Raw genomic sequence first — 144,179 nt, 5'->3', positions numbered from 1 at the left:
ACCTACAGAAGCACAAAGTGCTCAAAAATCCCTGGATAGATGGCTGTGTTGACTCTGAACTTGATAAAACACAATGGACCAACACCTGCAATACATTGCAATGCTGGTTTTGCCCACATTGTGATTTATCAAGTTCAGAGTCAAGACAGTCATCTACCCGGGGATTTTAGAGCACTTAATGCTTCCGTAGATTGAAAAGCTTTATTGAGATGATAATTTATTTTATCCAGAAGCACTTGGCACCTGCCCACAGAGCCAAAACTACTAGTAACTGGTGTAGTGACCATGGTATTACTGGCCTTAACGGACCAGCAAACTGTCCTGACCTGAACCCCACAGAGAATCTGTGTTGTGTTGTCAAGAGGAAGATGAGAGACACCAGACTCAACCACACAGATGAGCTTAAGGCCTCAATCAAAGCAAACCTGGGCTTCATAACACCTCAGCAGTACCACAGGCTGACCACCTTCATGCCACGCCCCATTGATGAAGGAATTTGTTCAAAAGTATTCCATACCAAGTACTGAGTGCATAAATTAACATAACCTTTCAGAACTTTGACATTTCTGTATTATAAATGCTTCTTTTGAGTGGTCATGTGGAATATTCTAATATTTTGAGATATGGATTTTTGATTTTCATGAGCTGTATGCCATAAAAATCCAAATTAAAACAAAAAAAGCTTTTGAATATTTCACTGCATGCACAATGAATCTAAAATATATGACAGTTTTAAAAAATCTATTATGTTACAGAAGAAAATGAACTTTTACACAATATTCTAATTTTTTGAGAAGGACCTGTATATATATATGGGTGGGTGACGTGACGTAACGTTTTCGCTGTCCTCGGTGTCAAACATGTATAAATAAAAAATATATTTGTCAAAAACCTTCTGAATATTGTGCAGGACATTAAGCTTTATGTGAACTTACTCAAGATTAAAACATTTCATTCCTCATTTCTTCAGAATCTTCAACCAAACATGGCAAAACTCATATGGTGTGACTGTCCTGACCTTGTTTCTCAAAGTTGGAACTTGAATAAAACTAAGAAAAATAATTGCTAAAAATCATTTGAAAATGAATTTAGGCAAAAAAAATGTCTATTTTGAGCCTATATCTTTTCAAAGTCAAAGCATAATGTTTTCAGTCATTTCTGATCAAAAACATTTTGTCCCCCAACCCAAAATCATTTGGTGTGACACTAGTTTGGAAAAATTAAACAGGCAATTATTTGGACACCTATTGGCTAGAGAGGTCCTTCTTCTGTAAGGCTATTCAGCACTCCCAGCACAACTGCAAGACAGGTGTCTGAGGTGAGTTATGATTTTAACATTTTCATGAAATGCCATCTTGTTGAAACGTTGACAAACTCACCATTCTGGATGTCTTTTGGTGTGACACCTTTTCTTTAAAAAAAGCTTAAGTTATTTGAAGTTTTGGTCATATTTCCATGTAGATCTAGGCTGCTTTGTTATAGCTAGCATGCTGTTAGCATGCTAATGTGTACATAGTAGCCTCAAGGTAAACCTAAATGGAGAAAACAGTAATATGGTGTGACACTTAATCATATGGTGTGACATGTCTGCTTGTCACACCATATGACTTGACTGTCACACCATATGATTTATACTGTATTTAACTACAGATATAACAACAAATAACAAAGTTCCATGTTTCTTTTGTACATTTAAACATTTGTTTTAAACATTTTTACATAAAATGTAATTTAGCTTCATTCAGTGATACTTCAAATTCATCAGACAGAGCAGAAACCCCTTCACAGAAACCTTAACATATTGTTTCAATCTAAACAATATTTTCTCTTTGTCTTAAACTATACATTCCATTTTCTTTTGTCAGCTGGAAAATGACAAGTGCTGAGAGAACGAGAAAGTACAGGGAGAAACTAAACAATGACCCAGCAAGGAGACAGCCGGTTTGCTACCCTCACCAAATACGACTGGCTGATGTACAATACAGTCTAAATGTATAATCTAATCTGATCTAATACTTTTGTAATTTCACTCACTGGACTGGACAGTGGACAGTGTTAAGGTAGGACCCGAGACAAAACTAGCGAAAATAGCTGATCTACAAGCTCTCAACACGTTGTGCTGCGAGAGCTTGTAGATCAGCTATTTTCAGAGTTGCGCAACCCAGCACTCTTTAGCTAGTGGAGATGTGGTGTAATGTCATGATTCCTAATTACATTTGTTCAACACAAAATGCTGTGTTCAAGTTCAGGAGACTTCGGAAAAAAGCAATTTACCTGAATGCTGAGTTCTGTTTCCACTAATTGGTGTTAATAAAATGTTGCCTTCAATGCCTTGGCTCCAAGTGTGGCTATGCGCCTTATTGTCCCTTTAGGATCCTTCTGCCGTGGGCCGGCAGAAGACTTAAGTGTGCGTAGCATTCCTGTGCACATCCTCATCATCCATCTACTACTACAATTCTTTCTTATCCCATGTTAAAGCCCTACAATAATATCCTGTTCAGAAATATTAAGGCCATGTTATCCTGGGTAATTGTTTAATCAATCAGTAAAGTTCAGTACTCACTAATAGGTAGGTTAAAACACAGTTTGCTTTGACACATGAAGATATGATCATACGGTGTGACACTAAATCATTTGGTGTGACATTCCAAATAGTGAGAAATCATACCTTTATTAATGATTAAACCAAAAAAATGTTTATGGATTACATAGAGAATATTATCAGGAAGAGTCACAAATATTTGTGTAATTTTAGAGAAAGTTTTGACAGAATACATTTAAAATATGTTGTAAGATCATGAACATGGGCCTCACACAGAGTGTCGATTATGAAAAAGATATACAGATATAATTAATTTTCAAAAAACTATAGTGGATCACTGGTTAGTTATGATAAAGGACTTTGATAAAGTGAGTAACTTAAGAAAGATGTACTCCATTTTCATTTTATGAACAATTATTTTCATGTCACACCATATGACGATTTTAGGCACAAGTACAACAAACTGCTGAATAAAGTCTGATTCCAATAAAATATCTAAAAACAAAATGTATTTCCATAAGGTTGAGAGTGAGTAGAACAAAAGTAAATAACTTTTATGCCTGCAATTTAAAGTTTTTTTTAAAACACATTTTTTGGGGCGTCACGTCACTGACCCATATATATATATATATATATATATATATATATTTTTTTTACAAATTGGCCTATCAATAAATTATGTAATTATATTGCAGCCTACTATAGGCCAATTGTTTCAGTTATTAAATGTAGTGTGTTTATTTATCTAACTTAAAAGATTAAACAAATTCCATCTTGTAGAAAATGTATACTAATTCTTAATATTTTGGACAAAAGAGCACATTTTACATCAAGCTGCCCAGATGTCCAGTATCCCTATACATTGACACCCAGTTGGGGTGGGGTGTTCTGTGTTTCTGACGTTACTTTGTGGGAGTGATAGCTCTTGTTTTGGGCATGTTTTATCTGACAGCCCGTGCGTCGGAGAAAACATCCACCAACACAGCGCTACAGTTCATGGGTGGGAGATATAAACCAGGCATTTGATAGTTCTTAGTAATGCATACATTTTAGCGTGTGTTTTCCCTTCAGTTGTTGAAATATTGTGGAATTTAGTAGCTTACTAGGCTAATAATCATTCTAAACACCTGGGTGTGCTGACTCGCTGTGCGCAATGGTTTCCAGGCACTCCAATCCACCCGACAGTGCCTGGCTCAGGCATGTACACACATAGACATCAAAGGGGGCTTGAGCCCTGCCTCAGCCCCTGCCTCTCTAACATGTCAGCCCCCTGCCTCTCTAACATTCTCTGCACGTCCCTGCGTATATGTGCCGTTCTGCGCGGGGCAGCAGCAGCAGCGCGCAGCCACAGAACTTGATAGGAAGGCTGAAGGCACAGGAGGTAAACCTGGTTCCCACGACAAAAATCCGTACCATATTGGCTTAAAACGGGACGACGGGACCCTGGTTGGTAACGTGGAAAGTGACGCAGTAATGAAGTTATCATTATATATTACCGATTTCTTTTCAGTAAAGCGTTATATTAGTCATTACCACATTTCGGTAATATATTAGTAATATGCGTTATATTACTAACGCACGTTACCCAACACTGATAGGGCATAGCACTGGGCATGGTTTACAGGTGCCCCTTTTTCCCATAGACTTTTACAAATATATTTATATCAATTATTTTAAGCGTAGAATAAGCCATCCAGGATCCTGGTGAATCATGACCATAAAACCTTTGATTCTGTGAAAAATTAACTTTCTTTTTGTGGCACCAGTAAACCATGCCCACTGCTATGCCCTATTATAAATAGCCGTTGAAATTACGCTATTTCAACGTCTAATGTAAGCTTAGCCGTCAAAAAAAAAAGAAAAAAAAAGAAAACTTTCAGACCAGTTATTACCCGATTTTAGATGTACATCTAATAGCCGACTATGGCTCACTGGGTGCGGTGTCCACTGTGGTATAGGAGATCAAAGCAAACCATATAAAATATTAATATAATCTCCCAACCAACTCTCATAGTGTTAATCACTGAGAGGCATGCTGCTGATCCAGTTTCAAAGAGACATGTTTTAAATATGGTTTTGATAGTTTTAAGATTGGTCTCCTACAAACCCACAGCGGGAATGCCTATAGGCCTATGTAACTATACCTTTCAATCCGGGAACCCCTTTAGGGGTAGTTGTTGCTATGTACAGTACAGTATATAGTGACATACACCTTTTTGTACTTTTTCAATACATATTGGAGGTTTTTCAGAAAACCTAGGACAGGAATTTGAATGTGTTTCTAGAATTGGCCTCAGATCTAAATGGGTTAACTTCATTTTGTGAAATATTGGATTATTGGCTGAGGAATGCGACACAAAAAAAGTAAAATAATAAATAAATACATAAATAACATCTAGTTATTGATAGGAATGAAAGTAACATATTGGGTGAAGTATGCCTTTAACACTGCAACTATTACTACAACCATATAATATACAAGGAACTAGAATTTTGAAGAAAAATTTTAGATCATCACAGATAGAAAACATTGTAATAAATGATAAATTATATTTTTTAAGATTTGTCTTACAGATATAGACTGGGATAGCAACGATGAGGAGAGCTAGAACAGCACAAAGCAATCCAAGACTGACTCCAACTCGCTTGTACCGTCTTATGTCTGGAGGACACACACACACACACACACACACACACACACACACAGTGAGAAAAGAAGTGGAAATCTCAGAACGTCTTGTTTAAAAAGTTAATTCAATTTAGTTTTGTTTTAGTAACATCTCTTACCAGACTGCAGTTTCCTCTGTAGATCTCTCTCCTGAAAGTAACCGGCGTTAACGTGGTCATTCATTACATCATCATTGTTCTGGAGCTCAAAGTGGTCGTAACGTCCATCCACAGCCATTTCTACTCTACCTATGGTTGTAATTCTTCTGTCAGCTGTTTGATGCGGTCCTCCTGCTCACAACACACTGAACCAAAGAGAAGGGTGCTCTTTCTTTTATCCATGTGCCTCTCTTCCCCTTTTCTTTGGATTTGTCCCGCCCTCACATTTCATCACATTACAGCACTGTGTTGCAACAAACATCAATAGCTACACATTTGTGTGGCTTTTTGTGAAATTATGACACAGCAGGAAGTGACAGCAGACATGTAGTGGTGTCTGGAGTTTAGGTAGGCAATACTCAGCATTTTCAAGGTGGCCCATGTGGTAAAGGAATAGCACCCTATCATTGTTTATAATAAGGTTTTATAAGAAACAAATGATATACAGGGCATGCATTTCCGACTTTCATTGTTCCCGAATAAACCAGTGTCCCCATCTAGTTTATTTAAACATGCAGCCATGGCCTCTAGGGGTGCAGGAAAAAATCGATTCGAATTCGAATCGTGTTTCTAACATGGTAAGATTCAGAATCAATTCTCATTGATTTTTGTATTGTGATTTTTTTCTATAGATTTAAGCACAAGTAAGAATACTTGCTGGGCATTGCTGCCTGACGCACCTCCGACGGTGCCATGGTGCTGGCTGCAGGGTCATCAGCCGGGAGCCAACCTTCACAGATGTTTCGCTCCTTTAATCCCGGAACATCTCTGGGTGGTGGAGCAGTGACAGGGACGTCTCCCTGCCACCCCCTGCAGCCAGCTTAAGGATCCTAATTCTACCCACATGTCCCCTGTTTTATTGCTTTTTTGTATGTGGAATGAGTCCCAAGGGACTATGCATGGCAGGGACGTCCATCTCCCTGAGTCAAGCGAATTCGAATCGTGTTTCTAACATGGTAAGATTCAGAATCAATTCTCATTGATTTTTGTATTGTGATTTTTTTTCTATTATTATTAGATATTATGTTGTGTTTGTACAAGTTAAAAGAATGTGCGCAAGCATGAATAAATCAGACATGTTGTCTTGGATTTACCTTTGTGTGTTTACATTATTGATAAAACCTTTACAATTATAAAAGCTACGTAAATGTGCTCTGCTTTCATGCCAGCAGACAGGAGTAGATCCTGATATATGAATTGAATAGAGAATTGTTTTGAATAGAGAATCGCTTTTAAATCGAAAAGAAATCGTTTCTGAATTCTAATCGTTTGGATTTGAAAGAATCGGGAAATAAATCGTGAATCGTGACCCCAAGAATCGATTCTGAATGGAATCGTGGGATACCCAGAGATTTGCAGCCCTAATGGCCTGGGCCACAGCGTAGTGATCCAGGCACCGTGGCTGGTAATTTGGCCTGACAACCTGTGGTGAGTCCCGATCCTGATGACCTTTGCTGCGTGTCACCCCCTCCCCCCACCCATCTCTCTCCCAATTTCCTGTATACCTACAGTATCAATAAAAGCAGAAAAAGACCCCAAACATATCTTTAAAAAATGCAGCTGCCATGGTGAAGGGGTAACCTACTCATCGTCGTTGTCGGGTGAAAACCTTGTATGTCCAAAACCGTTCGTTTTGCATTTATCATTTTAAAAATGAGTTAAACCACTGAAAACAGCCGATCTACAAGCACACAACGCCTCGCGATGCGAGGTGTGTGCTTGTAGATCTGCTGTTTTCACTACTTTTGTGCGACGGCCTTTTATGATGATGAAGCAGGTAGGGCCGTGCCAAAGGTAGAGCGAACGGTGCGGTCGCTCAGGGCCCCGCACCTGCAAGGGCCCCGCGCTAGGCTTGGTTAATTGATTTAGTTTTGTTTTCATATTAAATCTTCACACAAACACCGCAATCTGCAGGACGGAGACAGAGCCTGTCAACCGATTGGCTGTGATATCTCCCTGACAACCAGCAACAACCAGTGAAAAGGCTGACTGTCCCTTCGGGCTATGGGATTTAATGTATCTAGTCTTGAGACACGTACGGGATCCTACATCGATTCAGCGTTCCCTTCCCCCCCTTCCCTTCCGTAACTTATGAGAGAGTTGAGAGAGAGAGAGAGAGAGAGAGCATCATATCTGCGCGAGGTAAGGCCAGGGTAATGTTCTACAAAGTTATGAGGAATCCCCTCATCTAACTCATCTGACGATCTTGTCAGTGTCTGATTGATAGCCAGGGCCGGATTTATAATAGGGCTTGATGTGGGTGCACCATAGTCCAGTCATTTTAGGGTTAGACCTAGAACAAATTGCAATAGTAGCAAACTCAACTGATTTTGTATCCTCATTATGTCCTTAGTGAGGGAAAAAAAGTCCCAAGGAATCCCACCGGGGCAAAGTTTTGAAAACGACCTATCTACCTTCACTTACTATACACTACAATATAAAGGAAAAAATTACTGAAAGAAAATCTGCTTTAAGTGGGATGTGAGGGGTCTAACTAGGGGTTTGTCATCATGCTGAATCCATTGCAGGCATTTGTTTTGCACAAAAAACATTCTGTGGGCTAGAAATGGCCTTAGAAAACAATACACGTATGGGTGCGTTTTCATGTTAGTCGGAGGCCTTAGGGTTTTTTTTTTCTCGTGCTAATCAGTCTAAAAGTTCAAAATTTTGCACAGATGTAGCTCAGGGCATGCTCTAATGATTTAGCTAGGGCGCCCCACTGCGCAAAAAGACCAAGAATCCCTAGATATCGTGGCCCGAATATTACCAGATACAAGTCATGTATGAAGATATCCGGATTGGATACTCTCCGAACAGCAAGTGAAACACATTTCATGTTCGGAGCATATCGAACTCCCAATATGGGACCACTTTATTCTTGCTAGAATATGGAGTTAATCTTTATCCCGGATACTGTATACGACCACATGCCATATTCGGAAAATAACTCTAATCCCTGTCTAAAATATCTCATCAGAAATGGACAGCTGTCATTTCTGGAAATGATTCTTAACTCATATCCAATGTCAAGATATTATACATATATGACCACTATCCATATTTCAAGTCCAAACACCAGAAGTATCTTAAATCCATATATTGTATTGATATGACCTGTAACTATATATGTGCTGATATCCAGATTGGATACTCTCCGAACAGCAAGTGAAATACATTTCATGTTCGGAGCATATCGAACTCCCAATATGGGACCACTTTATTCTTGCTAGAATATGGAGTTAATCTTTTCCCAGATACTGTATACGACCACATGCCATATTCGGAAAATAACTCCAGGCAGTGTCTAAAATATCTCATCAGAAATGGACAGTTGTCATTTCTGGAGATGAGTCATAACTCATATCCAATGTATTGATACAACCTCTAACCATATTTCAAGTCCAAACGCCAGGTGTATTTTAGCTCAGGATACTGTATTGATACGACCTGTGACCTTGTTTCAAGTCCAAACACTGGGTGTATTTTAGCTCAGGATACTGTATTGATATGACCTGTGACCATATTTCAAGTGCCAATACCGGGTGTACATTGGCTCAGGATACTGTATTGATATGACCTGTGACCATATTTCAAATCCAAACACTTGGTGTATTTTAGCTCAGGATTCTGTATTGATACAACCTGTAACCATATATGAAGTCCAAACACAGGGTGTATTTTAGCTCAGGATACTTTATTGATACGGCCTGTAACCATATATGAAGTCCAAACACGGGGTGTATTTTAGCTCAGGATTCTGTACTGATACGACCTATAACCATATATTAAGTCCAAACACGGGGTGTATTTTAGCTCAGGATTCTGTACTGATACGACCTGTGACCATATATGAAGTCCAAACACGGGGTGTATTTTAGCTCAGGATTCTGTATTGATACGACCTATAGCCATATATTAAGTCCAAACACTGGGTGTATTTTAGCTCAGGATTCTGTATTGATACGACCTGTAACCATATAGGAAGTCCAAACACCGGGTATATTTTACCTCAGGATACCGTATTGATACAACCTGTAACCATATATTAGGTCCAAACAACAGGTCTATTTTAGCTCAGGATACTGTATTGATACGGCCTGTAACCATATTTCAGGCCCAAACACCAGGTGTATTTTAGCTCAGGATACTGTATTGATATGACCTGTAACCATATGTCAAGTCCAAACACCAGGTGTATTTTATGTCAGGATACATTCATGATTGATATGACCTATAACCTGTATACCATCCATGGACCATATCAGGATGATTCACCATACCAGGACACAGTTCATTGTCCCCATGAGCCTATACTAGGTCCGCTCCTTTCTCTCTACACCAAATGATAGTCAAAAAATTAAATATGAAGGTACACATTTCAACACATGAAAATCACTTAATGCAATTAAGCAAATATTTATTTTTTAGAGCAAATGTTATTTTAAATGTTCTTTTAAAACGGGGGCTAAAACCTAAGAACAGTATTTTGAGAACAATATTTACACACACACACACACACACACACACACACACACACACACACACACACACACACACACACACACACACACACACACACACACACACACACACAGGGATTGTTGAATATAAAATTAATAGAACACATCCAATTATTACTTAACACACTCCAGGTAGGTAAGAACAATATTTGAAACAGGTCACTGTTGGACAGAATAAACAAATCAGAACCAAAAGCATGAACAGAACACCACCGTTAATTGGCGTTGTGCAAACTATAATCCCAGGTTTCTAGAAGATGGCATAAATGTTTCCCGTTCTTCCATAGCTTGTTCTGGTTATTCTGGTTCACATCTGCTGCTGAGCCAATGAAACAAAGCTATGGGAATCTGAACAGGAAAAATTGATGCCCCTTCTAAAAACCCAGGAGTACAGTTGTACTCAGAGCCTATAACAAGCCTTACTAAGTCCCAGTGGTGTCCTCCTCACTCTGCTGCAGGTAGATCTGCTTGCCCTCTGCAGGAGGGCATAAATTGTCCACAATAGGTGCGAACATGGGTGGACCTGGGCTGCACACCCTTCTTCCTATTGTCATCCAGGACCTTCCGACAGTCCGCCATTATTTTGGACAGCCGTGATGAGCGCCACTTTGGCGATTTGATTTTGAAAACAGTTTTGTCCTCGTCACTGACGAAATTGGCGTCTGCAGCTGCACCGCTGAGGTATAGCTGGTCCTCTTTGGACAGTATCTTCTGTCCAACACCGACCTGTTTCTTGAAGAGCTGTGTAACAGATGGGAAGAGGAGGTTAGACTCAACATGTTCTATTCACCCATTCTGGTCAAAAGGAAAACCTTTGATATGGGGCCCCCAGTTTTGCCTTGTCTGCTTATAATAAGCAATTTTAGGCTTGTTGTCTCCACCAGGCCGAAGGCATTGGGAGACAATGTTTTCACTCCTGGCTGTCCGTCTTCACTATAACAGGCTGATTTGGGGTTTTGCTTATAACTCCACTGAATAAATATTGTACAAACATACTCCCTAAACCGTTGCCCTGCATTGTAAAAAGTAAAAATAAATAAAAATAAAATGTGCTTATTTGCCTCATTTGTTATATCAAGTTAATATCAAACAGCTAACCATATTTTGAGACCACTCTGAGCTCTGCTGTAGGCCAGCATAGATAGGAGGAGACATGACCAGGTTAACTGCACACATAGATGGTTAACAAACCTTATAGATCTGCCATTTTCAAATAGCCGGTGTACTGTAGAGTGGTCAAACTTAGCCTAGTTCTTTTGTGCTTGTTTGACTTATACCCAGTCCCTTGTTTCTCTTGTCAAACCTGGCAATAAAAAAGCGATTACCTGCATTACACTTGCTGCCCACTAAGGAGGAAGTTGAATGAAACAGATAAGGGCAATAATCAATGCTGGCGACTAGAGAAGGGCCAGGAACACGTTAATGTCTACCCTTTTCAAACTCCAAACCAACTAGGATCTTAAAGAATAGGGAGTATTCTGGTCCAGCTGAAACACTTATTCAAGGTCACAAAATGAATCTGACCCTGTTCTTGGCAACACAATGTAACAATGCAATAGGCCTTAAAGCTCTGGAAAACTAGAGATCACTTTCATCCAATATGAACTGTATGACAATACTCTACATGTTACAGATGGGAAGAAAAACTAATGTTATTAGTTACTTCTTCAATTGGTTTACAGATGCATCCACTTCAGCTCAACAGCTTGTCGCAGGCATCATCCAACTCACTGCTACCAGCAGCCCTTGCTGCCAGCTTCCATCCAAAATGACTGTATGGGGGCTATATTAAGTCTAGAAAAAAATTATAATAATCATACTTGAACTGGGGGATGCCCACCCTGACAAGCACTTGGACTTGCAGGAGTTGATTCATTGCATTTAGTTGACTGTTCCACTGATAAATAGTTAAAATCTACAAGCTTACAATGAAAGCCGTAAAAAAAAAGTCTGTATACACTTGTGCTGTATATTGGTATGTTTACTGTTGGGTGAGAAAACAATGTTGCATTTAGTTACTCATCAGTGGACCCCCACTTGGGAATCATCACAACACTTGAGTAAACAGTTTGATATTTACTGACTCGAAGGCAATTTCATGATACCATCATGATAATAATGAATACCTACTCATCCCGCGAGGGAAATTCAGATATCGCAGCCCAACCCAGCTGCTTTTTTTCTCCAGCTTAACCCAGCCGAACCCGGTGCTGCCCACAAGGAGCGCGGGGGAGAGGGGAGCAGTGATAGCTGGAGCGGGGGATCGTACCTGCGACCTCTGGGGCCTCCGGAGTCCTAGGTGTGGATACTAACCACTCAGCTATCACTGCTCTCATGAAAGCCTATGGTAGGAAGCCTCTCAGAACCCCACCTTTTGGGTAAAATCCACCTTTGGCCAGGAAATAGAATATACCCACCAGACAGAATCTTTGATTCGCTCAAGTGTGCCACCTATCTGGACTGGACAACAATGCTATTGCCCAGACCTGTAGAATAAGCTTAAGATCATAAACCTGCCTTTGTGTTTTTGTGAGTAGTGAAACCACACTGTGGTCATTTCTCAGCAATGACCACCTCACTGTTATATCCCTTACATAAGGTAATTGATAATTCACATGATCAAACAAATGCAACCGTAATACAACAGGGCAATAACTCACCCGATCTCTCCTGCTGGTAATCGTCTTTCTCCTCTTCACGTCCTCTATGGGCCCATCCAGCTCCATATTCTTGCTGGCCTTTAGGTTTTCATAAGCTCTATTGCAAGCCTCTAGTGAATTAAACAACAAATACAACTAAATGAACTCTAAATATATAATAAAGGCATCTCAAAAGGATAGTGATGACTCGAAGAAATTAGCAGACCAAATGTACAAATCTGCAATCCAGAGTTGCACCACTAACTATTGACTGCCCGTACATCCAAACAAACAGTCCCATCTGACAGTACCAAATTATTTTAAACTCACCTTTTGTTTTCTGTTTTCTGTTTAGATGTATGGGCTGCCAAAGGTTGTTGCAGCTCTAGATTCAACATGTTTAAAAATAATCTAGAGTTGCAAGTTGCAGTGAAGGGAGACCCCTGTTATTTAATTTAGAAAACATTATAGAAATCACTAATGTTTGAATAGAAAACTAACCTTTTCAAAAAAATCACTTGCACCAATATTACATTTTTCAATATTAGTCAGTGCGCAATCTGTTAACTTCAACTGTGTAAAATCAAATTTACAATTTAGGCATTTAGCAGAAGCTTTTAATTCAGAGCGACTTACAGTGAGCAAGGTTAACACATACATAGAATGCAGAGAGACAGTGTAGTACCTCAGTAATCTAGGATCACAGGTATGCCAGGAAATCCTATTGTTATTGTTAAAATTACAACCAATGTAAGGGCATATGTCCCCAAATTAATGCAATACCACACTTACTTCTGATAAGGCAGGTGGGATTTTGGATGAGGAAGTTCTTGTGTCCACTCCATCAATATTCTCCATGATGGCATCCCATTTTGAATGTAGGTTTTCTGCCAGGTCACCAACCCTGTGTGGGAGAAAATAATATATAGTTATGAATTTAGCATTACTGTCTTACTTGTTGGTGAACTCACTCAAGTAGCCTAATACTAAAGTACATTTTCTGTTGAAATGATTTTGACTGGGCAGAAGCATAGCCTAATTGCCTTGATGCAGATTCAAACTAGTGTCAGCTGGTGGCTGGACAAACACACCTGCCCTCTGCAGTGGTCTAATTTGAATGTATCTTTCTCAACAACCCTTGAATATGATGGAATATTATTAAGGATTACTGGGATTATGGTAAGATCACATTTCATGACACACACACACACACACACACACACACACACACACACACACACACACACACACACACACACACACACACACACACACACACACACACACACACACAATGCAGTGTGAACTCCTGTAACTCACTAGCTCCCACTCCCACTTTGAGAACTATGGCACTAAATCAGTGTTTTTCAAACCTTTTTGATATCAATTATTTATGTATTTGAGCCATATGGTTCACCATTTAGTGAGATTTAGCCTCTCAGTCTCATACACAATACTTTAGTGCAGATCATGTGTAACAATAATTTAGCTTGTCCATTTGGTTTGATTTTACAATAATTAAAATATCTATAGGGGTCCATTTGGTTATCAACATTATTTAGCTGGGGACCACCTGGAACCACCTCATAGACCACTAGTGCAGTGGTTCTCAACCTAACATGTTACTAAACAAACACTCTATAGCAATGATTACTGTCACAATAAAGCAATTTAACTGCTGAATATATAATGGACCTTCTATAATGGAAACATTTTAACAGGAATGAGGGTTCCTGTCACATATTAAAAGGGGTCTGCAGCCAAATAGTCTACATTTTGGATTTTGGGGTCCTTGACATGAAAAGGGCTGAAAACACTGGAGTATGAATTGTAAATAGTGAAGTTGTAAAAAATACTGGAAGCAAAAGCAATCACTTGAAATAGCTTTACATACCTGTGTCATCTCCCTGCTCCAAAACTCCTTCTCTGTGTGCCAAAAGTCTCCATAATGTAGATTTAATCCCACAAATAGATTGGCAGCAACCTATCTTCCTGTTCAACAATCAACAGTGATTTTATTTCGTTTAGCTTTATCCTAAATCACTTTTAGACAAGCAGCTCTCAATGCTTGCTGTTGGTGACAAATGTACAGTAACTGCTGTGCTGTGTGCTGCTGGCTGTTTGGATTCAAAGTGGGGGTGTGCTCTCAGCAGAGCCAATGGTAGCTGGCCACGTCACAGTCACATGACACACAGCCAATCAGGCATTTGCAATTGCATTGTGGGAAGTGTAGTTGATTTTCAAACTGCTTTCCATAAAAACACATATATTGTGTTCCTCTCTGTAACTACAAAGATGGCTCCCTTCATCTTTCATATGTTTCCTCCAAACTATAATATATATCAGATTTAATTACAGATGATAATTTGCTTATATAACCGTGTATGTCGTGTCTGTTGTATGATGATGTTTTTATTGTATTATAGGCCTACTCATTTCAAGCAGGATAGTTTTATATTAAGCTTCTGAAGCATTGAGGAATACAGTATGGTAGTGGATCTCAAACATTTCAAAGAAGAAACATTTCCATTAGAGAAGATTTTGATGAGTCTAGCAGTGATTCTCAACTATTTTAATTGCAAGAACCCCAGTTTGACATGCATTAGTCAAAGTACGGACCCCATTCTATGGCATTTCTATCTGAGACCCCAATTTATTGTAAAATCAATGTTAATGGGTCCATTTTGGTTCCATTTGTACACTCTATGAGTTACCCATAAGGGTCCATTTCATTCCTAACTATCATTTAGCGGGGGACCCCCTGGAACTCCCTCAAGGACCCCACTTCGAGAACTAATGCAGTTAATATCAGGTTGCCATTCCATATATCTTTACTGTTTTTTTTTTAACCCATTAAGACCTAAGGTCGATACCTTCTAAAGCCTGACCTAAGTTTTCAGAAAAACAACACAAAAATGTGTTCCCCCGCCTGAGGGATAAAACAGGGGTTCCCGTCCATACTGGGTTGTGTATGTTGGGCTGATTTGTACACTTTGTAACAAGTTCTATGTCACATCTATAATGTTTCACATTGATAAACCTCATAGTTAATAGTATGTAGTATTAAACTGTGGATACCCGGGCAGGGTTCATCGCCATGCTGGCTTGCGGTGGACATTTTTGTCTGAATGATATTTTTGCCATCTACCATGGACAAAGACAAGTCTCACCACATGTGTCAATGTACAGACATTGATGATCCCTGTGCCAGGAGATATTATGGGATATGTTGTTATTGTGTGAGTTTTAAATGGGTATACCCCATTTGATGGTGTCCCATAGATGTTCAACAATGACCTATGACAGCTGAGGTCAAGACCTTTCCATTAACAGTTGTATGTAAGCCCTTCTGTGGCTGAATGATATGCCTTTAATCATGGACTCTAGGGTTCAAGATTCAGAGGTCATTATCAAAGCAGTGCTGCTGTGTACTGTTAGATAAGCATCATGTGCCTATATGTCTGTCTGTCTGTCTGTCTGTCTTTCTCTCTTTATCGCCCGAGTTTAGGCCACAATGCATTTTGTTATACCCCCACTGAAGAAATATAGGCCTACTTGTCCTCTAAGTTACTGTCATTTCAGATTAGATACACTAGCTATTATTTAGGATTCAAAACATTGAAATTGAAATGGTCTTGGACTTTAAGGACAACCCACATTTGTTTATAATCGGCACTGTTGCGGTCTATCTTTAGTTTTTTGTTGAGCCAATGTAATGGTACACTGGATCAATGAAGTGGATAGTGTCCTCAGGGGTTGCTTATTAAGGAACTTTGACATTCTTGCTAGATACCTTGTTCACTATGTCCATGCCTATAAACTCCCCAGTTATACTGGTCTTGTTCACATCCAAGATTAACTGAATGCTCATGCTTACCTGTAACTACCATTACATTCAAGAGAGACGCTGATAGTCCAATGAATGCTATGATCCTAATTAATTTAATTTCATAAACATTCAGATGTCCCTAACTGTAATGACACCTTACTGTCCCTTCAACTGCATACTTTATGTGGTCTTTAACCAGAGAGGTTCTGTTTTTATCCCCAGCAAAGCATAATCCTTTGCAATGCATACAGAAATAAGGACATTTACAAGCTGACTCCATTTGCTTAGCTTCCCTGGTAAGGTCTTTGGAATCTATAGGCCCAATCCCATTTTGACCTGTGAGACAGTCTGTATCCACTTAAAGCTCTTGAGCTCGACCCATTTCTTTTGTAACTTGCATCAGTTAGATATTTTACATAATATGAACCCAAGATAGACTGTATGTAATTGTGACACACAAAGATATGCCATAGATGTAATCTGTATTATACAATACTGGTACATATGAGCACTCAAAGGATTTGCAGACTTTGGGTTATGCACTCACTGTGTGCACATAGCCTATATGCTTAGTTAAACTTCAGGAGTGGAGGCTGCTCATTTGATCATGGCTGTGTGTAATTCAGTCATTTACCTGATGTTGAGTAAGTCAGTCGTTACCACAACCATGAATAGTGCATGATTTTGTGGCCAGGGCAACCAGTTTCACCTGGGTTTCACCCCAATAAATATCACATAAATTCACAGTTCAGAATGAAAGAGAGGAGCAGAGATGAAGTCAGGTTGGGAAATATATAATAGTTTATCAATTGCTTGTACTAGACAAAGTTTAAAATCTATTTAGCATGAAAACCTGCAGATCATGTCTGTCTGTCCGTCTGTGCGTGTGCCATTCATGCCTAATATCAATCTCCATATATTGCCAAGATCCCTGTTGTCATAAATATTGTGTCAGTCTCACGATAACCAGTGTGGTCGATCCCTGAGTCATCAATATTAATTTAAACCCATATCTGGGAATGCCAATATGGACATGCACTTGTGACCGGGTAAATCACGCTCTTTAGAACGACCATCATTTCGACTGGAAGGTTAACGACTCACTCCACGGAGGTTAGGGTTAGGGTGAGGGTTTGAGTCGGGTGTCGAAAAGATGACATGTAGTAAAAGCGATACGCTCCCCCTGTGACCTAACATACCACCAGATAAACCCAAGCCAGCCATCTACTATGATGGCCTGTTGTGTTTCATTTTTATTAAACTAGCAGTCATCTGTGTCTCACCTGTCTTGATTAGGGTTGATTAGGGAGCATCACATAATTAAGGATTGCCTACAGGAAAGGTCAACCCACTACACTTACATTGTTTCGGGCTGCTAGGTTCTATGTGCAAACAACAATGTGCAAATAACAAGGTTTAACATTGCGCCTGTAAATAAACATTGTGCTATGGACATGATATCCAAAGCTATGCTCATAAATGCAGTCTTGTGTGGACACAGCTCCACAAGCCCTTTACAAGACCTTTAGTAGCTGTCGCTACTGCTTTCTTGTCTGTTTCTTGTCTGTGTGACAGGGTGCGAGTGTGTGTACTGCATCCTGTAGCTATAATTCCATCCACTGCCTGGGACTGTATCTGTGACAACAGAGCTGATCCCATAACCTGGGGGACATAACCTTGATAACAGAACCTGTGGCCGCGTTTGCTAATAACTTCCAAACTTCACAAGAACGCTAATGAACACTTTCAATTAGGATAAAGTGAAAAATGACATTTGTCACTGTCTTCCAAGGTTCCAAGGTAATAGAAAACTAAGAATAAGAAATGGTTCGTATTCCATAGAAAAGTTGGGGATTTCACCCAGTAAAAATGACCAGTTTCTGTCACTTTTCATGAAATATCAGTTTAGACAGTTCACCCTCAACAGGCCCAATATATGGCAAAAGGTGATCATATATTACATACAGTATAGGCCCTATTGTCATCTTCTCAAAATAGGTTATCAACATTCCAGACAGTACACTGCCATGTTCATACTTCATCCATATTTGATTAGATATGGGTTATGCCAAGAAAATCGAACCATCGAAAATGGGACACATTCAGATATGCCATAGATTTGATCTGTATTCTAGAAAAGGATAGTGCTCATCAGAATGTCCAGATAGGACATACAGTCATATTTTGAAACACACATGACAAAAATAAGATATAAAGTGATATTTAGAACACAAATGACAAAGATAAGATGTAACTGGTTTCCTTATATAATGTCCTCATGATATCGGGTTCATATTTGACCAAATATGACATATCAATGACACTGGTCTGGTCTGTTTTGCCCAGTATAAATCACCCAATTCTGTCAATTTCCATGACCTATTAATATCATTATATGCCACAGATATAGCCATTATTCTTATCAAAATAGGCTGCCAAAATATTTACATATACTGCATTATGACAAGGAGATGTATACTGCATCCATATTTGATAAGATATGGTTGATGTCAACAAAACCTTAAATATGCCTAAGAAATGGTCAGTATTCTCTTGCAGATCCACTGTAAAGATATGACTTGAGGTCATATATGAACTCAATATCTGACACATAAAGTATTCTAGAAAGAATATTGTGATCAGATATTTACAGATATGACCTAAGGTCATTTACAGAACATATACATGACAAAAATTAAATGTTGCTTGTATCCTAGTACAACATATTGTCTTCATGATGTATATTGGGTACATATTTGACCAGATCTAGCATTTCCATGGAACTCAGGATATGCATAAAATGTACTGTTTCATGACCTATCAATATCAGTTAAATATTTCGTCCAAAACAGGCAGAATGGTAAAATCTGTAGTACGTATATTTGATGTGAAAATCGTTGATGATGTATGCTACAAATATTCCCATTATTTAGTATATTAGTATACTTCATCCATATTTGATAAGATATGGTTGATGTCAACAAAACCTTAAATATGCCTCAGAAATGATCAGTATTCTCTAGCAGATCCACTGTAAAGATATGACTTGAGGTCATATATGAACTCACTAGTTGACACATCAAGTATTCTAGAAAGAATATTATGATCAGATTTTTCCAGATGTGACCTGAGGTAATTTATGGAACATATACTTGACAAAATTAAAATTACGCCTGTATCCTAGTACAACATTTGTCTCCAAGCTATATATTTGGTTCACATTTGAACAGATCTAGCATTTCCATGAAAGTCAGGATATGCATCAGAAATGTTCTGTTTCATGACCTATCTATACCAGTTAAATATCTCACCCAAAACATGCCAAATGGCAAAATCTGTAGTGTGTATATTTGATATGAAAATCGTTTGATGACATGTGCTACAGATATTGCCATCATTCTAATCAAAATAGGGTGTCAGTATATTCATATATACTTCATTACATATATACATACTTTGTATATGGCAAGGAGATGTATACTTTGTCCATATTTGATAAGATATGGTTGATGTCAACAAAACCATAAACATGCCTCAGAAAAGGCCAGTATTCTCTAGCAGATCCACTGTAAAGATATGACTTGAGGTCATATATGAACTCACTATTTGACACATCAAGTATTCTAGAAAAAATATTATGATCAGATATTTCCAGATATGACCCGAGGTAATTTATGGAACATATACTTCACAAAATTCAAATTACGCCTGTATCCTAGTACAACATTTGTCTTTATCTAGCATTTCCATGAAACTCAGGATATTCATCAGAAATGCTCTGTTTCATGACCTATCAATATCAGTTAAATATCTCACCCAAAACAGGGCGAATAGCCAAATCGGTAAAAGTTATATTTCATATTAAAATCATTGATAATATATGCTCAAGATACTGCCATTCAACTCAAAATAGGGTGTCATTATATACTGCATTAGGTAATAGTCATAAATTGTATATGACAAGGAGATGTATACTTCATCCATATTTGATAAGATATGAGTGATGTCAACAAATCCCTAAAATATGCCTCAGAAATGGTCAGTATTCTCTAGCAGATCTAATGTTAAGATATGACTTGAGGTCATATATGAACTCACTATTTGACACATCAAGTATTCTAGAAAGAATATTATGATCAGATATTTCCAGATATGACCTGAGGTTATTTACAGAACATATACATGTCAAAAATAAAATGTTGTTTGTATCCTAGTACAACATATTGTCTTCATGATGTATATTGGGTTCAAATTTGACCAGATCTAGCATTTCCATGGAACCTAGGATATGCATCAGAAATGTTCGGTTTCATGACCCATCAATATCAGTTAAAAATATCACCCAAAACATGCCAAATGGCAAAATCTGTAGTGAGTATATTTGATATGAAAATCGTTGATTATATATGCTACAGATATTGCCATCATTCTAATCTAAATAGGGTGTCAGTATATTCATATATACTGCATTACATATATTCATACTTTGTATATGGCAAGGAGATGTATACTTCATCCATATTTGATAAGATATGGTTGATGTCAACAAAACCTTAAACATGCATCAGAAATGGTCAGTATTCTCTAGCAGATCCTCTGTAAAGATATGACTTTAGGTCATATATGAACTCACTATTTGACACATCAAGTATTCTAGAAAAAATATTATGATCAGATATTTCCAGATATGACCTGAGGTAATTTATGGAACATATACTTGACAAAATTAAAATTACGCCTGTATCCTAGTACAACATTTGTCTCCATGATATATATTGGGTTCATATTTGACCAGATCTAGCATTTCCATGAAAGTCAGGATATGCATCAGAAATGTTCTGTTTCATGACCTATCAATATCAGTTAAATATCTCACCCAAAACATGCCAAATGGCAAAATCTGTAGTAAGTATATTTGATATGAAAATCGTTGATGATATATGCTACAGATATTGCCATAATTCTTATCAAAATATGCTGTCAGTATATTCATATATACTGCATTGCGTATATTCATACTTTGTATATGGCAAGGAGATGTATACTTCATCCATATTTGATAAGATATGGTTGATGTCAACAAATACTTAAATATGCCTCAGAAATGGTCAGTATTCTCTAGCAGATCCACTGTAAAGATATGACTTTAGGTCATATATGAACTCACTATTTGACACATCAAGTATTCTAGAAAAAATATTATGATCAGATATTTCTAGATATGACCTGAGCTAATTTACGGGACATATACTTGACAAAATTAAAATTACGCCTGTATCTTAGTACAAGATTTGTCTCCATGATATATATTTGGTTCATATTTGACCAGATATGGCATTTTTATGGAACTCATATATGCATCAGAAATGTTCTGTTTCATGACCTATCAATATCAGTTAAATATCTCACACAAAACATGCCAAATGGCAAAATCTGTAGTAAGTATATTTGATATGAAAATCGTTGATGATATATGCTACAGATGTTGCCATTATTCTTGTCAAAATATGCTGTCAGTATATTCATATTTTACTTCATTACGTATATGCATACTTTGTATATGACAAGGAGATGTATACTTTGTCCATATTTGATAAGATATGGTTGATGTCAACAAAACCTTAAATATGCCTCAGAAATGGTCAGTATTCTCTAGCAGATCCACTGTAAAGATATGACTTTAGGTCATATATGAACTCAGTATTTGACACATCAAGTATTCTAGAAAGAATATTGTGATCAGATATTTACAGATATGACCTAAGGTCATTTACAGAACATATATATGACAAAAATAAAATATTTGCTTGTATCCTAGTACACCATATTGTCTTCATGATGTATATTTGGTTCATATTTGACCAGATATAGTGCATATCAAAAAAAGTCAGGATATGTGACGGAAATGTCCGTATTCCAGAAAGAATAAAAATTCGATATTTTGGGATTCTTGCTCTTTTCGCCCAGTGCGAGTCTGCAACATTCGGGGTCGCCACAGCGGCCAAATCAAGTTGGGCTCCCATCGACTTTAGTGATGAAAAGTGATGAGTCATCACTTTTCAGAGTTTTGTTGGTGCTGTGGCGACCCCGAAGGTCGCAGACTCGGGCGCCCTAGCTAAATCATTAGAGCATGCCCTGAGCTACATCTGTGCAAAATTTTGAACTTTTAGACTGATTAGCACGAGAAAAAAAAACCCTAAGGCCTCCGACTAACATGAAAACGCACCCATACGTGTATTGTTTTCTAAGGCCATTTCTAGCCCACAGAATGTTTTTTGTGCAAAACAAATGCCTGCAATGGATTCAGCATGATGACAAACCCCTAGTTTGACCCCTCACATCCCACTTAAAGCAGATTTTTTTTCAGTCATTTTTTCCTTTATATTGTAGTGTATAGTAAGTGAAGGTAGATAGGTCGTTTTCAAAACTTTGCCCCGGTGGGATTCCTTGGGACTTTTTTTCCCTCACTAAGGACATATTGAGGATACAAAATCAGTTGAGTTTGCTACTATTGCAATTTGTTCTAGGTTTGGACAAATTTTGGCCTAAAATGACTGGACTACCAGGGGGGCACCAGAGGATCAACTGTAAACAAAAGATATTCAAATGAGCTAAGCTAAGTTAAGCTAACGTTGCTGTCTGTAATGACTGGATACACTTAAGGGTTTTGAAGAAACATTAGTGGTTAAATAACTGGTGCACTATTGTGTTGGAGTGCCTCCATGCAGCCCCAGAGTTAAGGTGCTATCTATCCCTAATTGATTGGTTGGTTGATTGATTGATTGAAGACTTTAGAGGTTTGCATAGGAAAAGGTTCATGACAGTACAGTTCACTGGTACAAGGTCAACTAAAAGGAGATCTGAGTAAGCTTTTCGGCTTATTTGCACAGGAAACCTGTATGTATCTCATAACAACTGAGACCACACTATTAATTCATTATGCTAATGTATGGACGTCTCTGTTGTTTCATACACCATCTTCGGGTATATGCTACACTATTGTTATTTATCATTTGAGCTTGACTGTGATACATGTGGCTACATGATTGATTGATGTTTTTGTGGGATAGAGAAGCCAGGGCTTGTAGTTACTGGACTGTCGAAATTGTAGCTACAGTACCTGATACTGTATGCTGATGGAGAAGGGGGAAAAATCAAACCAAGTTTTAAGTGAGCGGTGGTGTGTGTGTGTGTGTGTATGTGTCCTCATAATGACTTTATCCGTTGTGGACAATAAAAGCAGCAGAATAAATATGCTACTGTCTTACCGTTTTAGAGGTAGAGTAGCTGCATAATTCCATTGCATTTATAGATGCACAGCCACTGAAAATGGGGGGGGGGGGGGGGGGGGGGGCTCGCACAGGACTTCGCACAGGGCCCCTTATTTCTACGGCACAGCCTTGCAGGGCTTCACTTTGTGAAAGAACGTAGAAATTTGAAACTTGGAGATACGAGGTTTCCACCCGACAACGACGTCATGCTGTTTTGTGGCCTTTCTGGACAAAAGTCAAGTCAAAATGTTGACCTGACTTGACAGAGTGGGAAGATTTTATTATTTGTGTGGAATGGAAAACATTATTTCTCGTCTGCAGTTCAGATAGTTACAGGAGTGTGTGTGTGTGTGTGTGTGTGTGTGTGTGTGTGTGTGTGTGTGTGTGTGTGTGTGTGTGTGTGTGTGTGTGTGTGTGTGTGTGTGTGTGCGTGCACGCGCGGGCTTGTGTGTGTTTGTGTGCCACGATGAGAGGAATTGGTCACGAGATTGTCTCATCAATTCACAGGAATGGTGACTGGTGAAGAATAAGGGAACTGGTCTAGACACTGATGAACCACAAATCATTTGACGAGACTTTCCCAGGGAAACGTGAACTGTGAGAAAAAAAAAAAGGAACTGAATGTATCCAAATACAGTACATGGAACTGGATCAAGTGCTGTCATCAGCATTTCAGAGGCCCAATACCAATTGTATCTTGCCTTTATTATTCATATTGACTTATTCTGTGATTTTTTCTTTTATTACTGTACTACTATTATTATTCTACCTTAGCATTCAGTGCCGGTTCTAGGACTCAGGTGGCCCTATAGCAAGATTATTTTAGTTGCCCCCCCAATGACGGATGTGCCGTCAGTGGAGGGCCACCTAAAATAATCTGCAGCAACAGATCGAAATGTTCTTTTTGGAGGCATATTGACTTGCTCATGAATCAAGGCACCCAGGCCTAGAGTGAAGTTGGGGATTATGGGGAAGGAGGAAGGGGGAGGAGGAGGGCATATTAGAATAATAACACTAGTTTTTGGATAGGGGATTCACAACATAAAGTAACAATATATTTAAAAAAAAACGTCTTCCTTTGATGTGGCCCCCCGTATTGGTTGTGGCCCTAAGCGACTGCTTATATTGCTTATGCCAGGAACCGGCCCTGTTAGCATTGTTCTATGTCTTCAATGACACTCACTATCAGGATTTCTGAAAGTGTGTGCCGTGTCACCCTAGGGTGCCGTGAGGCAAGTCCACGAGTGCCGCGGGACACTTATATTTATCAATGTCACTTCAGTTTAACCACTTAGACGGTTATTAATTGCATTGTACTTGGTGCGTTCTTTTTCAAATACACCAAATCTCTTCGCCAAAATAGTATATCTGCAAGCTCACAGCGTGTCACATTGCGACACCTTGTGAGCTTGTAGATCGGCTATTTTGGGGCGAATGTTCATCCCAGAATAGGGATCGTTGTGGTTAAACGTATAAAGTTATTTTCGTCGTAAGGTTGTGATGGAACATTTTCCTTGTGACATATACTGTATATTATGGTGTGTTCACACTAGAAAAAAGCAAGCTATAAAAAGCAAGCTAAAAAAACATGCAGCTTGGTCAAAACCATGCAGCTTTTTTTATCAGTAAATGGGCGTGTCCAAGGTACCTGTCACTCAACTCCATGCTGGTCAGCCTGCTTTATTTTTTACAGGAGGGCATTCAGAAATCTAAAATCTATAATAGCAGCTGTATGTGAGAAATATGTCTATATTTAGTTACTACATAACTATTTCCAGTGCATGGAATACCAATTGTATCCTGCCTATATTATTCATATTGACTTATTCTGTGATTTTATTTGAGTGGCTTTGTGTGTATCACGCCCATATATGGTCATTTTAGTCCAGAATGAACAGGCTTTTTCAAAAACAGAATGTCCGTTTAATTACCATATATGGTCACTCCAGGCCAGAATGAACAGGTTTTTCCTGTCCCGTACGTGCAAAATATCAGTCCAGAATGAATAGGCTTTTTCAAAAAGCTAATGTGTGTCCCATGTCCATATATGATCATTTCAGTTCAGAATGAATAGGCTTTATCTGTCCTGTACGTCCAGAATATATGTGCGGTGTCCCTCCCGGTCAGATGAATGGATACTTTGAGGATTGGTCAAGCTTCACATGATAATTTGGCCTCCAGGTTTTATCTGTCTTGTACATGCAATAGGTCTCACCTATTGCAGCAATGACAAATAGCTGCATAAGAGCAAAAGCAAAGGCACAATAAGAATATACAGATGCTAACAGAACGGTAAAAAGGAGCATTAAGGCAGACAAGAGTAAATACATTGAAAATCTAGCAGAAGTTGAAACATTTAGTAGGCCACAAAGATAACAGAAATTGAAATAATTATAGAGGGATGCAGTTGACAAACAACTAAGAGACCAGGCAGCAAGCAGGACTTTTTATATATATTTTTAAAACCTATTATACCGGCTGTCATACCGGCTCTCCAGACAATTCTATACTAAGATTCACCGCTTCACTTCGAACCGAGGTTTGAATTTTTTAATAACTGTACTACTACTATTATTATTCTACCTTAGCATTATTGTGGGCTCGCCGAAGGCGAGAACAATATGTTAACCTCGTTATTTATAGAGTGAGTTCCGCCGCATATTTCCGCCGCAGACAGTTGGCATTTTCCGCCGCAGACAGTAGAAAGGCAGAGCCACTAGCCAATGAGGTGGCTATGTTATCCTCATTATTTGTAGACTGAGTTCCGCCGCATATTTCCGCCGCAGATAGTTGGCTTTTTCCGCCACAGACAGTAGAAAGGCAGAGCCACTAGCCAATGAGGTGGCATGATTGTATTTGAGTTCTGTCGCAGACAGTATAAAGGCAGGGCCCTTAGCCAATGAGGTGTAATTGATGTGTGGAAAATCTGGGAGTGGTGTTAGCTGGGGTATTGGTTGAGCTTCATATGACAATTAACACGTCACCTTTTGGGGGAAATATATAATGAGTTCTGCCGTATATTTTTGCCACATATTCCTAATATGTTGAAATGATATGATGTCATAATGACATCAAACAAGAGTTTAGAATAAGTACTGTTTCAAATCTGCATTTATTATTGTTTGTATAGTCGCCAAGTGTAGGTCAGGAGACCCCAGCACCACATATTTCAGGCCAAGAGACACTGATCTTGGGCCAAGATACTGCTATGAACAGTAAGTTCATGGCAGAATCACATACTCTGAGCCAAGACTCACAAGACCACAAGACTATTTTATTTCTTAAAAAAAAAAAAGTATCTCTAGTTCTAGTCTTCAATGACACTCACTATGGCAGGGTTTCTGAAAGTGTGTGCCGTGGCACCCTAGGGTGCCGTGAGGCAAGACCAGGGGTGCCACGGGACACTTCGATATTTATCAATGTCACTTCAGTTTAACCACTTAGACGGTTATTAATTGCATTGTACTTGGTCCGTTCTTTTTCAAATACTCCAAATCTCTTCGCCAAAATAGTATATCTGCAAGCTCACAGCGTGTCACATTGCGACACCTTGTGAGCTTGTAGATCGGCTATGTTGGGGCGAATGTTCCCCCCAGAATAGGGATGCTGTGGTTCAAGTTGTTAAACGTATATAAAGTTATTGTCGTCGTAAGGTTGTGATGGAAACAGATATTGCATCCCATTTTCCTTGTGACGTGTGTTCACACTAGAAAAAAGCATTCGGAAATCTAAAATCTATAATAGCAGCTGTATGTGAGAAATATGTCTATAACCCTAACCCTACATAACCTATTTCCAGTGCATGGTGTAAAGTAACTATAAGTGCATTTACTCAAGAACTTTATTTTAAGTACACTTTTGAGGTGACTTGTTGAGCTTGTAGATCTGCTATTTTCAAACTTTTTGTGCTTTTACTGTTTAAGACACCAGAGAATTCACACTGGAGAGAACCCCTATGGATGTAATTACTGTGGACAACACTTCTCTGAAATGCATCACCTTAAAACACACCAGATAATTCACACTGGAGAGAAACCCTTTGGCTGTGATCAGTGTGGACAACACTTCTCTCAAATGTCCCACCTTAAAACACACCTGCAAATTCGCACTGGAGAGAAACCTTATGGATGTGATCACTGTGGACAATTACTTCTCTCAAATGTCCACCCTTAAAGGGGAAGACCACCCATTTTCAATATTTAAATATGTCATTAATATACCTTAGAGCAGTTGTGTGGAAATAGAAAAAAAATTGCCCCCCCCCCCCCCCCCCCCCCCACTGGTGAGTGCTAACCTGGTGAAATGCTAACCTGCCGATGCTAGTGAATGTTAACCACTATGCCTATAAACCTAACCCAACCCCTAACCTCTGTAAAACTATGCCTGTGCAAATTTCAGTAATTCACATGAAAAACCATACACATCTTGTAATGTATAGGAGCACATACAAGATACATCAGGATGATGTTGAGAACATAGCATTCTATAAACACTATATAACCTTCATCAAGAAGATTCTACCTTATGTTGTCATATGCAAATTAGGTTTGTATCTCTCTAGGTCGTCCTCAGACGAGCCTTCCATCGTCGCTTCCAGTCATCCCGGTTCTCCATACATCTGGCCAGCTCGTTGGTGCTTTGTGCTCCTACATCTTTCTTGAGTACATCCACGCATGTTATTGTGGGACGTCCTCGTGACCGGTGCCCATGTGTTGGTTCCTACAGCACCAATTTGCTGGCAGGAAGCTCCTGATGTCTTTGGCAGTGTCCTGCTAGTCTCATGGTTCTGCATGAATAGCAACAGGGAGGTGAGACACATTCATATAGCATCTTTTGAGGACTGGAGTTTGAATCTGAATCAAAGTTTTGATTTTCAGTTTTAAACACAATTATAACGATCTTATTCTGATCATAAGACCCAATTACTGTATGTCAAGTCTCCAGGATTTCTTCAGAATATGTACGACACTGATTTATGACAACATTATGAATCCAATAGTACGAGTGGTTCTCAAACATTTTATTTTCAAGTACCGCCATAACGTTGAGAGTTACAGACCTGCTATGGTCATTCAGGGCTAGCTCTTTTTAAATGTAAAATGTTGCCAATAGTCCATCACAAGCCAACATGGCTATGACCCCTGACTAGCCAATCTTTTGGGGACACCCAAACAATAATTTGGTGACCCACCTCTCAAGTACTGGGGTGGAGTACTTTGTCCAGCGCTGCTAATAATAACGTTTATTATATGAATGTCTATGAATGTTCTTCACAATGGAGACACACTGAAAGGACTGCACCAGTAAACAGTAATGGATATAGTTAATGTACTTTTATTATTGATAACCATAGAGTACAAGCCAGAGTGGGTTGAATCAGATAATCCACTGATCAGGGACAGACTGTATGAAGCGCACACACAGACGCTAAAGAGTCAGAACATGACAAGTCGTTCCATTGATACAGTGCACCATCGTTTGTATTCACACAGTTTTCACTTCTACCACCATTTGGCTCTCCCTGATTCCACCAGGTGTAGATGACTTTGGACCCATCAGACCACATCCATCTGCCCTCCAACTGAATGTCAGACAGTCCAATCCAGGTCCTTCTCCGCTGTGGGTCAGTGTTCTTGATGAGGTCTCGGACAAAGTCTTGCTCCCCCGGGCTGTGGATGGAGACCAGGTTGGCGTCTTGGGACACACAGTTCAGCTCTGCTTCGGCCCAGGACAAAGTTGCAGAGACGTACTTGTAGCAGCGACCGTTGAAGCGCTCCCAGAACTGTGGACAGGATTCACTTGTGGCAGCGTGTATGATGCCTACACACACACACACACACACACACACACACACACACACACACACGCACACACACGCACAGACACAGATGCACACGCACACGCACACAGACGCACACGCACACGCACACGCACACACACACACACACACACACACACAAAGATATGAATTGGAACTGAAACTGGTTCTTCGGAGTGATGCCAATTGAGGGTAGGCAGAAATGGCTCTGTAACGGCGGTGAAACGACTCCTCCACAGCGGAAGTGCCAGGCAAATGGACCAAATATATTTAGGCGAATACTTGTTGTGGACCCGTCCCTGTTGCTCCAAGTGAGTTGCTCTGTGGAAACAACTTGATGAAATTACATGACTGTCTGAGAGATGGTATGTTTGTTGTGGTTAAAATATGTACATGCAATCCCTTTCAAATTGTTTTCTGATGATTAGATATTAAAGCAACTGTCTCAGTGTATTTTATTTCTTAAGTAACATGAGCTCATTCATTCTAGTGGCATTGGCGACGGATGACAGAACCACTTGCATCTCTAGCCTAGTTTTAGAAAGAACACGTTTCGAAAACATGATAATACCTCCAATCTGTGGCTTCAGCTCTTCCCCAGCTTTCTCATGGTAAGTCCGCATCATGTCCATGAACAGCGCATCAAGGTTTGCTGAAATCAGCAAAACATTAACATCAAGTCAATCATAACTTCTGATACTCAACCTCTCCTATCCACGCTGTTGGAAAGGAACAGTACAGTACTTAAGTACATTTAACTTAAGTACTGTACTTTATTACAATTTAGGTATTAGTGACTAAAAAATTTAAAAGTACTGTACTTTATTACAATTTACGGCTCCACGGAGCTCTATTACAAGTAAAATTCCGGAATAATTGCTGACCCCTCATGTTCTGCATTCAGAATACGAACTGCTACCCTCTGGTAGACGTTATTGCGACCGTAGGTCGCATTTACTATCAAACCCTGCACAAAGTGTAAGTAACTCCGTCCGTCCGTCCGTCCGTCCCTCCGTCTGTCTGTCAGTCTGTCTGTCACACCTCACACGTCACACTTTTTCCCTGCTTATATCTCCGCAACCGTTGCCCCGATCCATGCCAAATTTTGCACACACGTTCCTTGGCTGCCAAACTACAACCCCCGGAGCTCCAGGGACCCCCAGGTCCCTGGGGGACCCCCAGATGTAAAAAATGACCAAATGCGCAAACATGACCAAATGACCACCCCAACGGGGCTGCTCACGGGGAATTCCCGGGGACCACCGACTCCTGGTGCTCCAGAACGGATGCAAAAGTGGTGGCGCCCCCAGTGGAGGACCCCCTACACTGCAGCTCACATAAAATGCCGTAACTCCGGCTAGGAGCGAGCGGGACAGCCGGGGCCGGTACCTATTCATCCGCCTTGCCGGCGCGGAGACCCCACCCCTCATTTCTCACATGGCCCTCTTCTAGCGCCACCATGAGGCCGATTCTTGCAAAACACATTTTTGGACACTGCTCCTACAATTTTCGCCCTAAAATCACGCAAATCGGTACACAGTATGTCTACACTCATCCCATCAACATGAATCTGTCCCATATAGCGCCACCTCCAGGCCGATTTTTAAAAACACATTCTACCACTTTTTCGAGTCACGTGTTCAAATACTGGATTCTGATTGGCTAAATTCCGGAGGTTATGAGAGAACTACTGCCGCAAAGTTGTGTGAGGACTTGTCCGAGATCAATGAGCCTCAGTGTACATCCGGGGACTTCAGGAGGTAGTCGGAACACCTTTCCCCCAACCAACAAATGACCGTGGCAACGGTCCTATGTTCATTAACGTGCATGCTATAGTCGCCGATTTATTTGGATCCAATGCAATCCGCCAACTTTAAAGCCCCTTTTCTCTGAACCTATGCCTTTCTGGAAGCGAACAGCCTCTATTTACGGCCGGAACGGTACTTCTAACTGACGCATGGATTAGTATGGAGTTGGCGCCATCTGTTGGTGAGTAGAAGATGTTGTTGGTGGAACTATCTGCTGTCTCGCGGAAGTTTTATAGGCAATAATGATTGTAACTTAAGATCCTTGCAAGTTACAACTATGTGTTTTCTTTCATGTATAAGGGAAAAAGTGGTAGAAAAGCTATTTACCACTCGGGGTCGGACATTATGCTCTGATAATGTCCTGTGTTAGGGTGTTATCGGACTCGGCTTCGCCTCGTCCGATAACACCCTAACACAGGACATTATCAGAGCATAATGTCCTCTCACTCGGGGTAAATTGCTTACTTTTTGGACACTGCTACTACAGATTTTGCCCTAAAATCACGAAAATCACTACACAGTATGTCTACACTCATGTCATCAACATGGATCAGGAAGATTTTGGCAAAACACATTTTTGCCCTATTTGTGGAGATAAGTGACCTACGGTCGCTTATCTCCCGATTAGGGAGCCTTACTGGTATAGTCCCAGTTAAAAACAAGACAAGACATTTGAACAGATACAAATACTCATTCATTCCCATATCCGTTAATCTGCTAAACTCAGGCCGTTAGTAGGGGTGACTAGTGTAATGTAATGTAATGTAATTGCGACCGTAGGTCGCACTTACTATCAAAACCTGCACAAACTGTCAGTCAGTCAGTCTGTCTGTCTGTCTGTCTGTCCGTCTGTCTGTCACACCTCACACGTCACACTATTGCCCTGCCACCGGCTTCGACTGCTCTCTTCGCATTCAATCCGACTTTTTCACCATTTCTCAGACGTTTGAATGCAGAGAATATGCACTGGGTATCCACGGAGGAGTATCCTCCGTGGATACTTTGAAGTACGCATGCGCCGATATCTCTCGCCTTGAATATTAGTCCCCTCAGGGGAATCGAACCCAAACCGTGGGTTTGTTGCATCCGTGCTCTACTGACTGAGCTAATGAACGGATGAAGTGACTCCTTTTTTGTGCATTTATAGCTATGACGTGGATAGTGGGGTAGATGTTGATAGTGAGGGACTGAATATTTACTATTCTGTCCATAACGGCACATAACTCGGTAACGCGGCTGAGTGGGATTGGGCGCCGTTCCCACCGTTCGTCGCGGCAACTCGGCTCGCTAGCGCTCGCCTCGGTGGCGACTCACGGGGGTCATCGGCGCCCAATACCGCGCCGCTCCGTCGGGGTCAGTGGCGTGGAGCGTTACACTGGGGAACAGAGCACACTTGGCATCTGGTTCGAGGCTGGGAGTCACCTCAGGTTTTATTTTTGCGCTCCTCTGAGGTTGACCACTAGATGTCGACATTTTACTACTAATATCTCTGCATTGGTGAGTTATTGGATACTGAATATCCAAGTATCCTGGATACTTTCTGCATTGAAGAGTCTGAAAGCACGTGAATATTTCGCATTAAGTGCGTTGATATCATTAGAAGCAGGTGGCCCTGCTCATATCTCCGCAACCGTTGCCCCGATCCATGCCAAATTTTGCACACACGCTCCTTGGCTGCCAAACTACAACCTCCAAGGACCCCCGGAGCTCCAGGGACCCCCAGGTCCCTGGGGGACCCCCAGATGTAAAAAATGACCAAATGTGCAAAAATGACCAAATGACCACCCCAACGGGGCTGCTCACGGGGAATTCCCGGGGACCACCGACTCCTGGTGCTCCACAACGGATGCAAAAGTGGTGGCGCCCCCAGTGGAGGACCCCCTCCACTGCAGCTCACATAAAATGCCGTAACTCGGGCTAGGAGGGTCCGGGAGAGCCGGGGCCGGTACCTATTCGTCCGCCATGGCAACGCGGACACCCCACCCCTCATTTCTCACATGGCCCTCTTCTAGCGCCACCATGAGGCCGATTTTTAAAACACATTTTTGGACACTGCTCCTACAGTTTTTGCCCTAAAATCACGCAAATCGCTACACAGTATGTCTACACTCATCCCATCACCATGAATCTGTCCCATATAGCGCCACCTTCAGGCCGATTTTTAAAAACACATTTTTGGACACTGCTCCTACAGATTTTGCCCTAAAATCACGAAAATCACTACACAGCACGACCTACGGTCGCTTATCTCCCGATTAGGGAGTCTTACTGGTGTATGCACTTGACCTGTATGTCAGCACTGTGTGTTGCTATTCGTTGTAATCTACTTTCTGTCTGTCTTGTCCTGTTGTATGTTATGTAGCAGCCTGCATGTCCAAGACAAATTTCCTTCGGGACCAAATAAATTAATCTTGAATCTTGAATACTTGAGTAAAAGTACAAAAGTATTGGCATAAAAAATTACATAAACTACCAACAATAAAACATTCTCATTAGGCAGTCTAATGAGATCAAATATAAAAGATCAAAACACTTCCTGTTCACTGAGCTTCCCTCAAAACATTTTTTGCAACATTTAAAAAAAGAAATTTAAGGTGCCATGAAATCAGTCTGAGTGCTTACAGGAGACGCGGCTGCAGAGTGTCAACCTCCTACAGATAGTGGCAGGAGGAAGTTTCTGTTTCAGTTGTTCAATGAGGTCTGGCGCGTACCGGTTAACCAACCATTGACACACCTTGCTCACAGGCCAGGGTAAAGAGTTGCACGCCATTCCTAGTGCGGACTCTATCGGGTGCTGCGACAATGTTAGAGATCAAAACAATCCAACAGTTAGAACAGTGTCAATACCGGAATATATTTTGGTATATGATAGCCCCATATAGAACCTCACCCTCCGCTGGCGATCTGTTGTTAGCTCCGTGGTAAGGTCCTCACCATCCGCCCGCTATCGAGGAACGGCTCCACGGAGCTAACAACAGATCGCCAGCGGATTGTGACGTTCTGTATGGGGCTATAGGTATATGACAGCTACAAACATCACTTATTTGTGGTGCTGGGTCAGAAATGATCATGAAGAGAAAGATAACATAAGTTACTGAAACACAACATACCCCTTGTTCCAAGAAGCCGTAGATGACCTTGAGGACTGTCTGACAGGTTCCACAGACTGCGGGCCATTTCAGTCTAATACTGAGATCTAAATAAATTACAATAGTAATTTAATTTTACAATAATTGTATTATATTGAAACCATTTCAGTTTACAGTTTGAAGTCAAAATTGGTTTGTATAGGAGGGGGGTGCGTCTGATAAAATCAGATATCTAAACACTGAATAAAGCAACTTAAAAACGGTGGTGTTCGCAAAAGCCTGAGTAGGGTTAGGGTTAGGGCCTGAGTAGACAATACAATTACCCAAGAAGGGATATTTCACCCCAAAGGGACTTTTTTTTTCCTCAACCAATGGAGACTTGAAAATGAGATTGTGTGTAGAATGGTTCATTCAAATACAAATACTATATGAATGCATTGATTGTAAATAATGAGTTTATGAATTGTGAGTGAATTGTATCCACTAATGAGACACAGCTGACTGTTTACTATAGCTTAGCTCTACATTATGTCACTTCATTTTGATATAATATACTAGTTTGAAATGCTGAGGAAGGCCAAAGTGCCCAAACAGGTCCGTTTCTAGACTGCTGCTGCTGCTGTTGTACAAACCTATTAATAAAAGAACAAAATAAACTACACAGGAGAGTGTGGATGATCCTTTCTTTTTATCACTCTTAACTTACCATCTCTTGTGAGGTTTCCCAGGTCTTTGTTGAAGGCGTTCGGTTGTACTTCAGTTTCTCGCTGGTGTGTTGCAAAGTGCGTCACATTAGACATGTGATCTGTGAACACATTAAGACATATCCAGAATGCTTTTAGTTAGGTAAAGTTAGCCAAAAGTTAAACCAATCTGGGAACTAAATCAAAATCAATATCTTTCTTCACAAATGTGTTCATAAAGGTGTCAACTATCACCTCTGAACTTTCTCAATCACAACTCCCTTGGGGAACTTTGTGGGAACCAATCAAAGTTGGGGGTATCGGGATACCTGGGCCTGGGATTAAAGGGGATAACATGAAAAAAATTATGGGGTGTGCAATTAGGGCATTTTTGGGCTGCTGAATCCATTTCAACCATTCGTTTTCAGTTTAAATGACTCCTTGGCCATAAAATAGGCCTAATTGGCTAAGGCTTAGCCAATCATGTCATTCGAGTTCACCTGTGTCCTATTAGTCCCTATACTTTAAACCCTTTTGAGTGTTCCTTGTCAGATTGTATCATGTTATCATGTGTGTCATGATGTGCGCTTACCCACCTGATATTGAATAGTTTTCATGAATTCAAACCCTACTCCAACCATTTTTTTTTTATTGACAATATTATGTCTTGTGGACACAAAAAGGTAGTTTGTTGTGGCCTATTTTATGGCCAAGGAGTCATTTTTACTGATAACTAATGGTTGGAATGGATTCAGCAGCCCCCAAATACCCTAATTACACACCTCATACGCTCATATTGGCCCAAACAGGTCCGTTTCTAGACTGCTGCTGCTGCTGTTGTAAAAACCTATTAATAAAAGAACAAAATAAACTACACAGGAGAGTGTGGATGATCCTTTCTTTTTATCACTCTTAACTTACCATCTCTTGTGAGGTTTCCCAGGTCTTTGTTGAAGGCGTTCGGTTGTACTTCAGTTTCTCGCTGGTGTGTTGCAAAGTGCGTCACATTAGACATGTGATCTGTGAACACATTAAGACATATCCAGAATGCTTTTAGTTAGGTAAAGTTAGCCAAAAGTTAAACCAATCTGGGAACTAAATCAAAATCAATATCTTTCTTCACAAATGTGTTCATAAAGGTGTCAACTATCACCTCTGAACTTTCTCAATCACAACTCCCTTGGGGAACTTTGTGGGAACCAATCAAAGTTGGGGGTATCGGGATACCTGGGCCTGGGATTAAAGGGGATAACATGAAAAAAATTATGGGGTGTGCAATTAGGGCATTTTTGGGCTGCTGAATCCATTTCAACCATTCGTTTTCAGTTTAAATGACTCCTTGGCCATAAAATAGGCCTAATTGGCTAAGGCTTAGCCAATCATGTCATTTCGAGTTCACCTGTGTCCTATTAGTCCCTATGCTTTAAACCCTTTTGAGTGTTCCTTGTCAGATTGTATCATGTTATCATGTGTGTCATGATGTGCGCTTACCCACCTGATATTGAATAGTTTTCATGAATTCAAACCCTACTCCAACCATTTTTTTTTTATTGACAATATTATGTCTTGTGGACACAAAAAGGTAGTTTGTTGTGGCCTATTTTATGGCCAAGGAGTCATTTTTACTGATAACTAATGGTTGGAATGGATTCAGCAGCCCCCAAATACCCTAATTACACACCTCATACGCTCATATTGGCCATTTTTTATTTTCCCCCCTTTAATCCCAGGCCCACGGGATACCCCCAACTTTGATTGGCTCCCACAAAGTTACGCTCATATTGGCCATTTTTTATTTTCCCCCCTTTAATCCCAGGCCCACGGGATACCCCAACTTTGATTGGCTCCCACAAAGTTCCCCAAGGGAGTTGTGATTGAGAAAGTTCAGAGGTGATAGTTGACACCTTTATGAACACATTTGTGAAGAAAAATATTGATTTTGATTTAGTTCCCAGATTGGTTTAACTTTTGGCTAACTTTACCTAACTATTTGGGTTAAAGCCCCACTGGTCGTTCGTAAATAAGCCACGCTGAGTGCACTCTACAAATCACCACCCACTGCACTCCCTAAACTGAGCACACACGCGGTGCACATTTCCGAACGAACAAGGCATCACTTTTCAGCTTTGTGGGGGCCATTTTTAGCCCAAGAATTTTTTTTTTTGTGCAAAACAAATGCTTGCAATGGATTGAGAATCATGACAAACCCATAGTTAGACCCCTCACATCGTACTTAAAGCAGATTTCTTTCTACACTAGTATAGTGTAGTGTTATTTGCTGCCTTTATGAATATGAGTGTAATAGTAACTTGTAAGATGCCTCAGGGAGACATGCGCACCAATTCTTGGCCATTTGGCCAGTGATGTATATGGGACCAGTTACTCATATATGGAGAGTTGGAGACCCATGCATGATAGTCAACAATGTTATGTCATAACATGCCCATAAATGGGCATTAACAAATACTGTATGGGCATTCCCAGATATGCCTTAATATTGATAACATTGGGACAGGGATCTCCATATAAGGGCATACAACGTATGTTAATTAGTAAAGCCAAGCAGGACCTTGACGAGTTAGGGCCTGGGTTTGATGCCTTGGGATCTCCATATATCATCTGGGAATGCCCATACTGTATATGGACATTTTCTTCATTTTAGGAATGCCCATACTGTATAAGGACATTTTATTCATTTTATCCTTTATTAATATATATCCATATACATATATGGACTTAATATTAACGTTTTTCGGGGAAGGTAGGGTGTAAATCAGAGTAAAGCAGGCTTTTGGGACAGTTAGGGCCTGGGATTGATGACATCAGAAATCTCCATATATGGGCATACAAGGGATTTTGTTTCTGGGAATGACCATATGGACTTTTTATTTTATTTTATCCTTTATTATTAATAACTAGTCTAGTCGGCGACCTGGCCAACTCGGAACAATGTAAATAGGGAATGAATGCCCCGCCCTTTAATGCAAACTCCATTATACCTGTTTTCATAGGACCCGTTTTGACCATCTGTCTGCCTGTGTCCATTTATGCCCATATATGGAGATATCTGTATCTGTCTGTCTGTCTGTCGGCGTCCATTTTATGTCCATATATGGAGATCACTGCAGTTATAGTTCTGGGTCCATTTTATGCCCATATATGGAGATATCTGTCTATCTGCGTCCATTTCATGCCCATATATGGAGTATCTGTCTGTGCCTCCAACTGTGTTGCAGACACAGTGCCGGTTCCCCCTTTAATGCAAACCTCATTATACCTGTTGTCATAGGACCCGTTTTGAACATCTATATGGAGATATCTGTATCTGTCTGTCTGCGTCCATTTTATGCCCATATATGGAGATCTTTGACCATCTGTTTGCCTCTGTCCATTTATGTCCATATATGGAGATATCTGTATCTGTCTGTCTGCAATCCATTTTATGCCCATATATGGGGGCATTCATTTTATGCCCATATATGGAGAACGTGCGTGCCGGTGGGACGAACGGTTCTCGAGATACGCGGATTACATACATACATACACACTCACAGAGATTTTTTGTTGACTCATGTGGCGTACGTGATGTCAGAGCCTTTTATGAAGTGATGTCACAATGAGTCAGAGCTTTCGCCGATTTCCTCCGGAACAGCCTGATGTCAACAATCAACCCCGCATAAGGAGATTCCGAACGTTTCGCGCCGGTTCGGGAAAACCGCGCGTCGGGTCGGGTCGAGACCCGGCACTGCACTCCGTGCCGCGACGGGGAACGCGCGTGCCGAATCTGAAGCCAGTGGGACGAACGGTTCTCGAGATACGCGGATTACAGACACACAGACAGACAGACACGCAGAGACTTCTCGCATTTATAGATAGATAATATGTATCCATATACATACAATATATTTTATGGCCATACATGGAAATCCCTATCTGAAGCCACACAGATATGGGCCATGCCTTTGGCCAGTGATATATATCAATGATGACATCAGGGATCTTTAGTCCGGCTGCCAGCTTAGCATTTATGCTAAGTTGGTATCATAGGTATGATATTTAGTATATAGTTTTTTTTATTGGCCTAAAATGTTGTCTATATATACACGTTCATGAAACCACCTGCTGACGGTCTGTCAGCATTGAGCAGTTTCTTTTATAGGGGTAAAAGTTTGGGCCCATCACTTACTATACACTATACTATAAAGGAAAAAAATACCCCCCAAAAATCTGCTTTAAGTATCATGTGAGGGGTCAAACTAGGGGTTTATAATTATTCTGAATCCATTGCGAGCATTGGTTTGGCATGAAAAACATTCTTTGGCCTAAAAACAGACGCACAAAAATATGATTTTGTGATGAGTCATCACTTTTGACAGTTTTGTCAGGGCTGAGGTGGGGTATGGAATGTGGTATATAGTTTTTTTTATTGGCCTAAAATATTGTCTATACATACAGTCATGAATCCACCTGCTGGCCGCCTATCAGCATTGAGCAATTTCTTTTATGGGGGTAAAAGTGTGGGGCCCATTCATTTACTATACACTATACTATAAAAGGAAAGAAATACCCCCAAAAATCTGCTTTAAGTAGAATGTGAGGGCCTGAGGGGTCAAACTAGGGGTTTATAATTATTCTGAATCCATTGCAAGCATTGGTTTGGCATGAAAAACATTCCTTGGCCTAAAAACAGACAAACAAAAATATGGTTTAGTGATGAGTCATCACTTTTCACAATTTCTTGGGGGGCTTTTTAAGCCCAAGGAAGTTTTTTCATGCAAAACAAATACTTGCAATGGATTCAGAATAATTATAAACCCCTAGTTTGACCCCTCACATGCTACTTAAAGCAGATTTTTGGGGGGTATTTTTTTTCCTTTATAGTATAGTGTATAGTAAGTGATGGGCCCAAACTTTTACCTCAGATTGCTCAATGCTGACAGGCCGTCAGCAGGTGGTTTCATGAACGTATATATATAGACAACATTTTAGGCCAATAAAAAAAAACTATATACCAAATATCATACCTATGATACCAACTTAGCATAAATGCTAAGCTGGCAGCCGGACTACTTGGACATTTGTCACGGTCTACTGCGACCTTCTGAAAAAACAACACCCCGCAGGTGTCCAGTGACAGCCGACGCCATTGCTTCCCAGCTCCTAAAAATATTTCGCTTCCCTGAGGCAGACAAATACTTAACACGACTGACGTCGTCTGAGGTGTCATCTCTCTCCAGGGCAGCCAGTGTCGATGCTGACCTTACGGGAGACTTTACAACAGCCAAACTAAGGGCAGCAATGGAAAAAAAACTGAAGCTGGGCAAGTCACCAGGTCGAGACAATATCCATCCACACTCCACAGTTTGTCATACACCAAAGTGAAAGAACATCCCACTGGCTTTGTTCGTTCTTCTCATCATGCTTCCGGAGGTCCAAGATCTCAAAGACCTGGCGCCGTGCCTCCGTCATAGCCTTACCAAAGCCAAACAAACCCCCCGAAGAACCGAAGTCCTATAGGCCCATCTTCCTGCTCTGTGTCCCATAAGATTCTGGAGAGGCTTATACACAGCCGTATCAAGCCAGTGGTGGACCCACAACCCCCCCCCCCCCCCTACCCCCCCCGGAAAAAGACGGCTTTCGCAGAGGCAGGTCAACAGTGGACCAGGTTAAGCTACTCACTCAGGACATCAAGGACAGCTTTCAGGGGACAACGAGCAAGGTGGAGTAGTATTCCTGGACCTGACAGCCCCCTACGACACCGTTTGGCACCGTGGACTACATCTGGCCAAACAGCAGGCCCAATGTTGTTTAACATCTACATTCATGACCTGCCGGATACAACATCTACCAAGTACGGCTATGCAGCGACTTGGCCATCATGCTTTGACGTCCAACATGGAAGGCGATGGAAGATGGCCTCAACCGAGACATGGGCATCCTGGCAAACTACCTCCAGAGGTGGCATCTTCAGCTCAGCATGGGCAAAACATTGTCTGCAGCTTACCACCTCTACAATCGGGAAGCAATAAGAGAACTGGATGTGCATGTTGGCAACCACCGCCTGGAGTTCCTGCAAGTACATCGGCGTATGCTTGGACTGGACACTCTCCTACAAGCCTCCTACATCTGGATGAAGTGAAGACCAAAACAACAGTAAGGGTCTCATTCATCCGACGCCTAGCAGGTTCAACTTGGGGAGCTTCCCCCCAGACACTACGCATATCTATGCAAGCCCTGGTCATGCCCGCAGCAGAATACTGTGCCTCTCTCTGGAGCAGAAGTCCCCACGTCAACAAGGTTGACACTGTCATCAACAGCGCCTTCCTGACAGTAACTGGTTGTCTAAAATCCACCCCTGTGTCCTATCTGCCAGTCCTGGCTGGAATCGCCCCAGCCAGTCTCCGACGGGATGCAGCTACCCTCGCCCTGGCTAGAAAAGCCCAGAACGACTGGCACATCCTGCACAAAGCCACAACAACACCGGCACCACCAGGCAGGCTCAAGTCTCGCCATCCCTACAAGAAGGCAGCACAAGAGATGATGCAGTCTATTCCTGAGGACTTGTCCAGAGACGCTTGGCTGGCAGCATCTTGGAAACGATCATGGGAGACGGCAGGGCCCTCCCATATCCAGCGATACATCCAGGAGGTGGTGTAAAAGGAGAAGATATGCCACGCCATCTATGGACCTCGTTGAACCGCCTGCGCACTGGAGTTGGGTGCTTCAAGTCTTCTATGAAGAAGTGGGGCCTAACGGACGGTGAGGCATGCGAGTGTGGCGAGCCTAAACATACTGCCGAGCACATTATCACCGGCTGCCCCCTATACAGCCCACCCTCAGAAGCTGGTCTTTTCGACTTAGGACCAGAGACGAGAGCGTGGCTGCAGGACGAGTTGGCCATCTGATGATATACGAAAGAAGAAGAAGCTTCAATATTATAAACAGTTAACATTAAAACACCAAGTATTTACTAGGGCTGTCTCCTAAAAATCGACGAATCGACGCGTCGTTTTAAGCCCCGGGAATCGACGCCAATTGTTTGAGTCGAGGAGTCGAAATTATATATTTTTTTATATCACCAGTTAGCCTACAACTGCGGTGCGCAGGACAGGTGTCATGTACTTCCAAATGAGAGAAGTAGCAATTGGCGAACAGTAATTTATTGTCTTGCACCAGTGCAGGGGTGAAAGTGAGACGGAACGTCCGGAACCGCCGCTCCATTAAAACATTCGGAGCCGGGACGGTGTTCCGTTAAGAGGAGGAGAAGCAAGCTGTCAACATCCCATATTAAATAACCTGCCACACAATCTACTAAAGTCAGATTAACATACACAAGTGTAGGCCACTAGTTACATTTTTCTAACTAGAAGTAGTGCTCTTCCGAGCACAGGTCTCCAGCAGGCCACGCGTCCTGGTGGTGCTATAATAGGCAAATGTAAAAAGGGTGGCATGTGTTCTTCACCAATCTTAGACCTTTCATGGCGCCAGCATGAGGCTGATTTGAACATTTTGCAGTGTAATTTCTTCCTTGGCCTTTTGCGAATGTGCGTGCACAATTTCATTACAATTGCACGCTGTGTTTGATTTGAGGCATTTTGTTCGAAACTGATCAATCCTGCGAAGTTTGGAGGCCAATCTTAGCCAATCAGGATGGAATATTTAATATGGGACAGATCCGTCTTGATCATATGACTGTAGAGATACTGTGTACTGATTTGTGTTAGTTGTGGGTAAAATCTGAAGGAGTAAGTCGGCCTCCTGGTGGCGCTATAAAAGGCTGATGTGAAAAATGCAAGGAAAGGGTTTTTCCTTGGCCTATAGGGAGTGCGCGTACAAAGTTTAGAAACTGATCGGTGGAGTTATAGGTAAAACCACAAATTGGCCTGTTATAGCGCCACCATGAGGCTGATTTCAAAAATTTTAAGTGGCATTTCTTCCTCGGCCTACTGGGAACGTGTGTGCGCGATTTCATGTTAATTGCACTCTGCGTTTGAGATTTGAGGCATTTTTTCCAAAACGGACCAATCGTACAAACTTTGAAAGCCAATCTCAGCCAATCAGGATGTAATATGGACAATCAGACAGATCCATGTCGATCACATGACTGTAGAGATACTGTCTTCCGATATGCGTGAATTCTGAATTGTTCTAGTGTTTTTGTAATCCATGCTGTTTGTGTTTCGCTGTGTTTGCGTCCATGACATGTCCACAATGCTAGCTCTAGCTGGGACGTGCATGAGCTGTGCCTCCCCCTCTGAATGATCATTTTTTTCTGAGTCTGTTCTCGACACTGACTCATTACTTAGTCAGCGCTCTGTGTCCCGTGACTGCGGACAGGATCCCATCGTTCATTTAAAAGAGCCGCTCAAGAGAGCCGAATCGTTCGCGAATGTCTCATCTCTACAGCACGCTGATTGCCGAGACGGGCAGAGTTGAACAGCGGAGACGTTTTATTTGTTTTAACAGCGTTATCGGTGTACCGCGATCACCGCGATCACCGAAAACACAATGTATTCAATTCATCTTAATGTATTATTGTATTATGTTGATGTGGCTTAAAGCACATTTGTTTGTATTTATTTATTTTTACACAAAGTATAAAACGATTTGTCGATGCGTCGGAATGAACCCCTCGACTCGATTCGACTTCAAAAATCCTGAGTCGAAGACAGCCCTAGTATTTACCTAAACCTAGTCCAGGGTTCTCAGACTTTTCATTAGGTTTAATTAATGCGCAAAACGTGGATCAGTTATAAAACTGACCATATAGTGTTGATGGGAGCCCAACTTGATTTGGCCATTGTAGCGACCCCGAAGGTCGCCGACACAGGCGCCCTAGCTAAATCATTAGAGCATGCCCTGGGCTACATCTGTGAAAAATTTGGCACTTTTAGACTTCACAAAATTACCATTTTTTTGGGCCCTAAGACCCCAGACCATTAGAGGGGAGCGCTCAGGAAAACCATATATAGGCCTATACAGCATAAATAGATACCAGGAACCATGTGGCAGGGGAATGTCAAAGGGGCGTACCATGGGGTCCTCAGCTAAACGATTTATATAGTTAGGATCCAAATGGACCCTTACCGCTCTGCAAGTCTGTAACATTACTGTTACCCAGCAGGCCCAGCAAGCATAGGCGTTGAGCAACCATCAGCATGTCAGGCAGAGGTAGTCTCTGTGTCACTGGATCTTGGGTTGGGGTCTTCTGTGAAGTAAGTGTGTGTGTGTGTGTGTGTGTGTGTGTGTGTGTGTGTGTGTGTGTGTGTGTGTGTGTGTGTGTGTGTGTGTGTGTGTGTATTTTTGTACATTTTGGGACTAAAAACATGTTAGCACAGTCACATTCAGGGGACCTCCTACTTAGTAGGTCCCCATAAGGTTTGGGGTTAGGTTTAGGGATAGAGGTTAGGGTAAGGCCACAGAAAATGAATGGAAGTCTATGTAATGTCCCCAAAAGGGATGAATACAAAACTGTGTGTGTGTGTGTGTGTGTGTGTGTGTGTGTGTGCGTGCGTGCGTGCGTGCGTGCGTGCATGCGTGCGTGTGTTTGTGTTGCAGCTATCGCGGTCTGTAGCTTAGCTACTGTAGGCCTATATGTCATATACTGCACTCACTGTATACACACAGTTGTGCATTCATTCCCTTAATTGGTCAGATCTACGACAAATAATAACAATCATAATAAAAGAATAGAACAAGTTTCCAAAACATGAAGATATAATACCTCCAATCTGTGGCGTCAGCTCTTCCACAGCTTTCTCATGGTACGTCCGCAATATGTCCAAGAACAGCGCATCAAGGTTGGCTGAAATCAGCACATTAACATCAAGTCAATCATAACTACTTATTGTGTAATTACTGCATGTTTTTGTGAGGGTACCTATACCCTACGAGACACAGGGAGAGCAGCCTTTCACAAACCCCACCTAGGGTGTGGGCGCTGATGACTCGAAGGAGGGAGCACATCCCCAGCGCCCCCAGCATCCCCCGGAATCGAACCCAGGTCCATCTAGCTGTGAGGCGACAGCGCTAAGCACTGCACTACCGTGCCCCCCTAATCATAACTACTTTTGATGCTCCAGTTCATAGTTTAGGCATTTAGACATTTGTAATAAAATGTAAAAAAAAAAAAAAAAAAAAAACTGGAAAGGCATCATTTTCAAGATGGCGTCCACGATGGCTGCCGGGAGCTAAAGATGCCTATTTAATGTCTAAAAATGTATAAAAAATATGCACTAGCTTTTACATTTTGACATGGTGTTAGGTATGGGTATAAGGTTTTCAAAAACTATCGCAAACAAGTTGGGCTCACCCCCTAGTGGTCTACAATATAATGACCTATCTAATATCTGATTCATTGCAAACAGACCACTTTCCGGTAGTTATTTTTTTCTAAACTTTTAGTATGTTGTTTATCATACCCAATAGTAACAGAATCCATTGTGTGATTTGGACACAGCAGCGCATCAACCCGATATTTCATTATAATCCAAAATAGTGGCATTTGACATCCTATTGAAAGTGACAATCAAGTATCTGTATCACCAAACAAAAAGATTAATAGCCTTCTTCGAAATTCAGAGTAAATACAAAGTGCATTTGTATGGACATTCAACAATCATAGGCCTATGAACAATCCCCATTGCACATATCTTCCCCCCAATCCCAACACATTCTAAAATATAAACCAACTTTAAATGAGAATCAAACTTAATCCTATAGACGCCTATTTTTGTTGTTCTTTTTTTTAAGATTCGATTAAATCAATGCAATCTGAGACTGTCTCAGAATGGATGGATTCTGTAATCTGTTTGTTGCAAAGTCACAGGTAACAACTAATTTGGCAGTTCAGAAGCTACGCTCGCGCCCGCAGGAAGGCAAGAATGGTAGAATCATGCTTAGGGCCCCTGTGGGCTCAAAAACTGCTCTGCTTGGCGAGGTTGGTTACACTGTCGCCTCACAGCTAGAAGGTCCTGGGTTTGATTCCCACCAGGGGGTGCTGTGGGCGTGTTACCTCCTCTGTCATCAGCACCCACACCCTAGGTGGGGTTTGGCGATAGGGCCTTTCTGTGTGGAGTTTGCATGTTCTCCCCATGTCTCCTAGGGTTGATACCCTCACAAAAACATGCAGTAATCCTGGTCTCTATAATGCCTCCCCCTGGCCAGCCGGGGCACCTGATGGAGGGGAAAGGAACTGGTTGCAATAACGTGTTCCTTCCACACGCTACGTCCATACCGGGGAAACTCCCCCCTGTCAGGTGAAAAGAAGCAACTTGGACTACTCATGCATAGAAGGAAGCACGAGTAGTCCGTTGTCTCTCCAGGCGCGGCAGAGCAGAGGGAGAGCAGAGCCCAGGATTACAGCTTTGGCTATTGCCACTGGGTGAAAACATGGGTTACAAAATCGTGGGATAAAAGATTATAGAGGGAAAATAAATAAATCATGTGAGCTTGTAGATCTGCTATTTTTCTAAAGATTTGCATACATTTGAAAACTTGAAATGCGACATTCTGCCCAAATGTATGCAAATATTTTTTTTAATACACTTTTTTTTTCTTTTTTTTTTTAAGTAAAATATCAATAATGCACTGTAGAAATACTCTATTACAAGTAAAATTACGGAATTCAAAATGCACTTAAAAGTACAAAAATACTGGCATCAAAATGTACATAAAGTACCAACAATAAAAGTTCTCATTAGGCAGTCTAATGAGATCAAATATAAATGACACGATCAAAACACTTCCTGTTCACTGAGCATCCCTCAAAACATTTCTGCAACATTTAAAAAACAAAAATTAAGGTTCCATGAAATCAGTCTGAGTGCTTACAGGAGACGCGGCTGCAGAGTGTCAACCTCCTACAGATAGTGGCAGGAGGAAGTTTCTGTTTCAGTTGTTCAATGAGGTCTGGCGCGTACCGGTTAACCAACCATTGACACACTTTGCTCACAGGCCAGCGGAAAGAGCTGCACACCATTCCCAGTGCGTACTCTATCGGGTGCTACGAGACAGTTAGAGATCAAAACAATCCAACAGTAACAACAGAGTCAATACCGGTATATATTTTGGTATATGATAGCCCCATATAGAACCTCACCCTCCGCTGGCGATCTGTTGTTAGCTCCAGTGGTGCGTTCGTGTTTTCTTTTCAGGGCGGACGGTCATTTATTGACGCCACGTGCACGCGTGCCTTGAGATGTGTGCATGTGCCTACATGTGCGCATGGAGCAAATAGAAAATACTGTGCTGCAGTAGAGAAACTAAACGTTTGCTTTGAACAAATCTCAAACAGTACCTACCGCAGTAATGGAGCCCTGTTTATGTAGTAGCCTATGAGGACGCACGCACAATGTACATACAGTCACTGCTGGAAACCTACAGTAGGCCTAGGTGTTAAAGTAGCCTGGTAAACCTGGTAAACTTGTTATAGCTGGGGAGAATCTGGTCAAAAATCATCAATTTCGTGCACTTGGTGCAAAGTTTTAGATTTTTGGTATGGTGTTAGATATGGGTATAAGGTTTTCAAAAACCATCACAAACATGTTGGGCTCGCCCCCTAGTGGTCTGTTTGCAATGAATTCAATAGTACATGTGTCCATGTATATGGTTGAAACCCCAAATAATTGATAAAAGAGATTTTTCAATGGATTCTGTTACTATTGGGTATGATAAACAACATACTAAAAGTTTAGAAAAAAATACCTTTTACATTTTGACATGGTGTTAGGTATGGGTATAAGGTTTTCAAAAACTATCGCAAACAAGTTGGGCTCACCCCCTAGTGGTCTACAATATACTGACCTATCTAATATTTGATTCATTGCAAACAGACCACTAGGGGGCGAGCCCAACTTGTTTGCGATGGTTTTTGAAAACCGTATACCCATACCTAACACCATGCCAAAATTCTAAAACTCTTCACCAAGTGCATATTTTATATGAATTTGCACACATTAAATAGGCATTTTTAGCTCCCGGCAGCCATCGTGGACGCCATCTTGAAAATGATGGCTTTCCGGTAGTTATTTTTTCCTAAACTTTTAGTATGTTGTTTATCATACCCAATAGTAACAGAATCCATTGAAAAATCTCTTTTATCAATTATTTGGGGTTTCAACCATATACTGACAGATCTACTATTGAATTCATTGCAAACAGACCACTAGGGGGCGAGCCCAACTTGTTTGTGATGGTTTTTGAAAACCTTATAGGCCTACCCATATCTAACACCATACCAAAAATCAAAAACTCTACACCAAGTGCAGATTTATTATGAATTTTGACACATTAAAACCCAGTTTATAGGCATTTTCAGCTCCCGGCAGCCATCGTGGACGCCATCTTGAAAATGGTACCTTTCCGGTAGATATTTTTTCCTGAATTTTTAGTATGTTGTTTATCATACCCAATAGTAACAGAAAAACAGAAAAGGTAACAAAAATCTCTTTCATCAATCATTTGGGGTTTGAACCATATACTGATGTATCGAATATTTGATTCATTGCAAACAGACCACTAGGGGTTGAGCCCAATTTGTTTGCGATGGTTTTTGAAAACCTTATACCCATACCTAACACCATACCAAAGATCAAAAACAAAAAAAACAAAAAAAAGGAAAACCGTGCTCGGCAAGCAAGGAACTACCCTTATTTTTTATTTTAATTTTTTTATTTCCGTGAAAGGGGTTTCCCCTGTCGCCGTGGACAGCGGGCGGATGGTTCCATAGGGAGCTCCACGGAGCTAACAACAGATCACCAGCGGAGCGTGAGGTTCTGTATGGGGCTATAGGTATATGACAGCTACAAACATCACTTATTTTTGGTGATGGGTCAGAAATGATCATGAAGAGAAAGATAACATCAGTTACTGATTGCATCACGCTGCGTTCACTTCATGACACACAACATACCCCTTGTTCCAAGAAGCCGTAGATGACCTCGAGGACTTTCTGACAGGTTCCACACACTGCGGGCCATGGGGAGGCTGCGTCTGATGAAATGAATATCAGATATCTAAACTTTGCAAAAGCCTGAGTAGACGATACAATTACCCAAGAAGGGATATTTCACCCCAAAAGGACCTTTTTTCCCTCAAACAATGGAGACTTGAACACTAGATTGTGTGTAGAATGGTTCATTCAAATACAAATACTATGATGCATTGATTGTAAATAATGAGTGTATGAATTGTGAGTGAATTGTATCCACTAATGAGACACAGCTGACTGTTTACTATAGCTTTGCTCTACATTATGTCACTTCATTTCGATATAATATACTAGTTTGAAATGCTGAGGAAGGAAACGGGTCAGTTTCTTGACTGCTGCTGCTGCTGTACAAACCTATTAATAAAAGAACAAAATAAACTACACAGGAGTGTGTGGATGATCCTTTCTTTTTATCACTCTTAACTTACCATCTCTTGTGAGGTTTCCCAGGTCTTTGTTGAAGGCGGTCGGTTGTACTTCAGTTTCTCGCTGGTGTGTTGCAAAGTGTGTCACATTAGACATGTGATCTGTGAACACATTAACGACGATGGTTTAGTGATGAGTCATCACTTTTCAGTTTTGTGGGGGCCATTTTTAGCCCAAGGAATGTTTTTTGTGCAAAACAAATGTTTGCAAAGGATTGAGAATCATGACAAACCCCTAGTTAGACCCCTCACATCCTACTTAAAGCAGATTTCTTTCTGGGTATTTTCTTCCTGTAGTATAGTGTTGATGGGATCCCAACTTGATTTGGCCGTTAGGGTTAGGGTTAGACCCTGAAGGTTGCCGACTCGGGCGCCCTAGCAAAATGATTAGAGCATAACCTGAGCTACATACGTGCAAAATGTGGCGCTTTTAGACTGGTTTGCACAAAATGACCATTTTATCCCCCTAAGGCCCCCTAAGGCCCACCCTAAGGCCCCCTATGGTGTGTGTGTGTGTGTGTGTGTGTGTGTGTGTGTGTGTGTGTGTGTGTGTGTGTGTGTGTGTGTGTGTGTGTGTGTGTGTGTGTGTGTGTGTGTGTGTGTGTGTTATGCTGTAGATGATTGCTTGCTTGTAAATATTGGTAGCTGCTGGTTGCGGATCTTTGGTCTGGTTTGGTGTTACACTTGTTTAATGTGTATTGTAAACAATAACCCCATGCACATCTATGGTGTTTAGAGCCATAGTAAAATAAATACATTGTAAGCTTGTAGATCGAATTCAACGTTTCAACATTGGAGGTGTGCGCACATTGGCCCTCATTAGCGGGATGCAGATCAAGTGTCATACACAGAGCAAACGGTGTACAAACCTGATTAAAGGGTGCCGCCAAACTTTTCTCAATTGATTCCAATGTTTTTTTTTTCCTGTAGAATCCATTTCTGCAATATACATTTTTATATTACAAATAATTTGACACATATGGGCAGAAAGAACGGGAAAGAATTCATAAAAAATTGATAAAAGGGTTTACCACACTTTTCTCAGTTGATCCTTATGTAATTCTTCATGTAAAATCCATTTCTGCAAAGTATATTGTTGTATTGTGCATAATTAATGAGATAATTAGCATTATTAGTCAAATATGCTAATCATCTCATTAATTATGCACAATATAAAAATGTATATTGCAGAAATGGATTCTACAGGAAAAAATACATAGGAATCAATTGAGAAAAGTTTGGTGCACCCTTTAATCAGGTTTTTACACCGTTTGCTCTGTCTATTTATGATCGCAACGTGACTTTGACGTAGGGTAAATCTCAGGTTCAGAGGTGGTGTATGAATCATCCTACACCGCTTTGTTCCATTGTAGACATGTAGAATCATCCTACACGACTTTGTTCCATTGTAGACATGTGGAATCCTCCTACACCACTTTGTTCCATTGTAGACATGTGGAACAGCATTTTCTAACTACCTGACAAATGTATCCACTCCAAAATGTATATCTAACACACTAATAAATATCCATGTGAAAATAAAACATTTTGTAGAATCATAAGCTATCATATGCACAACGATTTTATTTCCAAGTTACAATGATAAGCAATTATAATCTAGCGATATGGAAGCAATAGTGCTTTTTTAGTCATTCAGACGGGGCGCTCTCCATACCGACAAGTCCCACTCCGACAGTGACATCTTATTGTCGGAGTGGTAACACTTCCATAGAGGTTAAGGTTAGGGTTAGGGTAAGAGATAGGGTTAGTGTCGGAATGGAGACATGTCGGAAAGGAGACATGTCGGAATGGAGAGATGCACCCACCCATGTGAAACTCGAGCATTTTGCGGAGTCAGAAGTGGCCCGGCGCAGTGCTGCTTCTTTTCGTGGACTGAGGTCTCCAATTTATACAGTGAAGTGTGTCCTTTATGGAGTTATATGTTAACTGTTAAAGGGCCACTTCACCTCTGGGACAACCCGATTTTATTTTATTGTTGTTGTTTATTTTATTTTGTTCAGTCTGTTTTTTGAGATGTTTTAGTATTTCAGCATGTACTAGTGATGTGTTTTGCATCATATGATGCAAAATATATCACTGATGATGCAAAATGCATCACTAGTCATGCTGAAATACTAAAATACAAAAAAGTGCAAAAATGACCAAATGAGCACCCCAACGGGGCTGCTCACGGGGAATTCCCAGGGACCACCGACTCCTGCTGCTCCAGAACGGATGCAAAAGTGGTCGCACCCCCTGGTGGAGGACCCCCGCTACTGCAGCACACATAAAATGCCGTAACTCTGCCTACGAGCGACCGGGAGTGCAGGTGCCGGTACCCACGCGTCCGCCTCGGCGGCGCGGAGACATCCGTCAACATACAGCGCCACCATCAGGCCATTTTTTTCAGACAGACAGACAGACGTTATTACCTGAACAGATAACCTCCATTCCGCCAGTGGAAGTAGCAGGCTCCATTGTTCCACACTCCCTTAGTGAAGTCTCAGAACCGAAACAGGAAGATGTAATCTTCCATACAGGTGAATTTGTAAGCCAAAAGAACCAAAACCCAGCTATACGTTTTGTTGAAACAGCAGAGTCACAGGCCAGCTGTCTACACACTACAGATGCTGACTTCAGGTTCCAGTCATCATCATCCGCTAGTCTCCACTCTCCTTGGTGTTTCATCTCCAGTATACCATTGCAGCTACTGGTTCCTTCCACCAACCTGACATAGGGCTCTGTACAGAGACAATAGTTTGCAGGAGAAAAGATTCATAGGGCGGTTTGCACCAACACGGATTAAGCCTTAAACTGGTTTAAAACAAGGTTTATCTTTTAATCCAGTTGCACCAAACCTTAAACCTAGTTTTCATTAATCAGGTTTAGTTTTAAACCATCCTTTTAATCTTGGTTTGGATTTTCACTGTAAACCTGGATTAATGTTAATCCTGTTGCACCACTACTTTAAACTTCGATTAAACATCAGTAAGGGATACATTTTAAACCTGCAGGAGAGGTGGTTTAAATCAAATGTAAACATGCCATTGACATGGATGGATGATGTGAGAAGTCTCCCTCAATTCCCCAGCTGGCAGCATTCAGCAGCAGGCTTGCAGTTGCGACTGCACACTGCGGACATTTCGTTTATCATTGATTCCCACAGAACTCGTCCAGCTAAAGTTCTGTTTTTCGTGGCTTGTAAAGTTTCTTTGAACCCGCGGCGTGGACAAGTTATATTCTCTGCTTGTTTGGGAAACCAGGAATGAGCGCTGTAGTGCGACTGCGAGGGGGGCAGATCTATAACACCACCACACCACACTTCCCCACTACGCACCACGGTTCACAGAGTGACTGACGCGCTTGCCTACAGTCTTTCACAGTTCACACAGTTTCACAGTCGCTTCTAGTAAATTGACCCTTTCCCCCGCCTCCCCGTTCCTCTGCAAACCCACCACGCACCACGGAGTGACTCGTTGTGAGCTTGTTTATCTGTTGTTTTAACGAGCGTCACCGTCTTATGACGGAGGGTTATACAATTATATATTTTTTTGCTGCAGGCGCTCTTCTTAACATATAGGTCTGCCCACATTCTCCCAGAAGTAAAGAAAATAAGTAACGCTAATGATATTAGGCTCAAGAGAATAGTTTATTCCAGTTTGTTTACATCGCAAATCCAAGATGGAGGACACTCAAAAATATTTAATCCATGATTTAATCACAGTTTATAGTTTTAATCACAGGTTAAGGGTTTAATCACAGATGTGTTAAGCAATGCTTACATTTAAGTGGTGCAACACAACTAAAATATATCCTAGATCAACAAATCGTTGATTAACCCTAAAATAAGATTTATTTAATCCCTCTTGGTGCAATCCGCCCATAGTGTGATATATTGAACTACTGTTAACTGGGGAATGCAGCTTGTTTGTAGCGTTAGCAGACATCCCAACCTGGAGATCACCATTTCCGGGAGGTCCCAAATGCACGCGTGCAGAATAGTTTTTTTCTCGGATTTTATTCATTTTTCTGCGGTCAAAATCAGTTAAAAACTGTTAAAACGCTTCTGCATGGAGGTGGAACCATTTTAGGCTTAATATAATCGGGGTATTTCTTACCTATTTGGGAGAAAGGTCTATCACTCTCAGTGAGACACAGGCTGCCGTGCGTCGCAAAAAAGAACCGACAGTTGTAAAGTACTGTTACTTTAATTCATGTGAGCTGTCAAAACCTGTCTGTTTACTTTTACAAGCAGATTATATCCTTCTTCCTTCACGCGTGAGTCTGTCGGAGAACCCAGTCTCTGCATCTGAGACCAGTGGTTGGTCACTTTTAGACGCCCACATCTCCCACAGCGAATCGGAATGAATTCATTTGCCAGATTGTCATTTCGACGACGAATGAGAACACATCACGGGTTGCTGATCCGGTCCATAGACTGGATCCAGCAGGCATTTGCGTGAGCGTCCGGGATTTCCGTGAGGTTCAGTGCCTGTCGCGGGTGTCCGGGAGGAGACGCTGATCGCAACATCCGGGAGACTGCGTTAGCAGCACTGCTAGCTCTCTGTAGCTCACCAACAGCAGGACTCGATGACTCTTCACAAGACTTGTGTAACTCTTCGCAACACAACATAGGGCGGCCGTAGCTGGTTGCGTGTTTCCACAATGGATCGATCGCCTCCGGTGATTACCCTCCACCGAGGCGATCGTCATTAAAAGTAGACTCACGCTACGTGACTCCACAGGCGGAGGGTAAGGGACAATGTTGATTCAACTTCAGACTTCATGCTCCACACACGCCAGGCTCTCCATACACTGTTACTACTCCCACGACTCCATTCAACTGTTGACCTTCCAAGAAGATAAGGGGCTGGGCCATCCTGGGGTGGCCTACGAGAGCCACCTTACTGGCAGGCAGACTGAGGGGGTGTGCACTGGATACCGGTTGGGGTGCATGTGAACTGTCAATGACTATAATTATTTTGGCTGATCGCCACATCCCATCAGAGTCAAGTTGGAGACCTACACAGGGGACACTGTTGGAATGATAGGGGCCACCCATATCAAAGAGGAGGGCCCCAGTTTTTTGTGGTGAAAGGGGAGTGCCCAGCTTGTTGTGGTGAAAGGGAAGGAGCCAGCTTGATGTGGTGAAAGGGGAGGAGCCAGCTTGTTGTGGTGAAAGGGTAGGAGCCAGCTTGTTGGGACGAGGCTGGCTGGAGAAGATACAGCCTAGCTGGAAGGAAATCAAGGCCAGAGCACAAACAACAGTGCAAAACCAAAGTAGAGGGCAACACAATCCAGCGGGTGTTGAGCAATCATGAGGAAGTGTTCAAGGAGGAGTTGGGCAACTTTGGAATTATAGTGCGGTATAGCTTAGGGCCAGATTTGAGCAAAAAACAGAGATGGCTGACAAAAGCACCACATTTTTTCCACGTGTTCTCCATCACCATACGTTCCATTTTGGAAGGGGGGGCCACGTCATCTTCACAAGGAATTGGTCAGATTTATTGTGAGTGTGTGATCCTAAAAAAAACTAGCCGGAACTCTTTACCTTTGCATCTGGAAACTCACTCACTGTGGGCACAGTCACGACGTGACAGGACGTGTACTGAAGGACTGCGCGGACCAGCTGGCTGGAGTCTTCACCAGGATTTTCTTTTTTTTACGTTTTATTTTTATTTTCTCCAAAAAAGATGAAGAAATGCAGAAATCCAATGAACGGGTGAAGATAAAATGTGTGAGCCACGAGGTTAGGGAGCCCTCTATGGGAAGAAAATGGGGTATATCATTTCATAGTGGTCAACAAAACGGACCTCCAATCCCTTCCTATAAAAGGTCGGCAGATCTCGGAAATCCTCCTCGTTTCCAGCAGGTAGGATCAGACAGGTCACTCCTGCACGACGAGCAGCCATTGTCTTCGCTCTGATTCCCCCCACTTTATATATAAAGCCACGCGCATCAACCCGTCCTGTCATTGCTACATCCTGGCGCACTGGCCGGTTGGTTGCCAGGGACAGGATAGCAGTCACAATGGAGCAGCCACCGCTTGGCCCTCGAACACCCTTAAATTGCTCCATAAGGTTTTCGAGTCTCTCCTCCAGGGTGGTGTCTGCTCCATCTCTCCATCCACCGAGGTTCGCAACCTGGGTGTCATCCTTAAGACACAAGAGCAGGTCGGCGTTGTCGAGGAAGTTGTTACCCGGTTCTTTGTCACGGAGGAACATTGTGGCAAAGAATAGGGCATTTCTGGCACTTTGGTTAAAGTGTTCATCAGTCCAAGGACCGGTGATCAGCAGGGTTGGAAATGCAGGGCCTTCTGGTGGTTCGTCAAGATGGCCGCGTAATGCTATCTCTATTAAGAGAATACCACCTCTGAGGCCACCTGCACTCAGTGCCATGACGACACCTGGTGGTTGTGCTACTGGCTGCCTGACAGGTTGCAGGTTGAGGGCGATGAAGTTATGAAAATAAAGAAGGGGCTTCACTATCTCAGCAGTCAGTAACTTTATTATCTTAAGGGGGAGGCCAGAGGATGGTAGGGGCTGGAGGTTCTCTGCGGTCAGGTCTATCTCTTTTATCTGGTAGTAGTACTGCAGCACCCAGCAGAGACCCTCCACGTACGACTTCACCACCTTCTTCTTGAACTCCTTCACCAGGATTTTCAACCAGTCCCTTGCCCAGTCCACTGTCCCACTCTGTCTAAAATCCTCCACCATAGTCCCTCTGCCCAAGAAACGCAACATCTCCATTCTAAATGACTACAGTCCAGTCGCACTCACCCCAGTGGTGATGAAATGCTTTGAAAAGCTGGTCCGAAATCACATTACATCTCTCCTGCCCATAGGCTTTGACCCCCACCAGTTTACTTATAGGGCAAATAGATCCACAGTGGACGCCATAGCCACAGATCTCCGTGCTTCACTGGACCACCTGGAGCAGTCAGGGAGCTACGTGCGGATGCTCTTCGTGGACTTTAGCTCTGCTTTTAACACCATACTCCCTCACAGACTGGTGGATATATTCATCACCTGTATGTGAATTAATAGCTTTCGCAGCCAGAGGGTGAGAGTGGGCCCTCACACGTCCACATCCCTTAGCCTCAGTACCGGCTCCCCACAGGGCTGCGTGCTGAGCCCGCTGCTCTACACCCTCTACACTCACACATGCACCCCCGCCCACCACAGCAACACCATGGTGAAGTTTGCGGATGACACCACAGTAGTAGGGCTCATCTCCAAAGGGGATGAGTCTGCCTACAGGGACGAGGTGGTGCAGCTGACAGAGTGGTGCAGAGAGAACAACCTGCTCCTAAACACACCCAAGACCCAGGAACTGGTCCTCGACTACAGGAAGAATAAAACGGACATTCCACCATTGATCATCAACGGGGACTGTGTGGAGAGGGTGTCCTCTTTCCGTTTCCTGGGAGTCCACATCGAGGAGGACTTGACCTGGACTGTGAACACCTCTGAGCTATTGAAAAAGGCCCAGCATAGACTATACTTCCTGAAGGTGTTCAGGGGTAATAACATCTCCCAGAGACTGCTTGTTTCCTTTTATTGGTGCTCTATAGAGAGCATCTTAACATACTGTATATGTGTGTGGTACACCAGCTGCACAGCAGCTCAGAGGTTAAAGATCCAGAGGGTCATAAATACAGCACAGAGAATCGTTGGCTGCCCTCTCCCCACACTGGAAGAACTACACAGGTCCTGCTGTCACAAAAAAAAAAAAAAATAGAGAACATTTTAAAAGACACTTCCCACCCCGGTCACTCCCTGTTTGATCTGATGCCATCAGGCAGAAGGTACAGATGGATAAAGTCAGAAACAAGCAGGTTTAGTAACAGCTTCTATCCCGAAGCGGTAGTTACACTGAATGCTGCTAAGAAACGTTGATCTGATGAACATACATGTTTGATGGTGCTGTTTGGGTTAAGTGCAATATGAGTTGGTGCAATAACAGCTGCTTTTATTTACATGTTTGTCTGCTGTGCATGCTAAGTGCAATAGGGGTTGTGCAATGACGGGGAGTACGGTTCTGTGTTTGTTTTGTTTTAGATATATTTTTGAGTGATTTTAGTGACGCACTGATCATTTGGCACTTTTAATTTTGTTGTACTTGTGACAATGACAATAAAGATCTATTCTACAAGCCACTCAGTGCTGCCTTGTAACCACGAAGAGGCAGACACCAGGATAGTGATTCACATAGTGATAAATAGTGATAAATAAACAGTCATTCAGTCATTCACATTAAAAAGACTATTGGGTATCATGACTGTAGTATCTTCACAAAGTGATAAATAAACAGTCATTCAGTACCTTCCAAGACCGGTTTGGCCATAGGGAGAGGCGGTGCAGTGCTGTCAGTCATAGGATAGGTACCTGTTAGTTGGATTGGTCCATGTCAGTAATCAAAGTTTTTTGGAAGGATCAATACAATGTGAATGGCTTGTTGATTCAGTACTTTCACATAGTGATACATAAACAGTCATTCAGCACCTTCACATAGTGATAAACAGTCATTCAGTCATTCACATTAAAAAGACTATTGGGTATCATAACAGCAGTATCTTCACATAGTGATACATAAACAGCCATTCAGCACCTTAAACGAGTAGTTCACCCCCAAAAATACTTTTTTTTCCTATTGATTAGTCACGCCATGGAGAGTAGAGTTCAATACTATTTTTTGTTTTTTGTCACATTCCTAAGACAAAAATTTGATTTGAGTAAATTTACCCCCATTGATTACGGATGGGGGTAAATTTATTGTTATCACATTTTTGTCTTAGGAATGCGACAAAAAACTAAAAATATTATTGAACTCTAGTCTCCATGGCGTGACTAATCAATAGGAAAAAAAAGTCATTTTGGGGGTGAACTACTCCTTTCACATAGTTATAAATAAACAGTCATTCCTACCTTCCCATACTGCTGGTGATTCCCATTGTCCATAATTTTTTTTTTCTTTGTAGATTTTGATTATTTATAATACAAAACATACACTAACCTCTTCAGTTCGGTATACATTTCGGCCATTTGAAAATAGACGATCTACAAGCTCACAATGCGCCGCACTGCAACGTATTGTGAGCTTGTAGATCTGTCTTTACATTTGAAAACTTGAAACCAGACATTCTGCAAAATGAGTTTATTTTTGGTACTTTAACTACATTTTGATGCCAATAATTTTGTGCTTTTACTCAAGTAAAGTTTGAATTGCTGACATTTGCTTGTATCAGAGTGTTATATTGAGGTATTTATACTTTTACTTAAGAACATAATTTGAGTACTTTTTACCACTGGAAATGAGGCGTTATTGTTCTGACCTTCAGCACATGTACATTCAGAGTCGTTCTTTCGACAGAGTGTTGACAGCTCTCCCTCTTGCCTCACTGGATGGTAGAATTTCACACATTTCTCTACAAGGAGAACAAAACGAGAGAGAGAAATATTTCAGTGATCTTTGTAGACAGACAGATAAAACAAACAAATGTAAGACTGAAAACTTGATTCAATGTCTCATATAGCATGTCAACTCACCACTGTGACTGTAGTACTCATAGACAGACACTGCTGCAGGTTTCAAGTTCCCCACTTTCATTGTCTGGGTGACTCTGAACGCAATCTCATCTGGCCGTAGGTGAGACACCTAGATTAAGTCAAACACCAAGGAAATAGGGAGATTGAGTGTGTGTGTGTGTGTGTGTGTGTGTGTGTGTGTGTGTGTGTGTGTGTGTGTGTGTGTGTGTGTGTCAGAGTCCTGCACGGGTCCAATTTTGACAACCCGCGCCCGCCCCGCCGGTCATTAATCAGATCCGTAGACCGACCCGCAGTGTTGGGAAAGTTCACTTTCAAAATTAACTAGTTCAAGTTCAAGTTCAAAACTTCTAAAATGAACTAGTTCATTTCATAGTTCATCATTCTACATTTTGAACTAAGTTCATGGTTCCCCAAATGTTAGTTCTTTTTCGTTCTTTTTTTAACCAAAATATTTTTATACTTTTGGATATTCAAATGTATATTTTTTTTAGACATTGCTGCAAGCTATTATTTGTCAAAATTATTGACACAGCCCATATAGAACCACACACAGCAATTATTTAATCCAACTTAACATTGAAGTGCCCACAATATTTAGGTGCCCAACTGCCCACTAGTGCCCAGTCTTCCTGCATTTTGAAGCCAGAGGTTTTTAAACGTTGCGTACATCTGCATGTTTCCGCGTTGGTTAAAATAGCTGATCTACAAGCTCATGTTGTCTCGTGGATGTGACGCGTTGTGAGCTTGCAGATCAGCTATTTTCGGATGCAACACAAGCAGAGATGGGAAAAGTACTCGCACTCTGTACTTAAGTAAAAGTAAAAGTACTTGTGAAAAAAACGACTTTGGTAAAAGTAAAAGTACTCAATTCAAATAATTACTCAAGTAAAAAGTAAAAAGTACAGGCTTTGAAAAGTACTTTTTAAAGTAAAAGTTAAAGTATTTTTACCGTATGTTTATGTGCAAAGCCAATAGAATTTGAAGGATATTAAACAAAGATCCCCACCAAACACACGTCTTAAAACTGGCCCAGGATTGGTTTCCTAACTATGATGTGAAATCTAAATACAGCAAAGGTTTTCTACCTTTTTAGACTGAGTACCACTTATATGAAAATAGGCCTATACATATCCCACGATACCAAAAATCTTTAGTCAGTAACATAATCCGATTACTGCAATTTAAAAAGTAACTACTAGTTACTTTCAGTTACTCGATTTATTGTTAACAGTTTTATCATAAAATATCTAATTTTAAAGATTTGCATACTGGATAACACAATAGTCCACTTGTACACATACTGTAATTCACTCAAACTACTGCATGTTCAGAAAATAGAATAGGTTAGATCAGGTCCTCAACCTTATTTTTTTACCAGTACCACTCAGAAAATATTTGTCTCTCCAAGTACCACCATATGATGTTAAAATACAAATACAGTAGCGTACACCTTCCCCATCCTATTCATAGACAGGCACAGTACACACAGAAGGCAAAAGTATTCCTATGTATACAAACAAAATAAAGAAAAACGGCTTAATAGCTCCAAATGGCTGGTACTTTCTAAGCAATGGCCAAATGTATAATGTACATACTGTACTGTAGGCATAAGAAATAGATGTATTGTTGATTTCAAGCATTCACTTGTGATGTCGGCTGCCTCTCAATGCAAACAACCAACCTGTCACTGACATACTCTTGCTGAGAACGACCAGCACCGTTCTCCCATCAAAAAAAATAAATAAATAAAATCATGTTTACTCATAACAATCCATAGCACAAGACTGTCTTGATCCAAGGCTAAACCTGAAGCACCAGCGCCCACCAAGTTACACCACTTTTTCATGTCAAGGACCCCCAAAATGACACTTGTTAGCCCATGGACCACCATGCATCACTGCTCTAGCAGTGATTCTCAACCATTTAAATTCCAAGGGCCCCCAGTTTGACATTAGGCTACGGACCCCCATTTATTGGGTAAAATCAATGTTAATTTAACTCTCTCATGTTTCCAAATTAGCATTTAGCTGCATGGGGGTGCATTTCAATTGTGTACACTCTACAGACCAATAAGGGTTCATTTGGTTCCTAACTATCATTTAGCTGGGGACCCCCTGGGTTGGAACTCCCTCAAGGACGCCTGTAGGTCCCCGGACCCCACTTTGAGAACCAATGGCTTAAACAAGCCACTTTATAAGGACTGCCTTTTGCTTACCGTTGTAGAAACAGCGTGTGTAAGCATTCATACACATCTCCGTCTGCCTTGTGTGGAGTTTTCCTTTCAGATGGATTTGTTGTAAATATTCCATAAATCGCCACTGAACCTAGCCTGTTTGTTGGTGTTAAACTTATCAGTGCTGCCATTGTAATCAAAGGCAGATACAGCGTTCCTAAATCAGATTATTAGCTTTTATTTCCCAACAGAAACTTAATAAATGATCACTGTTTTCATCCAACTCCACGTTGTGTGTAAAAACAACAACAGCCGGGTGCGGTATCATCCAATCACAGAGAGGGACACGTAAAATAGTAGTCATTGATTGGCTGTGAGACGTCACATGCGGAAATGGTGTCAGCAGACCGCAGCAGACTTACAAATTCACAATGCGTTGCGGTTAGCCGCGCTGTGAGCTTGTAGATCTGCTATTTTCAATGCGCACCACCGTCTTACGTCTGAACATAGCATAACATGCAGGCGTTCCCTGAGGAAGCGACGCTTACGACAATGCGTACTGGTATTTCTACTTGAGTATTTTATTGTTTCGTTTCATCTGCCGCACAGCGGTGCAACATTAATGTATCATTTAAACCAAAGTAGCGAGCCTGTTTTGAAAATGTAGCGGAGTAAAAGTACAGATACTTGTGTTAAAATGTAACGGATAAAAGTAAAAAGTACTCTGAAAAATAAATACTCAGTAAAGTACAAAGTACTGAAAAATGTACTTCGTTACAGTAACGCAGTATTTGTACTTCGTTACTTCCCATCTCTGAACACAAGTCATATGACGAAGTATAGACAGGCTTTACTTGCGAGACGTAGCGAGGCTGAGACTCACACACTGACACACAGCGCTTGATGTGAAGAGAAGCAACCAGGCAGACAGCACCGCAGCGCTCACATATCAACTTTCGCGAGGTTTGCGAGGCTGCAGCGGGGTGTTATTGAGGCATGTGAATGAAAAGAAACATGCGAGGACAGACCCTACGTTTTTAGCTAGGCCTCGACCCGACCCGATATGCGGTTTTCCGGATCTGGCACGAAAGGTTCGGAATCTCCGTATGCAGAGCTGATGTCTGACATCAGGGTTTTCCGTAACCGGCACTGTGTCTGCAGAGATCTCCATATATGGGCATAAATGACACAGGCAAACAGATGGTCAAAACGGGTCCTTTGCATTACACAGACTTCGGCACGCGCGTTCCCCGCCGCAGCAGGGAGTGTAGTGCCCGGCCTCGACCTGACCCGTTACGCGGTTTTACGGAACCGGCGCGAAAGGTTCGGAATCTCTGTATGCTTTGTTTTCCGGAACCGACACTGTGTCTGAAGAGATCTCCATATGGGCATAAAATGGACGCAGACAGAGAGATACAGATATCTCCATATATGGGCATAAATGGACACATATAAACAGATGGTCAAACGGATCCTATGACAACAGGTATAATGGGGTTTGCATTAAAGGGTGGGGCAGTTGACAGGTTACCATGGTTACGTATTGAATGTTGAAATCCATCTATAGAGATAGCCGACTCATCTCATTAAGTCTGACCTCACAAGCCCCATATTTGGACTATAACTCTAATATAACTCTACACAGCCTTCTCCAGAGGTTGTAAAAGTTTTCATTGTGGATAATGACAAGGGCATTACTGACAACATTGTTTATAGCGAACTATTTAGGATAATGAGCATAAAGGGACACAGACAGATGCAGAGATGTCCATATTATGGGCATAAAATGGACATACACAGACACAGATATCTCCATATATGGGCATAAATGCACACAGATGTTCAAAACGGGTCCTATGACAACAGGCATAATGGTGTTTGCATTAAAGGTGGGGCATTCATTCCCTATTTACATCATTTCCGAGCATGCCAAAGATAATTCATTCTAGGGGCCTGATTTGGCCCCCAGGCCTTAAATTTGACATATATGGCCTACAGTATGTTCCCCATTTTCAACGTAATTAAATTGTGTGTGTGTGTGTGTGTGTGTGTGTGTGTGTGTGTGTGTGTGTGTGTGTGTGTGTGTGTGTGAGAGAGAGTGAGAGATAGTGATATACAATATTTTCAGTACATAGCCTATACAGAGAGCGGGACTTACCTTGTTCAGGTAGATTATGAGGGAACCTCTTTCCGACAGAACTGTGTGCATCTCATATTTTGAAATGTCTCGGTTGACTCCGTCGTGTAACTACACACACACACACACACACACACACACACACACACACACACACACACACACACACACACACACACACACACACACACACACAAACACGAACACTAGAAGCTCACAGATCTGCTATTTTCACAACTTTTGACACTCTTGTATGAGTCGATATATGATATACAAGATTTCTGCAACGGCATGCAGCTTTGTGTGTGTGCGTGCGTGCATGGGTTCGTGCGTGCGTGCATGCATGCGTGTGTGCGTATGTGTGGATATGTGTGGATAGACCCCTACCAAATCCAGATCATTTGAGTTCACAGTAAATCCAGTAAGTAAACCAATATCCAGAATTGCCATCCCTGAATCTGACTGCCTGTCCTTGAACCTGAGAAGACAGACAACGGACAGATGGATTTGTCAAAAGAAAGGATGAGCAGAGCGTGAACATTCTCTCAGTCTGACATCATTCTCTACAGCAGTGTTTCTCAAAGTTGACACGTATTAGCCCACAAACCCCCATTTGAAAATACATGCCAGAGACCCACATAATGGAGGATTTTCACGGCTCTAGCAGGATTCCCAAACATTTAAATTTCACAGACCCCCATTTAATGGCATTTCTATCTCGGAGACCCCAATTGATATTGTAAAATCAATAATTTAACTCTGAGAGAGTGTGTACAAATGGAACCTAATGGGTCCATTTGGTTCCATTTGCACACTCATATACCCATAAGGTTCTAATCGGGAGATAAGCGACCGTCAGGTGACATGTATGATCGGCTACTTTTGATTATTTGCCCATATTTTTCTCCCGGTGGCGCGGGGAGCCCTGGCGGTGGCTGGGCCCCCGGGGACCCCCTGGGTGCCGGCCCTGTCTCGTTCACCACTAATAATACAAACAAATAACCTTAACAGCAGAACATTTAAGTTGTTTGTGTTCAGTGAGGGTGTTAAAGGACAACTTTGTTTTTTTACAACAAGGGTTTATATTTTAGATTGTAATTATAGAGAAAAGAAAAATTGAGTGTTAAAATGTTTCATTTGCTTTGTTCTATTGTTTTATCGCGTTTTCCGTGCTAAAATGTGGGCGATGCGTACGCATGGGGGCATGCGTACAAGTGGCTAAATATGTCTTTTTAGACACAATAAGCCAGCAGTTTCTTTATTGCTATTTACAGTAACACTTCTAGCCCCCATAAGTCACATCCAACCATGAAAGGTTGCGTTGTATCTTGGGAATGGGCTTATTCTGTGTAAAATGACATATTTAGCCACTTGTATGCATGCCCCAACCACTGAAATAAGAATCTCTAAAACAATAGAAAGAAGTAAATTAAATCATTTTAACACTCATCTATTATATTCTTTGATTACAATCTAAAATATGAACCCTTGTTGTAAAAAACTAAAGTTGTCCTTTAAAGATAAGAAAAAGAGATTATGTTGCTGGTCAGACAACACCACTTATCTTATACTTTACTTACAAAACCGATATTTTCATATTGTACGTCTTCTCCTCTCCCACTGTTATCTCTGGTGGAGATAAAACATTTCAGTGTCAAAGAAAAACAAACAAAGGGACGCAGTTAAATGAAGCGATACGCAGCCAAAAACAAACAACAGCCACACTAAACCTTTTCAAGGACCCCCACATTGATGTATCCGCACACCACCATCTGAATGGATTTTAGGCTCCCATAAAATAAGCAATTGTGATAAGAAATTATACCACATTTTTAAGTCCAAAGCTTGTACATACGCTGAAGTATGAAACATGGATAAAGTTGTCAAACGTATTCTGTTGCTGTATATCAGGGGTTCCCAAACTTTTTTGTCTCAGGGCACCCTATAAATATTTTTTTTTAATCCGAGGCACCCCTACATTATAATTTTCACTCCCTGCACCTTATATTTATAGCATATCGTCGTTGTCGGGTGGAAACCTTGTATGTCAAAAACCGCTTGTAGTCTATTAAATGTACTAAACTAGTGAAAACAGCAGATCTACAAGCACGTGCTTGTAGATCGGCTGTTTTCACTAGATTTGTGCAACAGTCTTGTATGATGAAGCAGGGCTTTGCTTTACCAAAAGACTTACACATTTGAAACTTGGAGATACGAGGTTTCTGCCCGACAGTGACGATATTTTAGTGATTATGTTGGGAGGAAAACGTTGACATAATAGCCATTTTGGTTAGAACTGACTGAAAATAACTTTGTACTTCAAAGTTTAAAATGATACTAAATATTTTTTCAAGTGTCGCGGCACCCCTGGACTGCCGTCGCGGCACCCCAGGGTGCCCCGTCACCCACTTTGAAAACCCCTGCTGTATATTAACTAATTTAGCTGGGGACTCCCTGGAATCCCCTCAATGACAACTGGGGGTCCCCGGGACCGCACATTGAGTACCACTGCACTAAACTGACAGCTATAACAGATCAACACAGACAGACACAGACAGACTGCACACAGGCCAGGGCCTGCTGGGCCCCTGATTCAGCCGGGGAAAAAGAGTTGGAGAGGCCCTCATTGCGTGCTATAGAGAGATCTCTCTCTATAGCGCTGCTGCTGCTACTCAAAGATTTGCCATTTCAGATCATGACAAGTGACAAGCCAGTGGGCCAATTACATTAGTTATATTTCGTTGTTGTCGGGTGGAAACCTTGTATGTCCGAAACCGTTTGTTTTTAAAAATGATAAATAAAAAAACGCCTCGCGGTGCGACGCGTTGTGTGCTTCTAGATCGGCTGTTTTCACTACTTTTGTGTGACGGCCTCCTTGTATGATGAAGCAGGGCTTTGCTTTGCGAAAAAAACGTACAAATGTTAAACTTGCAGATACAAGGTTTCTGCCCGACAGTGACGATTTACTTTGTTGGCCGCACAAAATGGAACAAAGGCCGACATTTTATTTTATTTTTTTTCCTAATGGCCGGCCTGGACCGGCCGGGAATGAACCGGCCGTTAGGGAGTTGTCCCGCTTTTCCCAATGGCCAGCACGTCCCTGACACAGGCATACAGCATCCAAATCACCTGGGATGAGTTCCACAGAGAGGTTAAACTTCTGACAGTCAGCCGGCCTTTCTCTTGGTAAGGCATAATAGAGTGAGACCACCTGTGGGCAGATGAATAGAGTTAATGTTATAATGATCAAAACATTTTGTAATATAGAATGCCTCTTTTATTCGCTACCTCCCTAACCATCTTTTCTATTTTTTTTTATATACTTTCTTTGTACCATGCTTTTGCAGCCCATTTTTCCAAAGTATGGTTATAAGGTTTCCACCCGACACTGACGGATGTTTTTGTCTTATTTACCATCTTTTAAACATCGACTGAAGAGGTTAACTGCCGCGTCGTCCTTACCTTTTAACATGGGGACGTGCGTGCACATCGTGCACCATCTGTGCACGGATCATGTCCCAGGCGATCACAGCTTTCAAATCGATAAAAAATCCCATCGAAAAAATAAGCTTCCTTCGCTGAGCACCCTCTGCTACTGTTTACATGGAAGCTAACGGTAGCTGCGCCATGGTCCCGCCCCCCACCGGATATGGAAACCATATTTGGCAGAAACCGGAAATGCGACCGGAAGCACTTCCAGTCGGGCAATTAGAGACTGTTTTCCGATAAAACAGCGATTATACTTTTTGAACATAGGGATTTTCTCTGGACTATCGGGAGAGGCGGTAAATGAATTAATGATCAGGGTGGGTGGGGGGGTGGGGGGGGATTCTTCTCTTTTTATTGTTTTATTGTATTATTATTAGTGTGGTTGCACAACAGGTCAACACACAATAGTCCTGGGGAAACTTTATTCTTTCTTTCTAGATAAACTTTATTTCGGCACGTTTCACCACCCACAGTTTTTGCGGCACACAATCGCGCCATATGTCAAATCGACCGGCTTCATCGGGAATCATGTGCTCTCGCTAAGAGAAAAGTTGTATTGTTTAATTGATATTAATTTATTAGTGAATTAATTTTCCCCATTGACTTCAAAAACTCACATTCAATTATTCTTCTCTCGCAAACCATAGGGGCTACAGTTTCAAAACATGGAGAGGAGAGTCATAATAATTTCAAGAATTAATTGAAAAATAATTACATCAGTCAACCTCATGGTGGCGCTATAACAGCCCACTTTACGTTTTGGCCGATAACTCTTGAACCGTAGGTCGGAAAATGTAAATGGATTCCTTGGGTCATGATGACACATCTCCCCATATAGGCCACGCACATTTGCGTCAGGATAGATTTTCCGCCATTTTGAATTTTCTTCAAAACATACTTTTTGCTCCTTTTCATTTTGAATGTTCTTCAAAACACACTTTTTGCAACTTTTCCTACAAATTTTCTCCAAATGTTACAGGAATTGGTACACATGATCTCTGGACCCATGCGTTTAACACATTCAAGCAATATTTTAAGGGGCCCGTTTCGCAAAACATAGCCATAAATCACAAACGAAACGTCCAGTCAACACCAAATTGTAAGTCACAGGTGGTATACTCAACGAATCCCTAAATCCCTAAAAGCATTTCTATTTTGACCCCTAGGGGGCGCCACAAATGCACAAAACGTAACTGTTTCATGGCAAAACGGCAATCCTCCCAAAATGAAACACAAGCTATCTCAGGAGTGACATGACAACGCAATCGGCTTGTGAGATTTGCGGGAGGAGCCTATTGCTCTAAAACAAGAAACAAGATTCATATATCACGAAAGCACGATCCGACCGGCATCAATTAAAAACGCAAGTCCCGTGGCCTGACGGTATCCGTCTCACCGTCTCCCTTGGGTCCCAGCGTTTCCCGGCGGTGCACCCTGCGACACTTGTCGGGGCGAGTCGGAAACCACACTTGCAATTTCACAAATTGCTAATTTTCTAGTTCATTATTATCATCATTATTATTATTATTATTATTGTAAAAACAACAACAAAAGGGCTGTGCGGCTGGAGAATGATGCTCACTGTGAGAGTTGCTTCTCCTCTTCCTGTGGCTGTCACTGTAAGGTTATGGTTCACACCTCTGACCTGTCCAAGATTACATACACACACACACACACACACACACACACACACACACACACACACACACACACACACACACACACACACACACACACACACACACAATTAATTAATGACAAATCTAACGTGTGTGTGTGTCTGTGTGTGTGTGTGCTGACAAATCTAACGTGTGTGTGTGTGTATGTCTGTGTGTGTGTGTGCGCGTGTATGTGCGCGTGTGTGTGTGTGTGTGTGTGTGTGTGTGTGTGTGTGTGTGTGTGTGTGTGTGTGTGTGTGTGTGTGTGTGTGTGTGTGTGTGTGTGTGCGTGCGTGTGTGTGTCTGACCTTAGATGTTCTAGTTTGATATGAGTTGTGTCTGTTGATGTTGTAAGATTCACGCTTTGCTCTTCCAGTTATCAAGATGTGCACATCCAGATCATAGTCGTAGGCACTGGCCCAGTATTCAGACAATGCCTGGTACACTATCATGGTCGCCTGGAAGGAGATGGGACCCACACAATGTCACAACACGATAAAAGGTAACAGTGAATTGAAACGCTTGCTTATGCAGGCTTTCACATTTGTAGCTCAGGGAGCAAATACAATATTTATCAGTAAAGAAAGGAAAACTAGAGGTTATGTATATAACCCCGGTTTTATACTTTAGGTGAGATAGCGTTCTCACCCTTGGGAACAGCGCCTTCTGGCGTGCCATACAGAAGCAATCCAATAAATTCCCATCGCTGGCAGGCGGCGGGTCCTGGTAAGACCATCCACGTCTATAAAAAGCACCTTAGTGACGCAGTACGTTCTCTTACCACTGCTTCTGCTCAGGGCAATAAACAGGGTGTTCGGTGAGAACACTATCTCACCAAACGTATAAAGGCCCCTATTAGATGAAAACAGGCTTCACTGTAAACGGCTAAGTTTAGTTTAGTTTTCATTTTTTATGTGGTCTTTAGATTAAAACGCAATTTGTCCCTAAACGCGGTAATTTGCATGCCAGGTCGCTAGGTGGCGCATGTCTCCATGACCGCACTGCCCAAGTTCCGTTCTACTTCCTAGCAGCCAGCAAAGAAGTCCTCCTCAGTCAGTCAACACAACGCACTGCCGTCACACAGCACAGGCAGACTGGCTGGCTGGTTAACTATAAATGATTAAAAAGTTTGTTCCAGGCGGTCGGAACAGACACATGTACCATACACATCCCGGGACTATATTTATTCCTTATGATACGATACAGAAAAAGGCGTTCACTTCACGTTTCGTTTCAACACAGAGGACTGGAGTCAATGCCTTTACTGCAGCTTATGGAGGGGATGATGATGATTACACACAGACGGCGACGAGCTATAGATGTTGGATCGTGTCATGATAAACATTATAGGCTACTGTCGCTATTTTCAGCGTCGGCTATTTTTGCAGTTGTCTGCTATTTTCACAACTTGTGAGCTTGTAGGTCGGCTATTTTCACAACGCACTGCGACGCGTTGTGAGCTTGTAGATCGGCTATTATCACAACGCACCGCGACGCCGACGCGCTGTGAGCTTGTAGATCGGCTATTTTCACAACGCACCGCGACGCGTTGTTCTGAGCTTGTAGGTCGGCTATTTTCAAATAGCTACGGTATAAATTAGGGCTAACGTTAGCAAATAAATGTACTTAATAGTTACTTTACAGTTTACACCACTGGGACAGCCCTAGGACGTCCCACATCTTATCATTTTCAGTGGTTTGCTGCGTTTACGGTATTTAGATGAAAGCGGGAGATAGAAAGCGTTTTTACCTTTTCCACTTTCAAAGGGGGGTTCACTTTGTTACGGTTTCACCCCCCGAAGACGCCATTTTCGTCTAAATGACCCCCCACAAACGACTATAAATCATTACGTTTACAGTGAAGCCCGTTTTAATGTAATAGGGGCCTAAACCGGGGTTATATACCTGCAGTTTTATTACTTTTGTTTTAATAGCGTTTGTACCCTTGGGATGTGTAAACCCCCTGGAACAACTGCAATCGGACCCTCCAAAGTCACAGAACAGACCGCAACCTGGCCACGTCTCCCCAGTCTCCCCAACTTTATCGGCCATCTGGAACGCTCCAGCATGGCGCAAGCATCCATAGTCCGTCCCAGCCACTCTGTGGCAAGCTTGTTCAAGGTGATGAGGAGCTGGCTCACCCTCAGCTCCTCGATTTGGTCAGGGGAGACAATCTGTGTGTCAGTCTCATCGAGCACCAGGACGTCGAGGGAGCCCTGGAGCAAGGAGGCTGTGTTGAGGCTCCGGGCCCCTAGCGCAGCCGTCCTGAAGATTTTCGTGATTCCCACGGAGAAAGATTTCTTATTGTAATTGGGGGCGGAGGGCGGGCTGCCCAGGGAGAAAGGATTCTTGTCTTTCGAGCCCCGGAAGACAAGAATGCTGGCAAAACCCTCTGCAAGGACAGGATCCATGGGGGGCAAGTGGCCGGAACCAGTGCCCTCCGGTGGAACAATTTCAATGGAGAACGGCAGCCTGTCGCAGTCCTTGTGAGAAGAAACCACGGGACTCTGGGACCTTCTTCGACGCGGTGGGGAGAGGGGGGGGGGGGGGGCCTCGCCCTCATCCAGGCCGACGATGGAACGGCTCTTCTCCAGTCTGTGGCGCAGATGTTCCATGGTCCACATGGAGCAGATGGAGCGGTCCAAGGCCTGGGGCCTGAAGACAGCGTCTTGAGCATGCTCAAGGCCGAGGCAGCCGATGCAGTACGTGTGTGGATCGCTGCCCGAGATCCAGTCGGCACAGTTGGGCTCGCCGCAATGATGAGCAGGGCTATCCAGTGGATGACACAAGTGAGTAAACAAGGCAAAAGCCACTACACTGGAGCAAGGTTAGCAAGCTTAGCTAGTCGGGCGTAGTTAGCTGCCGCGTGTAGACTCACCGAAGACAAAAACAACAAAGCAGGAACGGGAGATGGTAGATCAAAAATGCTCACGGGGGAAAACTCCAACCCCTTTTCACCGCTTCGAGGTTGTTGAACTTCTGTTGTGGTTTAATTGTATTTTTATTTGTAGTTTGTGGATTTTTTCGCTTGCTGTGATGGTCACTTCTTGAGCAAAAGGAAGAAAAGAGAATGTACTGCATCACTCAGGTGCTTTTTATAGACGTGGGTGGTCTTACCTGCCCACGTTTGAGTGACAGGACCCACCGCCTGTCAGCGACAGAAGATGTTTTGGATTGCTTCTGTATGGCACGCCAGAAGGCAAATGAAATAAAACAAGTGAGAGTAAAGGAGAGGAGAAAACAGAATTGCGGTATGTTATAGGACAGACTGAAAACAGAGAGAAAGTGTGTAATGTGCGTGTACATCATGCTGCCTATGTGCGTTACCTGAGTGGAGCCGTACCCTCCGCCAGTCTTCTGTTGTTTGTTGAACCATCTGACAATAGGTGCTGCTTCCTCAAAGGCCTTCATTCATAAAAAAAATCACACTCGTGTGAACTGAGCGGTGGAGGCTGCGTGTGTGTGTGTGTGTGCGCGCGTGCGTGCGTGCATGTGTGCATGTGTGTGAATGTGAGTGTGCCTGGCCTGAACAACAGCGCCCTCCCTTAACATGTGTGGTCAGAAAAGGTATTGCAGGCTAAATACCTCAGGCTACGGACTCACCCACCCACATACATACATACATACATACACACACACACGGATACACACACGGCCACGCTATGGAGACGGTGTGACCACCGCTCAATAAACAAAAAGAGGACGGGGCAGAGTGGTGAATCATTGAAATGGAAACTCACAATATTGTTGTAAGGTATAAGACAGTAGGAGCACATAATCAATCTGCTACTGTAGTTTGGTAAGTGACACCAACCTCTTTACACCTCACCACCTTATATTTTCACATTTTCACTCACGCTTTATTGATAACATTAATCTAAAATGTATGTATAGCACGGGTCTTCCAGGATCCGATAACCCGAGACCCAAACCGAGACCCGAGCCGTTTCGGGTCTAAAATATTCACGTGTCCCTCGGGTCAGGGTAGGGTAGGGCCGTATTGCCTCGGGTCCGTTCGGGGCTGTACAAAATGCATTTACCCACAAGGATCCGAGAGGACCGGAGATTTAAAAATATACTGTGTATATACCCTTCAACTTTAAAACATATATTGTTTTTAATGAGACATGCATTGTAATTACGCTCCCAAATCCATATTAGCCTATCGTCTCGCTTATTGAATGAGTACCGTTCAGCGCATCCAATCTCAAGCGTCTTGGATATTTAAATTTTTTCGAGGTGAAACGCAAACAGAGGCCACGTGGATGATGCAGCAGTTTGGATGTCATTTAGCCTATATAGAGCATGTTTCTGGACATCATCTGCGGGGATGGGCGACATAAAGTCTGCGAAAATCTGTCTATCAGCAACACAAAAGCAACAACGCAAGTGAGCCAGCTGAGTCTCGTCTCTGTCTGTGATTACTCTAGCTCCTTTCGGAAACCACTCGCTCCACGGCTATGCCGCTCCGAGATGTGGAACGGCATAGCCGCGGAGCGAGTGGTTCCGAAAGGAGCTATGATGGGGCAGCCAAGAGCGAGGAAGAGGAAGGTTTTGTGATGTGAGCTGTGGTGTTGTGGACACTGACTGGACAGTAACACTCTCACTGGACAGGTTGGAGTTTATTTTGGATGTCACGGTGATTGTTCAGCTGGGGACTGAGCTGAAAATCTAACTGTTCTGCATGACGCATGGCGCACGCAAACCTCCGCAATAATAGCTCTCACCTCTCGGTCCTCGGAGTGGCTGAGGTGCGCTGCTGCTGCACAAGTGTCTAGGCTATTTGTCTCAAAAGTAATGGTAAAAAATAAGCATTATATATAGCATCGGACACAGTTCGGGCCAAAGACTTGGCCAGATCAGGTCCGTTTCACCCGGTCCCATTTTAGGGTCGGATCCAATCACTCTCAGATCCATTTCGGGCCGGGGCTAGAAAATCTGTATTTTTCTCGGGGCCATTCGGCTCGGTCCAAATTTCCTCGGCTCCATTTCGGCTCGGCTCCCATTTTTTTGGACCCCTGCTACCCTCTACTCTGTACTAGTAAAAGATGTCATGTCAATGTATTTGTTCTGAAAATTTTGTTTTCATTATGAATAATACTGAACAATAGGAACGATAGGATCCACAGCGCAACACAATTGATGATTTATGACTATGAGTAAAGGCTTGTCCATACTTTCTCCGAAACCGAACTTTTCGTCGGAAAGGTCCAGTTCAACGACAAAATTACGTCACTCACAACTTCTGAAAGCATTACACCGAATTCAGAGATACGCTGACCTGGGCCTTGACAAGAGCCAGAAGAGCATAGGCTGTCGCCTCCAGAGTGTAGCCACGACCACCGGGCACAGGCCAGTGACTGAGGTCTGAGGAGCACGCAAACACACACGCAAACACGCACGCACGCACGCACGCACACACACACACACACACACACACACACATAGAATGACTGAAGGCAGATGAGGTACAGTATCTAAAAATAGTAATTTGTCTATAGGGTGTGCTTTTTTATTTTTGCACTGAGCACCTTCAGCACTATGGGCTAAAAATAAAAGAAATTATATTTAAGTCTCAGTCTAAGGAGTATTCCTTAAGTATATATGTAGTGTGCGAGTCCTCTACCAGCCTTCCTTCATTTCCTCCAGACCTCCGCACCTGCAGTTAAACCAAGACAAAGGACAAACAAGGGCGCAGCAGTTTTCTCTAAAGTTCTATAGGGTGTGCCAAATGTAGTTCTTAGAGCGGCCATTTCTTGGGTCAACACAGCCTTACACAGGTGTTCTGATTGGAGTAGAGCATTAGTTCTATGCAATCAAACAATTGAAACACCTGTGTTTTGACCCAAAATATGGCTGCTAAGGACTACAATTGCGTCACCGTTGGCACACACTATAGATGTGGACAAATAACTATTTAACACACACATGTATTCACAAGCACGCACACACACACACACACACGCACACGCACGCACGCATGCACGCACGCACGCACATATACACACACACACACACACACACACACACACACACACACACACACACACACACACACACACACACACACACACACACACACACACACACGCACAGTAATGTAGGCTGTAATATTATTCAATGTAGGCTGTAATATTATTCAAAGTCACCTGATACAAACGTGTAGAGAAACAGTTTTCTTTCTTCTGAGAATGCGTCTTTGTTGGCTAGGGCGTACGATGTCATGGCAACAGCATATGCGTTGGTGAGGCTGGGCATTCTTCTCTCCAGGTTGGCCACTGCTTTGTATATGCTGCTTGCCATACTCTGGACACATGGTAGAAAGAACCGACTATGAATTTGCATAAAAGCCGTGTATTTTGCAAGGTAAGAGAAGGAAGACAAAACTGTGTTGAGGATGAAAGAGTCATCTCAAATGCAGAGGCAACCACAATGAGATTAATTTAAGATTAGTATCAAGGCTAATGTTACTTAATATTAAACTTTTTTTGTATGACCATATTTTTGTAAAAAAAAGTAATTTTGCGTGTGTGCATGTGTTCCTTACATGAAGCTTGTCATGACACACACCGCGTGCCTCCTGCATGGCGATGAGTATGAAGGCAGTCATAGAGGCATCGCTGTCTGTTCCATGGACATTCCCCTATGCAGAGTACATGAGCAGTAAGAATTATGCATAAAGCACATTATAGAGAACACACAAACAGCCTATAAAATCGAGAGTTTTAAAACTGGAAGAAATTGTAAAATTACAGATATTATTAATAATGTTTAGGGCAAAAAACAAAACGCTGCCATTTAAAATTCATAGACTGTTTGAAGTCAGTTCAGAAAGTGGTGAAAGTAGGAGGAAATATGATTTTAAACATAAAATTGCACGGACCAATCAAAGACAGATGTGTCCTTCAGTTATAGGAATACGAATGTGGAACTCTCTCCACAATTAATTAAAAAGTTGCTCAAATATTTATCAATTTAAAAGATGCTATAAAAATGTAATAATTAAATACTATGAAGAATCCGAATAGGATAGGATATGACCTTGGACCTTATTTAATGGTTCACTTGATGCTTGTTTTTGTTTTGCTTTTTTGTTGTGTTGTTGTTGTGTTTTGTTTTGGTTCGGTTTGGTTTTGTGTTGTTTACATTTTACTTCTCAAGGCAAGAACAGGCTGTATACGCCGATCATTAGTATATTTTTTGAAAAGGGGGCAGGTATTTATAAGAATTTATTCTTCTGCTTGCTCCTTTTCGTTCATGGGAGTACTGTAAAATATTGAATTTCTGAACTAAGTATAATATAATGGATTGTAATGTACACTACATGTGCGAAACAAAAAATAAATAAATAAACAAATAAATGAAATGTACATTTGTAGTATGCACACCTAAAACTGACTACCATTAAAGGCTGACCAAACAGGATGACGCTAAATGCCTAAATTGTAATTGTTAACTCAGTACCCGCATCTCCCTGTGGATCACTGGTCCGATTTCTTTGAAAACACCATCAGGCTGTTGTGTAAATAACATGAGCCACTTGACGGCGTCACAAATCACATTGGCTTGCACAGGCACCCCCAGCTTACTGGTCATGGCAAACACCTTGACCACATAGGCTGTCAGCCTGTAGGAGAGGTTTTGAAGTGAAGTGAGGGGAGGAGGGGAGGGAACGGAATGTAAAGAGTAGATGAGAGGAGGGGTAATACAAGTTTAGCATCAGTGTTCAACATGTATTTGTATCGATCTTTGATCCAAAATGTGTGTGTGTGTATGACGGGCTCACCAACTGCTACATGCATGATTATTAGACACAGTAAAACACCCATTTCGTTGACGGTAGGAAAGCTGGTTTTCATAGCCTAAAAGACGCACACACACAAATATAGCCATGTGAGATGACATTATAGTTACATAAAGAAGCTAAACACAAAGTTTCGAGTAGCCAGACAACTATTCTACAATCTTTGAATGTTATATAGAGTCTGGAACGACTGTACACCTCCTGAATGCTATATATAGTCTGGAACTACACCTCCTGAATGTTATATAGAGTCTGGAACTACACCTCCTGAATGTTACAGTATATAGAGTCTGGAACTACACCTCCTGAATATTATATATAGTCTGGAACTACACCTCCTGAATGCTATAGGGTCTGGAACTACACCTCCTGAATATTATATAGAGTCTGGAACTACACCTCCTGAATGCTATAGAGTCTGGAACGACACCTCCTGACATCCAAGAAACAGAAGCTGGCATTTCCTGTGAAGGTCATAGCCGGACACAGGCTTTTGGCTGACACCAGCTATCCATGCATACTAGGGATTTTCTGTCAGGTATGACGTTCATATTATGATGACAATGATGACAGAGCGACATCAATAGCAGCGACAGAAAATGTCTCTAAATTATAATCTTTTGAATGACATCAAATTAAATTGCCATTTAAAATAACAAGCAACAAAGTTTTTGCTGGGAAAACTGCTATTACTGTCTATACAGTCAGTTGCATTCATCCTACCTTTTCTGATGTGTTGAAGGGCTTCATTGCGTTTGTTAAGACCCACGTCTTCCCACTTGTTGGTTTTGTCCAGGTATGTGGTGGCGATGACGGGCAGAGTCATACCCATCATGTTCTGCTCTCCATTGCCTCCAGGCTGTTGGATGAGACTGCCCATAGAGTCTCCACTGATGGCCTCTTCTGCAAACACACCCATCTGCTGTCCACCTAAACACAATCACATACACATACATCAGGGTTCCCCGATAGGCGGCCCACGGGCCATTTGCGGCCCGCGGGGGGCTACTGTCTGGCCCCCACCAACCCCAGTAATAATGGTGGTATTAGAGCAGCAACAACACTAGTATATCTTCGTTGTCGGGTGGAAATCTCGTATCTCCAAATTTGTATGTTTTTTCGCAAATCATACAAGGCCGTCGCACAAAAGTAATGAAAACAGCAGATCTACAAGCACACAACGCCTCGCACCGCGAGGCGTTGTGTGCTTGTAGATCGGCTGTTTTCACTAGTTTAAATCATTTTTAAAATGATAAATTCAAAACGAACGGCTTTGGACATACACGATTTTCACCAGACAACGACGAAAACTGCCGATGGAGTAGTGGGAACGCCACCGTCACCCCCTGCAATGTTGTGGCCCTCGGCTTGGTACCCTAGACATAATTCGGCCCTTGGGGAAAACTAATTGGGGAACCCTGCCATAGAGTCTCCACTGATGGCCTCTTCTACAAACCAACCCATCTGCTGTCCACCTAAACACAATCACATACACATACACAATCACATAGGCTAACACATAAAGTGGACACACAGATATATGTAGTATACAGGTATATTAGTCCAGTGGTTCCCAAACGTTTTAGCTCAAACCCTCAAAGAAAGATTTTGTCTCCCCGGGACCTAAACTAGCGAAAATAGAAGAACTTTGTAGATCGGCTATTTTCACTACTCCTTAGTAATTTATTGGAATTTGTTAGATTTTGTGTTTGTTTGTTTGTTTGTTTTTCAATCCTGAAGATTGTATTATTATTATTTTGCGTCCCCTACCCACAGACAGACAGACAGGCAGACAGACAGACAGACAGACAGACAGACAGACAGACAGATCTTTCACCTGTTAGTGAGAACTGGGTGCTGGAAGGTGCATTTTGGACTAGATCGGCAGTAGAAATTCCACTTCTGATAACTAGAAGCTGTTTACCATCTGAATGACATGGGGAAAGTGTTCATGTTGCGTTCTAAAGAAATACATAATACCGTATGTTATGTTAAGTTTATTCCAACCATTTAACTCACTGTGTCTAGCAGGGTCCAGGGTTACAATCTTTGATTCCGTTACCAATTCTCCATCAGGCTGGCACACATACAGTAAAATAAGTAAATACATGCTTCATTAAACAGCATGCCGTTTCCAGCTACAAATACAATTTACACATTCAGCTGACACTTATATGCAGAGGGACGTGCAAGATCTGAGGAAATGGCATGAACCCTGGACTGTAAACGGCAGGGTAAACCAGTAAGACTCCCTAATCGGGTGATAAGCGACCGCCAGATCGGATGTATATGTTACATTCAGTTTGGGTAACTCAGTGAGATTGGGGTAAGATCGCTCGTTTTGTCGTTCACCACACACCCCTAACACCACCTGGATCAATTAACTTTGATAGTCTCTTATCAGCACACCTGTAGTGTAGTTCTGCGTATTCACCATGAGATGGCGACAACAGCCATTCACTAGTGTAGGCGCTGACGTCACTCGTTTGCGACATCTCTTTTGTTGTTTATCTACTAGCCTAGCTCGGCTGTGTTTAGCCATTAGCTTACTATGCCTAACTCTAACCCTAACCCTAACCTTAACCTCAGTAAAACTATGCCTAACCCTAACCCTAACCCTAACCCTAACCTCCGTGGGGTGAGGCGCTATCATTCCTGCCGACGCTACGTTGTTGTTGTCTTTGTTGTGGATCAAAGCAACCGCTTGTTCCGCATCGCGCCGCACGACGAGCGCCCTGGTTCTCAATTTCACTGAAACTAAAAAAAAAAACGTGACATATACACAAAGTGGCCTGTAAGTGGCATTGGTTCCTGAGTGTAGGGGGAAGAGAATGCATGGTTTAGCTGTCTGCAAAAAGCAACCTCATGGTGACACTATAAGAGGGGCATGTGAGAAATCAGGCGGAGGTTGTGGTTTGCCAGCCAAGGAGTGTGTGTGGGAAGTTTGGCATTCATAGGGGCAACAGTGCCGGAGATAAAAATAGGGCCAAAAGTGTGACATAACGGACAGATGGAGGGACGGACAGCCGGTGGAGGTAGTAACTGATGGTCGCAATGATCAACTAAATACATTGGAAATAAATACATTAAGTGCTACAAATCTAGTCGGGGGATATCTTAAAAAGTCCTGGAATAAATTCCTTACCAAAACATTTCTTCACCAATGTGTTTGTAAAGGTGTCTAGTAACACATCCCACAAAGACTGCAATTCAGTTTCCCTAGGAGAATCCTTGACAGCTGCTGAAAGTTGGAGTCCCATTAAATTAACTATACAGGATAAAACACACCAAAATAAATATGCTTTAAGTAGCATGTGAGGGGTCAAACTAGGGTTTTTTAATGATTCTGAATCCATTACAAGAATTTAGTTTGCACGAAAAACATTCCTTGGGCTAAAAACGCACCCATAAAACTATGGTTTAGTGATGAGTCATCACTTTTCACAGTTTTGTGGGAGCCGCCTTTACCCCAAGGAATGTTTTTTTGCGCAAAATAAATGCTTGTAATGGACTCAGAATCATGAAAAAACCCTAGTTTGACCCCTCACATGCTAGTTAAAGCATATTTATTTTGGTGTGTTTTATCCTGTATAGTTAATTTAATGGGACTCCAACTTTCAGCAGCTGTCAAGGATTCTCCTAGGGAAACTGAATTTCAGTCTTTGTGAGATGTGTTACTAGACACCTTTACACACACATTGGTGAAGAAATCTTTTGGTAAGGAATTTATTCCAGGATATGACACTATTTCTGAAGATATCCCCGAACTAATCTGGCACATCGGAATAAAAAATAAATAAATAAATCTTTTGTCCTTATAGTCCGGCTACCCGAAGCTAGGTAAATATCACACCTGCTGTAGTGTCTGTCTAAACAACATGCTCTCACATTTGTGGACACGCAAACAGTAAATAACATGATATGGTACATAGCACGTGAGAGCAAGTAGCCAACATAACATGCAACAGCTGCCACACTTTGAATTGCTTCTCACTGGTTAAAATGAGCAGAGATGAATTGCATGCGACTGGTTGAAAGTAAGTGTCATCGAAAACTCATATTACCAACATTGGGTGGGTGGGTATACCGTAACATTGCAGTGTGAAGGAGTTATGTTGAATGCAGTGGCGTCAGTTCAGCAAAAGCTAGGGTATGGCAAAGATGGGAGTCCTCATGGAAAATAGGCATTACATTTTGGATAACACGGTTCTATTGTGAAAATAGCGGATCTACATATGAAAATAGCAGATCTACATGTGAAAATAGCAGATCCACATGCTCACAACGCCTCGCGCTGCAAGGCGTTGTGAGCATGTAGATCGGCTATTTTCACAATGTCTGAAAAAAAATGACTTTTGTCAGTTTTTTACACAGGTTTCTACGGTTTCTTGGGCTGGATATGGCAGCCTGGAATGGTTTTTCAAGTGCAGCTAAACTTAGCATGTTAGTAAACTTTCCACAATTAACAATAATGAATTGCACCTGTACAGCTGACCTGCGGAACCTGGTAATATACCATTTTGTCAAGCTGGGGAGAATACAAGTGTGGAGAATATAATTATAATACCTTGTTAAAGTGACCATTATGTAAAATTTTGCATTTGTAGTTATTTACTGTAATTTAACAACATAATAACCAGCGCAGATAGACAAAGAGACATTCATGGATTTATATTTAAAAGTAACTTTTATTTTCTCCCCTGGACCCAGGGTATATGGCAGCTGCATACCCTTGCCATACCCAATTGACACCCCTGGTTGAATGGATGCCAATACACAATGCAGTCGGTTTTGCTTACCACTACTCGCAGTAACTTCCTGATTCCATCGCTGAGATATGAGTCTTTAACCTGGGCTGTGACCTCAATAGGGTAAATGCCATCCTTCATGGGAACAATGATAAAAGGCACCGACCGTGTGGTGTAGGGCTCGAGAGTCACCTCTGGGTGCCGATACTTCCCATGCTTAGAGGCCACACTGCACACGTGCTCCGAGGACTCAATGAGTTCCACGCGCACCTAAAGGGATTCAAGTTCGTCGTGTTATACGGGGCAAGTCAATCTACCAGATAAAGCAATAATAACGATAACAATGTTATGCAGGGTTTTGAATTGCATGTTGTTTTCCGTTCAGTTTGTGGATAGACAAAATGGTACAATATACTGTCTCTGCTAAGGTCTCTTTAGACAAAAGACTAGTCTATACCAGGGGTGGGCAACTTTGATGATGGCGAGGGCCACTATATTTCCACCTTCACTCCAGAGGGCCACATTGCATATTGCTACGTCCTACTTTAGTATCTCATACAAAAGAAGCAAAAATAGCAGATCTACAAGCTCAAAACACATCGCGCCCTAACCCTAACCCTGCACAAAAAACTTTCCCTGTACTAGAAATGGCCCCCAAAAACACCCCAAAAACTGTGAAAAATGATGACTCATCATTAAACCATCGTTTTGTGGGGTCATTTCTTGCCCAATGAAAGTTTTCTGTGTAAAGCAAATGCTTGCAATGGATTCAGAATCGTGACAAACCCCTAGTTAGACCCCTCACATCCTACTTAAAGCAGATTTATTTTCTGGGTATTTTCCTCCTGTATAGAAAGTCGATGGGAGCCCAACTTGATATGGATATTATATGGGTAAACATCAGCTAAACATAAGCTAAAATCCATCGTTAGGTCCTAAAGAAGCCTCAAAAAAAGTTTGGCGCCTTTATCCGCTTCGTTTCGATAATTTCGTTAAGCAACCTTGCTATAAACAAAGAACAACCAAAAAGAACATAACTTACTGTAGTCAATTCAGGACTATTGTTGTGTAGGATGGCCTTGATTTCCAGCTGCTCTCCACGGACAGCTGAATGGGGCAGCCTGAGATCCATGAAGAATGGCTTCTGAACGACTATTGCCAATGAATCAGCCACACAGATGCCTTTAGGAGGGAGGAATCATTTCGAAGAAAGGATGGAATAAGACTAGTGGCCTTGCCATGAAAAAAAGAAAGAACGCTACATAGACCCAAACTTGCAGAGCTATATATCGTCGTTGTCGGGTGGAAAGCGACACGGTTTTTCAGAGTATATGCGACCTTCGGTCGCAATTACATACTGTACATCATTTTATCTAGGCAAGAGGAGGAAGTTCTCACCATGTGTCTTGGACAGGCTGATGCCAGTGACTATCCAGGTGGTGATGGAATCTGGTAGTCGTTCATTTCTCACAATAGATGTGGTTTCACTGAAAGAGAAGAAAGAGAAGAGAGAGTCTCTGAGTCTGTGTGACTGTGTGTGCAAGCGCGTGCGTGCGCGCGTGTGTGTGTTTGTTTGATTGATTACTATTGTGACCATAGGTCGCAGTTTTACCATGAGAACCATCACAGCTTTTCTGCGTGTGTGTGTGTGTGTGTGTGTGTACACTTTTTTACGGTATATGGGTTTGTTGCTCTGACATCATGCTCTGATGTCACTGTGATGTCAGGGGAACCGTGTCCGTCAGTCCGTCTGGACGGGTCACACATGACACTCCGGTTCCCCTGACACATCACTGTGACATCACAGGTGACATCACAGCGATGTCAGATACTCAGAGCAGGGATCTCCATAAATGGGCATAAACAGGTGACATCAAAGTGATGTCAGATACTCAGAGCAGGGATATCCATATATGGGCATAAAAGGGATTCTGTTTGGGATCTCCATATATGGGCATAAAAGGGATTGTATCCCAGATGATGCCCTGTTAGGAGAACCACGCTAACAGAATCCATATATGGCCAAGACAGATAGCGCGACCTTGCTTTTCGCCCTTAGGCGTCTTACTGGTTAACAAGTTAACAGTACAGGTGATAGTCAAAGCTCATCATGCTAAAAAGATAACACAAAAAGCTCCAGGGGACTTGTTTCCATTGTACTCAATTAATCAGTAATACATATTGTGATACAATTCAAAACAATACATTATTTGCATCAAAATGTATGATTACAGACAAAGGAGCGGTTGTTACTGCTACTACCAAGGTGGTGCATGCGTGCATGTGTGTAGCGTTGAGTTTGCCTCACCAGTTAGGACTGCTTCGGTCGCATTCAGGCAGTTGGACATCCCTCCATAGCCAGCTCTCAAAGAACATAGTACGGGTAACAATCCAATCGCTGTCCTCATAGCCATCATCTTCATCTTCCTCACCTAAGTTGTATATAGGAAAGAATATTTCATTATCCTGATCTCTCTCTCTCTCTCCTCACCAATAACAAATCTGGTGTAGGTTAATTGATCAATTACAAAGGTTGTTGTTCAACTACCGTGTATTACACTTTGATGTACAATGGTGACGTACAAACATTGTGTCTTTCATTCCATCTGCACAACACTTATACAGCTGTTTATCAGCTCTGTAACGGCCCACTGGGAGGGAGATGACAACAAACAGTCTAGATGAGAACCTGAGAACTGTGTGTAGGGTCCGTTATAACAGCAATGATGTCATTAACTGACTCAGATGCTATACACATAAACCTGTATATAAGGTTGCGTAGTACAGCAGAGCAGGTGGGTACCCCGACACTGACAAACATCTGGCTTGCACTAGAGCTTCTCAGAGCTCTAGCCCCCTAGTGGTCTGTTTGCAATGAATCAAATATTAGATAAATCAGTATACGGTTGAAACCCCACCCACATCATTGATAAAAGAGCTTTTGAGATTATGTTACTATTGGGAATGATAAACAACGTACTAAAAATTCTGGAAGAAATTACTACTGCAACGCACTTCTCTCTGGTCTGCCAAAGAAAACAATTGACAGTTTACAACTTGTTCAAAATGCGGCAGCCAGAGTTTTAACTAAAGCTAAGATGAGAGAACATATTACTCCAGTCTTAACGTCGCTACACTGGCTCCCGGTTGTTTTTAGGATTGATTTTTAAATTATTTTACTTGTTTATAAAGCTCTAAATGGTCTGGCACCTTCGTACCTCTATGACTGCCTGCATAGATACGTTCCAAACCGCCCACTCAGGTCTTCTAGTGCTGACCTACTCGATGTGCCTAAAATGAAATATAAAAAATATGGTGAAGCAGCTTTCTGCTTCTACGGACCGACAGTTTGGAATAAACTCCCACTACACCTAAGACAGGCAGCCTCTGTGGATAGCTTTAAAGCACAGCCCAAGACCTATTTCTTTACTCTTGCTTTTAGCTGAATTTTTTAATCTCTTTGATGCTATTGACGTCCACGCTGTTCTGAAATTGTTCTTCAATGTTTTATGTTTTTATTTTTCTGCTTTATTGTATTCATGTTTATTTCTTTTTTTCTGTTAAGCACTTGTGCTTCATTTTCTGCTCTGTAAAGCACTTTGAGCTGCATTTCATGTCATGAAAGGTGCTATACAAATAAAGCTTTATTATTATTATTATTATTACCGGAAAGGCATCATTTTCAAGATGGCGTCCAGGCTGCCAGGAGCGAAAAATGCCTATAAACTGGGTTTTAATGTGTAAAAAAATCATTACAAATATTGGTATAAGGTAAAAAAAAAAAGAAAAAAAAAAAAGCCGCTCCGAACCGCGATTTGTTTTTGTCTCTCCGAATCACAGTCTGGAAATGAATCAGTTGACTCACATTTTTGAACGTCTGTTGTGACGTAGCGAGGTCGTTGCTGATTGGGTGTTGTTCCAACGAATTAGAGTAGGGTTAGGGCAGCTACGTCATCAGCCATCCAATACAGACTGGTGTATTTGTCCCGCCCCGCATCACAGACCAATCGGAAGCTGCGGTGGCTGGAAAGCCACGTGGTGTTCCAACGAATCAGAGTAGGGTTAGGATTGCTCCGCACCATGACCAATCGGAAGCCGCGGTTTGGTGGAAGGCTGTGTTAGATACGAGGCTTTCCAGACTGTGATGCGGAGAGACAAAAACAAATCGCGGATCGGCGCAAACAGGCTGGCACCCAGGCTAAACAGACCTGGGGGCAAGCCCAACTTGTTTGTGATGGCTTTTGAAAACCGTATGCCAATACCTAACACCATACCAAAAATCTAAAACACCAAGTGCACAAACTTCACCAGTTCCTCCCCGGTAAAAAGAGAGGTAAGGTGAGAGTACTAGACTACTAGAGCATAAGAGTGAAAACTGGAGGAACCTTAGTCTTTGGGGACTCTCGTCAACTAAGTGGTTAATAGTTACCCAGGGTTGTTCCATTCTGGGAAAGTATTTGTGCATGGTACAGCAATGTATACCGCACTCATATTGAACCTGACGCACTAACTGTCCTGTTTGGTTGCTCCGAAGCCTCTCTCGCTCTGCCGTATGCGGTCCAGCAGACTCTCATGCTTGGTACACTTATTGCCAAACGAATCATTCTAACGGAGTGGAAGACCACTGTCATTCCAAGTTTCACCAAATGGCTTAATGAGTTTGTATCATTAATACACCTGGAGAGGCTGTGATGCCACAGACAGGACAGTCTTGCAACATATAAATATATCTGGGGTCCTATTACGGGTCATCTCGACTCTCTATGAGTCATAGACACCAAGTTTATGTTTAATAGTAACGTAATATGTTGTACAACTTATATATACCTCTGTAGGCTATAATGTTCATTACTTCTTCAAGTAATTGTCCCAAGTTTCTTTTTATAAATAGGACTTTTGTACTTTTTGTATGATAGGTTACTACTATTGTTTATATGCTCTCCAGTCTGGTGTGTGTTGTCTTGTACGTCTTGTTGTTGTATTGTCTTTTATAAAATCAAATACAAATTAATATAAAGAAATTAAAAATAAATAAATAAAAATAAATAAAAATAAAGTTACCCAGGGTACCCCGGGGATCTGTTATAGTTGTGGCTCGTTTCCTCCTTGCACTGCCACTGCCTGGACACTTTAATTCTGGAAATACAAAACAAAGGAGGAGCAGTCAGGGGTTGAACCGGCGACAGCCTCTCTACCCAGCCACAGCCACCCCTAAACTGCACCAGTAAAATACTTTGGGTTACAGTTTACAGTTACAGTTTAGGCATTTATCAGATGCTCTTAATCCAGAGCGATTTACAATAAGCAGCACTGCAATACAATAGGCAAGGTGTCAGAACATCAAATGCATAGCAATATCAATCCAGAACAGAAAAAAAAAACATAATAATAATAATAAGAAGAAGAAGAATAATCTTTGCAAATACAATAGGGTCCTCACACTACTGTGTGTGCTCGGGCCCTAATGAGTGGCCTTTGCCACTTTGTGGCTTGGCCACTAAATATAAGTAGAGGGAAGGAAGTGGAGGGGATGACCTTACCTTGCCTGTATGGAGTCCCGTCCTCAGCGCTGGTCACAAATAAGAGTCCAGCATCATAGAACACACCCATACTGTCCCTCCCCCCTCCTGCTGTACAGCCAGTATCATACTTCTCCACTAGGTCCCACACCTGATACACACACAAACACAAAACAGCAATTCAGCTCAAAACATAACATTTTACGTTTGCTTTATTCATTATACAATAAGGGGCGAATTAACCTCATGAACTAGAATTTTAACAAAATAAATTAGAACTAAATTAGAAGTAACAATTTAGTGCTGTGAACCCACAATTTGAGGAAGCAAACTAAGGCCATTGTGGACACAACAGTTATGGTAAGACCAAACCAAAGTCTAAGGACTTTAGTTACTATAGCTGTTTTTTAACAAAAACAAAAAATGGTTTAAACAGGTTTTCAGAAATATTGTAACAGTGAATATGAGCAAACAATGTTTAATCCAAAAAAGTAATTTGAACTTTTTAAGAAGAATTTAAGAAGTGCCCTCAACACACAAAATACCTTTTTCTGGGTGAGACGGTGTTTGTTGTTGAGGACATAGATGCCCTTGTCCACAGCTACCAGTCCCACCATGGCCTGTGGGTCTCCCGTGACCTTCAGAACAATCTTGGCTTGAGGCTTGAACGATGGCACATGTATGGCTGATTCTATCTTCAGCTATGATGAAAGGGAAGGACAGTGGGAGAGAGTGCTTGTAATATTATACACAAGCAGCTACAGTTAGTGATTTTTTTCATTAAAGGGTGTAAATGCCCTCCTTCAATCTCATACACTAAAGTGAACAAAAGTAGTTGAGACAACCGTTCAGTTGACACTTGAAAGCAATTTGCGTGCGTGCATGCAAGCATGTGTGCGTGTTTGCATGTGTGTGTATCTCACCGAACCCATACAGGTATCCTTTACATCCACCCAAACAGAGTCTGACACCACTTCATTAGTTCCAGTGTGGTAATAGGCTATGATGCGGAAGGAGGGGAGCATGCCCTTGGTAATGACCATTGACAGAGTCACCAGGTACTGGCCTTGTCTCTTGAAACGTTCATTCTTGATTAACTGGCCTCTGCTCAGGATCTGCAGTCATGAATGAGAATACAATTTGAATGATAATATATAACATTAATAGTTTAAAAATATTTTGTGTTTTATTGCGACCATAGGTCGCATTTACTACCAAAAGCTCCACCGGCTGTCCGTCCGTGAGTGAGTGAGTGAGTGGTGACGCCCCCAGTGGAGGACCCCCTCCACTGCAGCTCACATAAAATGCCGTAACTCGGGCTAGGAGCATCTGGGAGAGCCGGGGCCGGTACCTATTCGTCCGCCAAGGCAACGCGGAGACCCCACCCCTCATTTCTCACATGGCCCTCTTCTAGCGCCACCTTCAGGCCGATTTTTAAAACACATTTTTGGCCACTGCTCCTACAGTTTTGGCCCTCAAATCACGCAAATTGCTACACAGTATGTCTACACTCATCCCATCAACATGAATCTGTCCCATATAGCGCCACCTTCAGGCCGATTTTTAAAAACACATTTCTGGACACTGCTCCTACAGATTTTGCCCTAAAATCACGAAAATCACTACACAGTATGTCTACACTGATGTCATCAACATGGATCAGGAAGATTTTGGAAAAACAATGTTTTGCCCTATTTGTGGAGATAAGTGACCTACGGTCGCTTATCTCCCGATTAGGGAGTCTTACTGGTTTTAAAACCTTGAAAAATTGGTTTTCATTGCTATCGAAAGCTATAGGAACTACAATCGATTGATTAATCATTGGAATAAACATGAAACGTGAACATACTGTGTTTCAATAGTCCTAGTGGGCCCTGAACCAGAAACCGTTGAGAGCCAGTAGATTATAGCAGAAACAGTAAACAAGTAAATGCATACAGACCCATGGGTCTCAAACAGGGACGTGCTGGCCATTGGGAAAAGCAGGACAACTCCCGAACGGGCGGTTCATTCCCGGCCGGCCATTAGGAAAAAAATACACATACAATGCCAGCCTTTGTTCCATTTCGGGGGCTGGGCGGCCAACAAAGTAAATCGTCACTGTCGGGCAGAAACCTTGTATCTCCAAGTTTCAAATGTGTAATTTTTTTTTTCGCAAAGCAAAGCCCTGCTTCATCATACAAGGCTGTTGCAGAAAAGTAGTGAAAACAGCAGATCTACGCCTCACACGTTGTGTGCTTGTAGATCGGCTGTTAACAAACGGTTTTGGACATACAAGGTTTCCACCCGACAACGACAAAATATAACTCATGTAGCCTAATTGGCCCACTGGCTTGTCACTTGTCATGATCTGAAATGGCAAATCTTTGAGTAGCAGCAGCGCTATAGAGATATCTCTCTCTCTCTATAGAGCGCAATGAGGGCCTACAACTCTTTTTCCCGGGCTGAATCATGGGCCCAGCACGTCCCTGGTCTCAAACACAGCTTAACCTACTAGGTATGTGATGTCTATGTCTTGGTTTGCTGCATGCATGGGAAGGATCAGGTTGAAAATCAGGTTGTCTCCTAATTTCACTTCAGATGAGTCCACACCTGAAATAATAGAAACAATCACACAAATGTGCAACAATTACTGCTTTGTTTACTGCTTAAACACATTGATTAAATGCATCCATGCAAGCTACCTGTGGTAGGCCTACATTGTCTACAGGATTTAGGTCCCACCACCACAATCACATGGAGTCAACATTGTTATGATTTAGGCCTATTTCCTTTTTTCCTTTTTTTTTTTTTTTACCTATGTGGAGGTAGTTGTTGCTTCTGGAAGTATATGGCCGTGCTCTGTGTACAGCTGATGCCTGCCTGTCATCTCTAATGGCTGTATCAACAGTCTTTGCCTGGAATCACATACACAGCCCACTTTGAGGTTGAAACACACTTCACCCTCAAACCGTTCATTGTCACATCACAATTTTGCAGGTGTAAAAGAGTGGGTGAAATTACTTTAAGTTCCCATGAACTGTAGCTACGAAATAGTAAGGATACAGTAATGATAAGAACAATGTCGAGAGAGAGAGAGAGAGAGAGAGAGAGAGAGAGAGAGAAAGAGAGAATACATATCCTACTAAAATAAAGTAAACAAACACATGAAAAATAAACAAATTGCCCAATTGAGAGACTTACGGTGATGTCCAGGTGTGAGGCCCCTGCTATTGTGTTGACAGGGATCATGGCCATGCCATTGCCTGCCGTTATCCCACGATGCCAGTCCTCAGCACCCACCAGGATGGGCACACCCACAGCTGGAGAGTCGTCAGGGTTCAGAACCACAACCTAATGTCACATGACAAACAGCTGAACTGACCAACCATGCACCAAGTTCTCAGATTCCAAAGTAATGAAAGGTAACTAGAAAATAAAATTCCTACGAAATGTAAGTGTGCCTGCAACTCGCTAAGTGTGTGCATTAGCATTTTTAACCCTTTCAGTGCCAGCTTTCACCACTAGAGGGCGCCCAATGGCCATATAATTCACCATAGAGATACGCTGGTATATGCACAAGCCGTGCGCAGCCATGATGCGCCTGAACACTTTCCTTTGTGCATGTACAGGAACAGGATGAAGTTAGCTATTGGCTACCAAGCATTTTAGAAGTCCTATTTTCGGCGATTTAGCCATGATTAAACCTTGCACACCTCATGGATATGCATGGAACAGAGAAAATGAGCTCTAAAGATCCTGGATTGCATTGGAGTGGATGGTAAATATCTGCGGCGCGACGCTCTCGCGGGCCGTGTAAACAGATGACGGCCGGCGGCACGGCTCAAAAAAATAAATAATAATATATATATATTTTTTTATAAAAAAAATCTTTTTAAAAAAAAGCCGAACTAGTTCGGGATCGGCACCCTGAATGTTAATAAGGTCCAAATAAAGCCGAACTAGTTCGGGATTGGCACAATAAGAGTTAATATTAGCATTTGTAGCATTAGCATTTTAGCATTAGCATTTTAGCATTAGCATTAAATAATATTTACATTAGCATATTAGCATTAGCATTAGCATTTTTAGCATTAGCATTAGCGGAAGTAGCGGTTAGCCGTTGGGACTGTAGAACCACCCACAAGTTTAAGAGCAGTAACATGTTGGTAACTGGAGTTATGGTTGTTTAAAGCTCAGCCAATAGGAAGATAGGGGTGGGGCTTAAGAGGGGGTGGGGCTTAAGTAATAAGTCCCTATTGGCCGTTTAAGTCCAGACACCAAGTTTCAAGACGGTACCATGCTGTGAACTGGAGTTATGGACATTTAAAGGCCAGCCAATAGGAATACAGAGGGGGTGGGGCTTAATCAATTACAGCTCGTCCCTATTGTCCGGAAAAAGTCCAAAGTCGTGTGAGCGTTTTAAAGTTTAAATCACGTTGCTAGGCAAACGTATGCCAGAGTAATGTGGCGCCAAAGTTTCTGTTTTTTTTTCAGAGTCGCCCATTCAAAGTCAATGGGGTCTATGGGCGTTGTTTTTTGCGAATTACGTCGCCATGGTAATGCGGATCGGAAAGAAAAGTAATAGCAACCTATCCCCGGCCGAGGCGACATTACGTAACTAACTAAGTATGGCGGATTACAATAAGTTTTTTGCCATTGCATGGCAGGCACACTTAATTATCAAACTAAGTGGGGTCCCGGGACCACCAGTATGCGACCACATTCTTTCTAAATGAACTTGGTTCCTTCCTAATTGTTTTACGTAATGTGACTTTGGGTACTTAGAAAAGTGCTATAAATCTGAGCTATTATTATTACCGAAACACGAAAGGACATTCCCGGCTTGAAGTACTTTGGTGTCTTCTTGAAGTGGATGGTGTAAGGAGATGTGACTATCTGGATACCTTTCAGCTCCGCCTCCACCATTTCACTGCCTGAAAGAGCAGGCAAAAGTTATTCAGTCTTCAAGTTTCACACAGTTACAGACGACCTTAAAGGGATATTCCACTTTCAACAGGGAAACAGGCTTCTCTCCCCACACACACACCCATTATAACTTCAAACTCCATTTTAACCATGATTCATTAAAAACACCCATTATTTCTTCTCTCCCCACACACACACCCATTATAACTTCAAACTCCATTTTAACCATGATTCATTAAAAAATGAATCATTTTTTTCTAGTGACTCATACTACCCTCTTAATACGTGAGCAGGCCATAACTCTTTTCATTTATTTTTTAACTCACTTAGCGCCGATCGACTCCTAGATCGACATTGTTATTATGGACGTCCCTGCCGATCGACTCTCAGATCGACCTTTATATAAAAGCAATTTTTTTTCGATGTATTAGCGGCGCAAACGGTTTCCCCTACCTTGTACTGGCTGTGACGATAGACCGTGGAAAAAAAAGGATAGGCTGATGACGTCACTGGTATTCAGTCCTTGTCTGTGTAAGATGGCAGCTCCCAGCCGTTAGCCTGCTAAGATACTAACAATATCCATAACGCCGCTTCAGTAGGTCGGATTTTCATTCCGATTTTTTGTGTGGCGTCTGCATCCGACCATTTGCCCGGACGATAGGTCAATGTGAACGATCTGCCACGAATCGTTTAGATCTGCGCGTTGTGTACTCCGGTGCACCGCCATTTTAAAACCCATAGAGGAGGGGCTCTTTACACAGCTTCATACAGAGACCTGTTATGTTTACAGTGTTACGGTGGCGCACTCTAGTGGTGTTTTTGGGGGTAGTTTATTTATCATCTCTCTGTTCAAACTCATACAATTGATCACATTAAAATATTAATATTTCCTGGCGTTATTAGCGCACATCCATATTTTAAGTTAGCAGGGAATGGGTTGTTAATAATTAAAACAAATAATTATGAAAAATAAATCAAAAATGTTATTGAAAAAACACGGCCTGCTCACGTATGAGGAGGGTATTATGAGTCACCAGAAAAAACATAATGGGTATTTTTAATGAATCTATCATGGTTAAAATGAAGTTTGAAGTTACAATGGGTGTGTGTGGGGAGAGGCCCTGCATGGGCCAGGAGGGCCTGGTAACATTTACATCAAATATCTAAATATTGAATCAAGCAAATTAAAAACTGTTCAGGGTGTTCATAAAAGCCTGATTAGACAATAAAATGACCACACGTTTTTTGAAAGTTGAATATCCCTTTAACATAAACATAAACATCTCTCTCTCTCTCTCTCTCTCTCTCTCTCTCTCTCTCTCTCTCTCTCTCTCATTCTCTCTCTAGCTCTCTCTCTCTCCTTACCACTTTCTGTCAGCACACTGACAGACACAACTATGTGGCTCTTCACCAGCTCATTGATGTTGGAAACATCTGTGATGTGCCTCCTCAGCAAGATGGCTTTTCCTTCACCTCTTACCACCTAAAACATGCATCAAAAATGTAAACATATTACTTATCTATCCACGTGTCACTTGAGTAAAAATGTATTGTATTTATATTTATATTATACATATACATATATACATATATGTTACAGTTAGTTTGGGTAACTCAGTTAGATTGGGGTAAGAGCGCTCACCACACACCCCTAACACCACCTGATGAATTCACTTTGATAGTCACTTTTCAACACACCTGTGTAATTCTGCACAATCACCACAAGATGGCGACAACACAGCCATTCACTGTGTAGTCGGTGATGTCACTTGTCTGCGACCCATCTTTGTTTACCTACCAGCTAGCTCAACTGTTTTTAGCCATTAGCTTACTATGCCTAAACCTAACCCTACCCCTAACCTTAACCTCAGTAAAACTATGCCTAACCCTAACCCTAACCTCCGTGGGGTGAGACACTATCCTGCCGACACTCTGTTGTCTCCCAGGTGGGTACATCAAAGCGCGTGTGGATCAAAGCCACCGCTTGCTCCGCCTCGCGCCGCACAACGAGCGCTCCTGGTCTCAATCTAACTGAATCTCAAACTAAATATATATATGTATATGTATATATATATATATATATACACACACACACACACACACACACACACACACACACACACACACACACCAACACTGCTCAAAGAAATGAGGGGAACAAAATGTTCCCTTAATTTATTTGAATTTACTATACTGTAGTAGCCTACTGCTTAAAGAATTGTATATATACTAGAGGGTCGCGGCCCTTCGGGCCGCTCACATCTAGTAAAAAAAAAAAAAAAAATTAAAAAAAGAAAAAAAAAAGAAAAAGAAAAAAAAAAGTAAATAAAAAAAAAAAAGTAAAAAAAAAAAAAAGTAAAAAAAAATAAAAGTAAAAAAAAATAAAAATTGGGGGGGGAACTATTGTGGCGGAACTATTGTGCCGCAGCGCACGTTTCCGGTCGGACATATTTGACCGGCGGACTATTTTATACAGAGGCAAAATATGAGGGTAATAACGAATACAACTGTATACAGAGGTTTGGAAACGACATCTTGCAAAGGTGACATGGGTGTTTGATTTTTTAAGCTATATTTAGTACATATGTAGTACATCTTGGCTAAGTGGTTTGGTATTTAAGTTAGCGATACATGACCCGGAAGTAGATCACTTACTCTTTTGTAATATAAAGATATATATATATATATATATATATTAGGCCTGCAACGATACACAAAATTCACGGTTCGATTTGGATCGATATTTTGTGGTCACGGTTCGATATTTTTTCGATACAAAAAAATTATAAAATACCCCAGTTTTTTTCCCTTAAATGTATTCAAACTCATTTTCAACTTTCAACAACACCCATATTCTAGGGCAGGGGGTCCCCAGCCCTAGAATATATATATACAGTATATAGTATCACAATCAGCTTAACCACTTTAATCTAGCTTGTAGATCTTTTTCAAAAAGAAATCTAACAATGTTTAAATATTTTTGTTCATTCTAACAAATCTTGCATTTATTAGCACAAGATATTTTCAGATGTTAGTCCACTGCCAAATACATATTAATTTGAGGGTTCCTGATATGAACAGGTTTGAGAACCACTGTTCCATGGTGTATTCTTAGCAGCATGTAAAACAAATGCACCTAATGGAGTTACACTTGACTAATTTTCTGCTGTGCATTCTTAGCAAAACATCAAACTAAAGGGGGGTTATTGTAAATAACCTTAAGTTCTCTCTATAAACCCCATTATCAAAATAGGATTGTTGCCAGATTTTGCGAGAGGAATAAGCAACCAGGTCTATGAATACAAACCCAAGGGAAGTGAATATAGGCCATATGAACACTTTAAACCTATATATGTTGGCTATTTGAAAATAGCTGATCCGATCTGCAAGCTCACAACCACAACCGCCATTTTTAATTAGCAACTTTACATAAAAACAAGCCCAACTTCAATGTGGCTTATAATAATCAGATGTGGCAACAAGCAGATTCCTCTGCATGTCTCGCTGGCTCAGTGAGAGGGCAGGGGCGTCAATTGGGTATGGCAGGGGTATGCAGCTGCCATACCTTGGCTACAGGGGGAAATAATAAAAATGTACTTTTCATCGTGCCTGTTGCTAAGGTATGGCAACATGACTGGTGTCTAGTCATGTTGCCATACCTTACCTTTTTTCTGAACCGACGCCACTGTGAGAGGGGACTAAGATTTGCTGCTTGCTAGCGGCTCGCATATTCGTCAGTCAGAGTCAGACAACATCACACTGTGGACATGCCTGGGACCCCCTATAATATTTTACAGTCTATGCTGGGGACCTGCCTGGATCTCGAGGCTACACTGTGACTGCCCTTGGCTTTTGTGTTGGCAATCTGATAGTCTAGCTGCCGGCTACGATAGCTTGCTAATGCTAACGCTAGGCTAAGTAGCCAGTTTAGGGGACAGAGAGAGAGAGAGAGAGAGAGAGAGAGAGAGAGTGTGTGTGTGTGTGTGTGTGTGTGTGTGTGTGTGTGTGTGTGTGTGTGTGTGTGTGTGTGTGTGTGTGTGTGTGAGAGAGAGAGAGAGATATCCTCTCGGTGCGTAAGAGTGCTAATATGTTTCTCCATAGCCAAGAAAGAGTGCATCTTCTCCATTATGATTCACATGAGCGTCACCCGTGAAAAGAAATCCCCCCCCCCAAAAACAGCGTCTCTTTCTGTCTCTCATCTGGTCAGTGCAGGCTGTGCAGCTGAGTGCACGGCTGCACGCATGCACGTTTCTCTCTCTGTGTGTGTGAGGAGCAGCAGCTGCGGGCTGCTGATAAAATATATAATTAATTATCGTTCGGTCGTTCGGTACGTAGCGCGTACCGAACCGAGACCCCCGTATCGAACGGTTCGATATCGGTTCATTTATCGTTGCAGGATTAATATATATATATATATATATACTGTATATATATATATATATATAGTAAGACGCCTAAGGGCGATACACGACAGGACGGAATTCATTTGTAAGTGTGATTCGAGAGCACAGCAGAGCTAGCTAAACCGCCTTTTCCAAATATGGATATGACTGACGTCTGACATCATAGATATCTTATGTTAGACCATGAGACTCGCACACTATATCCATATATGGGCATTCCAAGCTATGGGCTTAATATTGATGACATCTGGGATCTCCATATATGGGCATAAAAGGGACAAGGACCGCACAACATTGTGGTCTGCTATATGGAGATCAGGGATCTCCATATATGGACATACAATGGGCATAAAAGGGACAAGGACAGAATGTGATGTCACACTGTGATGTCACAACGATGTGATGTCACACACAATGTCAACAAACAGGTCAGCAGCTTTAGACATTAGCCCCGTTTACATGCACGCTTCTAATCGTATTAAAAACAAGATTTTAGATAAACCCGATCTAATTCTGCATGTATACACCTAAATAAACCCGATCAAAACCAACACGATTTAAATTCTGATTGGATGCAGAGGGGTGGTCTAGACTTTTTTACGACCCGATCAAAAGGAAAATCCTTCCATGTATACACCTAACCCGATTAGAATGTGACATGTTCTTTCAGCGCAGGCTTCCTGGCCATTTATTGTGGCACTATTTCTGATGTTTCACCACATTAGTCTATTTTGTTTATAAACACATTTTTTAATCAATCTATAAAAGTCTGTCTAGATTGAGAACCGTAGGCTAGAGATCTTCACGGGTCCAAAACAAAAAGGACCGTCAAATTTTGACCGATTCCGACCAGTTCCGAAATAATAATCAAATTACAAAACCAAACCTGAGTGGCCCCGTAACGGTCTCGTCCGATTCCGTCCGGTTCCGACGTTCTTTCTTTTTTTACAGACCGAAACCCGTGACCCGAAATCCTTTTATTTCCGAGGTTCCGAGAGACCCGGCCATTAATCATTATTAAAACCATCTTTTATCTAACTCACTGCAGCCGTGCAGTGTGCGCTGTTAACTGATTGACAGGCAGAAGAAGGCTGCCAAGGAATCTATAATATTAAGATCGAAACAAAGGGGATAAAGGAATACTTTTAGGCTATTTTCTTACTACAGAGATAAGTATTTTTCTGTTTGTTTGACATGGTTTAACTTGTACGCGGTCGCGGGTGCTTTCTCATCCAAAAATAGCCGATCTACAAGCTCACACAAGGCGTCGCAAATCCTGACAGCAGGCTACGCATCACGCATGCATTATGCACGCACCAAGATCTTTTCCCTCCGCTGTTAAACTGATCCTAGACCAGCATTATCATCTCGCTGTTACACAGCCATTCATCTCGCGTCCTGAGAGGAAGAGAAAGATATTCTAGCGCGAGGACGCTACGTCCTCGTTCATCTATCCTCCTGTCGAGTCCTGTGCGTCTTTGACCACGACCAGAATAGCCTAAGAAACCACCAGCAAAATATCAATAAATAATATTTAAAGGGGGCTGGGCTGGGGTAAGGGGATATACAGCTAAGAGAGTCAATTTTAAAAGTATTACAGACTTTTTTGTTATTATCGTGAATACACTTGTCCATGAAGCCTATTATGTTCTATGGGCCGTCGGGAGCAAATATGGATTGCGACGTGGTGATGATTATAATAATGATAATATAGGCCTAATACATACAGTAATCTAATTAAAAGAGCATTGCAGCTTATTGTTTAACTTTGGTGGGGCTGTGCATTTGCATAGCATAGGCTCCATTAGTATTACTATTATTATTAATGGATACAGCCAGGGAAATGCGATCTATTTAATAATTTGCGTCACAACACGATTTAAAAGTGGGCACATGTAAACACCAGATCGGATTGATCTCACCCCATGTAAACACTTGATCCAATACCTTCAATCGGGTTTATTTAGATCAGATTGGAATGATGCTGTCATGTATACACAGCTATTGAGGCGTTACTCACTTACGGACGGACGGTTTTCATAGTTAACTGCGATCTACGGTCGCAATTATACATTGGCGAGGTTTGGAAATAAGTACTGTATCAGTACTGTATGCAGATCGGAATTGGATCACTTTCACGTGACAGTTTAAATGCAGCATTAAAATACAAAAATACAAATCAACAAGAGAGGACAATATGCTAACAGACAGAGAGCATTTGAAAATAGTATGCTAACCGGCACTCTCTGAAGAGAAGGGGGGAAACTGATCCTACGATCCTGGAAAACTACTCCAAACAACACGTAGGCAGTCCCGTCCACCTCTTTACCAGACAGATAACTGAAAGCACAGGTAGAGAAAAGACATGTGGTCACAATAATGTGCAGACCAAATTAAACTAGAAATACTGTTCCTACGAAACAGTGTGGGCTTGCATGTAACACCATGTATGGGCACAAAGATCTACCCTTTGACTGCACCTCAGTGTCTGACGTTATTTTGAGGAGAACTTGACTGATAGATTACGTATTCTTTTTAGGAGAACTTGATAGATAAACAAGGATCCAAAACCAAAACTCCCCAAACTGCCACTACACATACTGTATGCCCCCCCCCCCCCCCCACACACACACAGACACACACACAAAAAAAATACATGTAAATCAAGGGCAGAATCAAGGGCATACTTTTAACTTCATATAATTTTAATTAAAAAAAAATCATGCATTTTTATTAGAATTCTATTAGCACTTTATGAAGCGTTTATGTGCACCTCTATTATTATTTATTTAATTAAATGTTTTACATTTATAGTATGGAACAATTTATTTGTAAATATGTTTTTAGCTTGATCGAGTTTTTATTATTTTTTAATATTTTTATTTTATTTTATTTTATTTTATTTTTTCTTACAATTTTTCTGAAATTGGAATTCAATAGACATCTCTCGGGTGAACTTCTTACCCTATCTCTAAGGAAGATGCCAGCCACCCTTCTGAAAATTAATTTCAGCCGCTTGTACTCGAGACCTTATAATTTGGGTCATGACCCACACATGACCATAGGTGAGAGTAGGAACGAAGATTGCTCGGAAGACAGAGAGCTTTGCCTTCCGGCTCAACTTTTTTTTCTTCACCACAGTGTGATTTAGCAACTGCAAAACCGCTCCTGCTGCTCCGATTCTCCAGCTGATCTCCTTCTCCGTCTACCCTTTTCTCTCACGTGAACAAGTGTTAAGGACTAGGCCTGTGCTGAAATATCGATATGGCGATATATCGTGATATTACCTCCCGCGATAAATTATCGATATTGCCGGCAAATATCGCATCTTGTCTTCAATTTACAACAAGGTGAAGTTAATTTGAGCAACAAAGCTCTGTTTGTGTTTAGTCAGTGGACACACACATAGGCTACTGTACACATGCAGCCACCATTACAATACACAAACGCACGATTACACACACCCACGTTAATAATTAATGTCAGACACACGCACACACAAACACAACCATGTTCCCCCTTTGCCTCGATCTCCCTCATTTTATTGTATTTATTCATACATCCTCACCACTGATATGGATTTAATTTCATTGTATTTTATTGTATTATCAAAGCAATAAGAACATGAATTTGGTTATACTTGCTAAGCACTGTCACTATTAAGAAAAAAAAATCCTCCTAACCTATTTTAGAGAGGTTATTTTAAAGGTTCCAGTCAGTGTTTTGCTGTTAAGAGGAGGCACTATGCATGGAATGCACATGTGTGTCAATCTTTTTATGTTTCTTGTCAATTACATTTTCACTACATGTTTTTTTTTTTATGAAGATTAGTTAGTAGGCATACACATTGTTGTGGACAGACAAATTGTTGGCAGGTTACAAAGTTGCAGTGTTTGTTGTTTGAGGAGGCAAAATTCATCTACTTATTAGCCAAATTATAAAATAATCTTGTAAGATTAATGGAATATGTATAATTCCAGAGTTTTGCCTTTTTCAGTTACAGATATCGTGATATAACGTTGATGACATTTCTTGCAATATGTTGAATATCGCAATATATCGAATACCGTGATATTATTGTTATCGAGAGCCTAATGTTGTGATAGATATCGTATCGTGAGATACCAATATCGTCACACCCCTGTTAAGGACCCCTTTGAAAACAAGATAATACATCTCAAGGGGTTATCCTTTCAATAAAAGGTATTATAATAAATATAAAGACGATAGCAATTTCACTTACATGGCTCTGATGTCGATGTGGAGTTGGTCGCTGTCCACGTAAAAGAAGGAGCTTCCAGGGATCAGTTTCACTTCAAAACTAGGAAGCACTAGTAGAGAGGGATGTGAAATTAACTCGTCTGCTCATTCATATTTCATGTTTGCTGTAGGCCTATAGAAACCTAAGGCCCTCTTACATCTGCTCATTCATATTTCATGTTTGCTGTAGGCCTATAGAAATCTAAGGCCCTCTTACATCTAACAACTTTGTAAAGATTTTGGAAAGATTTGGAAAGATTTCTAAAAGACTATCCTCTCACACTATAAGATTTTAAAAAGACTCCCCAAAGACTCAATGATGATTTTTAAAAGATTTCAGTTGTTAAATGTGAGATGCCTCTAAAGATTTTGTAAAGACCGGTTCAAGATTCCCTTTTATTTACTGTAATAGGCCTATTATAGGCATTCCCATGTGTTCATATTCCTCTGACTAGCTCACACACACACACACACACACACACACACACACACACACACACACACACACACACACACACACACACACACACACACACACACACACAGAGAGAGAGAGAGAGAGAGAGAGAGTGGTATAAAGTAGCTAAGTACATTTACTTAAGTAAAATTGAGGTAATTGTACTTTACTTGAGTATTTCCCGTTTTCAGTACTTTTACTTCTACTCCACTACATACATCAGAGGAAAATATTGTAGCCTACTGTCACTACACTACTTTGAAAACTTTTGTTACTAGTTTCTTTGCAGATATAAATTATAATATTACAAAACATCAAGCCGATCTACAAGCTCAGAACGCGTCGCATCGCAGTATTGCAGTATTGATACTTTTACTTAAGTAACAGAGTACTTTTTTCCATCACTGCGTCTGACTGCATGCACACACACCGAGCTCCGCCCTCCTCCCTCAGCCCTATCTCTCTCCTCTCCTCAGCCGGCGCAGATTGATCCTATCAACTTATTTGTTTGTTATTTATTTATTTGTTTGGAATAATGTACTATTATTTATGATACGCGGTGAAATGAAGGGCTACCGTAGCCGAACCAACAGTTACTAGTAGCGAGTCGACCAGGCTGGCAGCTCAGCGTTTTGGAAAATGAACTGGCTTTTGTTTTGGCTCAAAGTATTCTGTTTTGGTTGTTACCTCATTGTATTCATTCAGACTCAGCCCCGATTTGTGAAAATATCAAACCAGTTTGCTATTGTCGTAACATAATCTGGGTCTCAAGTCGGGGTAAAAATCGAGTCGGACCACTACCTCACATTTAACGATTGAGTAACGATTGAATCACGGGAGTGTGCCGTGACTCGCCTCGATTTTATTACGATGTTAGATGTAAGGCTAGCTTAAAGTGAAAAACGTAAGCACTTTTTTCACCACTACATAAAAACCCGTACCGTATTCTTTGACCTCAAAGTCAGCCGAGTAGCTCTCCTGAGTGTTGTTCTGGAACCGGGCCACCACCTTCCACACTCCAACACTGCAACACACACACACACACACACGGACGCATGCACGCACACACCAGAAACATTAAACTCTGTTAACCAAAGGATGTTGCGACACAAATAGCACCACGTCACACATCTTTGGACTCTTTCTGTCCTACATCAGTGGTTCTCAACCTTTTCAGGTGATTTTGCTATTGCCCCTGCAATAACCATATTTGAACTGGGGGACCCCCTCTCCAAAGTCCCGACCCACAGGTTGAGAACCACTGTCCAGGATAGCTTCATCGACCAGAAGCCAAGGTAAGAAAAAAAGAAAAGAAAAAGAAAACACCTGACAAATTCTGGGAGGTAGTAGTATCCAGAGCGGAGCCCAGACCTCAAAGCGCCGGTCTCCACTAGCAAAACGATGCCATCAGGAGTCTGTTGAATTAAAAACAATAGTGAACAACCATTAAACTACCACTACAGGGTAATTCATTCACTTGTGACAAGGCATGTTGATAACTGGGCAAAGTTGCAAAGTGTAGATCTGTTATTCATAGCGAATGTTCTCCACAGGAAGAATAGGCAGGCATGCTGGGGTTCAAGTGGTTAGAATTGAGCATTTTTTTTGACTGTCTGTGATGAGAAATGCTGACAAACAGCTGAACATGACACAAGCTCCCCTCCTATATTGTATTGCACTGTGCTCTGATGAGAACTAATTGACCACAGTCCCAGTAGGGGCGAGATCATCCTACAGGCTACGACCAGCCAGTCGTTAGATCTTAACGACCCGGTCTCCATGGTCCGCCAGGGTAAGGTAAGGAGCTCCGCCAAGGAGCTCAGGTAAATATACTTTTGCAAATGAAGCTTTTAAGTGTCTTATGTCCACTAACAATTCAATTCTACTAAAGCAATGGTTTTCAACCAGCTGGTCTAGGAACGACCAGTGGTGCCTGAGGGGGTTCTAGGTGGTCTTGAAAGTGTCAAATTAAACCAAATGGACCCAATTATTGTTAAACATCTACATTACTTAAAGTTATACTATGCAACTTTTTCAATTAAACAAATCTTAAATTTGATCTAACTATTAAATCGCAAAAGTTTTAGAACACCCACTCAATTAATTTCAGCCTTGAAAGGCTTTTCCAAATATGTTTTTTGAAATCCGGGCTGAGGTACGGATTTCGCGGCAAAATTACGTCCTCATACACTACCGGCCAATCACAGCGCGGATCATACACTGCCGGCCAATCACAGCGCATCTTGCTGTCTTCTCAAGAAGTAGCTTGCCTCAACATAACAACAGCATTTACTTGGAGTTGGAGTCCGTAACTCCCGAACGCCTGGACATAGAGGGGCGCGAGACCCCTCTACAGATGCGTCTCGGTGAGGCGGTGGTCGTGGTGGTCGTGGTGGTCTGAGGCTCGGTCCGCGGCGAAAAACAGCCGAAAAAAGCAGACGCGACCACGGTTCCCTAGAAAACATATGGTGCTCCAGTAGCACAGGTCCTGACAGACGCGAGCTACAGCTATATATGCAGGTGATATCATTAAATGTTGTGTTTATGAAGATACTGTACCACTATCTCAATAGAAATAATTCCAGCATAAGCATTAGCAGCATCCATCTCAATGGGCACCATGCCAGGGTTCACACCAAACACCCTGAAATGAACTGAGTTTGTAGAGGTGTGTGTGTGTGTGTGTGTGTGTGTGTGTGTGTGTGTGTGTGTGTGTGTGTGTGTGTGTGTGTGTGTGTGTGTGTGTGTGTGTGTGTGAGTGAGTGAGTGAGTGAGTGAGTGAGTGAGTGAGTGAGAGACAGAGACAGAGACAGAGAGACAGACAGACAGACAGACAGACAGACAGACAACGTTTTGCCATTATTGATCAATCACTTTTAGTTTTACAGTGAAAGATAAAAGTTACTTTAAAGTCATCATTTGTATTATTTTTAATCAAATACAGATCAATGAGGCATAGAAGGCAACAATAACAGGGTTGGGAACGTTCACTTTCAACACAAACTAGTTAAAAACTTCTAAAATGAACTAGTTCATTTCATAATTTATAATTCCAAATTTTGAACTAAAGTTCAATCATGTTTTACTTTTGGCTATTCAAATGTATTTTTTTAGACTTTGCTGCAAGCTAGTTTTTGTCTAAATTATTGACACAGCCCATATAGAACGACAAACAGCAAGTATTTCATCCAACTTAACATTGAGGTGCCCACAATATTTAGGGGCCCAATCTTCCTTCAGCCTTACTGTGAAGGCAGAAGTTTCTAACCGTCGCACACATCCTGCACGTTTCCATGTTGGTTAAAATAGCTGACCTACGAGTTCACGTCTACCTACCACAGTAATGGAGCCATGTAGCCTATGAGGACACACGCACATAGTCACCGCTGGAAACCTACAGTATGTGTGAACTGGCTTTCACAAAGAAACACACACGCAGTCTAAGCGCATAGGAACACAATTCTGTGCGCCTCCAGTCCGCGACGGCTGTTGTTGATTAACAGTCACTCTGCCAAGCCATACCTACACACAGAGCAGCCCTACTTTCATTGGCTTCAAGAGCTCACACACGCACAAGATTTGTCGGTTGAGATGAACTTCATTCAAATTGGATCTGTCCTTGTCAGCGTGAACTTCACCGTATCGTGCTAGACGGGCTGCACGCAAGCCTCCATTGGAAATGAATGAGATGTGTGTGCTCACACAGGTTTATAGTATCCATATGAATATATGGGCTTTTGAATCTTTGGGGGATGCGCAAGCCCACCACTCACTGGTAAACCTGGTAAACGTGTTATGCAAATAGCCATTTGATTAGATAGGCTATATGGCACGTCGTCACTGGAATGTGAACATTGTGAGTTGTGACAGATCTGTCTTGTTCACTAACGTGACTATAGAGAGATAATATGTGTAATATGAAAAATATATCTGCCTCCTGGTGGCGCCGATGTAAAACAATGGGGGAAAAGGTTCTGCTTTGACCTCAATAAGTGAGTGTGCAAAGTTTAGAGCAGAGTTTTATTTAAAGTAGTGAAAAAGCAGATCTACAAGCACACAAAGTTTCACAACGCCTCGCGTGGACTCACCTTTAGTATTGGGTGTGTAGATGGTCTTATCTGTTTGGATGAAGATGTAACCAGACTGGAAGGACACCAGGACCACTTTCTCCAGCAGTCGGCCAGGGAACTGAGCTTGGAGGTACACATACTGCTTCAGGTTTGGATCCTTCATAAATGTACCAGATGGGATCTAAAACCAGTACAGGGAGAGTACATTTGCTTTTAAAAGTGACATTGAATTGTAGTATTCAGATTGTCTTCTTCTTCTTTGTCTCTGCATGGCTGAGACCAGGCACGGCGTTGACCCAACTGGCGCCCTTGGCGGAGACTTGTGCTCAGAAGAGCACTGCTTCTATTTTGTTCTACTTTTTTTTTTTACTTTAACGTTGAAATAGTATTTTAGAAGTAAAAGCCCTGTCAGGGGGCCAAAACTGAAAAGTTCTTCAGAAATTACCTTTGCGGCTGTGTTTGAGTAGAAGCTGACACCCTTTTTGTACCCATAGAAGTTTTAAGGTGGTTGGCATTTTTAATTCATTTTCTGGTGACTTTTAGAATCCCTACAATATTTGAAGGTTGCACATTCATTGTAGGTGATGGACCAACGGTTTATAGCTGTCTCATGTCTGTGATCATAATCAGCAAACCAGGGCATCATGCTCTTGAAATAATATTCATCATTACTCCTCTTAAAGGAGTAGTTCACCTCCAAAATGACCTTTTTTCTATTGATTACTCAAGCCATGGAGACTTGAGTTCAATCATATTTTTCTTTTTTGTTGCATTCCTAAGACAATAATTTGATCACAACAAATTGACCCCCATTGATTCCGGATGGGGACCCGAATCCATTTGGGGTCCATCCGGAATCAATGGGGGTAAATTTACTATAATGTTTTTTTTTTTTTTTTTCTTTTTTTTTTGTCCAAGGAATGCGACAAATACAATACAATATTAAAGCTGCAAGCAGCAATGGACGGGCCCTCGGAGCTCTTCCCACGTCACAAGGCCAGCAGCCAATCAGAAACCAAACAGGAAGTCAGCCATTTCGACTAATTAGTGGCGTTTTGGCGCATTTTTGGCCGCTATCACGGGTCGCACTTTAACGATAGTTTAACGTTTTCTCAAAAAAACTGTTGAGAAAAAAAATTTGAGAAAAAAAAATTTGAGAAAAAAAAATGTTGAGAAAAAAATTTTTTGAGAAAAAAATGTTTTGAGAAAAAAAATTTGAGAAAAAAAAATTTGAGAAAAAAAAAATTTGAGAAAAAAAAAATTTGAGAAAAAAAATTTGAGAAAAAAAAAAAATTGAGAAAAAAAAATTTTGAGGAAAAAAAAATTAAGAAAAAAAAAATTGAGAAAAAAAAAATTTGAGAAAAAAAAATTTGAGAAAAAAAAATTTGAGAAAAAAAAATTTGAGAAAAAAAAAATTTGAGAAAAAAAAATTTGAGAAAAAAAAAATTGAGAAAAAAAAATTTGAGAAAAAAAAATTTGAGAAAAAAAAATTTGAGAAAAAAAAATTTGAGAAAAAAAAATTTGAGAAAAAAAAAATTTTGAGAAAAAAAAAATTTGAGAAAAAAAATTGAGAAAAAAAAATGTTGAGAAAAAAAAAATGTTATGACACCAGCCGCGAGTCTGTACGACAAACGGTTCATGAGTTATAGAGGCACTTCCTGTTTGGTGAAGGGCACTTCCTATTTGGCGGAGGAAGCGTCAATTAAGGTTAAGGACTCTTAATCAAGTCATATGATACCAGCCACAACTCTGTACGATAAACGGTTGATGAGTAACAGCCAAAAAAAGGAACAATCAAGTATGGACCAATCAGAAGAGGGGGCACTTCCTGTTTGGTGAAGGAAGCTTGACCCTTCGCCACGGGCACGCCGTTTTACGAAAACTCACGATTCGCACAACTTTTCATCGTTAAGGTGTCTTGAGTATGCCGAGCGAACTTGAAGTTGATCCGATTAACCCCCTAGGAGGAGTTCGTTAAAGTGCGACACGTGAAAATGGCCAAAAATACACCAAAACGCCACTAATTAGTCAAAATGGCTGACTTCCTGTTTGGTTTCGGACGTGGCGCCGAGAGACTTTTTTGTGAGTCCGGACACGATACAGATGTGTACCGATTTTCGTACGTGTAGGTGAAACCGTATGGTGGGGCTTGAGGCACGAAGTTTTGTAGGGGGCGCTGTTGCGCCATTAGGCCACGCCCCCTTTTATTTTTTTCTAAATACGTACATTTTCGCCACTTGTAATGTGCTTGCAAAGTTGCGCAACTTTTGGAGTACGTTTGGCGCCTCAAAAACGCGATTTACTTTCGGGAAAATAATAATAATAATAATCTTTGCAAATACAATAGGGTCCTCACACACTGTGTGTGCTCGGGCCCTAATTATTGAACTCAAGTCTCCATGGCGTGAGTAATCAATAGAAAAAAGGTCATTTTGGGGTGAACTACTCCTTTAAGCATCAACTAATATTAGCTTTGCTACCTGCATATTCATTACATTACATTACATTAGCAGTGTTTCAGGAGGCCAGAGGTAGTTAGCACTTCTCCCATAGACAGGTGAGAAGTGAGGCCCCCCTACCTTAGACCCTACCTGTTCCTTTTAGGCAGGGTGTTTAACAGTACTTGTACTGTACTACTACAGTACTTGTCTAATAAAATACTCAATCAATCAATCAGTACATTCACATATGCAGCTTTGCTCAACATTATTGCAGCAAATGTAAAACAATTTGTCAGTAGTGATTTGTGAGATTACAACCAGGCTAGAATACATGACAAGGGTTTAAACATTAACACTGAATAGGTTGTCTGTTTGTACCCAGAGCTGTTATCTTAGGTCAAGTCAATATCAGCTTTGCCTCCCTGACAACCAGGTGTGACTGCACGCACATAATAAGCCATATCCTCCATCCCACCCAAATAAATGTATATTTATCATCACTTTAGCCAGCATCAACTAATATTAGCTTTGCTACTTGCATTTTCATTACATTACCACATTAGCAGTAATGCATTTGGACATTTGCTCAACATTATAGCAGCAACATCTGATTTTACCACTTTTAAGAATACAGTAATAAAATGCCTAAAAATCATTTTCAGAGATGCCAACCAGGCTAGAACACATGACAAGGGGTTAAAGATTAATACTGAATAGGCTGGCAGCTTCTACCTAGAGATAGCTACTTATGTCTCAATATCAGCTTTGGCCCACAGACTATGCACTTTTTGTTTAATTTGGTATTGATTCGGAACTGCCCTTTGTATTAGAATGTTTCTTGTTATCCTGCTTTTGTGTGAAGTTAGCCACAACCACATATGTTGGGTTAATGGTAATTAGGGGAGGGGTTGATTCTAGGATGTAATTGTATCTGTGTTTTTGGACCGGCACTTATGACCCACAAGGTGGCTGCCTCCAGTTAAAAACCCAAATACAAAGAGAATACATAATTGCTCATAACAACCACACCAGGGTGTCTAATGAAGTACTGTCAACCTCCTAGACACATGAAAAACAGAAAAAGTACAAAACTATGGCATTGCCTCTTTGAAGTTCAGTTGAGACTTTTTTTGCAGGGCACAAAACAGTGGCGTCAGTTCAGAAAAAGCTAAGGTATGGCAACATGACTGGTGTCTTGCACACGCGCAACACCAGTCATGTTGCCATACCTTAGCAACAGGCATGATATATTTATTTTAAGAAGAAGTACATATAATATATATAATTATATATAGCTTAAATATAATTATAATACCTTGTTAAAGTGACAATTTTGTTAAATGTTGCATTTGTAGTTATTTTACTGTAATTTGACAACATAATAACCCGCACAGATAGACAAAGAGACATTCATGGCTTCATATTCAGAACTAACTTCCCCCCTGGACCCTGGGTATGGCAGCTGCATACCCCTGCCATACCCAATTGACGCCCCTGGCACAAAAAAGTATTTCTAGTGTACCGTAATTTGTCCCATTGCTTGGAAGTTGTTGGCACTGTTAATGGTTACAGCTGTGGATGACAACAGCCTTGATTTAGCCGGATAGTCCCTCACGTTGATCCAGACATTCTGTTCTCCACCTGTACAATCTTGACACTCCACAAAGATGTTTTCTGGAGATCCTACACGCAACACGTTAGGAGCAGACAGCACCAGCCTGCAGACAGGAGGGAGATATATGTGTGTGTGTGTGTGTGTGTGTGTGTGTGTGTGTGTGTGTGTGTGTGTGTGTGTGTGTGTGTGTGTGTATATATATATATATATATATATATATATATATATATTAGGGCTGGGATGCGATTAAAAAAATTATCGAATTACTTACAGGCTTTGTAATTAATTAATCACATTTTAATCGCATTTTAATATTTTACCTTTAATCACATTTTAATCGCATTTTAATATTTTACCCGAGAAGCATTTTTTTCAAGTAAAACACATTTTGTTGTACGAGTGAATCAACAAGTGAGTCTCTTCTTGATTAGTGCATCGCTATGATCGGTATGAAACTGAAGTTTCTGTGGTGCACAAACTAAGTGCGATTAAAATGCGTAATTTGTTTTAATTGTGTTAATTTTATGTAATTAATTAATCGCAATTAATCAGTTAAAGTCCCAGCCCTAATATTGGGGATATATCCCCGTTACAGTTAGTTTGAGTAACTCAGTTAGATTGGGGTAAGAGCACTCGTTTTGTAGTTCACCACACACCCCTACCACCACCTGGATCTTATCAACACACCTGAGAGAGATGGATCATGAAGAAACATAAAGTATGTCTAATCAGTGTTGTAGTGCTACATTTGGAAGTGGGGGGACACCCCACACACGCACGCACGTGCACGTGTCAATGCGTGTGCATGTGACGTTTTTGGTGGGTTAAAACGGGTCTGCGTGGCCCAGTTGACATAGACCAGTGGTTCACAGTAGGCATACTCTACCACCTCAGAAAATATCAGTGTCTCCAAGTACCACCATAACTGATGTTAAAATACAGGCACGTAGACCCCATCCTAACTACGCACACAGAAGGCCAATTTAATCCTTGAATTCATAGAGATACTTTCGTTTTTGTTGCATTCAAAAGCCAATAATTTGATGACCGGATCATCAGCCAGACTTATACTATACGTCTGTGAACTTCCCATGCAAAATAGCTGCACAACTGATATTTCCAATTAATTAATCCATTCTCAAATCTTCTATTACCATCTGCTGTCATGCTCATTTCAGCACGGCTGGAGAGCCTTTTTCAACCTATAGTCAGGCGGTTTTTCAGAAAAAAGGCCTTCTATAAGCAGGTTAGAGGCATTTTGGGGTAAAAGTGGGGAACCAGTCTATTTTACATAATTCAAGGGTGCTGAATCTGAAAAACCTGGTTCCCAAGCAGAATTTTGAGTTTTTAACCTTCTAATTTGCATAACAAAATGGCTGCTGATTTTGAACTATTTCTTCAATAACTATAACAAAGAAAGCAAAACTGACATATAAAATGTATATATCTATGTTCTGAGGGTCAGACAATTTGTGTAAGGTATGTTTTATGTAATTAGTGGTACTCTTAAATATGCAAATTAGAGGCCACCATTACAATAAACTATATAGTATGATCATTTGAAAATACATGACTCAGAGGCTCTTGGACACTGAAAACCCCATTGGGGAAGTTTAATGAAGGAAATTAATGTGGGGGGGGGGGGGGGGGGGGGGGTCCATGGGGCAGGCGTAGAGAAATCACGGGAGGTAAGACAGCAACAGGTCCTAAGACAGAGGGAGAAACAGGCTGAGGCAGAGCACAAGGGAAACATGGGTGATCACAAGTCACAGATATAAGCTAATCATTAGACAACGTTAGGGGTAAGATACCTACTGCTGTTGGCTAGTGTTGGACCAACATCTAGACACTAGACCACATTCATGCAAGGAGGTTGCTCATCACTCTGTTGCTGACATACACACATTGCTGTGCATTGTAACCCAGATTTACGGCATTTGCAATGAAGGGTTGCACATTGCTTATGGCATGCACATGAAATCATTTCCAGGCAACTCTCTGGGATTGGACTCAACAACATGAGAACGGGCTGTAGTCCTGAATCACTGTGTTTCCATCCCATGTCCACAGGTGCAGGAAGCTCAGGTATGGCACAGTGAGCATTTCTCCAAATCATTGCCTGATAGTGCACTCGCATCAAATGGAAGCGGAGAGCATCACTTGTAGGTGACATTGCTTCCGGTTTGCCAGTCTTGGCGAACAGTATATGTCTTGCTGCATCAACCGAGTCTGTTTTCTGCACACCATATATTCTGCAGACAAATGATTCACATGACTGAATGGTCTGCTTTGTGAGTTCACCAACTCCCAAGTTTAAGAGTAGTTGATGGTGCTCTTTGAAAACTTTCCAGGATGACCTTTTGGTGTGATTTGCGATGTAGGATGTGGTGTCACAACCGGTTAATGAATGAAAAGCTATTAGATTTGGTGCTGAATGTCTTGGCAGGTTGTTGAAAACCGCATCAATAGGTATGTATCGCAATTTTTTCATGGTACCAGACATCATCCACAGGTGTTCACATTGCACACGTGGGAAATGGGAAACCAAAATCACAAGAACATCAGTGTCTCTTGATGATACGACGACTGTGTTGTACTGGCTGTGCACAGCATGTAATACCAACCGAGTGTCAGCTTCTTCATGTGTTGCTCTCAGGTGAGTGACATCAGTGGTTGTCTTTGATGACCTAACCTCAAGTTCCTCTCTGAATCCCCCAGCAACTACAATCTCCTTATTACTAGGTGCCTGAGCGCACAATTCCTCAGACAGTAAATGTGCAAGATCAACTTTATTCTCAGGGAGTGACAGAAAATTTCTCCAGTTTTTTGGAAGAGGCACATCACGACCCTCAACAACTCGTCTGATTGGTTGAGCTGCTTTTGTGCGTCGTGTCCTGGTAGCACCCTTGATAGTCTCTTCTCTGTATCTGTCAAACACAATGTTTATCCGTTGATAGTTAGAACCTGCTTTTAGCACTGGTCTTACGTATATGTCTGCCAAATCCCCAAAGGTCACTGCATTGTTAGGCTTTCCCAGAGCAACAACCAGTGCTTGTCCATCAATGATGAGGCACGACGATGAGTCATGAAGTTCAATAGCTTCAGGACAGACTATGTCTTCCGTTAACTTATCCGCCAGTACAGACTTGTTTCCAGTACGGAGTGTACCATTCATTTCAGCAAGTGATACAGGAACTGGCAGAAGCTCATGCTTCAGGACTGCTGGCAAGTCTACCGGACGACCTGCCTCATAGGCAGTAACAAGGCGCTGGAGGAGATTTCTGTCTGCCTTAAGGATAGTTCTCCTTTCTTTGTCTTTAGGGTCTTTGACGACTTCATACAAAGATGCAAATGTTTTGGCATTACTCCTGTGTAGTGGTGCATGGATTGAAACGTCTGGCTTGTCTCCTTGCCCAGACACAATCATCCTTTTTTCAACAAATACACTCACTTCTTTTTGTCCAAGTTCTTTGGCACAAAGCAGTGAGCTTTGGATTGCCTCTGTTGCTAGGTCTTTTGTGACAATATTTTGCAATGACCCTGGTGAAACCGAATGAAACACCTTGAATCCTTGGAAGGCCAGGAGCAACGCCATTTCATCTTTGTTGTCCCTCTTTAGACGGGATTTGGCAGCTTCCTTGTTGACGCCTTTTCTGTCAGGACCGTTGTGGTACATTGCATGTGTTTCAAGTGCAATGTGAGACCTCAAGTTATAGGAAACAGCCCATCTACAAAGCGCTGATGCTGTCTTTGTGATGCCAACGATTCCCCCAGCTTTCTTTCCTGTAGCATTCAGCCACTCCATGGCTTGGTCTGGATCTACCTGGTTGAACTTCTGACAGGAACGCCTGACAACAAAGTTGCCTTTTTGAAACTCAGATAGAATTGGTTCAGGAAGTTGGTGCATCTCAGCTAAATACACTGGACCCCATCTTGCATAATTCAGGTGATCATACCTCATAAAATATGGCAACATCTGGCTGAAGGAGTGGAGATGAAGTTCCCAGAGTCCATCACGCTGAGCTCGAGTGAATTGCAACAGTATTGAGACCATGTCCATATAGTCCCACCAGAAGACAAAGTTCACATCATCCGATTTACTTGCTATGAAATCATTCAGAATGTTGTGGAACCGTTCCTGTTTCAGACATGTTATCAACTCAGGAATTCTTTCAGGATTGTCATCAGCAGCCATTGCAGAAATGTCATCATGGTATTCCTTGTCTGATTCTGCAACAAACTGGAGCAATGAAGGTACCAAAATCCTCCACAAGGCTTGTAAGGTTAGTTTGTGTGCTCGCATAGCCTTGTTGTACGCTTTTCCTGACAGGACAAGCTGCACAGCACCCTCCCCAAGAAAGCCACTCTCCAGCCACACTTCAGCTAAACCAGATCCAGCCATGTGGTCTCCCACAGCCTTCAGGAAGTTCATTGCAGTATGAAGTCCACCAAGATGAGGGATTAATTTATCCCGGTATTCTACAACAGACCACTTCAGTTCCATGAGCTTGCAGAATAGGGCTTGGTCCACTGTAAGGACTGTATGCTCCTGGCCAAAGTGAGATGATATAGCCATGCACCTCTTCACAACTGTATTTAGAGTATTGAACTCATGCGCTGGTGCAGGAATGATGGGCAAATATCCTACTGCTGTCTGCTCTGGTTCCTCTGAAGAGACTGATTGATTGAACACTGTCCAAGAAGGTTTTGAGTCAGAATCTTGACGTTGCAGGAAGAAAGCCATGTCTATTGCCTGTGCTTGTTTTACACAATCACTGACTCCTTCAGTTTTCATAAACCTAGCCTTGTCAACAGGTGATGTGAATACTGGCACACTTGTAGCAGAATTCATATTGACAGGATGCAGGCAGTGGCGGTTTTGACCTATATTGCGCCCTGTGCCAGGTAGTATAGCGCCGCCTTCGCGTGGCCGGAAAAATCGGATATTCGCGGGCAAATTATGCATTTTTTTAAGTTAAAAGCGGTTCGGTTCTACACGGCGGCAGAACCATTTTGGGCTTAATATAATAGGGTTTATAAAAGCATGATCTGACTGTCTTAGTCTTCTTACCTTGGGCTGGGACTTGGTTCTTTCACAGTCACGCACAGTGAGACAAGACTATAATAGAGTTCCTATATCCTGGCTGATAGAGCCTGAGGTCTGTGTTTTGTAGAGTAAAGTCGGGAACAAAAATGATCCTCTCCATGTGATGTTTCAGGGCAAGCAGCAGACTGACTCCCAGTGCCATACAGTATATTATGTTGTAAACCTAAGGTTACCTTTGTAGAGTTAGGGAGTATTTTGTGACGTCCTGTGTTATTCCTCTGAGCTGGAACTGGGCTTCAATGTGTTGAAACCACGGCCGTGGGTTATGCTGCCAAAAGTCCGGCAACTTGACGGTAGCGGCGTAGATGTTGGCATTAATGTTAGCCATATCGTTAGCACCGACGTTCGGTGCGGGCGCTGCGGGAACGTTAACGCCGGCGACGTTGTCTTCGTTGTCGGACATGTCGTATTCACTCACGGGGTCACCAGTGTAGAGTTAGGGAACAGCGAGACAGTAGACGTAGGTGCAGTCGAGGTAGTTTACTTAACTCCACATAAACTTGTATCACGTACATACACGGTGTGCATCAAGCTAGCAGCACAACAACAACAACACATCACCCGGAAACGGAAGCCCCAAGACTAACTAACCCCCCAGCCCTTAAAGGCACAGTACTCCTGTGTCTCTCACAGTCTGTATATGTGGGTCACCACACCTTTATCTTACCACCAGGGGGTGTTGTTGTATTCGGTCTGGTCTAAACAGACAAGGAGTGTTTGCAGGGCCGTAACCCTACTTTTTTTTTTTTCTTTTTCTTCTTCATGCGCCCCCGCAAAGTGGCGCCCTGTGCAATCGCCCCGCTAGCACCCCCTTGGGGCCGCCTCTGGATGCAGGATCTCCAGGACATCTGGCACGATCAGTGTACGTCTACTGGAAGGCTCTAGCATCTGAAGCTTTGCATCAGATTTTTGGCCCCGTTGCCATGCTGCCATTTGGGTTGCATGGAAAGTATTTTTACCATCAAGTGACTCATCAAGAATGTCAATGTTATCCGCGGTGTAGTGGATAAATGTATTGGCTACTATATTTGGTGGAATAATCGCCCCAGTTACTTGGTCCACATCTTTCAGGGTGCTCTCAGCTAAAGAAGTGTCAACTTGCAACACCTGCTCATAGCTCAAACAGTGGCCTGCCTTATTGAACAACTCCACCAGCTGTTTTGAACGTGTAGCTTGATGTAGAGTATTGGCTAGACCAATATGTTTGGGAGTCCATTTTTTGCCACCACTGACACCGTAAACAAGATCCTGTGCTACACTCAGAACTCTGCTTTGGTGAAGATCTTCATTATTTTCAGAATTGTCATCTAGCACCTCTTGCCCACCAAAGATTAATTTCAGCAGCATATATAAACTATCAGGAATACATGGAATCGCTTCATCTTCACTGACAGACAAACCTTTGTGGCCCGGAGTTTCCATTAGGTCTTTACGTATTTTCAGTGCTACGTGTACAAGAGATAGAAAAATATCATCCTTGGGCACATATTGAGGCATGGTATCCTCAGTTTCCGTCATTTGCTGAACAGCCCTATTGGCCACTTCTTGCACATACTTTGTGGGTATCAGCATTGTTTTTCTCTCGGATGGACTTCTGTCAAGAGGTTGAAATAAATAAAAGATGTCTCCCAGCTGTGACTGTAACTTTTCCTTGAATGTTGTTCTCCTACTGTAGTACGAGTGTGGAATTATGGTCGATGACTTTTCAGCAAGCTCCCTATAACGTTCCCAGACATCATCCAGCAGGATAACATGTCCTTTTTCCGCTGATTGATGCAACTCTTTGCATAGCCATACCATCGCAAGGTCAGTTTTTTCAGAGTCTTCTGAGTCTGTTTTTAATCTCTTTATTGTCTGCTTTGTTTTTGTTGATGATCTACTGAAAGCTCTCAGACATGTCAAGTGGTATTTGGCTTTAGCAGCAATTAAGTCAATCACTCCAGCCAATCGAAGGCCAATTTTGTAGTCAAAGGTGGAAGCTTCAATTATCTGATCACTCACTTGTTTTGTCATCACAGAGCTCAACCGCATCTTCGAGACATCATTCTGACAGAAAATGCATAAATTCCAGTTTACTGGTTCAACATGCCTTCGCAATGAGCGTGTGGCACTGCTGCTGCAGCTTGCTTCTGATTTAGGATTGGTGGAGCATTTTGTTTCTTTAGAATTACTGCTGCAATGTGCTTGTTGCTTTGCCAGCATCTTCTGCAAACGCTAAATTTTACTTTTGTCTGTGAAGTGAGTATAGCACAGTTTATGCCACACAATAATTTGTGCTTCAGCAGAATCCAAGACATTCTCAAGATGATCGATCAAAATACTATTATTAGAGTCCCCAAGCTCTCTTCTGCTACTAGCAGCTTGCCTGACTCTTTCAAGTCCATGTTCAGTTGCTTTACAAATATCACTGGCTGTATGTCTTTGGCAGAATATGCAAACACTGTCGTAATCAACAGGCTTCAAACTAGCCAATGGATCCATCTGCAAATGACAGAATAACAGGATCAATAGTTGGACAGACAACAACACACAGCAACATGGAAACAAAAATAAATGCATCCTACCTGTTTTGACAGTGGTTGTCCCTCTGAATGTCAGTGTGAATGACTGAATTCCTGATGGCCAACAGGTTTGTAGTCACACCTCTGAGTCCCGTTAGTTTGACTCAGGCCAAGTGTGGCTATTTTAGTCAGCCACACCCATCCCATGTATGGAATGTCACTCCATTGACTTCAATACATTTTTGGTCATCATGGGCCAAATGTATACTTTTCTCAGGATTTTTACATGGGATCATCTAAATCTGTATTTGAGATGTTCTAAGAGTTCTAAAAATACATAAAAGTAGCAAAGAAAATGAAATAAGGAGGATGCCTATGGACCTAAACCGTTTATTGTAATGGTGGCCTCTAATTTGCATATTTAAGAGTAAGCTTACCTCTAATTATATTCAAAATAGCTTACACAAATTGTCTGACCCTCAGAACATAGATATACACTTTATAATCAGTTTAGCTTACTTTGTTATAGAGTTATTGAAGAAATAGTTTAAAATCTACAGACATTTTGTTATGCAAAAGGTTAAAAACTCAAAATTCCGCTTGGGAACCAGGTTTTTCAGATTCAGCACCCTTGAATTATGTAAAATAGACTGGTTCCCAACTTTTACCCAAAAATGCCTCTAACGAACACATTTTCCAGAAAATCCACCAGACTACTATAGACCATATTCACACGGCGGCTATCTTGGATCACATGACTTCCTGGGATAGCAGCCTGCATTACCATGAATATAGTGGATGTACCCTTCTATTTAATCATTTTGGGGATGTTGATGTTGTCATCTGCCCATTTGTCAATATGGTAAAAAGAAATTGTTTGAATAGAACTCATATTTTGGGACCATCGCTCCATTGTTCACAATGGTTTGTAATGCAGGCTGCTATCCCAGGAAGTCATGTGATCCAACATGGCCGTGGTGTGAATATGGTCTATGGCTGGGTCAGAACGACCTGTAATATAATATCAACATTTCCTAGAGACATTTCACAAGAGAGATTTCACGGCGGAAGGACCGAACCATTTTAGGCTTATTATAACCAGTAAGACTCCCTAATCGGGAGATAAGCGACCGTCAGGTCGCAGCGTGATTTTAAGGCAAAATGTGTAGGAGCAGTGTCCAAAAATGTGGTTAAAAAAATCGGCCTGATGGTGGCGCTATATGGGACATCCATATTGATGAGATGAGTGTAGACATACTGTGTACCGATTTGCGTGATTTTAGGGCTAAATCTGTAGGAGCAGTGTCCAAAAATGTGTTTTAAAAAATGGGCCTGAAGGTGGCGCTATATGGGACAGATCCATGTTGATGACATGAGTGTAGACATACTGTGTAGCGATTTGCGTGATTTTAGGCCAAAATTTGTAGGAGTAGTGTCCAAAAATGTGTTTTAAAAATCGGCCTGAAGGTGGCACTATATGAGGCAGATCCATGTTGATGACATGAGTGTAGACATACTGTGTACCGATTTGCGTGATTTTAGGGCAAAATCTGTAGGAGTAGTGTCCAAAAATGTGTTGTAAAAAATGGGCCTGAAGGTGGCGCTATATGGGACAGATCCATGTTGATGACATGAGTGTAGACATACTGTGTACCGATTTGCGTGATTTTAGGGCAAAAATTGTAGGAGCTGTGTCCAAAAATGTGTTTTGCAAGAATCGGCCTCAGGGTGGCGCTAGAAGAGGGTCATGTGGGAATTGTTGGCAGACAAGGAGTATGTTCTTATGAAGTGTCTGGAAAAAATGGTTATATCACATATAACGCACATTATCCCTGCCAATACTGATCCATTACAGTTTGCATACTGTTCTAATAGATCAGTCGATGATGCTATTTCTCTCGCACTACACATTGCCTTGAAACATCTGGAGAAAAAGAACTCTTATGTCAGACTACTCTTCATAGATTATAGCTCTGCCTTTAACACGATTGTACCATCTAAGCTTGTGTTGAAACTCAGGGGTCTTGGTCTTGACTTTTTGACAGGCAGGCCACAATCTGTGCGAATAGGGAACAAGCATTCATCTAAGATATTGACCAGGACTGGAGCGCCCCAGGGCTGCTGCCTCAGTCCCTTGTTGTATAGTCTGTTCACCTATGATTGTGTTGCCAGGTGTGGTAATAATTCTATTCTCAAGTTTGCGGATGACACCACGGTTATAGGACTAATATCCAACGATGATGAGAGGGCCTATAGGAGGGAAATTGAAGAGCTAACCCTATGGTGCCAGAATAACAATCTCTCTCTAAATGTCAGTAAAACAAAAGAGATCATCGTTGACTTTAGGAAGTCTAAAGTCAATCACAGTCCCCTAACCATAAATGGCTCACCTGTAGACATAGTGGACAGTTTCAAATTCCTGGGTGTTTACATAACAAACTCACTCACATGGTCTCTAAACAGCAAAGGTATCCTTAAGAAAGCGCAGCAGCGACTGTACTTTCTGAGGCGCCTCAGGAGATTTGGCCTGAGCACCAAGGCTCTTGTAAATTTCTATCGCTGTACCATAGAAAGTGTTTTGACAGGATGCATCACAGTGTGGTTTGGTAACGTGACTGTTCAAGACAGTAAACAGTTACAGAGGATTGTGAAGAAAGCTGCCAAAATCATTGGCACAGAATTACCACAGCTACACACAATCTATAACACACGCTGTAAGAAAAAGACAGAGAACATCTTAAAGGACAGCAGTCATCCCGCCCATTCCCTGTTCTATCTCCTCCCATCCAAAAAACGTTACCAGAGCATCTCATCACACACCACTCGTTTCAGTAATAGTTTTTATGCTCAAGCAATCAGGTTGCTTAACGAAGAGATGAAAGCGAGACGTAGGTAGTCATGTGCACTGTACGCAGTTTTTAAACTGTACACTGTTACACTGTATGGTTTTTGTTGTTTTTGGGTTGTCTTGGGAGACTTGTTGTCTTGTTGTTTTGGGTTGTTGTTTTTGTGTGTAATAAGGCTGAGAGTGCTCCTGGCACAAGCATTTCATTGTATGTCTGTACCTGTATGGATATGCGTGTGACAATAAACCTGAACCTGAACCTGAACCTGAATGTGTGCAAAATTTGGCATGGATCGGGGCAACGGTTGCGGAGATATGAGCAGGGCAATAGTGTGACGTGTGAGGTGTGACAGACAGACCGATTGACGGACTGACGGACTGACTCACAGTTTGTGGAGGTTTACACAGCCACCAGCCCACCAGTAAGACATATGTTTACTCACTGTTATTAGTCACAGCTGATGAGAATGCACCGTGTCGCCGAGTTGCCGTTGTACAGTGCTGGTGGTGTCTGCATGTTTGACCGAAAAAGGTAACACATTCACGACAAAACTGCTGTGTAGGCTACACTGTGCGCCTCAAGTTTGAAGAAGTAAACAGAATTTATTGTCCCATAGCCCGAAGGGGCAGTCAGCTTGTTGGTTGGTTGTTGGTTGTCATGGCAATATTACAACCAATCGGTGGACGGTCTGCTCTGTATTGCCTGCCTTGTCCGCACTCTGGTCAACTATGACGGCGCCCCCCCCCCCCCCCCCCCCCCCCCCCCCCACACACACACACACACACACACTACACCCGTGTGTCTAATAGAGAAGTGTGAGCGTGTGTGAGAGAAAGGGGGGGCATTAGGACTATAGATTTATGTTCCAAGACCCCAAAATACCTAGTTGAGCACGCAGAACTAGTTGAGCAGCAGAGAGAGCTGAATCTAGGGACTTCTATGGTATGCAGCCCGGTTAATGTCTTTCAGTTTGTAGTCAATCAATTGTTTTCAAAATAAAAAAAGTGTCTTCCACCCTTATAGTGAAGTGAAAAAGCAGAATTATCCAGAAACAGTGGGGAAAAAAACCCTATCTGCAATGTGAGATCAGTGTAACACACAATATTGTAATATAGTCAGTCCAGAAATCCAGAAATGGTGTATTACTCTATGTGAAGGTTATCATTAACAAATAATATTGTGCAAGAACAACACAATACTTTTTAGTTTTCTTTTTTTTCATTTTCCCAACAAAGTGTTTTTTTTAGATGGGAGATTTTGCGCTTTGGCCATCATTGTGTTTTTTGGGGGGCCCACTTGCAATATCCTCACGGCCCACCAGTGGGCCCCAGCCCACAGGTTAAAAATGGCTGGTATAAAGGTCAACTCATCAGACCATAATGACTAATCCACTGATTATCCTGGACAGGACCAATACTGCATTTCGTCACTACCTGTCAATTAGCCAGTAGCTATGCCCCTCCAAAAAAGCTTTTGTCCAATGCTAGCTTAGAATAACTTCCTGCTTGCCAAGGTTTGCCTTGGCAACAGCCTTGGCAAGCTGCCGGTTGCTAAGCTAGCATTGGACAAAAGCTTTTAGGTGAGGGGCATAGCTACTGGCTAATTGTTGTTGCTTTGCCTCTCTCAGCATGCCTGCAGTATCTGTACTCAGCAAAACATTAAAAAAGAATCACACACCAGTGTGTGTGTGTGTGTGTGTGTGTGTGTGTGTGTGTGTGTGTGTGTGTGTGTGTGTGGGGCTGCGTGGCGTTGTTCCAACGTCTTATCACTCGATCCGACTCTCCCCATTACTAACCCTATCTCTAACCCTAAAGGGCTTTGCACTTAGGCCCATTGCATTTTTTTTCTTCTTTTTTTTTTTACGTTCGCTGAATGATTAAAACACATTGGATTTGGTGTGCAATGCGGTGCAGATTCGAAAAGGAGTCACTGAGTTTTTACCGCATGTGAAAAGACACACAAATCAAACTAGGTTCGATCTATCTATATAATTTGTAAAATATAATTTGATTATCATGCTGCTGACTAAACCCCAGTTCAGTAATGTGAAATACCACTCTTGCATCTGGAAACACTGGTATAGTACCTTATTTTAGTGTTCTGATTGCTCTGTTTTTATTTATTTTTTATGGTGTGATGTTTTTAATGTGTTTTTGTTTGTCTTCTTATTGGACCTAGTGTCTGTCAATAAAGAGTTGATGATGATGATGATATATACAGTGTGTGTGTGTGTGTGTGTGTGTGTGTGTGTGTGTGTGTGTGTGTGTGTGTGTGTGTGATAGGGTTGCCAACTCCCAGAGTTTCAAATACGGGACACCTCATTATATTTCTGAGGAAAGTAGCGTCGCCGAAAAATCGGGTATTTTCGGTTATAAAGTTGGCTAAAACGGGTATTTTCCTATATTAAATCATATTTTTCCTTTCACAATATCATTTCGGGTGTCTTTGGGCCATGTCCTATTACCTTAAAATCATGTAGTGTATTTTATTTCTTTTTTTTCCTCCAAAACAGGTCTACCTGGTTCTTATGTGCCCACTCTCTGGTTACCCAACACTAGTTTAATCATATTGGCATACAGTAATAACCATTAGGTTTTAAAAACAAAATCAACGCATGCTTATGTTATTTCACATACCAGCCAGTCTGGGGTCGCTTTAGTTGGCAGACAAGAAATACTGTAGTGCTCCCAGGAATACCAATATATCCATGGCTTATTTTCTGCTTGCTTTTTCACTTTGTTGTTTAGGCTATCACCTATCATGGATTCATGTCTAATATGTTAGTACACAATCTTCTGTCACGCGTTTTCTTTTTTAAAGACATTAAACAATGTTCTGAGCCGAGTACTGTCGTATGCTCGCACGCACTCTCGCGCAGGCAACTTGTGTTATGGACTGAACCATAGCCTACAGCCGATGGGAAGGAATTGGTGTAGGGGGCAGAGACTGTGTCTTAGCAACACTAATAAGCCAATGGGCTGCTTACAAACAGCGCAGCGCCTATCACAGCAATGGGATGCAGCACTTAACTCAGAGGAGAGCAGAGCGGAGCTCATTGACAGGCAGAATCGCTGTCATTTCTCAATTACCCGGTAAATCATCCCGTCATTCATATTTATCCCCCAACCTTCAAATACGGGACAAAGAGCGTCCCGTTTCAGTTCAATACGGGACACGTCTTTTAGTTTCCAAAAGCGGGACGATCCCGTATTTTACGGGACGGTTGGTAACCCTAGTGTGTGAGTGTGTGTGTGTGTGTGTGTGTGTGTGTGTGTATGTGTGTGTGTGTGTGTGTGTGTGTGTGTGTGTGTGTGTGTGTGTGTGTGCGCGCGTGTGCGTGTGCGTGTGCGTGAGTTTGTCTGTCTATACTTATGGGGACTAAACGCATTTTCACACAGTCACCTGCAGGGGACCTCTGACAGTGTGGGGACAAAATAGTAGGTCCCCACAACGGTTAGGGTTAGGTTTAAGGTTAGGGTTAGGGGTTAGGTTTAGGGTAAGGCCACAGGGCTTGCATAAAAATGAATGGAAGTCTATGTAATGTCCCCACAAGTGATGTCAATATATGTGTGTGTGTGTGTGTGTGTGTGTGTGTGTGTGTGTGTGTGTGTGTGTGTGTGTGTGTGTGTGTGTGTGTGTGAAAAGGAGATATTTACACAAGACCCCCAAAAATGGGTCAGTGACAGATAGGTGTGGGTGACGGCCTATACTTACAATTGAGATGCATCAGCCAGATCATTTAGGGAGGAGAGAGCCAGAGAGGCCGCACACAGCCAGAGTAAGGTCTCCCACATCCTGCTTGCTGCAAGGTCTGCTGTCAATGTGCTCTGAAACCCCACGATACCTGCCTCTTATTTATCATCCATCCCATTCTGCTGGGTTTCCCCTCACACACACACACACACAGTCACACACACACACACACACACACACACACACACACACACACACACACACACACACACACACACACACACACACACACACACACACACACACACAAACATTGCACTTTCTGCTTTATTGATTTTTCTATTTACCTTCCTAGGACATTGAAGTCCATGGCCTGTTTATTCTTGTGTTCATGCAAGGACACTGTTTGCATGGAGGGAATAGGGGACCTAGCAGGGACCTTTCCTTATCTAAATAATGACGCCTATCTCTCAAAGACCCAGGATGTCCAAATAAGTGGTGTAAAGTAACTATAAGTACATTTACTCAAGTACTGTACTAAAAAATGTTAGCTATAAGTATTTTAAGATAGAATAGGGTTGTTAAGATTGCAAAACTGGTAGTTTTGTTGGGGTAGAGCCTACTTAAAAAGACGACGGTAGCGTGTAGCGGCGGTATGCCGATAGGTCTCAACCATCTACCCGGCTATACTGCGACCGAATATAAATAATTTGTATAGCTTAGAATTCTAAACAAATTGCATTCTAAAATAGGATTTATATCTTGTCTATGGTGGCAGCCCCTTGAAACTGGTAATAATAAACCTAGCCTAACCTTACCTTTCCCCTGACCTTTCTATTGTAAATCATTTAGATTTTGCACTGTTTTGTTTTTTGTTACCTTGTTTACAAGTGCTTTTCTGATTTCATCAGAAAACTGATTTGGTGTCAGATGACATAAGAGATCATATACAATACAAAGGACAAACATACATATTTACAATCAATTAACCATTGAATGAAATTATACCTTTTCCTGTTGTGCAATTCAGTGCAGAATTGAAACATGGAAGTTTTGACACAGGAATGTTTGTACATTCTCACAGGCAGGCTCTGTAGCCTGCCTGTGAGTGGTGGGTCCAAAGGAATCCAGTTGGACCAGATCTCGGTATGTATGGCTTATCCAGTCTCCGCCCAACTAACTCCATATAAGCCGCTTCATTGACGCTGTGTGACTATCGACTGTCTACAGACCAGCAGTGGACATCACCAGGACGTGACCAGGACGTGTGACTGGTAAGAGCTCTATAGCAGGAAAACAGACAATAACGAATCTTTGTTATTTGGTTTAAGATTGTTTCCCCTCCTATGTTTCTCCTTTCTTTCACTTTTCCTGTTCTTGTTTTGTATTAAAACACCATAGGCCTATAAATAATTCTGCAATTGGTCACTTCCAGCTCAACTTGCATGGAATAGATAATTCACATTATAGCTTTAACCATAGTAAAAACTGCATTCATGGTCTGGAGAGGGCACTTTTTACAGAAGGATAAATGGGCAGGGGCTCAAGCCCCCTTTGATGTCTATGTGTGCACCTGTATTGTAGGGTGAATGGGTCTCTCGCAGGTCTCTCGCACAGCGGGACACACAACACAACCCAATAATCTTCAAGACTGAGGATCGTGCAGTGTAAATGCTCATACGATCCGATTAAATAATCATGAAATCTGGGCGTGCACAAACTCTTGTCTTCTGTAGAGGCCAGGGTGTGATTCCTAATAACGTGTCTCCGCTCCGTGCTCATTCAAGCACTGACTACTGAAGTTCCGCACTTCTGTGAAGCGCGTCAGCGATAGCTCGGCTGTACCAATGAAGAGAAAGCAGAGGGGGGTATCATTGACTATTGTATTTTACTACAGCGTTCCTTAACTCTTATTCTGCCAGATGTTGTTATTTATTATTGGGTTTTGTGCCAGCAAAAGCACCTTACCTTTGCGATGATATAGACAAAGGTGTATTTTTTTTTTTTTTGAAATGTTCTCTTAAAGAGTGTGCCGTGGCTCTACCAGCAGTAGGGGGCAGCCTCATGCAAGAATTAATGTGAAAATGGTCTCAGCTCGACGCTTGCTTGTCAAGGCTGTTCAAGGCTGATGAGTCGCTACAGAGCAATAGATCCAGAGAAAAACACATGGAACAGTGTTGTGACTCCATTGATGTTAACGTCCAGTTGGATTTTAAGAGTACTTTTATGGGAGCTGTTTCAACGGTAGACACCCGCGCGACACCTCAACAGGTTACAGACATCAAACCAAGGTACAAAAGAACGAGCCAAAGAACGTACAATTGGCATTATCGGGCCGTCAAAAATGGGGCGAACGGGAACGTTCAAAGCAGTATAAGAGTTAATTAAATAATAGTATTATTGAAAGGAACGCTGTAGTAAAATATATATAGGCCTATAAAAACCCGGACTATTTTTAATTCAAAATCGCATGACCCTCCCTGAGACTAAAATCTAAATAGCATCACCCTCCCCTAAAATTCTCCTAGGGGGCCCCTCCCCCTATTAACGATACGTCCCTAATCAAAGTTAAATAAACATACCAAAAGAAAGAGTGAGGTGTGGAAGTCATCAAGTCAGTAGTGAAGTGCATACGGATGAGTTAGGGATGTAGTGTAAAGTGTATGATTGTTGCATGTGTTAAAGCTATACTCTGGAAGTTGCTCAACTACTGGTCAGTAGCAGTATTGCTTTTTCCGTCCGTTTTTCGCCCAGGGTCGCTGCGGACCACCGGTGCGGGGCCGTGGACCACCGTGTCCTGCTGCGTCTCGTCGAGACGCATTCGTAGAGGGATCTCGCGGTCCCTCTGCAAGCAGGCGTTGGAGAGTAACAGGCTAGACTTCTACACCAGAGTAAACACTGCTGTTGAGGCAAGCTACTTTTGTCTGTCAATCTGCTGCTCCCCAGTCCTATGGGAAGGAGAACAGAACATACATTAATACAAAGCAAATAAGCAAAACATAACCATAACCAAGGAGTGACAAATAATCCTAAAACCCCATATCCTCCTAATGAGGGACCTGTCACAATACTAACTGTTGCAGCCAAGGTTCTGACCTGACATCTGTTAGTACCAATAATGGAGCCTGCCTTGCACATCCTGTTTCCTTTCACTTCCTGTTTCCTTGAATTCCAATATTCTCAACTTATGCTCACTGGCTCACACTAGGGCATTCACCAAATATTCGAATATTCGAATATTAAAATAGTCACTTTTCGAGGCTCACACTAGGGCATTCACCAAATATTCGAATATTCGAATATTAAAATATTCACTTTTCGACGTTGTTCACCGAAGTCGAATATTCACATTTTTTTATTGTTTTCTCTTTAAAAATATATATAGTTTATAAAGCTTGGCTAGATAGGAAGTCATAAGAATGACTCATTATTGTGGATGAATTTGTTGTTAATGCTCTATACCAGGGGTTCTCAAACCTTTTTAGCCTGTGACCCCCAAAATAAATATATGTGACTGGACACGGCTGACAGCTAGTCATTGATTTTTTTTTTTTTTCATTTTGTTGTGGAGATTGACCCAACCGTTTTGAAGATATAGCTTATAGAATGATGCCATGCTGAAATAGTACTTTTGAGATATTAAAGTTTTAAATACATTTCTAACCTGCAATGACCTGACTCCACCACATGGGGAAGTAGAGAGACAATCTTCAATTCAAAGAAGCTTTATTGGCATGAGAACACAAACGTTTACACAGTGGTGGAAAAAGTACCTACATTTTATAATTAAGTAAAAGTATCAATACTGCAATGTAGAATCACTCTGTTACAAGTAAAAGTCCAGAATAAAAAATGTACTTGAGTAAAAGTACAAAAGTATTGGTATCCAAATGTACTTAAAGTACCAAAAGTGTACAAAATGTTTGAAAATAGCAGATCTACAAGCTCACAACGCGTCGCACCGCTATGCGTTGTGAGCTTGTAGATCGGCTATTTTCAAATAGCCTTGGTATAACATAGGGCTAAAGTGGTTTATGTATGTTTTAAACTTTAGTTATTGCTTTGTAGATTTAGATTTTAATAGCCCAAAACATACATTAACCACTTCAGCTGTTATTGTAGCCTATACACATTTTGGCCATTTGAAAATAGCTCACATTGTGAGCTTGTAGATCTGCTATTTTAAAAATATATTTATTTAATACCGGACTTCTACTTGTAACAGAGTATAAATTGCAGTAGGCAACTGCCAACTGATACTTTTATGAGAAAAGGAAAGTATTTCTTCCTATAGAGGCACAAAGTTCTATGGGGCACAGTTTTTGTCTACTCCACGTTGCTCTACGGGAATGCACGTGCGCAACACCAGAACTCGTGCCCTATCGAAATTGGTCGGCTAACTGTGCTAACTGTGCTTTATGTAACATCATCGAGTGTTTGTGTAACTTCAGTCAGATTGAAGGATCATCTGACTCTGATAATAAACCACAATCTACAGGCTACGCTTAACCGCCTCGCGTTGTGAGCTTGTAGAAGAGCAAAAATAGAGTTTGGTCGCGTTTTATACAACAGATGCCTACGTTAGCCTGCAGCTAGCACTAGCTAATGTTAGCCGTTAGCCACTCATCAGCCAGTCATCCAGAATAGTCTAATAAGTCAATTTTCCGACGGCGAGTGAACGAGCATTCCATGTGTCCTTCTGATGGATTTTTTTCCTGGCTGTGAATGTTTTTATTGTCCAAAAAGAAAACGCTCTGAACGTTAAAACTAGATAGTTTACGATGACACACTGTTCTAAGTCAAAGCTAAGCTAACTCAGTGACAAAGGACACTCCTCGCCATCCGGTCCAGGCATGAAACTGATATCTTTTTTCCAAAACTCGAGAAGAAGAACAGTCAACGGCTGAATAATAAATAAATAAATAAATAATAGATTAAATCATTATAACAAAGTAACGTGGTTCATTTGGAACATAGGTGGCACTACATGAATGGGATAAATACTGTGATTTGCAACGCTAGGTAATGGAGCGCCGATATTACCGCATTTGGCTACAAATGGCTAACACAGGGTGGTGAAAACTAGCATGTTAGCTGTATTCTGGGAGGACCAACAGAATTATGTCCCGATCTCTCACATTAATTAAAAAAAAATCTTATTTACATGCAGAGTTAAGCTCTGGCGTTTAAGTGAAATGTAGCCTAGATATTATGAGATGCTGTTGTGGCATTATTATTTTTTTGAGTGAAAAAAAAAAAAAAAAAAAACGTCTTAATGGGTCCAGGGAATAATGAAGCCTGCCGAAATGACAGGCAGAATGGGACACATATTTGACCCTGACAAGCACTTGGAATTGTAGGTATTACATTTAATGTGACTCGGTTCCACAGATAAATATTGTGAAAATAGCAGATCTACATGCTCACGCCTATTTTCATTAGTTATTAGTCCGAATTTAGTTAGGGTTACTGAGGTTAGGGTTAGGGTTAGAGTTAGGCATAGTATTCTTAACAAATTCGAACTAATGAACCTTCGGATTAATGACCCTTCGGACCAATGCCATGGCACCGATGAGGTCAGTGTTGTGATCTTTATGGATATCCAGGTGATGAGAGTCAGCATCACATCTGCCGGGTTTCATAGTAAACTGCTCCCTACGGTCGCAATTATAAGTTACCAATACCAATGATACAGAGTGCTGATATTGTATCACAGGGGTCTTCAACGTGTTCAGGCCAAGGACCCCTTAGCTGAGCGAGAGATGAAGCAGGAACCCCCAGATTCCGTATAGTTTCATCGTTTGACAGCACAATCATCAGTGTATTTTGGATTCATGTCAATTTGTATTATCAGATATGTAACCACTTCAATACTTAATAAACTTGACCTTTCACTCTGCACTTAGTCTGCTCTTTTTTCCCCTCTACACCTCTTTGCCGAAAATAGCCGATCTACAAGCTCACAACGCCTTGCAGCGCTGCGAGGCGTTGTGAGCTTGTAGATCTGCTATTTTAGCAGATCCAGAGTGCCACATGTTCTATTTTAGTTAGGGTTAGGGTTCAAGTGGTTAATATAAAAAAGGAGATTTAATTTTTCTATCAAACAAAGATTTGGAGGACCCCCTGTAGTAACTCTGAGGACCCCCTATGGTTCCCGGAACCCCTGTTGAAGACCCCTGTTGTATCATGTTGGCTCACTGGAAACACTCTGATACACCACCAGTGGGTCTCAAAGTGTGGTCCAGGGGCCCTCATGGTTCCTTACGGGGGTTCCAGATGGGCCCCTACGGGTGTTTAACTCTCAGAGTGTACAAATGGACCCTTAGCCTATAAATGTATGCAAGTGATTGAATGATAAAATGCATGAATGCAATTAATTTTCCTATCATTATTTCCCTCCAGATTGGAGTCTTTGGTGAGAGATGGCACAGAGCGGCAGAGAGACTTTTGACCGTGACAGCCTGGAGGACTGGGAATACATGTGTAAAGGGGGATTTGGAGTGGTCTACAAGGCCAAACACAAGGACATCAACGTGGTCATTAAGCTGCTTGATGGTGACGATGGGTACGATGACAATGAAAACAAATATCAATAAATGTAGGCTTTTTAGAGTGCACATCTCCACCAGGCTGGGCTAACTACCCATGGCTGAATAATTGGGACGGTGCACATGGGGGGATACGTTTTACAAAAAGACGGTGCAACTATTCACTTTTGTAGCGCCCCCTATGGGTAGAATTTAAAGTGGTTGGAAAGTGCACTCTATAGAGCAATGTTTCTCAACCACTGTTACTGGGGACCTTTGGTGTGCCCCTGAGAAGGGTCAAGTGTGCCCCTTGAACCTGCTTGAAAGCCAGTATTGTATTTATAATTTAAAAAATGATTTAAAACTAGTGAAAACAGACGATCTACAAGCACACAACGCCTTGCGGTGCGACAGCCTTGTATAATGAGGTTTCTTCCCGACAGTGACAATATTGACACCCCTGTATTATGTTGGTGTGCCCCTGGATTCTTGGGACAAAGTGTGCCCATGCAGAAAAAAGGTTGAGAAACGTCAGTTATTTAAAAGATGTTCTTGCCTGGTGGAGATCGTCATTATGAATTATGTTGATTCACATGAATCACTAATTTCACAATCTTCAGTTTTATGTAACTGGTTGTTTTTTTGTCCTCCTAACACAGTGTACATGGGCAACTGGTGGCCCGGGGGCCACATGCGGCCCCCAACTTCACTTAATGCGGCCCGCTGGTTAATACTGGAATACTGATATATTATTGATTTCAGCTGTTACAATTCCAAATATGCAAACATGACTCACTTAAATTACTTCAGTCTATGTTAGTAGCTTAATGGCTTAGCACTAGTCTTTTGTTATATCCAATGTATTTGTATTTGATCAATCAGTCTGTCTATCAATTATTCCATAAACCATGAGAATGAAGTCAATAATAATAACTTGTATCAATAACCTCGTATTTTAATAAAGTCAATAATAATAACTTTTATCAATAACCTCATATTTTCATCGACAATGTGTTTTTCACACACACACATAGATTTTGTGACAGATTTTGTGGTAGAAAAAGGCAACCAGGTCTAGAAAAACAAGCCTAGGGTACTATGCCATTATGAGCACTTCAAACCTATATAATATACCGATGTACCTCCATTTCTGTATTTTTTATTTATTTTATTTATTAGTATTATTATTTATTTTATTTTTATTTTTACTGAAACCAAGTTAAAATGAGAAATTAATACGCAGAATAACAATAAGAAGCAACTGAATTACAATGGTAGTGGATGGAGAGATTAAAGGACTTTTGTCCCAGACGGTGAGAAGAGTAGCATGGCCAGCCAGCCTCATACTGTGCATTCACTCACTCGTTCCTTCCCACAATATAAGTCTGGACTTTGGCCTATAGGCAGCTTGAAAAGTGGGCGGGAGTACTTGCCTTGACAGACAGACTCCTCTAACCAATCCGCGTAGCAAAACATCTCTCAGCCAGTCGGAAGAGAAGAACGGCAAACAAACGCATCTTTTCGGCCGATGAACTCCGCTAGCGCATACTCTTGTTCCAACTCTGAAATAACTTCACTTATTGCTTATTTTATTGTTTCAGCATTAACTGTTACGCTTGTTGCATCGAGGGCAGCCATTGTTGTTTTGAAAATGCTGCAGCAAGCATCTACGTCCCCATCTACACATGGACAAATCAGGGGAAGCTTTTCACTTGTTATGCGGACAGCAGTTGAAATGCAGTCACTGCTGATTGGCCCGATCAGAAAATCATCGGGGCCAACTTCTCATACTCAGTGCCTATCTGCGGAAGTCCAGACCTCATACTGTGGGAAGGAGGAATGAGTGAATGCTGTACAGTGGCGTCAATTCAGAAAAAAGCTAAGGTATGGCAACATGAATGGTGTCTTGCACGCGCGTACCAGTCATACCTTAGCAGGAATCATAATTTTAAGAAGTACATTTATTTTTTCCTCCTGTTTCTAAGGTTTCTTGGGCTGGATATGGCAGCCTGGAACGGTTGTTCAAGTGCAGCTAAACTTGGCATGTTAGGAAACATGCCACAATTAACAATAATGAATTGCACCTGTGGAGCTTACCTGCGGAACCTGGGAATATACCATTTTGTCAAGATGGGGAGAATACAAGTGTGGATAATATAATTATAATACCTTGATAAAGTGACCATTTTTTTACATTTTGCATTTGTAGTTATTTTAATGTAATTTAACAACATAATAACCAGAACAGATAGACAAAGATACATTCATGGATTTATTTGAAAGTAACATTTATTTCCCCCCCTGGACCCAGGGTATGGCAGCTGCATACCCCTGCCATACCCAATTGACGCCCCTGACGCTGTATGAGGGATGGCCAGCCAGGCTATGAGAAGAGGGGACAGGACTTGACAAAGGGTGAATTAACCCATTAAGTCCTGGAAGGCATCTGTGTCACGTTAGATTTTAACCGCTTTAACCAATATTTTCTACTTCAAAAATAGCAGATCTACAAGCTCATGGCACAACAAAGAGTGCAAGAGTACAAGCTCACAACACATCAAGTTATGAGCTTGATCGATCGGCTATTTTCACCATTTCTGCCCCTTAAACTTAGGTCATATTTTACAGTATTAGTTTGTTTGTTATTAGCTTAATAACAATAATATGAATTAACTCCTCAGGGACGGCTCCAGGGGGGCTAGAGGGGGCTTTAGAAGGCCCCTTTTGAAGGCTTAGCCCCACATGCCTACGTGGCTTGGCCACTAATAAGAAAAGGTACAATCTCAATGACTGGCTTTACGCCACTGCGTGGCTTGGCCACTAAAAAATCCAGTCAATCTTCCAGAGGATGTCCTCAATTTAGGCCAAACTGCATATCCAACAAAGTTGTATCCTGCGGAGCCAAAATGTGTCCTTTGTCCAGACCAGCCACAGCTTCAAACTCCAGTGCATATCACCCAAAAAGCCAAAATATTTACCATGACTGGAATAAGCAACGGTAAGTGCAAAGCATTTAGCTTTTGACATAATCATTTCATTTGAAGTATGAGGTTGTTGTCTAAATCAGGGGTTCTCAAAGTGGGTGACGGGGCACCCTGGGGTGCCATGACAGCAGTCCAGGGGTGCTGCAAAATAATTTGATAATATTTGGATTTCAAAGTTATTTTTAGTCAGTTTTAACCAAAATGGCTATTATCTCAATGTTTTCCTCGTAACATAATGGCTAAAATATGCTATAAATTTGAGATGCTGGGAGTGAAAAATATGAATATAATGTAGGGGTGCTTCGGGTGAAAATATTTTTTATAGGGGTGCCCTGAGCCAAAAAGGTTTGGGAACCCCTGGTCTAGATGGTGTGTTCTACATTGACAGACTAGACAGTAGACAACCTACACCGAAGATGTCCAGAGTGCCACATGTTCTACAGGTACCAGGAGTGGGAGCACAGGCTACATCATTTCAACGACCACATTATCATTAGTCTAGAACTGTGCCTGTTTCTCAGACACAATTTACAGGTGTGTATAGAAAAACGGTTAAGTATGGTAAAAGTTAGTCTTTGAACATATGAATGAATATGCTAGTATGTTCATTCTTAATTCCCACTTGTATTGTGTCCTTGTAGTAATCAACCATTACTCCTCGCTCCCCAGAATCATGTGTCGGTGTCCAGGGTCATAAACCCTCCAGAGAGTATAAGAAAGGTGACATTCTCGCCCAGAGACACAATGCTTCATGGCTACTGTCACTTTGAGGCCTGGTCAGACATTGACCACTCCTATGTCTGTGTGACTTGTGGATACCACCCGCCAGTTGTCGTCATGGACCTACACCAAAAAGCGGTTTTCAGCATGGCTGGTAGGTCGTAATGTAATGTTTTGATTTTAATCCATTATAGATCAATGTTATAGGGGATAACATTCACTGTTTTGCTGTGTTTGTTTTATAGTGAGTGAAATGAAAGACCCCTCTGACGACTATAAGAATTTTGGGACTCTGTAGAGATGGAGATGCTCTGTCGTGGCTTTGTTCCCAGTAAGCATAACGTACTTAACTATTAGCCTAGTAATAACCTGTCTGAAGGTTAGAATCAGTGGTTCTCAACCTGTGGGTTGGGACACTATATAATTTTGGTGGGTCCCCGGATGATTAGCTTGATATGCATTGTTTTCTCACTCAGCAGTAAACAAAACATACATTATAAATGTTTTGTGACAAAGAGGACTTTGAATTAACTCATAGGGGCTGAAACCTGTTCTAGTTGGGCAAATGGCCATCACCAAGCCATCGAGGACAAGAACATCAGGAGGAGGAATTAGGTATGTAAATATGTAGGCCTACTTTTATTTTACAACTGCTGACAAGGATAAATACTATTGAAATGATCAATTTCCAATGTTATTACATGTACACATACAAAATGTGGAGAAAACCAACTAGTGTCACTCATAGAAAATGTGGAGAAAACCAACTAGTGTCACTCGTGACTCATCTGTGTTACAGAAGTACACTCTACAAGGCTCTTAATTTGCCGGACCTCTCCCTGACCTCTATGTGTTGATGGTTGAAGAGGCATACAAGAACTGTCACGCCCTCTCCAGGCCGTTAGTCTGCAACAAGGAAATGTCTTTAGATAAACCCTTGGTCGACTCTGACTCTGTTCTGTCTCACCAACAGGCCCCCATGAAAGCACACCACATACAGCATCACAAAGATGCTCCACCGTTCCCCCCACTCCCCCTGGGTGACTACAGACTTTTTTTGAAATTATTATTATTCTTATCCGACGATTTTGTAACACACTTTTCACCAATTGCCAATTGCCTAAGCTGTAATCCTGGGCGCTACTCTCCCTCTGCCAAACTGGGGAGAGCCTCATGCTTCCTTCAGTGCATGAGGAGTGAGCAGAACGCTTCTTGACGCTGATGACGAGGAGGAGAGAACACGCCCACAGCGTCCCCCAGCGGTAATCGAACCTTCTAGACTGCGCTTCCGACCGCGCCACCATGCCCCTTCTGGATGATTACAGACTAGACCAGACTAGACCATGCTTTGTCCTAAGTGAACATGAAGGACATCATATTAAAGGGGTATTCCACTTTCAAAAAAACGTTTGGTCATTTTATCGTCTAATCAGGCTTTTATGAACACCCTGATCAGTTTTTAATTTGCTTGATTCAATATTTAGATATTTGATGTAAATGTTACCAGGCCCTCCAGGCCCAGTTCCTCTCCCCACACACACCCATTGTAACTTCAAACTCCATTTTAACCATGATAGATTCATTAAATACACCCATATTTTTTTCTGGTGACTCCTACTACCATCCTAATACGTGAGCAGGCCGTGTTTTTTCAACAACATTTTTCTTTTATTTGTAATAATTATTTTGGAAAATGGAAAAAATGTAATACAATAAAATATTATTAAAAATACATGAAAAAGGTTATCGAAAAAACACGGCCTGCTCACGTATTAGGAGGGTATTATGAGTCACCAGAAAAATAATGGGTGTTTTTAATGAATCCATCATGGTTAAAATGGAATTTGAAGTTGCAATGGGTGTGAATCTGGAGGCCTCCTGCAGGAGGAGGGCCTGGTAACATTTACATCAAATATCTAAATATTGAATCAAGCAAATTAAAAACTGTTCAGGGTGTTCATAAAAGCCTGATTAAACAATAACATGACCAAAAGTTTTTTTGAAAGTGAAATATCCCTTTAAATCTCTTCAGGCCACATATTCCACAGCTCAAAAAATTTGGAAAACCCTGCACATGCAGAGACTGACCAGGTATGGCTAAAACTATTTATTATTAAGTGTGCCTGCCATGCAACGCAATGGCAAAACACTTAATTAATAAGTAATTAATGTTCTTGCAAATTTCGGCACGTAATAACTGCCGCACGATTTACACCACCGCCGCAATATATACATCAAAACGTGCGGCTCGGCCGGGAATGGTGTGCTATTACTTTTCTTTCCGATCCGCATTGCGACGTAATTCGCGAAAAACTACGCCCAAAAACCCCATTGACTTTGAATGGGGGACTCCGAAAAAAACCCAGAAACTTTGGCGCCACATAACTCTGCCATACTTTTGCCTAGCAACGTGATTTAAACTTTAAAATGCACACACAACTTTGGTCTTTTTCCGGCCAATAGGGATGAGCTGTAATTGATTAAGCCCCGCCCCCTCTGTATTCCTATTGGCTGGGTTTTAAACAGCCACTACTCCAGTTCACAGCATGGTATCGTCTTGAAACTTGGTGTCTGGACTTAAACGGCCAATAGGGACTTATTACTTAAGCCCCGCCCCTATCTTCCTATTGGCTTAGCTTTAAACAGCTTTATCTCCAGTTTGCAGCATGGTACCGTCTCGAAACTTGCTGTGTGTACTTACATGGCAAATAGGAACTATCTGTAAATGCTTAAGCCCCGCCCCCTCTGCCTTCCTATTGGCTGGGCTTTAAACAGCCATGTCTCCACTTCCCAACACGTTACTGGTCACAAACTCGGTGGGTGGTCCCACAGTCCCAACGGCTAACCGCTAATGCTAATGCTAATGCTAACAAATGCTAATGCTAATACATGCTAATGCTAACACATGCTAATGTTAAAAATGCTAATGCTAACAAATGCTAATGCTAACACATGCTAATGCTAACAAATGCTAATGCTAAAAAAATGCTAATGCTAATGTTAATGCTAACAAATGCTAATGTTAACACATGCTAATGCAAACAAATGCTAATGCTAACAAATGCTAATGCTAACAAATGCTAATGCGAACAAATGCTAATGCTAACAAATGCTAATGCTAACAAATATGCTAATGCTAACACATGCTAATGCTATGCTAACATATGCAATGCCCTAACCCTTACCCTAACCCTAACCCTAACCCTAACCCTTACCCTAACCCTAACCCTAACCAACCCTAACCCTACCCCTAACCCTAACCCTAACCCTGTTTCGGAATGGCGGTGTTTCGGAATGGCGGTCTGACATCCACATTATAATGCTCAAAATGCTAATGCTAATGTTAATGCTAATGCTAACAAATTCTAATGCTAATGCTAACAATGCTAATGCTAACAAATGCTAATGCTAAAACATGCTAATGCTAATGTTAATGCTAACAAATGCTAATGCTAATGTTAACACATGCTAATGCAAACAAATGCTAATGCTAACAAATGCTAATGCTAACACATGCTAATGCGAACAAATGCTAATGCTAATGCTAACAAATGCTAATGCTAACAAATATGCTAATGCTAACACATGCTAATGCTATGCTAACATATGCAAATGCTAACACATTCTAATGATAATGCTAATGCTAAACAAATGTTAATGTTAAAGCTAATGATAAAAATGCTGATGTAAAAAAATCTAAAAATGATTTTAATGTTAATGCAAAATGCTAATGCTAACACCAACTGCTATACAAGGTTGCACACACTTGGCGAGCTACAGGCACACTTAAAATTTAGTAGGAATTTTCTTTTCTAGTTGTATTAATGATTACCGTTTACGTATTTAATACTGTCTCACCCAAGTGTTGCACAAATACACACATAAGGCATCACATTGTGAACTTTGATTATTATATTAACTGTCCTCCAGGTTCTGAGAGGCGTGCCATGTGCGGGAGATGACTTCAGCAACTAATTTGGCTGGGAGAATTCTCAGGGCCACCATACAAACTGCTGACATGAAGAGGGGCCTGGGAATGGAGATGGAGGCGGCAATTGAGTTCGCCAAGAGGAAGAACATCAATTACTACCCATGTGGCCTGGTGATTCATCCTGATGCTCCCTGGCTCACAACCTCCCCTGGTGGCAAGGTGTTTGACCCTTTTAATAGTAATAATAGTTACCTACTTCCTCCTGTGAGGGAAATTCAGTATTTTCAGCCCAAACCAGCTGATTCGCTGCCCACAAGGAGCGCATGAGCAATTAGGGGTCTTACACATCAACATTGCTACCCTGGACAACCAGGGGCTCTGGTTCCCCATGCGGGCTCCCTAACCATTCGGCCATGTATACCTAGCTTTTGACAACCCACCCTTTGTTAGAGCGCATGTGTTAGAGCAGTGATGGCTGAGTGGTTAGTGTCCATGCCTAGGACTCTGGAGGCCCCAGAGGTCGCAGGTATGATTCCCCGCTCCAGCTATCACTGCTCCCCCCCTCGCGCTCCACCAACTTCAGTGGTGATGCTTCTAGTATGACTTGTAATTTTCTTGTCTTACACCCTCAGCAAATGCTTCTGGGAGTCAGCGGCCCAGAAGTCAGAGGAACCAAGGTAAACCCACACGTACAAAAAATGGGATCCGAGCCGAAATGGAACCGAGGAGATTTGGACCGGACCGAATGGCCCCGCGGAAAAATACAGATGGTTTAGCCCCGGCCCGAAATGGATCCGATAGTGGTTGGATCCGGTCCGAACCGGAGCTAAATTAAATTGGACCCAGAGCCGAATTAAATAGGCCCCGACCCTAAAATGGACCCGGGGAAAACGGACCCGTTCTGGCAGGGTCTTTGTCCGATGCTACTGTATATTATGCTTATTTTTCAATATTACTTTGAGACTAGCAGACACTTGACGGAGCGCAGCAGCGCAGTGAGTGGCGCTGAGCGCACCTCGCCCGCCTCTCAGAATAGGCGCGCCATCAGCGGAGAATTGCGATGCGTGCCGTGCGTGCATTATGCAGAAAATCTTGAACTCAGTCCCGACTCCCAAGCTGAACAATGACAATCACAGTGATATCCACAACAAACACCAACCTGTCCAGGCAGTGAGTATGTTACAGTCCAGTTAGTGTCCATGCAGCTCGCATCACAAAACCTTCCTCCTCCTGCGCGCTTTCGGCTGCCCGTCAGAATAATCACAGACAGGGACGTGCAGAGAATGTTAGAGAGGCAGGGGAAGACATTTCTAAAAGGGCCTTTTAGAAATGTAACTGAAGGCTGCATTCTCTTGAATGCAGCCTTCAGTTATGAAGGCTGCAGACATTTTAATTTATTTTACCAATGTAAAAAAAATGCATTCATGGTCTGAAGAGGGCACTTTTTACAGACGGATAAAAGGGCAGGGGCTCAAGCCCCCTTTGATGTATACACGTGGCTGATCACAGAGACGAGACTCAGCTGGCTTGCGCGTCGGTGCGTTTGTGTTGCAGATAGACCGATTTTCGCCGGTGCGTTTGTGTTGCAGATAGACAGATCTTCGCCGACTTTATGTCGCCCGTCCCTGCAGATGATGTCCAGAAACATGTTCCATATAGGCTAAATGACGTTCCAACCTGCATCTTCCAGCCAGGTGGCCTTTGTTTGTGTTTCACCTCGCAAAAAAAAAAGCCCTCCATGATTTTCACTTCAGCAGCAGCACAACGCTTGAGATTGGATGCGCTGAACGGGACTCACTCAATAAGCCAGAAGAGACGATAATATGGATTTGGGAGCGTAATTACAATGCATGTCTCATTAAAAACAATATATATTTTAAAGTTGAAGGATATACATGTTTAAATCTCGGATCCTTGTGTGTAAATGCATTTTGGACAGCCCCGAACGGACCCGAGGCAATTAGACCCTACCCTACCCTAACCCGAGGGACAAGTGAATATTTTAGACCCGAAACGGCTCGGGTCTCGGGTTATCGGGTCCTGGAAGACCCGTGCTATGCTCTAACAGGCACCAACGGTACATCAGCCAGAGTGAATCATCACATTCAGCATCCATTGATTGTATCATTCTCGAATTTAACAGCAAGGAAGAGGTTTAAACCTACCCAATGTCAGACAAAAGTAAGAAAGGAAAATATTCTAAAGGATTTGTATTAATTCTTTTGTGCAAAACAAATGCTTGCAATCGATTTAGAATAATTAAAAAACAGTTTGACAAGAGTTGAAAGACTTTCATGTCTGATTGTGTCCTGATTAATCATACTAGCTCCTAAGAAATCTTAATTTCTCAAATGTTTATCAATCCAACTTTTCCACCAATTTTAAAAAGGCCGTATAAATCAGTCGCATTTAAATTCGTTAGATTTTCATTGGCTACTAATTTCAAAATGTATTTGAATGTCAACATCAAAACCCATTCGTCGAATCATAAAAAAGATACTACATTACGTTTGATTATTGTCCGGTGCCTAGACAATAGGCTAAGACCACCATTTTGTCGAAAACATTAGCCTACAGCATGGACTAACCATTTAAAAGGCCTCCGGTAGAGTTTGCAAAAGCGAAAATTCCCCTTCCGCTCTCATTAATGTTCTGGATTTCTCCAAGGTTTATACAAAGATAATAGGCTAAAAAGATATATAAAAACATGCAAAGAGCAAGGCTAGTCAAGGCTCCCCCCACCTCAACCGCGTGGCTGTGTTATTCCATTATTGCCATTGTTGCAATTTAATTTAATGTGTAGGCTATAGGGATGCGAAGATATACCGGTACGGATCGTAATCGCGATACAAACATCCGCGATACGGTTGAATCGGTTCATTCAGTGTGTACCGGTACAATAGACGGCCGAAATCGTGATGGATCGTACCGTGAGTGTCTGGATCGGTAAATTCCGCGATTGTATCGGTTCTTCCATATAGTATTTCATTCTATCTTGTGTTTCCGAGGCGCCATGAATGCACCATCATCAGCCGTTCAACCCCCTCCCCAAAAGCCAGTCTTTAACGCAAGCTGCGACTCGGACAGACGGACAACATCTGCACTCTGCATGCAGGCAACCAGGGAGACAGACAGTGCAGCGAAATGCGAGTGAATCAACACGGACGAACAGCCCCACGGGTTAAAAAGAAGCAAGATTAGTTGTACAGTACTTAGCTTTATAAGATCCAAGTCCGCTGCGCTGATTGTTGTCACAGAGTAGCACAGGCTGATCGAGTGATATGTAATCAATAGCCGTTTCTTAGCGAATCTCCGACGGACAATTGATTGAGATCATCTTCTGCGCTATATTAACTGCACACACACAACATCAATGTTGCTGGGTGTTGTAGGACTACTGCTTGCGTTTAAAACAAAGTATGTGTCACTGTTCTACAACTTTCCTGTTGATGCAAGCAACTCTCTCACTTTCTCTGCTGCTCTGCTCTGGGAAAGAAGCCTAATTTATACATCGCAGTACAAGGGTGTCGCACCTAAAATAGCAGACCTACAAGCTCACAATGCGTCATGGATGCGACGCGCTGTGAGCTTGTAGGTCTGTTTTAAAACATTTTGGCTATAAAAATTGCATAATCCTGGATTAAATATAATATAATATAATATAATATAATATAATATAATATAATATAATATAATATAATAATACAAACCAGGGAGGGACTTTATTGTTTTTCAGGTCAAGGACCCCTTAGCTCAGACAGAGATCAAGCAGGGACCCTCGCTGTAGGCTAGGCATTATAGCCTACTGTATCACACAAATATGTGGCAGGCCCCCTGTAATAACCCTGGATTGGGGTCCCTGACTCCCAGTTGAAGACATATAGGCCTACTAATAATGACATAGGCCTTCTATATGATTAGTTATGAAACAATTCTACAATAGCCAGCAGCTTTGTGTTCTCCCAGAATACTATAGGCCTATGTTGGGTTGTTAGACAGAGCCTAGTACTACAGTGAAACAATAAATTGCCTTGAATTTAAATTTCATAAATTTTTAGTCGCTATGTTTTGTAAATTTTGGGATTTGGGCTTGAATCGTGGTGAATCGTGAATCGTATCGCATCGTATCGGGAACAGGGGTGGATCGCGATGTATCGTATCGGCAGGATTTCAATGTATCGCAATTATATCGTATCGCTGGCAGTGTATCGAGGTCCGTATCGTATCGCCTCAGTGGTCGAGATTCGCATCCCTAGTAGGCTACTAACCTGGAAACCCCTTGACAGATTTTCTGCACTCAAATCCGCCAGTCGGTTAAAACGTAAATCCTCTCGGTTGCCACGGAAGAGTTTGACCCTGTCCATTTTTATTTTTATTTTTATTTATTATTAAAATATCGGTCGCTGTTCAGGCTGTGATGTGCTCTCTCTGAAGGGTTTCAGGAAAGGACTGGAAAAGCCGCCTTCCGGCTGTTTTATACGACACATGCCGCGAAAAAAGTAGGCGCAGTCTCTTCCAGGTCACAGGTAACAAGTTACAACCAACAACCACATAATCCGCCCCCGTTGGCGATAGATGGAAGTTCTGGTAACTCATATTTTAATAACAATTAGTTGATGGATATATATATATATATATATATATATATAGATACTTATGTATTTATTATCATTTTACAATAGATAAACTGGCATTCTGTCTCAATTCAGTAGGAATTTTTGCATGTATATTATGTGTTCCCACTCCAGCTATTCCAATGCATCAAGTAGACTAATATGTTTGATTAATTTAATTTCACACTAATCAATAAGGGTTTGTTTTCCATGTAATATTTTTGATTAATTTAATTTCACACTAATCAATAAGGGTTTGTTTTCCATGTAAGCAACCATAAACAATCTTATTGCCTATATGTGCAATTAAATGAAGCCTACTTGATGCATTGAAATAGCTATTGGAAACCAATACACATTCCCACTGAATAAAAACAGAATTTCAGTTAATCTATACTAAAATTAAAATAAATACATAATCATTATTTTTTCTTTTATGAATGTAGCTTTTCATCCGACCAGCAGGGGCGGTTTATGTGATCGTTGAGCAACCCGATCTTTGACCTGGAAGAGACTGCACCTGTGCACAGTATAAAAAGGGGAACACCTCATGGTCCGGTCCCTTTCCCAGACACACACCAAGTTGTTAGCCAGCGTGTAGCCTAAATTATAAGATAGATAGATAGATAGATAGATAGATAGATAGATAGATACCTTTATTATCCCAAGGGGGAAATTCAGTTGTCCAGTTGTAGCATAGCAGTATACAGTATTTAGATAGATAGATAGATAGATAGATAGATAGATAGATAGATAGATACCTTTATTATCCCAAGGGGGAAATTCAGTTGTCCAGTTGTAGCATAGCAGTATACAGTATTTACAAAGTTACAGAGAAGTAAGAAAAAAAAAATGGAAGAGAGAGTCCGCGTTACCCGTGGTACAGGCCCAACAGCCATGTGGGGACACATCCGTGTTGCTGATCTTACGGTGGATCACCTTGCAAATATCTACAAGGTTAGTAAAACTTAATTTAGGCTACATTTATGGCAGAAATGGCAAACAACCACGCAACCATGCCCAAGATTACACGTTCCCCTCCCATCCACAAAGACTCTCGCCCGTCCACCAGCCGGGACACAAGGGAGTCGGTGGGACCCACCCGCACAGTCCAGGCCATAGACCCCGGTGCCTCCACCTCCAAGTCCCACCTCCTTCCTCCTCGCCCCAAACGGCCACACCCATATACCCACCCCACGGGGTCCCGCCCCTCCAAAACCCCTAACAATGGCCGTCCCCTGCCCACTACCCAGGACCACCTGGGGGCTTCTGGCGCCGCCAGTGTGGTTCCAACAGGAGACGTGCAGCCTACTGTCTCCCCCGGGGAGAGAACTCCCGCGGTCCCAACATCGCCCCGACTTCTCCCCAGAAGGGCTATCCCTGGAGTACCAACACCAACATCCACTGGTGGCCCCCCAAAGCCCCTCCCACACACACCAGGCCCACCGTTACAGACGGTACACCACCATAATAATAACAAGGCGTCTTGGTCTCTGGTGCCCTCCCGACCCATTATTTTCATGGGGGACTCAAATAATAAAACACTACCCAAAATCCCGGACCACAACATACAGGTCGACAGCTACCCGGGGGCCCAGTTGACCCATGCCCTGGCCATCCTACAGGGCATCCCAGAGCCACTTCCGTGGGTCCGCACGGTTGTGTTATCCTTCGGTCTTAACAACCGGTCCAGGGGCACGGCTGACACGCTGGGCAAATATGTCCAGAACCTTCGGACACAGGCCGCCACCAAGTTCCCCAACGCCAGCATTTATATACCCAAAATCCCCTACTCCCTTGGACTCCCAGAGTTGGATCGAGCTCGCCTAGATCTCCTGAACCGGTTCATCGGGGACGGACCACACATTCCGGCCGTACCGACCTCCAGTTTCGCTACACAGGGAGACCAGATCCATTGGACCCAGAACACGGCCCTGGCCATCCTCACCTCGTGGAGAGTGGCTTTAAACTGCCAGGGCCCCTCTCTGCTCCAGGGCAGGGGAGGGGCGAGGTCCTAAACCTCTCACAGTATAGCGTCCTGTCCCCAGCCCAAATTACCCTCCTGAGCCGAGGCCTCTCCTTTATCCCCACCCTCAACACTGCCCCGAGGCCGGATCGCGGAGTCCTCCTCGAAGAGATCCGATCTTACCATAGGTCTCTTGGACTGGCGGCTTTCTTCGGGGAGGACTCCGCTGACTCCTGGTCTCGCACCCCATACACAGCCAAGTCAACCTGGGAACCAACACAAGACCAGATCCCCGCTCCCGTACGGAGACTAATTCGTAAGGACCTCCGTTCCATTCGGACACTCCCACCCCCGACCCCAGCACCACATAATCTCTCCCGTGAAGAGGTCCAGGCCCTAAATACTTTTAAAAGGGACCAACAATTGGTCATCAAACCGGCGGACAAGGGGTCCGTGGTTGTTGTGATGGACAGGGCTCAATATGTGGCGGAGGGAGAGAGACAACTTCATGACACCCAATATTATCAGTAGAAGAGAAGCAACCCGCACTCACGTTTTCAATCATAAGAGTCTTTTTTAATATAAAACAGCAGCAGCAGTAGTCAGGAGGAGGACAGACGC

The 144,179-nt window shown here is 41.9% G+C and overlaps 1 protein-coding gene across 8 annotated transcripts; it reads right to left on the bottom strand.

Moving 5' to 3' along the window:
- Positions 1–28,945: 28,945 nt before the first annotated feature.
- Positions 28,946–122,972, bottom strand: LOC308286723 (complement C3-like). Of its 8 annotated transcripts, XM_080727829.1 has the most exons (51): positions 122,839–122,933; positions 119,567–119,634; positions 108,578–108,627; positions 104,633–104,795; positions 103,104–103,198; positions 101,871–101,959; positions 101,486–101,568; positions 100,071–100,158; positions 98,065–98,167; positions 92,790–92,907; positions 91,317–91,432; positions 89,700–89,849; positions 89,314–89,413; positions 89,011–89,108; positions 87,440–87,631; positions 87,062–87,217; positions 86,538–86,667; positions 86,059–86,133; positions 83,306–83,429; positions 82,396–82,484; positions 82,040–82,179; positions 81,049–81,267; positions 78,269–78,326; positions 78,087–78,176; positions 76,973–77,179; positions 76,232–76,307; positions 75,910–76,072; positions 74,993–75,088; positions 74,595–74,751; positions 73,727–73,812; positions 71,773–71,850; positions 68,754–68,903; positions 68,370–68,432; positions 66,428–66,509; positions 64,879–64,927; positions 63,686–63,776; positions 63,320–63,409; positions 58,989–59,097; positions 58,775–58,867; positions 57,765–57,827; positions 51,873–52,181; positions 49,444–49,542; positions 48,938–49,017; positions 46,858–47,029; positions 44,750–44,830; positions 35,947–36,045; positions 35,049–35,147; positions 34,364–34,449; positions 33,876–34,047; positions 30,017–30,097; positions 28,946–29,447 (listed from the first exon to the last, which is right to left on the bottom strand). In XM_080727829.1, exons 1-51 carry the CDS (start codon positions 122,916–122,918, stop codon positions 29,020–29,022), a joined length of 6,033 nt encoding a protein of 2,010 aa, XP_080583955.1. In that variant the 5' UTR covers positions 122,919–122,933; the 3' UTR covers positions 28,946–29,019. The 8 variants fall into 8 exon arrangements, with proteins under 8 accessions (XP_080583955.1, XP_080583953.1, XP_080583954.1 ...); XM_080727827.1 differs by lacking the exon at positions 119,567–119,634 and having other exon boundaries at positions 108,578–108,773; positions 122,839–122,972; XM_080727828.1 differs by lacking the exon at positions 119,567–119,634 and having other exon boundaries at positions 82,040–82,149; positions 108,578–108,773; positions 122,839–122,972.
- Positions 122,973–144,179: the final 21,207 nt, after the last annotated feature.

Source organism: Nannobrachium achirus, assembly GCF_963921795.1.
Source record: "Nannobrachium achirus genome assembly, chromosome: 6".
NCBI lineage: Eukaryota > Metazoa > Chordata > Actinopteri > Myctophiformes > Myctophidae > Nannobrachium > Nannobrachium achirus.
This window is presented reverse-complemented; position numbering and strand designations above follow the sequence as displayed.

Coding starts and splice junctions, on each gene's coding strand:
- LOC308286723 (XM_080727827.1), bottom strand. CDS start 122,918: ATGTGGGAGACCTTACTCTGGCTGTGTGCGGCCTCTCTGGCTCTCTCC. Junction 83,430..86,058: donor AGATCCCCGGGGTACCCTGG/GTAACTTTATTT, acceptor TATACAACTTAG/GTGAGGAAGATGAAGATGAT. Junction 77,180..78,086: donor CACCCAGTTCTCACTAACAG/GTGAAAGATCTG, acceptor GATTGTGTTTAG/GTGGACAGCAGATGGGTGTG.